This window comes from Chiloscyllium plagiosum, unplaced genomic scaffold (assembly GCF_037043375.1).
Source record: "Chiloscyllium plagiosum isolate Xiang-an unplaced genomic scaffold, Cpla_swu_hap1 HiC_scaffold_19, whole genome shotgun sequence".
NCBI classification, from domain to species: domain Eukaryota; kingdom Metazoa; phylum Chordata; class Chondrichthyes; order Orectolobiformes; family Hemiscylliidae; genus Chiloscyllium; species Chiloscyllium plagiosum.
In genome coordinates, this window is record NW_028270157.1 from 56,620,790 (window position 1) to 56,764,968 (window position 144,179).

At 41.2% G+C, this 144,179-nt stretch overlaps 4 protein-coding genes across 7 annotated transcripts in view; 1 reads left to right on the plus strand and 3 right to left on the minus strand.

Annotated features, from left to right (window-relative positions):
• Positions 1 to 4,856: 4,856 nt before the first annotated feature.
• ndufa5 (NADH:ubiquinone oxidoreductase subunit A5) lies at positions 4,857 to 20,025 on the minus strand. Its single transcript, XM_043709147.2, has 5 exons — positions 19,977 to 20,025; positions 19,222 to 19,266; positions 17,804 to 17,920; positions 16,867 to 16,932; positions 4,857 to 5,057 (listed from the first exon to the last, which is right to left on the minus strand). The coding sequence occupies exons 1-5, from the start codon at positions 19,995 to 19,997 to the stop codon at positions 4,956 to 4,958; spliced, it is 351 nt and encodes a 116-aa protein (XP_043565082.1). The 5' UTR covers positions 19,998 to 20,025; the 3' UTR covers positions 4,857 to 4,955.
• A 109-nt stretch (positions 20,026 to 20,134) lies between these two features.
• On the plus strand, positions 20,135 to 65,946 carry LOC122559535 (ankyrin repeat and SOCS box protein 15-like). Of its 3 annotated transcripts, XM_043709145.2 has the most exons (10): positions 20,135 to 20,173; positions 31,127 to 31,270; positions 32,624 to 32,676; positions 33,217 to 33,348; positions 34,329 to 34,487; positions 43,426 to 43,671; positions 44,208 to 44,379; positions 51,666 to 52,209; positions 61,468 to 61,621; positions 64,220 to 65,946. In XM_043709145.2, exons 2-10 carry the CDS (start codon positions 31,158 to 31,160, stop codon positions 64,393 to 64,395), a joined length of 1,749 nt encoding a protein of 582 aa, XP_043565080.2. In that variant the 5' UTR covers positions 20,135 to 20,173; positions 31,127 to 31,157; the 3' UTR covers positions 64,396 to 65,946. The 3 variants fall into 3 exon arrangements, with proteins under 3 accessions (XP_043565080.2, XP_043565081.1, XP_087853551.1); XM_043709146.2 differs by lacking the exon at positions 61,468 to 61,621 and having other exon boundaries at positions 64,220 to 64,374; XM_087997425.1 differs by lacking the exons at positions 20,135 to 20,173; positions 32,624 to 32,676 and having other exon boundaries at positions 31,202 to 31,270.
• Positions 65,947 to 99,594: 33,648 nt separating this feature from the next.
• LOC122559533 (leiomodin-2-like) lies at positions 99,595 to 112,033 on the minus strand. The gene is made up of 3 exons (XM_043709142.2): positions 111,644 to 112,033; positions 104,215 to 105,603; positions 99,595 to 102,157 (listed from the first exon to the last, which is right to left on the minus strand). The coding sequence occupies exons 1-3, from the start codon at positions 111,917 to 111,919 to the stop codon at positions 102,131 to 102,133; spliced, it is 1,692 nt and encodes a 563-aa protein (XP_043565077.2). The 5' UTR covers positions 111,920 to 112,033; the 3' UTR covers positions 99,595 to 102,130.
• A 6,944-nt stretch (positions 112,034 to 118,977) lies between these two features.
• The window catches only part of wasla (WASP like actin nucleation promoting factor a), a 79,713-nt gene continuing 54,511 nt past the window's right edge, over positions 118,978 to 144,179 (minus strand). The window contains exons 5-12 of one of the 2 annotated variants that reach the window (XM_043709143.2): positions 143,459 to 143,485; positions 135,456 to 135,621; positions 134,036 to 134,078; positions 132,568 to 132,721; positions 126,928 to 126,945; positions 123,710 to 124,263; positions 123,032 to 123,140; positions 118,978 to 120,658 (exon numbers count right to left, since the gene is read on the minus strand). In XM_043709143.2, coding sequence (XP_043565078.2) covers positions 120,597 to 120,658; positions 123,032 to 123,140; positions 123,710 to 124,263; positions 126,928 to 126,945; positions 132,568 to 132,721; positions 134,036 to 134,078; positions 135,456 to 135,621; positions 143,459 to 143,485 — 1,133 coding nt within the window. In that variant the 3' untranslated portion in view covers positions 118,978 to 120,596. The remainder of the gene's footprint in view (positions 120,659 to 123,031; positions 123,141 to 123,709; positions 124,264 to 126,927; positions 126,946 to 132,567; positions 132,722 to 134,035; positions 134,079 to 135,455; positions 135,622 to 143,458; positions 143,486 to 144,179) is intronic. The other variant, XM_043709144.2, reaches the window with a different exon arrangement.

A 144,179-nucleotide genomic window follows, 5' to 3' on the forward strand; every position in this document is an offset into this window, starting at 1 on the left:
TTATTTGTGTGTTTAGGTTTCCTTGGGACACTGATGTCATTTCCTCATCTTTTTCTCAGGGGGTGGTAAATGGGATCCAAGTCAATGTGTTTGTTAAGAGAGTTCCAGTTGGATTGCCATGCTCCTAGGAATTCTCATGCGTCTCTGTTTGGCTTGTCCTAGGAAGGGTCACAGGCTAGCCAAACAGAGATATGCATGAGAATTCCTAGAAGCATGGCATTCCAATCAGAATTCTATAAACATACACATTGACTTGTTCCCCGTTTACCACTCCCTGAGAAAAGGAACCGGAAATGGTATCGCCACAGGAAATGATGTCACTGACCCAAGGAAACCTACACACATAAATAAAAAGTGGGCCATACAACCAGTGCCTCATCAGAGGCTCACTGATTATGTTACCTAGTGTGGTGACAACTGAAAACTAATCTCAGATAATTTTGAACACTACATTTCAAAATGAATACTACATTTCAAAAGGATCACTACTCTCTGGAACAGTTATAAAGGAGCATGTTTTCCAAGGTGATGCTGGGGATGAGGGAGCTATGTGACAAGCCTCTAGAAGCTATAATTGTGCTCCTGACAGCAAAGACAAGAGACCATAAAACGATCAGGAATTTTGTTAGAGTAAATAGGAAGAATCCATTCTTCTGTCAAATGTTTTAGTAACTTGGTTGCTTGAGGTAAAACAAATCGATAAATAAGCCAGGTTACTAATATTGGGAATATGCTACCTGAAAGGGTGGTGGAATCTCATTGCAAGTTTATGCTTTTATTACAGCTCAGTCTCCATGGGGCATTACCAAAGTGTTGTATAGTCAATTAATTAGTTTTGAAGTACACTCATTTATAGAAGCAAAGACAGTTGCGACGTGGACACAGTAAAATCCACAAGAATTCAACATAGTAATTTCACAGCAAATGGACTTAATGCAACAGAAGTAAAACTGATTCACGAACACTGCTTTCATCATCAATAAAAACAACCTTTTGCAGAAGATGGTGAATAGTATGGATTAACCCTAAATCAAGGGTGATCTGAGTATAGTCAGGGGACTGGTCCAATCCAACATTTCCCAACATCATGCCCTTATAGTTCTTTCTTTACTGTATGCTGTAATGTTCTGGAGCCTATTTAAAGTTCTTAAGAAGTCAGAAAACTAAGCTTGGTTTGCATTCAACTTCAAGTATTCTTTCACTCATGAATGAGTGAATCATGGAACTTTGCAATGTTGATAGCTAAGAAATGTCTGCAGCTTTTTAGGAACTTATTCAAATACAACAGTCCAGGCTTCCTGAAAATTCAACCAACCAAAGCAGTGAACAACTGAATCACACAGAACAGGAAATTTTCAGGTTTGGCACCCTTATCTGTGCAAACAGTAACTGAATGGCCTCCTATTTGGTGGTTTAGTAAGTAGTATGGCTGCTGTCACTGGATTTTAGCCAGAGAAAATAAGGAAATAGTGTGACAATGCATTTGTTCCTACAGATCAAAATTACCATACATACTTGAGTAATAGTCAAATTTTTTAAACTACTTTTCGGGTTAAACTTGTGTGGTCAACTAGTAAACGGGTACTACTTTTGAGTGGCTGAAATTCATACCATATCATTAGTAGAAGCCCAACTGATCTCTAAACAAATAAAGTAAAAAAACCAAATTACACTAATTCTGAAAATCCAGAGTGGAGCGGAGCAGCTGGCACACTGACTCAGAACATAGAATACTACAGTGTAGTACAGGCCCTTTGACCCTCAATGTTGCGCCTACCTGTGGAACCAATCTGAAGCCCATCTAACCTACATTATTCCATTTTCATCCATTTGTTTATCCAATAACCACTTAAATGCCCTTAAAGTCTACTACTGTTGCAGTCAGGGTGTTCCACACCACTACTACTGAGTAAAGAAACTACCTCTAACATCTGTCCTGTATCTATCACCCCCCCCCCCCCCCCCCCCCATTTTAAAGCGATATCACCTTGTCCTTGCCATCAACATCCGAGGAAAAAGGCTCTCACTGTCCACCCTCTCTAACCCTCTGATTATCGTATATATCTCAATTAAGTCACCTCTCAACCTTCTTCTCTCTAATGAAAACAGCCTCAAGTCCATCAGCCTCTCCTAAGACCTTCCCTCCATACCAGGCAACATCCTGGTAAGTATCCTCCAAAGCCTTTCCAACACTTCCACATCCTTCTTACAATGCGGTGACCAGAATTGTACGCAATACTCCAAGTGTGGCTGCACCAGAGTTTTGTACAGCTGCAATTTGACCTCATGGCTCTGAAACTCAATCCCTCTACCAATGAAAGCTAACACACCATATATATCTTCTTAACAACCCTATCAACCTGGGGGACAACTTTCAGGGGATCTACGTACATGGACACATATCTTTCTGCTCATCTACACTACCAAGAATCTTACCATTAGCCCAGTATTCTGCATTCCGGTTGCTCCTTCCAAAATGAATCACCTCACACTTTTTCCGCATTAAACCCCATTTGTCACCCCTCAGCCCAGCTCTGCAGCTTATCTATGTTCCGCTGTAACTTGCAATATTCTTCAGCACTATCCGCAACTCCACTGACCTTAGTGTCACTCACAAATTTACTAACCATCCTTCTATGCCCACATCCAGGTCACATAGACAAATGATAAACTGCAGTGGCCCCAAAACAGATCCTTGTGGTACACCACTTGTAAATGAACTCCAGAATGAACATTTCCCATCAACCACCATCCTCTGCCTTCTTTCAGCTAGCCAATTTCTGATCCAAACCTCTAAATCACCCTCAAATCTCACGCCTCCATATATTGTGCAATAGCCTATCGTGGGGAACCTTATCAAGCGCCTTATTGAAATCCATTTACACATCAACCGCTTTACCTTCATCCACCTGTTTGGTCACCTTCTCAAAGAACTCAATCAAGTTTGTGCCTCACAACCTACCCTTCACAAAACCATGTTGACTATTCCTAATCAACTTATTCCTTTCTAGATTATTATATATCCTCTCTCTTATAGCTTTTTCCAAGATTTTACCCACTGGTAAGGCTCACTGGTCTATAATTACCAGGGTTGTCTCTACTTCCTCTTCTTGAACAAGGGGACAAGCTTTGCTATCCTCCAGTCTTCTGGCACTATTCCTGTAGACTCTTCAAATGTTGATCTGTTATGTGAAGAACTGGGGTCAACTTTTACACAAGATATGAAAAATTCCAAATTTTTTGGCTGAAAAGAGGGTTGACTTTTGTGAGAGATTGGCTATTATTCGAGTATATATAGTAATTGAGACATTTTCAGAATTATCCCAGTACACTAATGTCCTTTAGGGAAGAAAACTACCATCCTTACCTAGTCTGGCCTACATGCAACTCCAGACCCACATGGTTGACCCTTAACCACCCTCCTGGCAATTAGAGTTTGGCAATAAATGCTGGCCTGTGAATAAGAAAAAGGTACCCAATTTTCCCTGAGATGTGATGGCTGACAGTTAACTTCTAAGAACATGGGATAACTGCCTAAAACAGGCTGACTCCTTAAAACAGAGACGAAAAAAAACTGCAGATGCTGGAATCCAAGATAGACAAGGAGGAGACTGGAAGAACACACCAAGCCAAGCGGCATCAGGAGGCGGAGAAGTCAATGTTTCAGGTGTAATTCTTCTTCCAGACTGAGGGTAGGTGTCAGGTGGGTTGTAGATAAAGGGGTGGTGGAAGGGCAGGGTGGGGAGATGGGGATAGGTGAACACAGGCAGAAGGTACGACCTGCTTGGTTGATGGGAGGAATGAATCCAGTTTGTGGCCAGAAGGAAGCGTCGCTGAGAGACATGGAAGGAAGGGGGAGGGGCTGGGAAGGGAATCAAGTAATGGGAAGAAGGGTTATTTAAAATTAGAGAATTCAAATGTTGTTAGATTAGATTAGATTACTTAGATTAGATTACTTACAGTGTGGAAACAGGCCCTTCGGCCCAACAAGTCCACACCGACCCGCCGAAGCGCAACCCACCCATACCCCTACATCCACCCCTTTAACCTAACACTACGGGCAATTTAGCATGGCCAATTCACCTGACCCGCACATCTTTTGGACTGTGGGAGGAAACCGGAGCACCCGGAGGAAACCCACGCAGACACGGGGAGAATGTGCAAACTCCACACAGTCAGTCACCTGAGTCGGGAATTGAACCCGGGTCTACAGGCGCTGTGAGGCAGCAGTGCTAACCACTGGGCCACCGTGCCGCCCGTTGTTGTTCCTCCAGTTTGTGGTCTGATTCATTGCAGCAATGGAGGAGGCCAACGATGGTCATGTCGGAAAGGGAATGGGAAGGAGAATTAAAATGGGCGGTGACTGGGCGAGATGCTCAGCGAAACGTGCCCTTTGTTTACGTTTGGTCTCCCCAATGTAGAGAAGTCAAAATCAGGAGCATCAGATAATAGTAAATTAGGTTAGTGGAGAAGCAGGTGAACCTCTATCTCATCTGGATGAACTGTTTGGGGCCCTGGATAGAGGTGAGGGGATAGGTGTGCCAACATTTTTTTCCTCCTTAAACATGCTCATCGGAGCCGAACACTCAACGGAAGGACATGTTTTTCTTTGGTTTACACTTCAATTTGCAGTCAGAGAGGGGCTGCCCCTCTTTCATCCACAGCCAATTCTTCTTGTTGCTGCTCCCACTTTTCCAGGATGTACATCCACACTGACAATATTCAATCTTGCAGATAGACTACCACAGTAGACAGTGCAAAAGGTGATTATTCTGCTACATTCACAGGATTAAAGGCATACATTTATAGCTCATTTCAGATATTGTGCCATGACAAAAGTTAAAAATGAAGCAAAGAATGTTTCACCAATAAATTTTAATAACATTGATACCAGTTGAAACTGACAGAACAGACGGTATGATTTTCTGAATAAAGCAACGTAATTTACATAAAATTTAAACTGGCCATTTCCATTGGTTGTGAGGGGCTTCTTCTATTAATGGTTCCCAAGGTTTCCACTTGACCATTTTGTATGCCAGAGAAAGTTCACTCTCAGCCTGTAATTGAAATACAAATTATTAGCCAAGGGTAGTCTAATAACATTTAAAACATTTAGTCTTCCAACTGATAGTTGATTTTAGAGTTGAAAAGAAATATGATTAATTCTGTCCAATCTCTACTTTTAGCTTAATTGAGTCTTAAAAACCACAAACTTTGAAAGACATTAGAGACTACGTCACTCTCCAAAAATATTTAACAACATCTTAACCATTGCACTACATCAGAGCTAATAAAGCAGCCACTTGTGATTCGGATCTTCACAAAAAAACGTACGTTATCTGCCAAAGCCTGGCTGTTTTCAAACGTTAACCTCTTTATCTTAGTGAAATCAACAACTTCAAGAAAAAAACGTGTTGATCCCATAATATCTTGTCACGAGTAAAGAACCAGTGAAGTCAGTAAAAAGTTAGACAAATATCAGAAAATAACTATTCTCATTCTCCAACATGAGAGTGCAGCAATCTTTTGAGCAGAGACAGAGTCATAGAGATGTACAGAATGGAAACAGACCCTTCGGTCCAACTCATCCATGCTGAGCAGATATCCCAACCCAATCTAGTTCCACCTGGCAGCACCCAGCCCATATCCCTCCAAACCCTTCCAATTCATATACTCATCCAAATGCCTCTTAAATGTTGCAATTGTACTGGCCTCCACCACTTCCTCTGGCAGCCCATTCCACACACGCACCACCCTCTGTGTGAAAAAGTTGCCCTTTAGGTCTCATATCTTTCCCCTCTCACCCTAAACCTATGTCCTCTCACTCCCAACTCCCCCCATCCCAGGAAAGAGACCTTGTCTATTTACCTTATCCATGCCCCTCATGATTTTATAAACCTCTATAAGGTCACCCCTCAGCCTCCAACGCTCCAGGAAAAACAGCCCTAGCCTGTTAAAACTCTCCCTATAGCTCAAATCCTCTAACCATGCAACATCCTTATACATCCTTTCTAAACCCTTTCAAGTTTCACAACATATTTCCAATAGGAAGGAGACCAGAATTTCACACAATATTTCAAAAGTGGCCTAACCAATGTCCTGTACAGCTGTAGCAAGACCTCCCAACTCCTGTACTCAATACTCTGACCAAATGCCTTCTTCACTATCCTATCTATCTGCAACTCTACTTTCAAGGAACTATGAACCTGCACTCCAAGGTCTCTTTGTTCAGCAACACTCCCTAGGACCTTACCATTAAGTGTATAAGTCCTGCTAAGATTTGCTTTCCTAAAATGCAGCACCTCACATTTATCTAAATTAAACTCCATCTGCCACTCCTCAGCCCATTAGCCCATCTGATCCAGATCCTGTTGTAATCTGAGGTAACCTCCTTCGCTGTCCACTACACTTCCAATTTTGGTGTCATCTGCAAACTTACTAACTATATCTCTTAAGCTCACATCCAAATCATTTATATAATGACGAAAAGCAGTGGACCTAGCACCGATCCTTGTGGCACTCCACTGATCATAGGCCTCCAGTCTGAAAAACAACCCTCCACCACCACCCTGTCTTCTACCTTTGAGCCAGTTCTGTATCCAAATGGCTAGTTCTCCCTGTATTCCATGAGATCTAACCGTGCTAATCAATCTCCTATGGGAACCTTGTCGAACGCCTTACTGAAGTCCATAGAGATCACATCCACCGCTCAACCCTCAATCCACTTTGTTACTTTTTCAAAAAACTCTACCAAGTTCATGAGACATGATTTCCCACGCACAAAGCCATGTTGACTATCCCTAATCAGTCCTTGCCTTTCCAAATACATGCACATCCTGTCCCTCAGGATTCCCTCCAACAATTTGCCCATCACCAACATCAGGCTCACTGGTCCATAGTTCCCTGGTTTGTCCTTACCATCGTTCTTAAACAGTGGCAACACGTTAGCCAACCTCCAGTTTTCTGGCACCTCACCTGTGACTATTGATGATACAAATATCTCAGCAAAGGCCTCGCAATCACTTCCCTAGTTTCCCACAGAGTTCCAAGGTACACCTGATCAGGTCCTGGGGATTTATCCCCTTTTATGCATTTCAAGACATCCAGCACTTCCTCTGATCTGGACATTTTTCAAGATGTCACCATCTATTTCCCTGCAGTCTATATCTTCCATATCCTTTTCCACAGTAAACACTGATGCAAAATACTCATTTAATATTTCCCCCATTTTCTGTGGCTCCACATAAAAGGCCCCCTTGCTGATCTTTGAGGGGCCCTATGCTTTCACTAGTTACCTTTTTGTCCTTAATATATTTGTAAAAACCCTTTGGATTCTCCTTAATTCTATTTGCCAAAGATATCTCATGTCCCCTTTTTGCCTTCCTGATTTCCCTCTTAAATAAACTCCTACTGGCTTTATACTCTAAGGATTCACTCGATCTATCCTGTCTATACCCAACATATGCGTCCTTCTTTTTCTTAACCAAATCCCCAATTTGTTTAGTCATCCAGCATTCCCTAAAAGTACCAGCCTTTCCTTTCACCCTGACAGGAATATACTGGTCTCTGGACTCTCGTTATCTCATTTCCGAAGGCATCCCATTTTCCAGCTGTCCCTTTACCTGCGAACATCTGCCTCCAATCAGCTTTCAAAAGTTCTTTCCTAATACCGTCAAAATTGGCCTTTCTCCAATTTAGGACTTCAATTTTTAGATCTGGTCTATCCTTTTCCATCACTATTTTAAAATTAATAGAATTATGGTCGCTGGGCCCAAAGTGCTCCCCCACTGACACCTCAGTCACCTGCCCTGCCTTATGTCCCAAGAGTAGGCCAAACTTTGCACTTTCTCTAGTAGGTACATCCACATACTGAAACAGAACGTTTTCTTGGACACACTTGAGTTCCTCTCCATTTAAACCCTTAACACTACGGCAATCCCAGACTATGTTTGGAAAGTTAAAATCCCCTACCGTAACCACCCTATTATTCTTGCAGATAACCGAGATCTCCTTACAAATTTGTTACTCAATTTCACGCAGACTATTAGCTGGTGTATAATGCAATTCCTATAATCACTTTCTTATTTCTCACTTCCACCCAAATAATCAACATGGCACAAGCCTTACTGAGTTCTTTGAGAAGGTGACCAAGCTGGTGGATGAAGGTAAAGCAGTTGGTGTGTAAATAGATTTCAGTAAGGAGTTTGAGAAGGTTCCCCACGGTAGGCTATTGCACAAAATATGGAGGCATGAGATGGAGGGTGATTTAGCGGTTTGGATCAGAAATTGGCTAGCTGAAAGAAGGCAGAGGGTGGTGGTTGAATGGAAAAGTTCATTCTGAAGTTCAGTTACAAGTCGTGTACCACAAGGATCTGTTTTGGGGCCACTGCAGTTTATCATTTTGCTAAGTGACCTGGATGAGGGTGTAGAAGGATGGTTAGTAAATTTGTGAATGACACGAAGGTCAGTGGAGTTGAGGATCGTGCTGAAGAATGTTGCAAGTTACAGCGGGACATAGATAAGCTGCACACCTGGGCTGAGGGGTGGCAAATGGAGTTTAATGCAGAAAAATGTGAGGTGATTCACTTTGGAAGGAACAAGGGGTGGCACGGCGGCTCATGGTTAGTACTGCAGCCACATAGCTCCAGGGTCCCAGGTTCGATTCCAGACTCGGGGGACTGTGTGTTGAGTTTGCACATTCTCCCTGTGTCTCGTGGGTTTCCTCCAGGTGCTCCGGTTTCCTCCCATAGTCCAAAGATGTGCAGGTCAGGTGAACTGGCCATGCTAAATTGCCCATACTGTTAGGAGCATTATTCAGAGAGGAAATGGGTCTGGGTGGGTTACTCTTTGGAGGGTCGGTGTGGACTTGTTAGGCCGAAGGGCCTGTTTCCACACTGTAGGGAATCTAATCTAATCTAAAAATTCCTTGGATGTATTTCCAGGAATATCCTCCCTCAGTACAGCTGTCATGCTATCCCTTATCAAAAACACCACTCCACCTCCACTCTTGACTCCCTTTCTGTAGCATTTGTATCCTGGAACATTAAGTGGCCAGTCCGGTCTATCCCTGAGCCATGTTTCTGCAATTGCTATGATATCCCAGTCCCATGTTCCTAACCATGCCCTGAGTTCATCTGCCTTCCCTGTTAGGCCCCTTGCATTGAAATAAATGCAGTCCTACCTTGTTTTCTGCTTTGCCCAGCCTGCTTGGACTGTTTGACTCACTTCTTTTCTCAAATGTACCAGCCTCAGATCTCCCTTGGTTTCTCCCCACCCCCAACCTTACTAGTTTAAGTCCTCCAGAGCAGCTCTAGCAAATCTCCCTGCCAGTATATTAGTCCCCTTCCAATTTAGGTGCAATCTGTCCTTCTTTTACAGGTCACTTCTACCCAGAAGAGATTCCAATGATCCAAAAATGTGAATCCTTCTCCCATACACCAGCTCCTCAGCCATGCATTCATCTGCTCTATCTTCCTATTCCTGTCCTCACTAGCTCGTAGCACCAGGTGTAATCCAGGTATTACTACTCTCGAAGACCTTTTTAAATTCCTGCCTAGTTCTCTATATTCTCCCTATGGCATTGTACATACTGGAACCAGCGAGCCAACACCATTCTGATTTTTCACTGCTGGCCACAGAAACGTCTGCCTGTGCCTCAGACTAGAGAGTCCCCGAACACAATTGATTTCTTGGACTCCGACGTAACCCTCACTGCATTAGAACCAGTCTCGATACCAGAAACGTGGCTGTTCATGCTACATTCCCCTGAGAATCCATGACCCCCTACATTTTCCAAAACAGCACATTTGTTTGAAATGGGGATAGCCACAGAAGACTCCTGCGGTACCTGCCTACCCCTCTTACCTTTCCTAGAGTTAACCCATCTATCTGACTGTATCTGAGACTTTTCTCCCTTCCTGTAACTGCCATCCATCACACCCCCTTGCTCTTGTAAATTCCTCAATGCCTCTAACTGTCACTCCAACCGATCTATTAGATCTGATGGGATTCGCAACCAATGGCATTTATTGCAGATGTAATCCTCAGTAACACAAATTGTCCCTAAACTCCCTAGTGTGAAGGGGAGGGAATTTGCACCGTTAACTCCATGGACTAGTAGCACCTGTCAACAATTTCATCACCTTACACACTATATCATACAGCTTAACATTTGGCCATCTATGTCATTCAAATATACTCATAATTGATTTTTAAAAGTTTATTTCACAAATAAAGCATTTAAAGTCTGCATTGTCCTCAGATACCAGTTAAAAACTACTTGAATTTGACCAGTGTCCCAAAGAGAGGACAGCCACATCACTTCTCACTATCCCAATTATTTGAAAATCAAGTAAGTTGCAAGTAGGATAAAGGAGAGCCTGGAGACATCATATTTTTGTATTTCCAGATGGCCTTTGACAAAGTGCCGCATAGGAGGCTGTTAAATAATAGCCTGTGGTGTTAGAGGTAAGATTTTGGCATGGTTAGAGGACTGGTTGACTGGCAGAAGGCAGAGAGGTAGTAGGGATAAAGGGATTTTTTTTCAAGATGGTAGTTGGTGACTGGTTTTGTTGCAGGAATCCACATTGGGACCACAACTACTCAGAGCATACATTTACAATTGTTGCTAAGTTTGCAGATGACATACACAGAGGTAGAGGGACAGGTAGTGTTGAGGAAGCTGGGAGGCTGCAGAAGGACTTGGACAGGCTGGATGAGTGGGCAAACAAGTGACAGATGGAATACAATGCGGAAAACTGTTAGGTTATAAACATTGCTATGAGAAATAAAGACAAACTATTTTCTAAATGGGGAACTGCTTCAGAAATCTGAAGCACAAAGGGAATTGGGAGTCTAGTTCAGAACTCTCAAGGTTAACATGCAGGTTCAGTTGGCAGTTAGGAAGGCAAATTCAATGTCAATATTTACTTCAAGAGGGCTAGATCACAATAGGGCTAGTACCACACTCTCGACTAGAACACAATAGCAGAGATGTATGGCTGAAGCAGTTTAACGCTTTGGTCAGATTACATTTGGAGAAAGTCACAACTGCAGATGTTGGAGATCAGAGTCGAAAAGTGTGGTGCTGGGAAAGCACAGGAGGTCAGGCAGCATCCAAGGAGCAGGAAAATCAACGTTTTGGGCATAAGCCATTCATCAGGAATATGGGATGGGTGGGGGTGAAATGGTACTGAGAGAGAAATAGAAGGTTGGGGTGGGGAAGGTACCTTGGAAGGCGATAGGTAAATGCAGGTGAGGGGGGGATGGGTGGAAAAGGAAGATGAACAGGTGGGAGTGTTCAAGAGGGTGGTGCAGAGATGGAGGGCTGGATCTGGGATGAGGCGGGAGGAGCAGAGACAAAGAAACTGGTGAAATGGACTTTGATGCCATGTGGTTGGAGGGTCCGAGGGCAGAAGATGAGGTGTTCTTCCTCCATGCGTCAGGTGGCTAGGATTTGGCTGTGGAGGAGGCCCAGATTTGTATGTCCTTGGCAGAGTGGAAGGGGGAGTTCAAGTGGTTGGCCACAGGGCAGTGGGGCTGTTTGGTGCGTGTCCCCCAGGGATGCTCTCTGAAACGTTCCACAAGTTGGCATCCTGTGTCAGTGTAGAGACCACCACATTGAGAGCAATGGATACAGTAGATGAGGTGTTTGGATGTGCAGGAAAATCTCTGCTGGATGTGGAAGGATCCTTTGGGGCCTAGTATGGAGGTGTAGGTGGATGTGTGGGTGCAGGTTTTACACCTCTTGTTGGCAAGGGAAGGTGCTGGTAGTGGAAAGTGAGTTGGTAGGGGGTATGGACCTAACAAGGGCATCGTAGAGGGAATGATCTCTGAGGAAAGCTGACAAGATGAAGAGGGTAATATATCTATGATGGTGGGGTCTGACTGTAGGTGGCAGAAATGGCAGAGGATGATGCGTTGTATCCGGAGATTGGTGGCATGGGAGATGAGGACCGGGCTGTTCTATCTTTGTTGCAGTTGGAGTTCAAGGGCGGAGGTGCAGGAAGTGGAGGAGATGCACTGGAGTACTAGTACTAGGGAAGATATTCTGACCATGTGGGAGGGCAAGGTCTGCAGCTTCCCCTCCATAGAAGAGACCTTCATTGAATGAATGTAGGGAAGATGTTTCCACATGGACGGCATGGTGCCTCAGTAGTTAGCACTGCTGTCTCACAGTGTCAGGAACCTGGGTTCAATTCAAGACTCAGTCTGTGTGGAGTTTACACATTCTCCTTGTGTCTGCGTGGGTTTCCTCGATGTGCAGGTTGGGTGAATTGGCCATGCTAAATTGTTTATAGTGTTCAGGGATGTGTAGGTTAGGTGCATTAATCAAGGGTAAATGTCGGGTAGGGGAATGGGTCTGAGAGGGTTACCCTTCGGAGGGTTGGTGTGGACTTGTTGGGCCAAATGGCCTGTTTTCACACTGTAGGGATTCTGTGACTCTATGACGTCTCATAGTAGGAGAGACTTTGACACAAGGGCACAGCATTAGAGTCAAGGGGCACCATTTACAACTGCGATGAGGAATTCCTTTAGCCAGGGGGTGATTAACCTGTGGAACTCACTGGGCGGTGAAAGCCAAGTCATTGAGCGCATTTAAGCTGGAGATGGATAGGTTCTTAAGGGAATCAAGGGTTACAGCAAGATAGCAGGAAATAGAGTTGAGAAACAGATCAGCAAATGGCGGAACAGGCTCAATGGACTGAATAATTTAAATCCAATCTTATGGTTAGACAGAGACAAATGATAAAAAGTGAGAACAGCACATTTTGCTGCACAACAAATATTCAAAGTGTTTTTGTAATATTTATACACTTCTTCAAAATTTGTTTAGTTATACTCTAGCGAAGTGTTTAGGATATTTCACAATGTTACAAAGAGTTAGGTATATACAAGTTGATGTTGTTGCCTCTACTTAGAGTATAATAAGTTATTACAGATTCCAGAAGTCCAAATCAAAGTCATCCAGAGGGATAGCTGATATTATATGCTTCTGACTCCTACTCAAGTCAATTAGCTGAGCACAAATGAAAGATCAAGAAGGTCAACATGATTAAAGAGGGAAACATATGGTTCAAAGACTGGTGTGGAAGAAAGGGTGCAAATTCATGGGACATTAGTACTAGTACTAGGGAAGATGTTCTGATGGGATGGGCTCCATCTGAATCACGCGAGGATCAGAGTCCTGATCAATCACAAGAACTAGGGATGTAGGTAGGCCTTTACACTAAATAGTTGAGGGGCAGGTTCAGTCACATGCAAAATTAGAAAATCAAATGTAAAGGCAAAGGTAGGATTGCAGGTTAGTGAGAAGGCTGATTGTTACTAGAAAATAAAAGGAAGAGACAGAATGTGAGAATGTTATATTGTACCAAAGGACTATAAAAGTGTCTGAAAATTCAACAATAGAACAAATATAAAGGCTTTTATTTTAATGCGGAAAGCATTCGGAATAAGGTACATGAATTGACGATGCAAATTGAATGAATATATGAATATCCCATAACAACAGGAGTTGGGAGGTCATGTTGCGGCTGTAAAGGGCATTGGTTAGGCCACTGTTGGAATATTGCGTGCAGTTCTGGTCTCCTTCCTATCGGAAAGTTGTTGTGAAACTTGAAAGGGTTCAGAAAAGATTTACAAGGATGTTGCCAGGGTTGGAGGATTTGAGCTACAGGGAGAGGCTGAATAGGCTGGGGCTGTTTTCCCTGGAGTGTCGGAGGCTGAGGGGTGACCTTATAGAGGTTTACAAAATTATGAGGGGCATGAATAGGATAAATGGACAAAGTCTTTTCCTTGGGGTCGGGGAGTCCTGAACTAGAGGGCATAGGTTTAGGGTGAGAGGGGAAAGATATAAAAGAGACCTAAGGGACAACTTTTTCACGCAGAGGGTGGTACGTGTATGGAATGAGCTGCCAGAGGAAGTGGTGGAGGCTGGTACAATTGCAACATTTAAAAGGCATTTGGATGGGTATATGAATAGGAAGGGTTTGGAGGGATATGGGCCGGGTGCTGGCAGGTGGGACTAGATTGGGTTGGGAAAACTGGTCGGCATGGACAGGTTGGACCGAAGGGTCTGTTTCCATGCTGTCCATCTCTATGACTCTAATTGTGAAAAAGTAGTTACAAGGAGATCAAAACTGAGAGCTAAGCATTCAGGAATATTTGACTTTTGGAGAGGCAAGAGGGATGGAAAAAGTGGTGGTGTAATACTATTAATGTGAAATGAAATGAGGACAGTTGTGATAGACGACGTAGGATAGGATGATTTAGCGTGCATTTGGACAGAGGTACAAAGCAGCAAAGAAAAGATGACATTGGTCAGAGTAATGTACAGAGCCCAATAAGTAGTCACGCTAGGAAGGAAAGACGATAAATCAACATATAAAAGAGCATATAAAAAGATTAGAGCAATAGTCATGGATGACTTGCATCTTCATGTTGGTTAATCTAATCAATTTGGAAAGGGTAGCTATGACAATGAGTTCATAGACTGCATTAAGGCTAGTTTCCTTGAGTAATGTGTCATAGAGCTAACTATCTTGGATCTGGTAATGGCTAATGAGGCAGGTTTAATAAATGACCTCAGGGTAAAAGATCCCCCCAGGAAGCAGTGATCATAACATGATAGAGCTTAATATCCAGTTCGAGAATAAGAAACTTTAGTCATAAACAACTGTGCTTAACTGAAATAAAGGGAACTACAATGAAACAAGCTGAAGTGAACTGGGTGGATAATATAGCAGGCATGACAGTAAGTTAGCAGCGGCAGACATTCAAGGACATAATTAATGATTCACAGCAAAAATCTATCCTAGGAATGAGGAAACATTCTAAGAGGGAGATAAACCAACCATGGCAAACCAAGGAAGTTAAAAACAATATTAAGTTGAAGGAAAAAGCATACAAGAATGGCAATATCAGTGATAACCACAACAACTTGGATAAATTCAGCATTCAGCAAAAGAGAACTAAGAAGATTATAAAGACAGAAAAAAAAAGTATGAGTGGCAATTTGAGAGGATGAAAAAAAACAGACAATAAGGAGCATCTTTAATTTTATAAAAAGAAAGAGAGAGGGGTCAAAATGACTATAGGCTCCTTAAAAATGAGTCTGGGGAGACACTTAAGGGAAGTAAGGAAATGGCACAGGAGTTAAACTGATATTTTGCATCAGTCTTTACAGTGGAAGATACTTTGTACATCTCATTAAAATTAAAGAATATGGAGCAGAAATTAAGTACCAACATCATTACTAAAGTAATAGTATTAGATAAACTAATAGGCCTAAAGGGAGATATGTCCATTGGCCCTGATAGCTTGTTTGCTAGGATCCTAAAAGAAGTAGCTACAGAGATAATGGGATGCATTGGTTGTAATTTTCCCAAAAATCATTGGATTCCGGAGAAGCAGAGTATTGTAAAACTGCTAATGTGACACCTCTATTCAAAAAAAAAGGTGGGGGGGGGGGGGGGAGGCAAAATGTGTGTTACTGTAGGCTGGTTAGCCTAACATCTATTGTTAGAAAAGTATTGGAATCAATCATGAAGGAAGAGAAAGCAGAACATTTATAATTTACTAACCTAATCAAGCAGAGTCAGCATGGCTTCATGAAAGAGAAATCACGTCTGACTAACTTATTAGAGTGTTTTTGAGGAAGTCTCAACCAGAGTGGATACAGGGGGGCCAATAAATGTTTTGTATTTGGACCTCTGGAAGGCATTTGACAATGTACCTCACAAAAGTTTAAGTCATAAGAGCCCATTGTGTTGCAGGATATACATTAACACCAAGAGAGAATTGACATACTTGTACATGAAACACAAAGCTAGCGCACAGGTACAGCAGGTAATCAGAATAGCTAATGGAATATGGACCCTTATTTCAAGGGGTTTGATTGATTGTCTCATGTACTGAAGTACAGTGAAAAGCTTTGTTTATGATCAATACAAGTTGTAATATAAAAGTAGGGAAGGTTTATGGCAATTGTACTAGATGCTAATGAGGCCACATTTGGAGTACTACGAGCAGTTTTGGTCCTCCTATTTAAGATAAGATTATTTCATTGGAGGCAGTTCAGACAAGGTTCACTAGGATGATCCCTAGTATGGAGCAATTGTCTTACGAGCAAAGACTAAACAGGTTGAGACTCTACTCATTGGAGAAGTTTAGAAGAATGAGAGGTGGTGACCTCATCGAAACCTATGAAATTCTTAAAGGGCTTGACAGGTTAAATGTTGAGAGGATATTTCCCCTCATGAGAGAATCTAGGACCAGAGGGTACTGTCTCAGAATAAAGGGACACCAATTTAAGACTGAGATGAGGAGAAGAATTTGTGATCCTTTGGAACTCCTTGCTACAGAGAGCTATGGAGGTAAGTCCTTGTTTATATTTAAGGCTGAGATACATAGATTATTGATCAGTAGGGGAATCAAACTTTAAAAAGGGAAAAGGCAGGAAAGTGGAAATGAGGACGTCAGGCCATTCACAATCTTACTGAATTGCAGAGCAGGCTCGAAGGACCAAATGGTGTAATTTTGCTCCTATTTCTTATGGTTTTATTATGGTCTTATTGCACTCAAGATCTTGGGTGTATCTTCATTTTGAATTGTAAGATGAATAGGTTGTTATCAATGTTACAAAATGTCCAATTACACAAACAGAAGAAAATTCGCCACAGACTCATAGCCGAATGTATACAAAAAAACAAACACAACAGGACCACCGAGATATTGAAGGTTTGTGATTTCTGACATTGAGGGGAAATTCCTAATGTGATGGTTCCTCCTTGTTCTTGAAAGTCTGAATTGAATATGTTTTACTGAATTGCATATGAAGTCTGAAGAAGTGAGACAGTGGCATACCTGTGAAATGACTTCTTCAATCTGTCCACAGTTGATTTTGTCTTCTAGTTTTTGAACATTGCGCTCCTGCAATACATAATCCACAACAGGTGGCTTGAAATTAATACTTGTTTACAGGGTCTCAGTTCTCTTCAGTTCGCAGCACTGTTGGGAAGTTCTAAGACTTTGAACCATTAACTGCTTCCTTCAAGGTAGCAAACACCATGCATTTGCAAAAGGGCTCTCATAGGCAGCGTGACATCTTTGATCTAATACACATTGCTGTCTTTCTACTTCAGTGACGGCAGATGACGTATAGGCGTTTCGGGTGCCAACCTACCGATTACTTTGTCCTTGGTGGTACTGAATTTCCTGAATGTTGATGAAGCTGCACACACCCAGGCATGTGTGTAATATTCCATTGTACTCCTGACTTGTGCTCAGTAGTTAGTGGACAACCTCAGTAGTCAAATCATGAATAATTCTCTGCAGAAGTCTTCGTGTCTGAATAACTTGCTTAGTTACATTACTTATACAGCTAGTCTAGTTAAGTTTCTGCTCAATGGTAACACCCAGGATATTGGTGCGGAGCGATTTAGCAATTGTAATGCCGCTCATTAACACAAAGAAAAAAGTTACATAAAATATCTTTATCTGAAGTTTTAGTTCCTTTATTAGTATTGATTTCTGCAATCGTCTGAAAGGCATGTATGATTCAAGTGTACTGCCCCTATAGGCATTTTCCAATGCTTTTCATTTGTTGCACAACTTTCATTACCCTTCATTATTTTAATGTCATAAATTGCCACACTTACAATCAGTTTCACAAAGTTCAAGACTTAGGAAGACAGTTACAGGCCTTGAAATGAGAAAATACTCATGAAACATCATTGATCAATCTGGCAAATAATACACCATCCACTGAAAACAAGTAACCAATTAAATCAGGCTAGCTTACCGATTTTACCAAGTTAAGCCTTTCATTGATGATCTGCTCCGTGTATTTTCGATAGGCTACATCCTGAGGCACAGATTGTAAAACAGTAAGAATTCTGGTGTAAAGAATCCTTAAATTCTGAAAGAAAACAATATTAAAAAATTGAAGCATTAACTTTCTTGTGGCTTATTTATCTTCTTTTTACCTCCTCAAATAGGACAGGTTGTAAACTTGTAGATATGCTCCTGCCAGATAGCTGTTCACTCATCTTCAGTTTTTCCTTTTCTTAAGGAACACTGATGTTCTACCAATTTGAAACTAGCAATATTTCAGTTTACCTAAGTTTCAACTGGTAACAGCAATATATTCTATTTAGATGGACAGATTAGATAGGGAGGATAAAACTAATATCACAATTAAAAATTAAAACAGAGTCAGTTTAGATGGCAGAAAGTGCTCTTCTCATATTATCCATTAGCAAAATAGGTAGTGTGAACTCACCACAGTCATTCAAAAAGGGAACCGGACAAGTTTATGACAACTGAGAAGATCCTAGTTGAGCAATATAAGTGGAGAGATAGCTGTAATTATTTCTTACAGCTTGCTTTCTAGAGTGGAATGCAGTTTGACAGTTTCCTTTACTAAATTGGCCACCAATATCTTCGCTTCTCCTTGATGAATGTGAAAACTTGTGCAGACAAGTGTACATTTTACTGCACTGACAGAGCAAAATGTTATTTGTGCTTTATCATGTACACCTCCAATCAACTTAACCTTAAGGCCTTGGAATCTACTTTGAATTTCAAACATTGGCAGGTGAAACAAACATGAAAGCACTGAGACAGTTAATATATTACACAAAAACATCACATATTCCAAGAAGTCAACAGAAAATCAACTTCTCCACAGGGATGCATGTTTGTCTACTTGCATTGTATACATTAATGCTGTATATAAAAAAGCATTAGATTTTACAATAATTCAGAAGCTTTCCACAAATTATTGAATAAACGTTAGAATAAAAATTTCCAAATTTTGCACCAAATACTGTGTCCCTATGTTTCTCCCATAAATTGTCTGCAAATAAGTGAACATTAGAGAATGAGATTTTTTTTTAAATGTCTCAATGTTAATTTGTTATAAGTCTCTCGGGTTTAGCTCGTTCAACCAATACTATTCTGACCAGCAAGTCGTCATTTTCAATAGAACAGAAAGTCTGGTTTCTTTCTCTCACTAAATGTAATTTATTTTGGAATAGTATATTCCATAATGTTTAAATCATAATCATGTTTGTCATACTAGCACAGGTTTTATTGCAGGCAATTTAGCAAAGACAAGTACTATACCAGAGCACATGCACAATGGCCATATTTTACAACTGGTGGAATTGCATTTTACTGATTTACAAATAACCAAAATAATTGGAAAAGGTAAAATACCTCATGAGGATTCTGGGCCACAGCAAGACCCACCAACCCAGTAGTCTGCAAGAAAAAGAAACAAACATTTATCTTTCAGGATATGTTGACTGCTGCGTACATCCTATTTCTTCTCTCGGACAACCTTCATCTTTCAACCTTTTTCTTTCCTCACATCCACTGCATCCTTTATTATTTTCTCTATCTTTCAAATGTTCCCCATGTCACCTCCCCCTTTCCCCTTATACCTATCACTGTGTTTTTTCCTCCACTTCCCTCAGCCTTTGCTTCATATTCTCCTTCCCCTTTCCTGTGCCCTTATTCTTTCTCTGTATTTACTGTCCTTTATTTCTCTATTTACTGTCCCCTCTCTCTCTATAGAGGAAAGTAAATAGGAAGAAAGAACAGTAAATATATATAATATTTATAATAAGAAATATACTGTATACTATAGAGAGAGGACAATAAGCAGAAAAAAGTAAATATAGTATTTACAACATAAATATATTGAACACCAGAGAGGGCAGTAAACGAAGAGAAACAATATACATACTATATACTATAGAGAGAACAGTAAGCAGAAAAAACGGTAAATATATATTTAACATATATATATAAAACAAATATACTGTGTACTATAGAAAGAGGCCAGTAAGCAGAAAGAACTATATATATGATATTTATAACATAAATCTCTGCCTACACATGAAAGATTATTGATAACCAATAATTATGTTTTGACTGTCCTTTCTCCTTCTGAGCTGACCTCCACTCACTTTCTTCAGGACACCAGCCATTGTCGCCGCGGTGCACTGTGGGATCCCCCCCCCCCCCCCCCCCCCCCAGGGGCGTTAAGTCGAGTTCCGGGTTATCGCGACGTCTAGACGCGATCAGAAGAGCTGGGAGCAGATCGATGGTCGCCAGGATCGAGACCGCGGCCTCACGCACGGACGGACAGACAGCGCCCTTGGAGGTGAGGAGGGAGAGGGCATGGGCCCCCGGACTGTCCCCTCTGACTGTCCCCTCTCCACCGCCACCCCGCCTTCTCAGTGCCTCTCTCTCTCTCTGTGTGGTGTAAGTGAGCAGTGGTCCCAGTGATGAGCTCAGGTGGACAGGCCTCACTCACCCTGAGCTGAACTGCAGCATCCAACATCCAACAGCCTCAGATTTTGAGAAGGATGCTCTCCTGTGGTTTGCGCAGGAAAACTCTCTCTCTCTCTCATCAGGGTATATTGTTGTTTGCTGCTGCCGCCATGGTCCCACACAACATCCCCATTCCCCATTTTCCCCAGTACTTGGTGACATGAGGCGTTAACTCATCCCTGGTGTCAACTGTCAGCATTTGACAGGAGGCCCTCTTCTTTTTCAGAGGCAGCCCCTCGAGATTGAGGATGACTTGTTTCCACGCTGAAAATGAGTTGTCAAGCAAAAGAATATTCCAGTGTGGTCTCAGTGGCAGAGAGTGGTAACACGCCCTCCTTTTTAACTGATAGTGGTGAGCCTTGGTGTACTGGTCTATCCCGCACATGCTTTTACTATCAGTGGTGAGCTTTGGTGTAAAGGCCTTTCCTACAGATTCTTTCCCTCCAATTCAGGCAGTCTTGAGCCAAGATTTCCCAGGTTTTGATGGGAATGCTGCATTTCTTCGAGCAGGTTTTGAAGGAATGTCCTTGAAGCATTTGCATTGTCCACCTGAGCCTCATTTGCCATCTCCAAGTTCCGAATAGAACATTTGTTTTGGGGAGTTTTGTGTCTGGCATGTGGGTAATGCAAACCACCCAGAGGAGCTGATTGAGCGTGGTCAATGCTTTGATGTTGGCCTGAGCCTGAACACTGGTGATGGTGTGTCTATATTGCTAATCGATTTGCAGGATCATCTGGAGGTAACACTGGTACATTTCCAAGGTTTTAAGGTGTCTGCTGTAGATGGTCATTTCTCTGAGCCATGTGGGAAGGCAGTTATTACTACCGTGTGGTCTTCAAGCACAGTCTTCCTCAGGCAACCAAAAGCCATGCTGACACAGTGGGGCAGTTTTGAACCTTGTCTTTAGGCCTTACTGCAGCATCAACACTGCCTGGCAACATTTCCCTGATGCAATTCAGCATGTTTCTTTCTCAATAGAATAATGCATTTTATTTTGTCAGATTCTCTGTACTTGTGTTTGTGGAGTTATGTTGCAAAATGTGTGCTGCTGCAGAGCTTTCTCCTGTGAATATAACAATAAAGCTGCATGAATCACAAAGCACTGAGTGAATATTTATAATTTGTGAACCTGCATGGAGTGCAGTAATCTACTGTTGTATTAAAGCATACATGCATTAATGTGTCTTTTTGATATTTGCATTCTGATGCTACCAAACTTGAAAATCAATTGCAACTTGATCAAACTTCTTCATGTTACTAATGAAATGTGCATAACCTTCCATATTTTTGGCTACAAAATAGTATGAGAACAAGTAAAAAACAATTGCAATTGTACTCCAACTTCTACAACCTCAATATGTTGTTTTGTAGTTAATTAAGCAATTTTGAGTTTGCTGTTTGTGAGAGTTTTGTTATTTTCAATGAAATAAATCTATTTTACTGACAATTATTGAGGATAAGTATTGACTACCTCAGTATACTCTCCAAACAGGGTCATGGGATCTCTTTTTGTTTTGATTAATTTTAAAAATTACATTAAAGGATTTGGATGTTTACCTAATTATCTTGAATTAAAGATTCATTTTTTGAAAATATGGAAAAGGGTAACAAATCCTACTTTTTCCTTTTGACATGTCACATTCTGAAGATTCACTTGCAAGTAGAAACACTATACGATAAAAGAAGTGAACATCACCACAATCTGTCTACACAAACTATGTACAGTCTAAAAAGACCACCAGTTTAAACATTTGCTCCAGTTGGTACATTGCCCATACTTCATTGGTAATTTGATGGTCATCACACACTTTTGGCTGGGTTCTTAATTAAAACTCTGTCTATGTAATAAGCATGAATTCCAGCTGTAGCCTCACCAAAATTTCTTTAATTTCTGCTTTTCTGTCAATCTTGAAAAACATTGTATTTTAACTAACTTTTCAACCTAATTTTATCACTTCAGAGTTTGCCATTTGAAGTGTAATATTGTGTCATCAGCCTTTTGTTTTAACATAACAAGACTAGGGATGCAATGCAGCATCACCTCTGAACTTTTGCATAAATCACCAATACATTGGCAACTAACTGTTATTGTTTAAAATATCATGTTAATCACATTTTATAATTATTTTTCCTCAAATCTTGTTTTGGCTTTGCACAGCGGATGAAATAAGGATGAAGGCACTGAGATTGAAAAGCTAATTAGTAAAGAAAATGCACTACTAAAACATACATCATGAAGAAAAGAAGTAAATCCTCTGCACTGTTAATGCTAGGAAGGATTAGCCTTATGGATTAAACAGAAGAAAATATAAATCACTTGTCAGAACAGCAATAGTCACCATTCACTACCATGACTCTGCAAAGCTGACAGCAACTGCTAACATCAGCAAACACTCAACTAAATGCAGGAATCTCTGTTGTTTTCAGTGTTTACATGCGACACTGTTGGGTGTACTTTTGCAGTCTCTGCAGATGAAAATCTTGAGAAATCACTGATTTGATGAGAACATAATATGTTATTATACTGGTATTTTAAAAAATTATGCTTTAGTAGTGAGGCAATACCACATCATGACTATAATTGAATGACCTTTCTGCCCTTGGAAACCCAATGGAAAATTTTTCCATTACCACAATTCCATAGTTAAAAATCACACAACACCAGGTTATAGTCCAACGTTCGACCTCAGACCTTCATGTGACCATCCTCCAAGGCAGACTTCGAGATAGGCAGCAACGAAAAGTGGCCGAGCAGAGGTTGATAGCCAAATTCGGTACCTATAGGATGGCCTCAACCGGGATCTTGGGTTCATGTCACACTACAGGTGAACCCATTGCACTATATTCACACACAGACACTCCTATAGATACACACATGGCTGCAGACCTTCTCTCATATGCTCACACATACACTTGCACACTCAAACATGCACCCTCTCACAGACCTATACCCCTTTATACGCACACACACACATGCACTCTCTCACACACAGACACAACTCCTCCCCCCCCCCACTGCCCACACACATGCATACACATATAGGTTTTTGGGGTGAATTTGTACTTGCAGAGTTACATTTTACTTCGCTCAAACACTGCATGAATCCATGTAAGATTCTGAACTGAGACCAACATGGCCATTCTAACAGATGAGAGACTTAACAAACAATCCAGGTCTTTTTCAATATATTATTTCAGTTACACCACACTGTAAACTTTTGCTATAAATTCTGTTTCTTACAATCTTATACTCCACAATCACCTGATGAAGGAACAGTGCTCTGAAAGCTAGTGCTTCCAAATTAACCTGTTGGACTATAACCTGGTGTTGAGTGATCTTTAAGTCTGTAACACCCAGTCCAACACCGGCTTCTCCAAATCACAATTCCATAGTATTTAATGCCATATGTTTCAAAGTTTGTTTTGCTATTTCAGTTACAAATAACTGTAGCTCAAACTTTGTTTTGATCTCTGATTGTCTTTCACCTCTTTAAATGCATTTTTCATAGCATTTTACTTCCTGGTTTACTGCCTCTGAGAATATACCTAAGTGATTGGCTGCTTACTGTCTGATGAGATCATTATTGCGGGATGTCTGGAGATCCCCTTGTCAGATTCAAATTAAGGTCAAGAAAGGTCAAATCCATGCCACAGAGATCTTTAAGGGCAGCTTTCATCAAGGCAAGTGGCACTGACTGATTAATCTGGGCCAATGATTATTAAGACGTGTGAAGAATAACGTTAAAGATCAGCAAAAAAAAGGAATCCAGTAAGCAACAGTATTGAAAGTAAAGGAGAGACACTGACAGATATGTTGACTATAAAACTGCTAATAGTACATTGAATAAGATTTTTATTTCAGATAGCTGCAAGTTATGTAAGTTCTGGCCCACTCGAAAATGTCTGGGTCTAATGAAATGGCAACCTTGTCAAATAATTACTTTGCAATTCTTTCTACAAAGAGGAGGAGAGAAAGTCAGACATCAAATTTCCAAACAAAAAAAAGAGGCAGAATGAAAAGTAATAAAATGCAAGATACAGCTAATCACTTTTTGATGGGTCACCTGCCTATATGTTGCTGCATTCTGACCACAGTTTTATCCATCACATTCCACTTTTAAAAATCCTTTCAGTCACAACTTGCACTTTGGTAACATCTATAATATTTGGGCACAATGAGAAACCTGGAGGCTGAGTCTAAGCTGGAGTTATCAGAGCACATGACCAAAGTCCTGGTGAAAGAAATGGGTTTTAAGTATACCATCTTAAAAAAAAAGGAAGTAAGGGTAATATAATCCTACCGGGCTATAGATCTACTGTCTCATTAGAGAGAAGCAACCAGTGGAAGTTTAATCGACATTTCAGGCCGGAGCCCTTCATCAGGAATGAGGCTGGGAGCCTTTAGGGGTGTAGAGGTAAATGGGAGAGTGGTAGGGCTGGGGAGAAGGTAGCTGAAAGTTCAATAGGTGGATGGAGGTGGGGGTAAAGGTGATAGGTCAGAGAGGAGGGTGGAGCTGATAGGTAAAAAGGAAGATTGACAGGTGGGACAGGTCATGAGGGCTAAGCTGGAAAGTTGGAAATGGGGTAAGGTGGGGGGAGGGGAAATGAGGAAATTGGCGAAGTCCACATTGATGCCCTCACCCGATGCCTGGAGGAAGAATGCCTTGTCTTCTGCTTCGGGATCCTTCAACCCAGGGAATCAATGGAGAGGGCTATATAAGATGCACAATGAATGAGTGGAGAAGTTCTTGAAGTTAGCATTAAGAGTTCAGATGGAGAGGAATTTGTTAAGTGTGTACAAGAAATTTTTCTGATTCAGTATGTGGATGTACCTACTAGAGAAGGTGCAAAACTTGACCGACTCTTGGGAAATAAGGCAAGGCAGGTGACTGAGGTGTCAGTGGGGGAGCACTTTGGGGCCAGCGACCATAATGCTATTAGATTTAAAATAGTGATGGAAAAGGATAGACCAGATCTAAAAGTTGAAGTCCTAAATTGGAGAAAGGCCAATTTTGATGGTATTAGGCAAGAACTTTTGAAAGTTGACTGGTGGCAGATGATTGCAGATCAAGGGACGGCTGGAAAATGGGAAGCCTTCAGAAATGAGATAATGAGAATCCAGAGAAACTATATTCCTGTTAGGGTGAAAGGCAAGGCTGGTAGGTATAGGGAATGCTGGATGACTAAAGAAATTGAGCGTTTGGTTAAGAAAAGAAGGAAGCATATGAAAGGTATAGACAGGATAGATCGAGTGAATCCTTAGAAGAGTGTAAAGGCAGTAGGAATATATTTAAGAGGGAAATCAGAAGGGCAAAAAGGGGACATGAGATAGTTTTGGCAAATAAAATAAAGGACAATCCAAAGGGTTTTTACAAATACATTAAGGACAAAAAGGTAACTAAAGAGAGAATAGAGCCCTTCAAAGATCAGCAAAGTGGCCTTTGTATGGAGCTGCAGAAAATGGGCGAGATAGTACATGAGTATTTTGCATCAGTATTTACTGTGGAAAAGGGTATGGAAGATATAGAATGTAGGGAAATAGATGGTGACACCTTGCAAAATGTCCATATTATAGAGGAGGAAGTGCTGGATGTCTTGAAACGCATAAAGGTGGATAACCCCTCCAGGACCTGGATCAGTGGTGCTGGAAGAGCACAGCAATTCAGGCAGCATCCGAAGACAGGCAAAATCGACGTTTCGGGCAAAAGCCCTTCATCAGGAATAAAGGCAGAGAGCCTGAAGCGTGGAGAGATAAGCTAGAGGAGGGTGGGGGTGGGGAGAGAGTGGCATAGAGTACAATAGGTCAGTGGGGAAGGAGATGAAGGTGACTACCTGGTCAGGTCCACGCCCCCCTACGACCCACCCTCCCATCCTGGCACTTTCCACTGCCACTGCAGGAACTGTAAAACCTGCACCCACACCTCCTCCCTCACCTCTATCCAAGGCCCCAAAGGAGCTTTCCACATCCATCAAAGTTTTACCTGCACATCCACTAATATCATCTATTGTATCCGTTGCTCCCGATGCGGTCTCCTCTACATTGGGGAGACTGGGCGCCTCCTAGCAGAGCGCTTTAGGGAACATCTCCGAGACACCCGCACCAATCAACCAAATCGCCCAGTGGCTCAACATTTCAACTCCCCCTCCCACTCTGCCGAGGATATGGAGGTGCTGGGCCTCCTCCGCCGCCGCTCCCTCACCACCAGACGCCTGGAGGAAGAACGCCTCATCTTCCGCCTTGGAACACTTCAACCCCAGGGCATCAATGTGGATTTCAACAGTTTCCTCATTTCCCCTTCCCCCACCTCATCCTAGCTTCTAACCTCCAGCAACTCGATCCCCTGACCTGTCCGGACTTGTCCGACCTGCCCAGCTCCTTTTCCACCTATCCACTCCACCCTCTCCTCCCTGACCTATCACCTTCATCTCCTTCCCCACTGACCTATTGTACTCGATGCCACTCTCTCCCCACCCCCACCCTCCTCTAGCTTATCTCTCCATGCTTCAGGCTCTCTGCCTTTATTCCTGATGAAGGGCTTTTGCCCGAAACGTCGATTTTGCCTGTCTTCGGATGCTGCCTGAATTGCTGTGCTCTTCCAGCACCACTGATCCAGAATCTGGTTTCCAGCATCTGCAGTCATTGTTTTTACCTCCAGGACCTGATCAGGTGTACTCTAGAACTATGTGGGAAGCTAGATAAGTGATTGCTGGGCTTCTTGCTGAGATATTTGAATCATCAATAGTCACAGGTGAGGTGCCAGAAGACTGGAGGTTGGCAAACGTGGTGCCACTGTTTAAGAAGGGTGGTAAGGACAAGCCAGGGAACTATAGACCAGTGAGCCTGATGTCAGTGGTGGGCAAGTTGAGGGACAGGATGTATTTGGAAAGGCAAGGACTAATTAGGGTTAGTCAACATGGCTTTGTGTGTGGGAAATCATGTCTCACAAACCTGATTGTGTTTTTTGAAGAAATAACAAAGAGGATTGATGAGGGCAGAGCGGCAGATCTGATCTATATAGACTTCAGTAAGGCGTTCGACAAGGTTCCCCATGGGAGACTGATTAGCAAGGTTAGATCTCACGGAGTATAGGGAGAACTAGCCATTTGGATACAGAAGTGGCTCAAAGGTAGAAGACAGAGGGTGGCAGTAGAGAGTTGTTTTTCAGACTGGAGGCCTGTGACCAGTGGAGTGCCACAAGGATCGGTGCTGAGTCCTCTACTTTTTGTCATTTACATAAATGATTTGGATGTGAGCATAAGAGGTAAAGTTAGTAAGTTTGCAGATGACACCAAAATTGGAGGTATAGTGGATAGCGAAGAGGATTACCTCAGATTACAACAGGATCTTGACCAGGTGGGCCAATGGGCAGAGAAGTGGCAGATGGAGTTTAATTCAGATAAATGCGAGGTGCTGCATTTTGGGAAAGCAAATCTTAGCAGGACTTATACACTTAATGGTAAGGTCCTAGTGACTGTTGCTGAAAAAAGAGACCTTGGAGTGCAGGTTCATAGCTCCTTGAAAGTGGTGTCGTAGGTAGATAGGATAATGAAGAAGGTGTTTGGTATGCTTTCCTTTATTGGTCAGAGTATTGAGTACAGGAGTTGGGAGGTCATGTTGCAGCTATACAGGGCTTTGGTTAGGCCACTGTTGAAATATTGAGTGCAATTCTGGTCTCCTTCCTATCGGAAAGATGTTGTGAAACTTGAAAGAGTTCAGAAAAGATTTACAAGAATGTTGCCAGGTTTGTAGGATTTGAGCTACAGGAAGAGTTTAAATAGGCTGGGGCTGTTTTCCCTGGAGCGTTGAAGGCTGAGGGGTGACCTTATAGAGGTTTACAAAATTATGAGGGGCATGGATAGGGTAAATAGACCTGGTGTCGGGGAGTCCAGAACTAGGGGGCATAGGTTTAGGATGAGAGGGGAAAGATATAAAAGAGACCTAAGGGGCAATTTTTTTCACAGAGAAGGTGGTATGAGTATGGAATGAGCTGCCAGAGGATGTGGTGGAGGCTGTTTTAATTGCACCATTTAAGAGGCATTTGGATGGGTATATGACTCGGAAGGGTTTGGAAGGATATGGGCCGGACGCTGGCAAGTGGGACTAGATTGGGTTGGGATATCTGGTCGACATGGATGGGTTGGACCAAAGGGTCTGTTTCCATGCTGTACATCCCTATGACTGTATTGGAGAATCAGAACCTTTCAGAAGAATGGTATCATTGGAAAAATTAGTGGCTCGTGGCAGCTGTTTGAGATGATTTTGGTTTTCCTGATGCTTATCTAGAATAAGTATGGCTCGTTAAAAGCTGGGTATCAAACAGACAGTCTGATTACATTGGTGCAGCACAGATAATTTGGTAGAACTGGGTATTCAAAAAGACAACAATGTGAATAAAAAGGTGTTAGTTTCCAAAAGACATTTGGTAAAGTGCCACAACAAAGGTTACTGTACAAAATAAGAATATATGAGACAATGGATACCACATTATGGATCAAGAATTGGTTACCTTACAGAAAGCAGAGATTAGGAATAAAAGAGTCATTTTCTGATTGGAAACTAACAATAGTGTGTCACAGGGACCAGTGCGAAGGCCTCAACTATTTACAATCCAAATCAATTACTAGTAAGAAAGGAGTAAATGCAGTTGCTAAATTTGCTAATGAATCAAAGAAAGCTCAGAAAGTAACTTATGAGCACATCAAATGTGTACAAAGAGATTCAGATTAATTAAGTAAATGGGCAAAGATTTGGCAGATAGAATGTTTGATGGGAAAATATGAACTTTTCCACTTTAGCAAGAGGAATAAATACGGCATATTATTTAAATGGAGAAAGATTGCAAAACTCTGGCACAGAGATATCTTGGAGTACTTGTATATGAATGCTAAACAGTTAATATGCAGATACAGGAAGGTGAATGGAATGTTTTTAATTCTTGCAAAGGTGAAGTAGAATACTTGGGGTGTTTTGCTGCAAAGTATAGGGTGCTGATACGACTACTTCTGGAGTGCTGTGTTTGAAGTGATTCTGGGATGAAGGTGTTATCTTATGTGCCAAGCGTCATCAGTTTGCGCGTGTATCTAAGGCCTTTAGAAGGTTGAGAATGCTATTATTGAAATACATAAGATTCTGAAGGACTTTGGCTGTGGATGCAGGAAGAATGTTTCCCCTTATGAGAGAGATTGGGATTTGTGGGGGGCAGAGTTTAAAAATAAGGGTATGTCCCAAGCAAAATAGGGGAGAAACCTTTTCTCTCTGAAAATCATTAGTCCATGGAGTTCTCTTCCCCAAAGAGCTGTGAAGGCAGGGTCATTGACTTTTTTTTTAAAAGCTGAGTTAATTATAATTTTAGTTGACAGGAGAGTCAAAGGGTATCGAGGGAAGATAAGAAAATTGAGTTGAGGCCATAATCAGATCAGCCATGGTCTAATAAAATGCTGAGCAGGTTTAGATGACTGAATAGTCTACTTAAACTGTTAATTTTTCTGTATTTATGTTCATGTTGTCAGAATGTATGTTGCCACTGATCATTGTCTTTGATGTCAGCAAAAGACACTATTTGCATTAAGAGAAGGGATTAAAAATTAATTTTTGTTGACCTCCAAAAATAAGCATTATGAATAAATGGAGCTGTTCTGGAGACAATCTGACAGATGAATCAAATGAGGGGTAGCCCCAATAAGTTAAATAATACAGGAGAGGCATTGTAGGAAGCTGGTCTAGTTGTCCATGTCTTAGAGAAGACAGATAAAGCACCATAATCACAACCACACAGGAATCAATTTTTGATATGAATAATGCCTTGACAGTTCTGTGACAGAGGCAGAACCCGGTTTGGGGCAATTTATTGGGGAGAGAATTGTGGTAAAGGTCTGGATAAATTTGGAAGATGCAAACACTGTCAAGAAATTTTGAGAAAAGGGGAAACAGGAAATAGGATAGTTTACAAGAAAAGAAGCATCTAGGATGGATTTTCTGAGGAACATTTTTAACATGTGGAAGGAGGAGCAATGCCTAAATTTAGAAAACCAATTACTACATCAGCATAAGCAGCAGGAGGTAAAGTAGGTGGTCAGTGATGTAGCGTAAATGGGGTCATTGGAAATGAGGACATGCATAAGGGACTGAACATAAAGAGAAATGGGAACAAGTTTAGAAATAGATTCAGTGCTAGGGCAACTGAGAGTGTTGCAAAATATTTTTGCAGAGAAGGGGTAAATCAGAAGATGGATCTAACATCAGTGACAAAGGAATTCATTAACTAGCTGCACTTTTGGAGGGGGCTGAGTCAAGTAATTAACTCCAATGCTTTTTTTACTTAATCTCACTTCTTCAAAAAAGCATCGTCAAATGGTTTTGATCATTAGTCACCTTGCCTAATTCTTCTCAAATCAGTAGTTGTTATTCAGTTATTTTCTTTTCAAAAACATGCTGTGAACCATGTTATGCTAAATATAAAATGGGCATTATCCCTGTAAAAAAGGGCATCATATGGAACTTTTAAAAGCTATTATAGATTTAAAGCAGACAGAGGCATAATGAGCCATTGAAGATATTACTAAGAAGAAAATATAATAAAAAAGTATGGTACATTTATTTTTATTAAGAAGTTCAGGTTTTTTCAGGCTAAGTAGTTTGTTCTTGTTGAAGCTCTTGTTTTAAGTGGCCACTGGTTTATAGAACTTCTCAATTGAGTTCTAACCTCATAACGGACTGCTGGGTGTCTATTATCCAATACATAAATTAACTATTACATTTTTACTTAATGCCTTCTCTGCTAGGTTTTGGCACAGATCATCTATTCCTAAGATAATGGATGCAAGTACTGATTCGGTCAACGACCAATTGACACAGTATGCTATCCAGCTGAGTATTCAAGAGACCATTGAAGCCAATAATAATTCACCATCTCAGTATAATGAAAGGTAATTGACAGCAGACTATGATAAAATGTTGCATCATTCTGACTCCATTTACTTCACCTTAAAAATAACAGAAAGCAGAGAGTTAGGATAAAGTTTAGTTACTCTGTGTGGGAAACTAGAAAGTAGTGTTCCATTGAGTAAATACAGGATCCACTGTTATTCAAAAATTACATTAATAATTTTGATTTAGCAATCAGAACTTCAAAATTTACAGTTAATATCAAACTTAGGGCAATGGCAAACACTGAGAAAGTGCAACATAATGCAAGAAAAAATTCAAATTTGACAGCTAATTGACAAACGAACTTTAACGTAAGTGGGAAGTGTTGCACTTTGGTAGGATGAACTTATACTTGGAAAATAACAAACTCAGAAACTGATTTGGGTAGAAGAGAAAATGGATTTAGGGATACATGTGAACAAAGCAATTAAAAATGCTAATTTAAATTCTAAAGAACTGTAATTTATTTATATGAGTGGAGATTTCAAGTCAAGTGAACTATGTTAAACTTGTATCGGAGTCAAGAGTGTAGTGCTGGAAAAGCACAGCAGGTCAGGTAGCATTCGAGGAGTGAGAAAATCAACGTTTTGGGCAAAAGCCATTCATCAGGAAGCCCTTCCTGATGAAGGGCTTTTGCCCAAAATGTCAATTTTCCTGCTCTTCAGATGCTGCCTGACCTGCTGTGCTTTTCCAGCACTACACTCTTGACTCTAATCTCCAACATCTGCAGTACTCACTTTTGCCTAAACTTGCATAGGATCGTAGTCAGGTAGCACTTCTCTGGATTCCACATTATGAACAAGATTATAGAAGCAATAGAAACTATCCAAACATTTTCTAAGACCATTACCAGAATAAAGAGAATACAGCTCTCAGGAAGAATTGAAAGATTGGGCCAATTTTCTTAATAGAAGACTTAGAAGAGACATGACATCGATCCTCAAAAGTTATGCACGTGTTGGACAGGATAGATACGGAGAGAATGTTTTTCACTTGTGAGAGAGGACCAATCCAGAGACTATAAATACAATCTAGTTTTTAATAATTCAGTATGGAAATAAGAAATTATTCCTTTAATTCAGAGAAATTAGATTGTAGAATGCACCATCACATTAAATGGACGAAGCTTAAAGGTTATTTCAGGAAGAAACTAAACAAATGCACAAGGGAGAAAAGAAGGAAATGTTGGCAGATTAGGGTGATGTAGATGGAAAGGGAGAAAACTGTATGCAATATTATCATCAGTAGAAACTAGCTGGGTCAAATGATCCATTTGTCTACTGCATATTCTATTTAAGCATATTCATCAATCCAAAATAGGGACCTAACTTATCTGATGCTATTTTTTATAGGTTTCTATTACCCAGCCAAGAAAACAGACTAATAGTGGAAGCAATCAGGCAAGGTACAGTGTCTGCCCTGTGCACTGTTATGTATGTTTTCAATATTACTAACAGTTACTAGGATGCTGCCAGGTCAGCACGGTTTGAGTTATAAAGAAAGGCTGGATAGGCTGGGAAGTTTTTTTGCTAGAGCACAGGAGGTTGAGAGGTGACCTTATAGAGGTTTATAAAACCATGAAACATATAGATGTGGTTAATGGTAGGTATCTTTCCATCGGATTGGGGATTTCAAGACCAAGAGGTTCATTCCTAAGGTGAGGGGAGGAAGATTTAAAAAAGATATGGAGGCAGTTTTTTTACACAGAGTGCATGTGGAATTAACTTCCTGAGGAAGTGGTGGATATGGCCACAGTTACAATGTTTAAAAGACATTTAGATAAGTCTACGAATAAGAAGGTTTGGAGGGATATGTTCCAGGAGCAGGCATGTGGGACCAGTTTAGTTTGGGACGATGTTCAGCATGGATGGGTTGGACTGAAGGGTCTATTGCTGTATTGTATGACTCTATGACTGTATAAAAGTGTTCTTTTCATTATTTCCAGGAGAAGTCTTCGCTCTACAGCAATTAATTAAACATAAATTTGCTTTTGATGAAGCAGATGAAAGGGGTTGGTTTCCACTGCATGAAGCTGCTGTTCAACCTATTCAACAAGTGCTTGAAATTGTTCTGGACTGTGAGTTTCATTCTAGGTCCTCATGTGTTGGAACATTATCAATGTCTTTCTATTGAAACAAAATACTTTGCTTATCATACTAACCCCTCTTTTCTTTAAGCCCTTGAATATAATTCTTTTGATAGTCTTGAATCTTGAATGCTTTATCTAATTGTCTATTACCAATGTATCTCAGCAACCGACAACAGGGTACCATGCAATGTCACATTGAGTCAATGGCACAAAACAGGTGATTCAGCCAACTTGTTCTGTGCCAGTGTCCATGAGAGCTTTATTCCATCCAACCAGCATTACCTTCCCTTTTTCCCCTGATATACTTCCATAGATTTCCTTTAACCTCATGCAAGGTATTTGCCTCCTTGTAGAGTAACAGATACCCTGGTTGTAATACAGTCACTCAGGTCACAAAGAAATTGGACTTGAGATGTCCCTGGTTGTATGACTTAAGGATTATTTTCTTCCTTGGGGAAAACAAAGGAATTTGATTGAAGTGTGACATTTTCCAAGCAACTAAGATAATATCTTTAATTGCATGTTTCTGCAACAGTGACCTCATCGAAATGCTATGGTTTTACTAAATGCATTTGTCTCTTTTCTTTCTGCTAGAGACGAATCACTGCCAAACCATGATAGGTGACCTTGTTCTGAGAATTGTATTTTATAGCCACTCAAGCTGATTCCCTAAACATTCAAGTTAAGCAGGTTTACAAAGTATCCAGGACTCCACTTAAGTTTGTACATTGTGAGCACTTAAAGCAGGTTTTACATTGCACTGGGATTATACTCTATCTGGGCAAAATCATTTGAGAATGCTCCTTTCTGGGATTGGGCTCTTACTTGAATTATGTTGCCATTATCAACCCATTCTCTCAAGCTGACCTCTGTCTACATTTAGTATTATTAGTGGGAGGAATGGTTGAAGAAAAAAACGGTCCAGCATATGAACGTATCCATTCATTTTCCTAAATTGTTAATTGTAGCATCCTATAATACAATTTGGCAACAGAGGACAGAGGATGGGGAAACTCCACTTACTTTGGCTGCTACAGCTGGGATATTGGGAAATGTGCAGGCTCTTTTGGAGAAGCGGATCTGCCCCAATGTCACTAACAACAGGGGAGAAACACCATTGTTGATTGGTAAGCATAACTTTTATTCTTTTGAATATGAATGAATATTATTGAATATTAGTTTGCTTTTCCCATTGCCTTTGTTCCTGACTTCCTGCTGTGATATGGATTAGATGCCTGGAGATGGACACTTCAATCTCAACCATCTATATATACACATTTGGCAGGGCTGTCAGTTGATTTGCCTATTGATTAAGGTGGTCTAAACACCCACAATAAAAGGGTGAACCTTATTAATATATGCAAATCAAGAGATGCAGTCATTTTAGTCTTTGATGAAAGATCGTTGGAAGCAAGGTTCTCTGCCAGTCTTTCATTAAAATTCGATCAGGCGAAGCACATGAAATTCCCAGTGGAAGTAAGAACTGAAATTCCCTAAACATTCAGGCAAAGTAGGTTCACAAAGTATCCAGGAATCCACTTAAGTTTGTACATTGTGAGCACTTAAAGCAGGTTTTACATTGCACTGGGATTATACTCTATTTGGGCAAAATCAACTGGGAATGCTCCTTTTTTGGGATTGGGCTCTTACTTGAATTATGCTGCCATTATGGGCATGCAAAATATTTCATACCAGTGCTAAACTGGCATGACAAATACCAGTCTGATGCCAAAAAAATCATAATGTTAAGGCCAACCTTCTAAATGAAAGCAAAAATATATTTAATGACATGCCAGGACAGATGATGATAGTTATCAAAACATTCATATCTTATGAGATGATAATGGTCACCCTGGAAAATTAACAAACCAGTCATTATTATGCATTTATCCAGAACGATTTTGCAGTTTATTACAATTCAAATTCTTTGTCCCAAACATAGACATATTAAAATAACACCACTCTCAATAGTTCTGCCTGAAATCTGTTCCAATTGCTTTGCTGTTTGAAAATCCATGTTAGTCTTCATATTCTAAATATCATATTCTAAATATCTATTCTAGATATCATATTCTAAAGTTGCAGGTGTTGCATTATCACACCTATCCAAATCAGATCATGGTGTTAATCAACTTTGGTTGCACAATTGTGCCATGATTTACATATTATGAGTTTAGCTTAGAATATAACAACTACAAAAAAAACTGAACAAACTGTGAGACAATAGCAGCAGGGTAAATGTGATTTATTCTCCAGCCTTATTCTGAACTCTTTGACAATTATGACACAGTGCAGTTAAAATGGTCAGTTCAATGGAGAGTTTTCAGTCCAATTTGGATTATTGGAAAGCTTGTTCTGAACACTCAAGTTTTGAACTTTTGGGAGGGAAATAATTTGCAGTACAAATTTAGAGAAAACTGCATAAAATATTGCTTACATTTTACATGAGATTTTGGTTTTATTATTGTATTGCTTTAAAAAAAAGTTAATGGAAATGGTAAGTATAACATAAACCACACAGCACTATTACTTGGTTCTCTGTGTCTAAATAGTTTCTTTGAATATCTCAGCTTGCAATTTTCTGGCATTAAATGGTGGTTGTGCTGCTATTGTGCTTTTTTATTTCTTTAAATGGAAGTGATTCTGCTAACTTGGAGAATAATTAAAAAGCCATAAGGCAATAAAGTAATCGAGGGATTGTGGTGACATTATGCAATGTAAATATGAAGCTTAAATAAGATTGAAGATGGGCTTGCTCCAGAAGTTGGATATCTAACCATCCAGTAAACATTAGGTGGCATCCACTGTCTCAACAATGCCTTGAGAACTAATTTTCTTTCCCAATGCAATAGATTTTATTTTAGTTGATGCAGGAAGTGATCAAGCGCCTTGCTACAAAGACAGACGAGTGACTTCAGTCTTTGATCCATAGCCTTCCTTGTATCTGAAAGGATGTGTACTGCAATGTTACCATCCCTCCATCCCCAACAAATTACAGCAGTGTGGATTGGTAATCAGAGATGTATTTTGGGAACTTGCATAATCTATAGGTAAATATAGATCATAATTTACAGATGTATCCTTTATCTAATTATTGATTCGAATAGAAGGTTCTGCTGATAGTTCTGGGGATTGCAATAGCATTTCTCTCATGTCCACATGTCCAAGTAGAGTCTCGAGCAAAAAAAAAGTTATTTCTTTTGCTCAGCTGTTCTAACCCATAACTCTTCATCTGATGTTCTCTCACAATCATTCCTAAAACCTTGTATTATTCTCACTGACTTCATCAGGATAAATATCACTAACAATAAATTTGTGAATTGCCCAATAGAGGGCAGCTCATTACTGTGTTTTTTTTTGTGTGGTTCACTTTCAGATCTCTGTTTACAAATTTCAGAGATGTTGAAGGAGACTCAGCCCTTGAGCTTGTCTGACAGGTTTGAGATTCTTGCCCTCTGTGTGGATCATAGCAGGCGTTTTAGGGAGGAAGAGCAAACTGACCATAGCACTGTGGTACAGGGAGCTATTCAACAGGAAATAGAAAATAGAAATGTAGTTATAATCAGGGATAGTACAGTCAGGAGAATAGATACTGTTCTCTGTGACAAGGTGCTCAGTGCTCAGGTTCAGGATATCTTTTCTGGGCTGCAGAGGAACTTGGAGTGGGAGGGGAAAAATCCAGTTGTCATTCTCCACATAGGTGCAAACAATATTGGTAGAAAGAGATACTGCTGGGGGCTAAATTAAAAAGCAAAACTACAAATTTAACAATTTCTGAATTAGTACCTGATCCACAATCAAATTGGCACAGGATCAGCCAGATTAAAGAGGTAAACGGATGGCTGAAATGTTGGTGTAGGAGAAATGGGCTTGAATTCATGGGATATTGGCACCAGTACTGGGGAAGGAGGGAACTGTTCCAATGGGACTGGGCTGCACTTGAATCATGCTCGAGTCCTGATGAATTGCGTAACTAGGGCTGTGAAAAAGGCTTTAAACTAAGTAGTCAGGGAGTGTGATAAGTTGCATAGAAAATTATGGAAATAGTTAAAAGGCTGGGAGGGCAGAGCTCAGCAGAGGTTATTAAAGTTTCCAGAACAAGTCATAAGACAGAGTACAGAAAGGGTCAGGAATCTAACTTCATGAACAGAGATAAGGGGACAACTGTGAGAAGGGATGCAGTCACCAAAGGGACTGAGGGTACTTAAATGCATGCAGTCTATGAAACAATGAGCATGTAGCACAGCTTGAAATTGGCAGTTGTGATATTGTGGTTACCACAGAGATGTGGCTGCAAGAGGCTCAGGACTGGGAACTACATATTCTGTTGAAAATAAGACAGATGGGCAGAGGAAGTAGGGCTGCCTTGTTAGTAAGAAAAGAAATAGTGATATAGAGTTGGAAGATGTAAAATCTGTGTGGGTGGAGTTGAGGAACCACAAAGGGAAAAAGTTCCTGATGGAACCCTTAGTCCTTCTAGCTGCAGTCAGGATGTGGGAATGAAAATAAACCAGGAGATAGAAAGGCCTAGAAAAAAGGCACAATGATAATAATAATGGGGAACTTCATTATACAGATGGGCTGGGAAAAATGGGTTGGTAGTGGATTCCGAGAAAACGGTTTTGACTGAGGAGTACCTGAAAAGTACTGGAAGGTTTTGATTTGATTGGCTAATCAAAGGGGTCTGATAAATTTGAATCTGTGTCAAATTGAATCTTGTTAATTTATTGGTTACAACTTATTTATTGGTTACAACTTGCATAACAAAACAGTTAATTAAAAATACCAAATTCAAAATCAATTAAATAAAATAAGGACGGAGGGTCAGGTGATGTGTTGTTTCTGCATGATGTGGGAGCCGGTGGACCCCATCCCAATGACCATGTCTGTAGTAAATGTTGGTTGCTGGAAGAACTCCGGCTCAGAGTCGATGAACTAGAGTCTGAGCTTCAAACATGGCGACACAAGTGGGAGAGGGCAGGTACCTAGATGCTGTGTTTCAGGAGACAGTCACACCCATTAGACTAACTAACTCAAATGTCGCCAGTGGTCAAGGACAGGAGGGTGTGGCTGTGTATGAGGTAGGTAGGAGGGGTCCAGGAGATAGAGTTGCAGGAGCCTCAGCCCTTATCCTTGTCCAACAGGTTCAAGAGTTTTTGTGCTTGTGCAGACAGAAAAAGGGACTGCAAGGAGGAAGAGCCGACTGCCCGCAGCACTGTGGTGCAGGGAGCCATTCAAGTAAGGGGAGAGAAGAGAAATGTTGTTGTAATTGGGGATAGTACAGTTAGAGGCATGGACACTGTTCTCTGAGAGCAGGATCGAGAGTCCCAAAGGTTGTATTGCCTGCCTGGTGCTCGGGTTCAGGATATCTCATCTGGGCTGCAGAGGTACTTGGAGTGGGAGAGTTAAGATCCTATGGTCATGGTCCATTTAGGTACCAAGGCCATAGATAAAACCAGGGGCAGAGGTTCTGTTAAGAAGGTATGAGCAGCTAGGAGCTAAATTAAAAAGCAGAACCAAAAAAGTAATAATCTCTGGTTTACTACTTGAGCACAAGCTAATTGGCACAGGGTCAATAACTTTAAGTGGGTCAACGCATGGCTCAAAGATGTGTGTGAGAGAAGTAGGTTTGAATTCATGGGACATTGGCACCAGTATTGGGGAAGAAGGGAACCTGTTCTAATGGGACAGTCTTCATTGAACCGTGCTGAAATCAGAGTCCTCGTAAATCACCTAACTAGGGCTGAAGACAGGGCTTTAAACTAAATGGGGTGAGGGAGGGTTCAATTGTAGGAGAAATTAGACAACCTGAATTAAAGGAGGAGGTAACAGTGTAGAACTCAGTAGAGGTTCTTAAGATCTCCAGCACAGACACAAACAGGACAGAGTGTATGGGAAGGATTATCAATCAAACTTCAAGCACACTGGACAAATGACTGACAATGAGAAAAGGGATGGTTAATACAAGACTGATAGTGTTAGGAGTATAAGGAATAAGGTAAATTAGCTTGTCAAAATTGGCAGGTATGACGTGGTGAGCATTGTGGAGATGTAGCTGCAAGGAGATCAGGATTGGGAGCTGAATATTCAAGGATGTGCATCCTGTCGAAAAGCCAGGCAGGTGGGTGGGGGAGGGGAGGGGGCGGGGGGTTGCCTTATTAGTAATAAATGAAATTAAATCAATAATAAGACATGAAGTAAGGTCAGATGGTGCAGAATCTGTGTTGGTAGAATTGAGGAACTACAAAGGTGAAAAAACTATAGTTGGAGTAATGTACAGGCCTCCAAACAGTAGTCAGGAGCAAGATACACCAGGGGATAGAAAAAATGTATAGGGAAGGCAAAGTTACAGTGATCCTGGGGGATTTCAATATGCAGGTGGACTGGGAAAATCAGGTTGGTAGTGGATCGCAAGAAAAGGAATTTGTGGAGTGTCTATGAGATTACTTTTTGGAGCAACTTGTGGTGGAACCCATGAGGGAACAGACAATACTGGATTTAGTGTTGTGCAATTGGCAGACTTGATAAGGAAGCTTAAGGTGAAATAACCTTTGAGAGGCAGTGATCATAATATGAGTGAATTTACTCTGCAATTTGAGAGGGATAAGATAGAAATCAGAGGTTTCGGTATTACAGCTGACTAAAAGCAACTACAGAGGCATGAGGGAGTAGCTGGATAGAATTGACTGGGAGAGGAGCTGAGCAGGAAAGACAGTGGAACAGCAATGGCAAAAGTTTTTGGGAATAATTCAGGAGGCACAGCAGAGATTCATCCCAAGGTAAAAGCATGGTATAGGGAGGATGAAACAACCATTGCTGACTAGGGAAGTCAGGAGTAGCATAAAAACAAAAGAAAAAGCATATAATATGGTGAAGGACAGTGGGAAACCAGAGGATTGGGAAGCTTACAAAGACCAACAGAGGGTAACAAATAAATTAAGCAGAGAGAAGATTAAATATGAGGCTAAGCTGACCAGTAATATAAAGGAAGACTGTAAGAGTTTCTTTAGATATATATAGGGCAAAAGGTAGACAAAAGTGGACAATGGGCCACTGGCAAATGACACTGGAGAGATAGTAGTGGGGAATAAGGAGGTGCTGAGGAACTGAATAATTACTTTGCATCAGTCTTCACAGTGGAAGACACGAGTAATATCCCAAAACTTCAAGAGAATGCGGGGGCAGAGCTGAGTATGGTGGCAATCGCCAAGGTGAAGGTGCTAGAAAAACTGAATGGCATGAAGGTGGATAAATCACCTGGACCAGATGGACTACACCCCAAAGTTTTAAAGGAGGTAACTAAAAAGATAGTGGAGGCGTTAGTGGTGATCTTTCAGGAATCACGAGAATGAGTGAGTGCCACAGAGGACTGGAAAGTCACTAATGTGACACCCCTGTTTTAAAAAGGGAGTGAGACAAAAGACGGAAAATTATAGACCAATTAGCCTAATCTCAGTCGTAGGTAAGATCCTGGAATCCATTGTGAAGGGTGGGCTTTGTGAATACTTGGAAGTATATGATAAAATAGGACGAAGTCAGCATGGTTTCATCAAGAGGAGGTCATGCCTGACAAATCTGCTAGAATTCTTTGAGGAAGTAACAAGTAGGTTAGACCAAGGAGAGCCAACAGATGTTATCTACCTGGACTTCAAGAAGGTGCACAGGAGGCTATTGAGTAACATAAAGGCCCATGGTATTCATCCCAAGGAAAAAGCATGGTACAGGAAGGATGAAGCAACCATGACTCACTAGGGAAGTCAGAGGCAATGTGCTAGCATGGATAGAAGTCTGGCTGTCTGGCAGAAAGCAGAGAGTGGGGATAAAAGGCTCCTTCTCTGGATGGCAGCTGGTTGCAGTGGTGTTCTACAAGACTCCGTGTTGGGGCCACAATGTTTCACTTTATACATTAACGATCTAGGTGAAGGAACTGAGGGCATTTTGACTAAGTTTGCAGATGATACAAAGACTGTTAGAGGGAAAGGTAGCATTGAGGAGATGGGGAGGTTGTAGAAGGATCTGGACAGGTTAGGAGAGTGGGCAAAGAAGTGGCAGATGGAGTACAATGTGGGAAAGTGTGAGGTCATGCACTTTGGTAGGAGGAATTAAGGCATGGACTATTTTCAAAATGGGGAGAAAATTTAGAAGTCTGAAGTGCAAAGAAACTTGGGATTTCTAGTCCAGGATTCTCTCAGGTAAACTTACAGGTTGAGTCAGTAGTTAGGAGGTCAAATGAAATGAAGGCATCTATTTTGAGAGGACTTGAATATAAAAAAACAGGGATATCCCTCTGGTCAGACCACATTTGGAGTATTGTGCACAGTTTTAGGCCCCCTCTCCCCCCCCACAGCTCAGGAAAGATGTACTGGCCTTGGAGCGTGTTCATAGGAGGTTCACAAAAATGGTCCCAAGAATGAAAAGCTTTTGAGGACTTTGGGTCTATACTTGATGGAGTTTAAAATAATGAAGGGGGGGGGGGGGGGGGGAATCTAATTAAAACTTACAAATACTGATAGCCTGGACAGAGTAGATGTTGGGAAGATGTTTCCATTGGTAGGAGAGACTAGGACCTGAGGGCACAGCCTTAGATTAAAGGGAAGACCTTTTAGAATGGAGATAAGGAGAAACTTCTTCAGCCAGAGAATGGTGAATCAATGGAATTCATTGCCACAGAAGGCTGTGGAGGCCAGGTCATTGAGTATATTTAAGACTGAGTATCAAGGGGATCAAGGGCTACAGGGAGAAAATGGGAGAATGGGGTTGAGAAGCCTGTCAGTCATGATTGAGTCTGCTCCACCATTCAATGAGCTGAATGGCCTAATTTCTCTTCCTATGTCTCATGGTCTTATGAAATTTGTGGAAGGAACCTCTAGGTGGCACTGACCATAATATAATAGAATATAACCCACACTTTTAAAGGGAGAGATAGAATCACATGTAATGATATTGTAATTGAGTAAAGGTGGCTACAAAAACATGAGGAAGGAGCTGGCGGGAGTTGATTGGAGGAAACATACTAAGGGCAATAATGGCTGACAAAGGAAGTCAGGGATAGCAAAAAAGCAAAGGAAAAGCATACAGTGTGGTGAAGATCAGTGGGAAGTCAGAGCATTGGGAAATTTTTAAAAACTAACTGAGTTTAAAAAGAAAAATAGTGGAGAAGTTGAAACATGAGGGTAAGCTAGCTCATAATATCAAAGAAGATATTACAGGACAGGACTTATACAATTAATGGTAGGCCTGGAGAGTATTGCTGAACAAAGAAACCTAGGGATGCAGATGCATAGTTACTTGAAAATGGAGTCGCAGGTAGACAGGGTAGTGAAGAAGGCATTTAACATGCTTGCCTTCATTGGTCAGAACTTTGAATGTAGGAATTGAGATGTCATGTTGCGGCTCTACAGGACATTGGTGAAGCCACTTTTAAAATAGGCATACAATTCTGGTTGCACTTAGACCCCTCATGATTTAATAAACCTCTATAAGGTCACACCTGAGCCTCTGATGAACTAGAGAAAAAAAGACCCCCTTTTCAGCCTCTCCCCACACCTCAAACCCTCCAGTGCCAGCAACATCCTTGTAAATCTCTTCTGCAACCTCTCATGTTTAACAAAATCCTTCCCACGGAAGGACAACCAGAATTGTATTCAGAGACCTCCAGCAAGTTAGTCAAGCACAACTGGCCCTTCATGAAACTGTGCTGACACTGGTGAATTGAGCTTTCTTCATCCAAGTGTATAGTTATCTCCTCCTTTATGATTAATTCCAGCAACTTCCCCACCAGGCCTGTATAATTACCTTTGCCCAACACTATAATTCTCGAATCCAATTCTGTCTTCACTCTTTCAATCTGAATTTGAAACTCTGGCCATTTTAGGATTCCAATTACTGCTATTAATCTCAGGCTTTACTGTCATTTTCTGATATCATCAAGTTTTGTGAAGTCTTACACAACCTGTTCATCCATTATGAAACCTTTATTCAGTATCAACTTATATTTCAATTGTTAATGTTTGAACAAAATGGTTAATCTTCTTCTTGTGTTCCTGTCTGCTGTATATTTCTAAGCTGTGAGGAAGAATTTGCTTGAGATGGTATCAGTGCTGCTACAACATGGAGCACTTATAAACCGGCCCTGTGTTAGAAGATGGACAGCAATGCATGAAGCAGCCAGACAGGGGCATGATGACATGGTGGCTCTACTGCTGAGGAACAATGGAAGTGTTAATCAAAAGGATGGATACGGAGTAACTCCTGTTGCCACTGCTGCTGCATTTGGACACTGCAGTGTACTGGAGCATCTAATTCATAAAGGTACTATATGAAAGTGGCATTTACACTATTGTGGCCAACAGAAGAACATATGGAGCAGGAGCAGGCCTCTTTGAGTCCACACAGTCATTCAGTAAGATCATATGTAATTTTCTACCTGAATTCTACTTACCCACCCTCTCCCCATTGCCCATAATTGCTTTACTTTCTACAAATATAGTAATCACAGTCTTCAATATCTCTCAATAAAATTCACAGTCTTGTGAGGTAGAAAATGCCAAAATCCATAATCCTTAGAATAAAGGAATTTCCACTGACCATGATCCTAAATGGCTGACCCCATATTCTGAAGCAATGACCATTCAATCAAGCTTTGCCAGCCAGAAAGAAAAACCTGGCATCTACCGTGTCGAGACCTTGTAGGATTTCAATAATATCACCTTCTGTGCTTCCAGGCTTGAGAAAGCAGAGCCTCAGTGGCTTCTTATATTCCTGGAATCAACCGAGTGAGCCTCTAGGAAGTGTGACTATTATTCCGTTTATGTATTTCAATGTGGAATGTGTTATTTTGTTTATAGGAGGTGATGTCCATGTTCAAGCAGATAATGGAGCCTCGGTGTTATTTGAAGCAGCTGAAGGTGGAAATCCAGATTGTATCACTGTTCTGCTCGAGTATGGGGCCAATCCGAATGAAGCAGATAACTCAGGCCATCTTCCAATCCACAGCGCAGCACAGAAGGGGCATTACCTGTGAGTAAAGAAGAACTCTTTAAAACACCAGACATTGAAACCAATACCTTGCTTTGATTTGGCTAATAATTGATTAGTTATTATGCATATTGGTGGATCTTTGCTACCTTAATTCTAAGAGAGGCTAAGCCATACAAATCAATTAGATTCCAGACGTGGTCTGTGCTGAGTTAACTGACAGAATTCCTATATTTGCCCTCTGCTCCCCTGGGCTATGGATCTGTAATGTAGCATGACTCCTATTTTTGTTAATAACCTTTGGGACCTGCTGTAAATGCGTTTGTTGTGTGAAGTCAGTACTCAGCTTAACTTGATGCCTTATAATTAAGTAGCTTGCTGCAACTTATCATCAAGTCTCACCGGTCAACACTGGTCCATCACTTCTCCAGTGATCAAATGTAGACTGATAGCGCAGTAATTCAACAGGTTGAATTTGTTTTACTTTGCCTGGATAGGACATACCTGGGAAATATTCCATATTGCCAGGAAGATACCATGTTGTAGCTATACTGAAACTTCTTGCCAAGGGACAGGACAAATTCTGGAGCATACTTCTTCACTACTATTAGGCAAATATTGTCAGGATTCATAGCCTTTGCCAGTGTCTTTGACTTATTTCTTGACATCATATGGACTGAATAAAATTGGATTAAGACTCACATTTATGATGTTGAAGACCTCTAGAGGATGTCAACATTGAATATCTGCTTGGCACTTATAGAGATGTACAGAATGGATACAGACCCTTCAGTCCAACCTGTCCATGAGGACCAGATATCGCAACCCAATGTAATCCTACCTGCCATCACCCGGCCCATATCCCTCCAAACCCTTCCTATTCAGAGACCCATCAAAATGCCTCTTAAATGCTGCAACTGTACCAGCCTCCACCACTTCCTCTGGCAGCTCATTCCATACTCGTACCACCCTCCATGTGAAAAAGTGGCCCCTTTTTTATATCTTGCCCCTCTCACTCTAAACCTATGCCCTCTAGTTCTGAATCCCCGACCCCAGGGAAAAGACTTTGTCTATTTACCCTATCCATGCCCCTCATAATTTTATAAACCTCTATAAGGTCACTCCTCAGCCTCTGACGTTCCAGGAAAAACAGCCCCAGCCTGTTCAGCCTCTAGAGACAGGTTGTTTTCCTTGGAGCAGAAGTCTTCCAGAGTCTGGATAGTTGATGACTGATGTATACTGGATAGATGATGCAGATCAGGAGGCAAGGAAGTCCTCATGTTCTGACAATGCAGGAATTGCCCATTAGAAGTTTCATTTTCTGACAATTAGCCAGTATCTGAAATCCTTCATAAAAATCAGCAGAATTGAGTTTGAGGGGGCCTGAAACTTGTCTGTTCAGATAGAAGGAAATATGGGAGGAATTAAAAAATGCTTTAAGCCTTGAACCCCTGACTGAAGATGTTTGCAAATGCTTCAGGCTCGGTGTATTACACTGTCTGGGATCCTCCATTGTTTGGGATGGGAATATTTGGGAAGTTGTTCGATTGTCCACCACTGTTCAAGACTGGATATGGCAGGATTGTGGAGCTTAGGTCTGAACTATTTGTTGTGGGAATGCTTAGCCTTGTCTATTGTGTGCTGCTTTGCCTGCTTGGCATGCAAGAAGTCCTGTGTTCTGGCTTCACCAGATTGCCACTTCAGTTTTGGTTATGTCTGCTGCTGCTCCTGGCATACTTACCTGCAGTCTTTATTGGACCACCAGCGTCAAGCACTTGGGATGCTCATAATGGTAGAATTGGGATTATGCCAGGTGATGAGATGGTTGGATACAGTTCTGCTGCTGCTGGTGCCCCACGGTGTCTCATAGATACCCAGTAAATCTATCCCATTCAGCATGATAATAGCACCACACAACATGATGAAGGATATGCTCATTGTAAAGTGGGCGTCCTCATTTCCACAAGCACTGTGCTCTGGTCAGCCGTAGCATTGAAAGATTCTTCTGCTACAATTAGATTGGTGAGGGTGAGGTCAAGAATACTTGTTCCCTTTGCTGGTTCCCTTAATGTGCGCTGCAGGCCCACTCTCACCCACTTGAGCAGTAGTCACACTGTTAGTTCTCAGCATTGAATTGCTCTATCCAAACTACATTCTGTGCCCTTGCTGTCCTCAGTGCTTTCTCCAAGTGATGTTCAACATGCAGGAGAACTGATTCATCAACTGAGGGGTGTTGTAGATAATCAGCAGAAGGTTTTCATGCCCATGTTTGACATGATGCCATGAGACTACATGGGGTCCAGAATCAAAGTTAGGGACTCTGAGAGCGATATTAACCGCTACCTGAACTCCCACACCCCTCCCACCCACTCCAACCTCTCACCCTCGGAACGCGCAGCCCTCCACTCCCTCCGTTCCAACCCCAACCTCACCATCAAACCAGCTGACAAGGGAGGCGCAGTAGTAGTTTGGCGCACTGACCTTTACACCGCTGAGGCCAAACGCCAGCTCGCAGATACCTCCTCCTACCGTCCCCTTGACCATGACCCCACCCCCCACCACCAAACCATCATCTCCCAGACCATCCATAACCTCATCACCTCAGGGGACCTCCCATCCACCGCCTCCAACCTCATAGTCCCACAACCCCGCACCGCCCGTTTCTACCTCCTGCCCAAAATCCACAAACCTGACTGCCCCGGACGACCCATCGTCTCAGCCTGCTCCTGCCCAACCGAACTCATCTCGGCATACCTCGACACGGTCCTGTCCCCATTAGTCCAAGAACTCCCCACCTACGTTCGTGACACCACCCACGCCCTCCACCTCCTCCAGGATTTCCGCTTCCCCGGTCCCCAACGCCTCATCTTCACCATGGACATCCAGTCCCTGTACACCTCCATCCCCCATCACGAAGGACTCAAAGCACTCCGCTTCTTCCTTTCCCGCCGTACCACCCAGTACCCTTCCACGGACACCCTCCTTCGACTGACCGAACTGGTCCTCACCCTGAACAACTTTTCTTTCCAATCCTCCCACTTTCTCCAAACAAAAGGAGTAGCCATGGGCACCCGCATGGGCCCCAGCTATGCCTGCCTCTTCGTAGGGTATGTGGAACAATCCATCTTCCGCAACTACACTGGCCCCACCCCCCACCTTTTCCTTCGCTACATTGATGACTGTATCGGCGCTACCTCGTGCTCCCACGAGGAGGTTGAACAGTTCATCCACTACACTAACACCTTCCACCCCGACCTCAAATTCACCTGGACAGTCTCGGACTCCTCCCTCCCCTTCCTAGACCTTTCTGTTTCTATCTCAGGCGACCGAATCAACACGGACATCTACTACAAACCAACCGACTCCCACAGCTACCTGGACTACACCTCCTCCCATCCTGCCCCCTGTAAAAACGCCATCCCATTCTCCCAATTCCTTCGTCTCCGCCGCATCTGCTCCCAGGAGGACCAGTTCAAAATACGTACAACACAGATGGCCTCCTTCTTCAAGGACCGCAATTTCCCCCCCGACGTGGTCGACGGTGCCCTCCACCGCATCTCCTCCACTTCCCGCTCCTCCGCCCTTGAGCCCCGCCCCTCCAACCGCCACCAGGACAGAACCCCACTGGTCCTCACCTACCACCCCACCAATCTCCATGTACAGCGCATCATCCGCCGTCACTTCCACCACCTCCAAACAGACCCCAGCACCAAGGATATATTTCCCTCCCCTCCCCTATCAGCTTTCCGTAGAGACCACTCCCTTCGCGACTCCCTTGTCAGATCCACACCCCCCACCGACCCAACCTCCACTCCCGGCACCTTCCCTTGCAACCGCAGGAGGTGCAACACTTGCGCCCACACCTCCCCCCTCACTTCTCTCCAAGGCCCCAAAGGAAACTTCCATATCCGCCACAGATTCACCTGCACCTCCACCCACATCATCTACTGCATCCGCTGCAGCCGGTGTGGCCTCCTCTATATTGGGGAGACAGGCCACCTACTTGCGGAGCGATTCAGAGAGCACCTCTGGGCCACCCGGACAAACCAACCCAACCACCCTGTAGCACAGCATTTCAACTCCCCCTCCCACTCCACCGAGGATATGCAGGTCATTGGACTCATCCACCGCCAAACCACAACAATGCGACGGTCGGAGGAGGAGCGTCTTATCTTCCGACTGGGAACCCTCCAACCACAGGGGATGAACTTGGACTTCACCAGTTTCTTCATCCGCCCTCCCCCCACCTTGTCTCAGCCGAATCCCTCCAGCCCGGCACCGCCTTCCTGACCTGCAGTCTTCTTCTTGACCTCTCCGCCTCCATCCTACTCCGACCCATCACCCTCACCTTGACCTCTTTCCACCTATCACATTTCCAACGCCCCTCCTCCAAGTCCCTCCTCCCTACCTTTTATCTTCTCCTGCTGAACACTCTCTGCTCATTCCTGAAGAAGGGCCTGTGCCCGAAACGTCGAATCTCCTGTTCCCTGGATGCTGCCTGACCTGCTGTGCTGTTCCAGCAATAAAGTTTCAACTCTGAGAGCAAGTCCGTCCTTTGCTGCACTGTCTGATGAGTCTGTCCTAATGATAGGAAAAGACATACCCAGGAATGGGACCATTTGGGCATTGTTTGCAAGGTATGATGCCTTGAGAATGATTACATCCAGTTTTCCCTTGACTTGTCCATGTGACACCTCTCCCAATTTTGACAATTTTACATCCCATACATTCATAAGGAATAATTTGCAAGGTCAGATTTACTTTGGTCGTTTCCAGTGCTTTGGTCAAAGAGTGACCTATCTAATTTAATTTCTTTTATCAGACTTTATAATGATGTTGAGACAACTGAGTTGGTTGCTAGGCCATTTCAGAGAGCATTTAATACTGTACTGAATCAGACCATTTTTCTTCTGTTTATAAATATTTACTAAAACTGCTTCAGATTTTGTCATCTTGCACCATTTTTGTTGCAATAATATCATGTAACTTTCTAAATCATTTCAGTGCAGATTTGGTAAACCAGGATAAAACAATTTGCTTTTTTTTATTAAAACAGTGCCAGTTGAATGTGCTTTGATGCCGCTTTGCATATTCTTAACATGTGCTTTCTAAGAAGTGCTTTAAATCAAAGTCTTGCCCAAGCTAATATGATCAGCCTGTATCTGCAGCCATGGCAGAAGGCTGCTCAGCAGGCCAGGAACTCATAACTGTGGATGCTGTGAGCAGAACAGCCAAGGACATTGGAATAGAGGTCAGCTTGTACATCTATCACTAATCCATTGAGTATGTTGAGTACATACACTTATTTATATCTAAATTATACAGTAAATTACATCCCTCACATAACATACCAAATTGAACAACAAAATATTTACAATTCTTCTCTCTCAAGCCTTTTGAATAAAACTTTAAACAATCCTAGTGGATGCAATATTTTATTTCTTCTATCATGGGATTGAGGCATCATTGACAAGGCTAGCATTTGTTGCCCATTCCTAATTGCCCTTGAACTGAGTGGCTTGCTAGGCAATTAGAGGGTAGTTAAGACTTCACCACTTTACTGTGGTTCTGGAGTCACAGTGAAGCCAGACCAGCTAAGGATGACAGATTTTCTTCCCTGAACATTTTTATGACAATTGATGATAGTTTCATGGTCACCATCACTGAGACCAGCTTTATATTCCATATTATATTAATTTAAATTAAATTTTTATCAGCTACCTGGGTGTGATCTGAGCCCATGTCCCCAGAGCGTTTACTCAGGACGTCTGGATCACTATTCCATGGACATTATCACAATGTCACCATCTCGCCTCCCCATACAGTCCTTGCTCAGGCAAAGTCCACAGGATTGGATTGGACACTGGTTTTATATTTTACTCAGTATTGCTTTATTGACTTCAAAAGAGAGTAAAACCAGGCAGCATTCCACTCAATCCGATATGTTAATTTAAAATTGCTCCCAAATATTTTACCAGAAAAGAATGCGGTTTTGAATCAGGACTTGGTGGTTGTGGATTCCTTGACTTCCTGATACATTGATCTCATATGTTTGGAGACCTGTCATTAACCCTTTGTTCATTCTACTGTATGGAAGGGCACACAGGGGGAAAAAAATCTTTGAAGAGGAATTAAGAGCTGTAAGTACCATCATCTTTAATCAGTGCACAACACCATTGATTTTGCAGACACCAACAATACCAGCATACCTTTTTCATGTGATGTACATATTGGAATGGGAAAAAATTTAGGCAACATAAACATCAACCCTTTGAAAGAAATAAAAATTGGTTCCTGGAAAGTCAGAGGCAGTATTTATATCAAGCAGCATCATATGATATAGCTTATGTGCTCTCTATCACTTGATCTCTAAATTAAGATTATTACTATAATTCTACACCAAAGTCCCAATTTTTTTTAAAAGTGTCCCTTTTGACAGATATTTCGTTTATGCTGGGATTAATTCCTTCCCGAACCATGAGTATTAGAGGGTCATGGAGAGTTTGTGATGCATGATGTCAATAAGCAACAATGTTTACACTGAACAATTAATGAAAAATTATATGTCAGCAAACAATTGAAAATACTGATTTAATTCGAGAGGTATAGCATCTAAAAGTAGTGAAATTATATTAAACTTGGTTAAGAAACACTTGCATTTCTGGCCTACATACTATGAAGAAATGGACATAGAAGGTATTCAAAAGCAGCAAAGAGATTTACAAGGATGTAGCCAGGACTGAGAGATTACCACTATCATGAAAGGTTGAAGATGATGAGCATTCTTTTCTTCAGAGGAAACTTGATGGAGATCTTAAAAAGTTATGAATGATTTGGATGGGCTAGAGTACATATGAAATGTTTCTGCTTCTAGAAGAATCCAGAAGTAAGGGTCATGATTACAAAAAAGTTACTCATAAAAACAATAGAGAATTAAGGGGCAATTTCTTACTCAGGGCAGGGGTACAATGTGGAAATCAACCAGAGGAAGAGGTTGAGGTGAATAGCTTTAGACTTGTCTGGTTTCCTTTTGAAGGTATCTGTGAGAGAAAGGGAAACAGGAAGATTTATTAGAAGATTGAAATGAGATCGATGAAACAAGAGGAAACTTTTATGTGAACTATAAATACCAACATGGACTAACTGGGCTGAGTGGCCTGACCCTGTGCTATATATTTATGTAATTCATGTACTGTTAAGATGTCATTTGCAGTCAGTCATCAAGGAACTCAATAATATAGGCAATGTTGAACCCTGAATTCCCTCTGCAAGATTGAACTCCAATTCATCTGTAAACATGGGCTTAATGCTACATATTTTCTTTGTAGGGCCTTGAAGCTTCTTATTCTAGTTACTCGGAAATCTGCAATAAGGAGAAGTGGGATAAGTCCAATTCATTCAGCTGCTGAAGGAGGCAGTGCCCAGTGCCTTGAATTACTAATTGAAAGTGGATTTGATGTTAATGCACTTTTAGATGAAGAAATATCTGAAAACTATGACGACAAGCGGAGAACCGCCCTATTTATTGCCATATCTAATAATGATGTTGCATGTACTGAACTCCTGCTTAAAGGAGGTGCATTACCAAACAGAGATCCATTGTCCTGTCTCCTTGTCGCAGTAAGAGCAGGGAATCATGAGCTGGTGAATTTGCTTCTACACCATGGTGCCAATGTGAACAGCTACTTCCTACTGATTAATGACACTCATTTTCCCACTGCTATCCAGTATGCTGTAAATGATGAAATGATGCTGAGACTCTTGCTCAATAATGGCTACAATGTGCAGATTTGTTTTGACTGCGTGCACTCTGAAAATGTTGGAAGATTTCTTCCCTGGCCTATGGTTGAACCAAAGTCCTACATCACCTCAGTAAGTGACCCACTCCGGTTTGTACTGCATATGGAAATTAATTGTAGAAGATCCTTTTACAATGAATTGGTTTAGCTATGTGATTGCATACGACAATACCAGTCAATAGTATCTAATTTCAAAATAATTTGATACACATGAAGTGTTTGAGAAGTTTCTGAGATGTGATAAGGCCAAAGAAAGAAATATTAGCTTACATTTGGATTACACTTTTCACAACCACGCATGTCCCAAAGTGTTTCACAGCCAATGAAGTGCTTTTGAAGGGTACTTAATGCTGTAGTTTAGGAAACAAAGCAGCTCATTTGCACAATCTGTAATGAGATAAAAATTTGAGTAGTCTTAATTGAGGGTTAAAATTTGGCCTGGTCACCAGGAAGGTTTGCCAGCACCTATATTTGCCTGAGATAGAAAACAAGTATCTTTTCCATTATTACAGCTCAGCTTCGTACTCAACTGAAGTCAATACTAAACTGTCAGTCTAGAATGCATGCTTTTAGATTAGATTACTTACAGTGTGGAAACAGGCCCTTCGGGCCAACAAGTCCACACCGACCCGCTGAAGCGTAACCCACCCAGACCCATTCCCCTATATTTACCCCTTCATCTAACACTACGGGCAATTTAGCATGGCCAATTTGCCTAACCTGCACATTTTTTGGATTGTGGGAGGAAACCGGAGCACCCGGAGGAAACCCACGCAGACACGGGGAGAACGTGCAAACTCCACACAGTCAGTCGCCTGAGGCGGGAATTGAACCCGGGTCTCTGGCGCTGTGAGGCAACAGTGCTAACCACTGTGCCACCGTGCCGCCCACGGTGCTCATTGATTTTCAATTGTTGCTTGAAGTCAGAAACGTCTGAGTCAGGTGAGTATGTGAATACCAAGTCAAGGCAACAGACAACTAATGAATTTGATCAAGCAATTGGCTCAGTAGTTAGTACTGCTGCCTTACAGCACCAGGAACCCAGGTTCGATTCCAACCTCGGGCGACTGTGCAAATTCCACACAGACATTCTCCCTGTGCCTGTGTGGGTTTCCTCCGGGTGCTCCAGTTTCGGCTCACATCCAAAGATGTGCAGGTCAGGAGAATTGACCATGCTAAATTGCCCATAGCATTAGGTGCATTAGTCAGAAGGAAATGGTTCTGGGTGGGTTACTCTTCGGAGCACTGGTCTGGACTTGGTGGGCTGAAGGGTCTGTTTCCATACTGTAGGGAGTCTAATCTAATCACAAAATATTATATTACTGATTAACTGGTGTTGCTCATGTCTCCAGGGTAGTTTGGAAAGAGCCAGAAACAGAAATGATCAGGATTGTGCATATCTGGACTGCTGCTGGCTGTGACTGACTGCACCTTAGCCTCGCTGGGGAAGCTATTTTTGTGAAAGATTTCCTCAGACGTTGTCACTGAGATATGCTTCAATTTGCATTTGTCACTAAATAGGTGAGGGTGAGCGTTGTCAGTGTGCATTGGTGAATTTAACTTGGCTATTTTTTCCTTAATATGTTGATCTTCTTTGTTGTGTATTGAGGTAGGATTAATTAATAATCTTATATGAAAAGGTTCCCTGGGGAAGAGTGATCATATTATGAAATGCTTCCATATTAACTTTGGCAGTGATCTATTAATGTGCAAAACCAAGACCTTAAATTCAAATTAAGCTAACCTCAGAGTTATCTAGAATGAGTTTGCTAAGACAAATTGAGAAATTAAATTGAAAGATATGTTAGCAGTGACAAGTAATTACATAAATTAACCATAATTTTCACTGAATGCAAAAGTGCTACAGCCATGGTTAATAGAGAAGTTAAATGACATAATAAATTTCAAGATGTTTTGTAATGTTGCCAGAAAAAGGACAGAAAAACATCTAGTTATCTAAAGTCAACAAAAGATGAACAAGAAAATGATAGGGAGATGAAGAATATGAGAATAAACTGGCAAGAAAAGTAAAAACTGGTAAGTTTTATAAGCATGTAAAATGAAGGAGATAAGTGAAAATAAGTATTGATCTCTCAAAGACAGGGATAGGATAAACTATGATGGTGAACAATGAAATGTAGAGATATTAAACAAATATTTGAGTCAGTCCTCATTGAATTTTGGCACCTTTGTGCCTTTTACAATGAGGTCTGAAAACAGTGCAATTCCATGAACCAGTGCCCATTGTTTCCAATGCAGGCAGCAAACAAACTCTGTGCTAGCTGCTCATTTCCAAGATTGCACTGTTCAGCTCACTCAAGCACATTGTTGAATAGCTGCACCATAAGCAGAAGTGCAAAATTGTGAGAGGCTAACACAATTCACTTTAATCTTTACAACTTGAAGCCAGTTTGTACCTCTGAAAGGAGATGTACATTTCAACTGGAAGTGGTTGGAAAAGAGTTTGTAAGCTGCAGGAAGAGTGATAGTGCAATAGCGGATTCAGTAGACTCCAAGGTTCTCTGACACAGCAGTGAAGGCCTTAGTGCAAAAGGAGGATAGGGGAAGAGGAGACCTTTATCCACAGAGGGAAAATAGGCCCTCTACGCCGACACTATGAAGGGCAGTGGAACAGGTAGATGTCACAGTCAATGCCAGCAGTGTAGTCCTGAAAAACTGGGTACAGTGCTGCAACAGGTAAATGAATTCTCAAAGTCAATGTATGCATCTTCCAATACCAAATCTCATCAACAATGTCAGTAACTTCACACTCTGCTCAGACTCCCCCCATCATTCAGCTCCTAAAAGTCTCCATCAATCCGGACTCAGATCTGACATTCATAGCTTCACCTCAACCTTATGCACCTCACATTACTGCAAACCTCATATCAAATATCCTATAACTTGCACACCGTGCCAATTATTCAACCATACCAAGCACCACATTCACTTACACTTTCCTCTCTATTGCAGGGCAAGGTGGTTTGTAACTGAACCAGTAAGTATTGGACATGCTTATATTTTGTCTCCCTGGTGGAAGAGATGATGCTGACCACCATTGCAGCAGTCATGACGGAAGGCATAAGCAGCAGTGGGGCATAAACTGTGGGAAATTATGGTATGCTCATATGTAATTTTCTTCCTCATATTCCCAAAACTGCGCACCCCCCTGCACCCCCCCCCCCCCCCCCAACTCCCATTCCTCCTCTGGTAATCACTTCAGATTTTTATTCTCCAAGTGGTGCAAGTATCAAGCATTCTCCAATCTACACTCCCACCCCACATTCCACCCTTTGAGTCCTTCTGCTTTCAACTCTCCAAGCCAAGCCAGGCCGTGGAAGGAGACAAAATGTGGAAGAGCAGGAAGGCAGTGATGAAGATAAAACTCCAGCATTTTCACTGTGACTTGCTGCTTGCTATCAGCACATATACCGACACTTTAGCTCAGAAGCAGGATCTGTACAGATGAGGTACTGGGCTGGAGTGGCCTACAACCAGGGAATGGGAGTAAGCACAACACAAGCACTAGCTTGTCAGGGGGTGAGGTCACACATGAGTTTTGCTGCACTCAGGTGAAGACTTTCTTTGGGGTGGCAGAATGTCAAAGGTTGATGGGTATGCAACCAGAAAGACTTGGTACATTGGCAGGCCTGCTAGAAATCCTGTGGTTGGTGTCAAGGATCTCACCACTAACCACACACCACATCTCAGTACCACATTCTGGAAATCATCATGCTGAAGCACCTGATGATGACTGACCCCATTTGCATTGCAGCGCAAGCAGAAAACATCCAAGTATGAGTTCTACATGAAAGCTCAGTGTTCTATCATTGAAGATTATTGTCTTGTGATGCTAACAATGCTCTCATCATGGGAGCAGGTCCCAGTCTTCAAAGAGTCTTGCAGTGTCTCAGAGCAGCCCTTTATCTCTCCACCCTGGAGGCTTCCTGTCTCATTCCTGATGAAGTGCTTTTGCCTGAAATGTCGATTTTCCTGCTCCTTGGATGCTTCCTGACCTGCTGTGCTTTTCCAGCACCACTCTAATCTTGACTCTGATCTCCAGCATCTGCAGTCCTCACTTTCGCATAGCAGCCCAACAGTCTGTCCTCCAGAACATTGCAGGACATGTTAAAGTGTGCCCTGAAGAGTCTCCTGGACCCTGACTGTCCTGTCCACTCAGGATGACAATATTCATTCTCTCACCATGGCTACTTGCTGTGTCCTTGCTGTTGGCCTGCCTGCCAGTCCAGATTGTGACCACACATGACGATAGTGCACTCTGAAGCCAAGCCTTCTAGGCTAGAGCTGCGTGAAGTTGCCCTACGAGACCACCTGCAGTCTCTCCTACTGAAAATCAGCAGCCTTCAACCAGCCACAATACAGATACCATCATTGGGATAGGCAAAAACATTTAAACAACAGACACTGAGAGAATGAACAAAGGTGATTAATTTACAATTATATGACATATTGGATGGTTTGTTTGGCAAAGTTGGTTTGCAATGTTGGCTTTGTTGTGACTTTTACCACAGCATTCTAATTGTAAACATGTGTAACAGGTAATGGGAAGTTGGTATTGCTTTCACATGTATCTGTGCACTTAAATGAGATGATCCCAGTCCAGCTGGGAAGGGGACTATGGTCATTGCCGCCTCCAGCTCTTCCTTTTCCTCTCCTTTAGCTGTTTGCCATATAACCGATGGCGAGGGTTATTCTCCTCGTGATGGTTTACAGAATGCAATAGACAACAATAAGTGATAACTCGAGTACTGTAGGGTTCCTCCTCAGTGAGCCAAGCAGTGGATGTCTTATTTACACATTCCAGTAGCCTATTTAATGAGATTTTGTGTGGGGGTATGATCCTGGTTTAGTACATATTGTGTGTGTGTATATATATATATATATATATATATATAGATAGATAGATAGATAGATTAATAATGGAGTCATGCATGAGCCAACTGGTCAGTGGACAGCCTTTGTCACCCAGGAACAGAAGTCTGGTGATAGCATGAAAGACTGGCCCAGTATAAAATCTTCATGATCATTGCCAGGCTAGCAGGCATTGACTTGCACAGTGTTCTGTATTTACTCACATCATCTGGATATAGAGGGAATGGATCCTGTTGAGTTTACAGTGCATTGCTGAATGTATGTTCAGCATAAAGCAAGATGCATAGTCAGTGGGAATTGGCTTCTCGCACAATGGGGAAGTCCACTAAAATTGTGTATTTGTTGCATCTTATCTCTCTGGAAAGAGTGGATGCAATGTGATCTTTTCTTTGTGCACATGGCACGTCAATAACCTCTCTAATACAACTCTTGAAGTCAGAATGAAAGCTTCCACCACGTGCCAAATCTCTCACTGTACATTTTCAGTAACAGTACAAATCATGAAATCCTGCTTCTAACTCAGCAATAGCCAGTGGGAATCAATCAGCAATAACCTGAAAATAGGTCTTCCTTTACAGAACATTTTTGGACAATAGATGCTGCTGAGGAATGGCTATTCAGCTGTGCTGAATTAAGACAGAGCATAATCTGGACCATTCAGGTTCAAATAACTGTTACTCAGTTCGCTGGATGACTGGGTTGTGATACAGAGTGATGCCAACATCATGCTTTCAATTTCTGCACTGGTTGAGGTTACTATGAAGGACTCTCCTTCTCTCCCTCTCCCATAACCTGAGGTGTGGTGAGCCTCACTTAATGAACAACCAGTTATCTCTCCCCAATGAGAGAACAATCATAGAGTCATAGAGCTGTACAGCATGGAAACAGACTCTTTGGTCCAAGTCATCCATGCCAACCAAGTACTCTAAATTAACCTAGTCCCATTTGCCAGTACGTGGCCCATGTCCCTCTAAACCCTTCCTATACATATACTTATCTAGATGCCTCTTAAATGTCGTAATTGTACCAGCTTCCACCACATCCTCTGGTGGCTCACTTCCATACGCCCACCACCCTCTGTGTGAAAACATTGCCCCTTAGGTCCCTTTTAAATCTTACACCTGTCACCCATAATCTTATGCCCTCTAGTTCTGGACTTCCACACCTCAGGGAAAAGACCTTGTCTTCCGGGACTATGGAGATTTTACCTTTACCTTTACACACTGAGTCACATGAACCCGGGACCTACTCATAATACTGCTGAGTTGCTCCCAGGCACCCACACTCACAACTTCATCAAGATGATATCAGCACAACTGCCATCAAAAATATGCTTGTGCAGACAATATATTTCAAACCTAAAACTACTCCATAACGCTAGATTTATGGTTCCTGTCCAAATTAATTTAGTAGTCATGTTTAAAATGCTGGGGAAGAGTCTGATGATTGTGAAAAACCTGAAGTAATATTAGTAAAAACAAAGTACTGAAGAAATTAATGGGAATAAAACTGAACAAATCCCTGGACTCTATTGTATTCACTATAGGGTTTTAAGAGTTGTTTACAGAGATAGTGAATGAATTGGTTTTGATCTTCCAGAATTGACAAAAAAGGAGGGCAAGAGAAAATAGGGAACAATAGGGCAATTAATCTGACATCAACTGAGAAAGTCTATCATCTGTAAAGACCCAGTAACAAAGCACTAGGAATATCATTACATGATAAAACAAAGTCATCAAGTTTTGTGAAAGGGAAATAAACAATTCTGTAATTTTTTTTGATGATGTATTGAGTAATGTAGATAAGGAGAAACCAGTAGATATAATATATTTAAATTTTGAGAAGGCATTTGATAAGATTCCATGGAAAGGGTTGTTAGGAATTACTGGTAATGTGTTAGAATGGATTAAGGATTGATTACCAGGTAGAAAACAGTAAATAGAATGAATGGTTCATTTTCAGGATGGTGGAATGTATCTTATTGAGCACTATATGGATCAGTGCTTGGTCTTAACTGTTTATAGATGAGGAGACTGGTTGTAGTATCTCTAGGCTTGGTGATGATACTATGTAGGAAACTAGGTGGGAAATAAGGTAAGCTGTGAGGAGGAGATAAAAGGCTAAAAAGGGATACAGACTGATTAGGGAATTGGGGAAGAAGGTGGCAGATGGAGACTAATGTAGGAAAGTGCAAATTATCCACTTCTGCAGGAAGAATGGAAATATAGATTTTTTTTCAAAGATGGGGTAGTGCATATTGAATTCAGAGGCACTTGAGTCCCTTATACAAGAACCACAGAAAGTTAACGTGCTGGTCTAGGAAGTGATGAGAAAAGCAAATGGTATGCTCGCACTTCTTATAAAGGGGTTTCAATAAAAGGATGACCAAGTCTTGCTGCAACATTTGATCAGAATTACAGTGTACTTTCCTTTGACGTACAACAAAAGGACGAGTAGACTGATTTCTGGGATGAGTGAGCTGTCCCATAAGGTGAGTTGACAGAATGGGCCTATTTTCTTCAGAGTTTAGAAGGAAAGATTATTTTATTGAAACATCTAAAATTCTTTGAGCTCTCAGTAAAGCAGATACATCTCAAGGTCATAACTCAGAATGAGATAAAGAATTTAATCACTCAGAGAAATATAAATTTTTGAAGTTCTCTAGTAGAGGATGCTCAACTAATAAGTGTCTATGATTGCTAGGATCTGAGGCATGGGGGTAAAATGGCAAAATGGATTGTTGTATAACCTTAGCCGTGATGTTATTAAAACTGGCTACGTGGCTGATTCATGTTCTTACTTTGTATGCTGTTCTTCCTCCTCCAAACAGTAGAGTGACTTCCAACTGAGATTTGGAAGACCACTATTTAGATTGAAATGATGACAAACCTCACTGACAACAGTGTGAGTTAGAAAACACCAAAATCCACAAGGTTGTAAAAAAAAAACATTAAATAGCTATGACAACTGAATTTTCAACTTGTGATCCAGATACGTTCACTTAACCAAACACTTCATCTGTTCAGGATATGCCTAACCCTGATATGTGCTCATTTCCACATGATTTGTATTATTTTTACATGTTGTTTTAATGTTGTTACTCATTTTTGAAGAGTCATCAGCTCTGGAGGTGAGTTTGGAATTGGTGGTGGTATCCTTGGCAGAAGGTTACAGGGAGGAGATCCTGCCATTTTTCCACCTCTCTCAGATTAAGTCTGGGGCAGAAGGCTTCTGGGCAGCAGTGTATTCTACCAGGGGCAGGTGGGAATCTCGCTATCCTGACAGACTGCCCAGTAAACCCTGCTGAGTTTGACTGCAGCCTTCTTGAAGGAGGAGGGTTCCTCATTCATAGTCACCCTGTGCCCAACACAGTATCCTGGCATCAGAAAAGGGGGAGGGAATGGGGACCACAAGAAGCCAATCGCCCCACAATTGCTGTCAATCTCCTTCCCCATCTATCAATCCCTCCCTTGGAACTCCATGCCGCCACCTACCAGACTCTGGAGGATTTAGCACAAATCCTGTGTTTAGGTCCTAATGCAATATTGGCAGTGCCCACTGCTTCTCATTATGTGCCCATATTCACTAGCCTCTGAATGACCAGTAGCTGTCAGGACTGGGATGGCCACCCTACTGGGTTGTTAATTCAGTGGGAGATGCGAGACTGTCCTGGTAAATGCTTAATTACATTGTACTAGCACCAGAAAAACAACATAGGACTCCCATCCAAGCTTCATCTGCATTGCTGATATTGCAACTAAATTCCATCCATTGTCTTTGTCCTCTACAACAAACTGTGTTCCCACAACTCCTATTCAATTCCCCCTTCACTTTCTTAGACTAAACCAAACTGTTTGAAACATCAGATACTTCATATCTTCTCCATCACAACCATTACCTACTTATATAACAATGTCTGCCTGTACTCTGCCTCAGTTTATTTGCTGTTAAAACTCCCAACTATGTTCTTGTTACCTGTAGATTTGATGCTTCCAGTGTTCCCTTACAATAGGGATATGGCTAGCCTAACACCTGTGCCCTTCATAAACTTGAGCTCATCAGCAACTCTGTCCACATCCTAAGTTACCTCAAGTTCCACTCATTGCTCTTGATCTACTAATGCCCCAATTTTATGAATACTATCCCACTGTTCAAGTGCCTGTTATTTAGGCACTTGAATCTTTCCAATTTTTAATTTCTCTCCAATTCTGACCAATTACACACTTCCCAATCCCTTTAGCTGTGCCTTTGGCTGCCCTGGACATTGAGATTCCCTCCTTAAACACTTCTGCCTCTCTACCTCACTCTCCTCCTTTCAGACTCTTCTTGGCCAGATTTTTAGTCAACCTTCCTAATTTCTCCATCGTTAGCACAGTGCTTAATTTTGTATGTGTGTCCATGTTTTTGACATTCTCCTGTTTTTTACTGTTGGTTGTAGTTTTGTGAGTTCATCACCGTCTCCTGGTTAAGTCATTTGGTCGGCAGGGTGGTGCGTGTACTAATAGATTACGTGGATTACGTTCCCTTCTGCATGAAATTAAAGCCTGTTCTTGAGAAGCAAAAGGAGTGGCCTGAGATCCGTGATATCATGGGTAAATCAGCTTTCATTCTGTTCCCTTGCCAGAAAATTATGGTGCATGGAATGAAAAGGACATAAAATGGTGGAGAAACTCAACATGCAAAACATCACAAAACAGTTGGTTTTTCTGAGTGCAGCATGCTTCAGATCTGATTTGGCTGGAATCGTTGTTTCTGACTCAGATCGTATGAACAGCAGCAATCATGAGATTTCTCAATGTGTCTAGCTCCAACAACACTCAAAAAGCTTTACATCATTCAGAATAAAGCAGCCAGCATGATTGGCACCCCATCCACCACCTTCAACATTCACTTCCTTCATCAAGTAATGCAGTGTGGCAGAAATGTTTACCATCTGCAAGATACACTGCATTAGTCATTGGGATGTACAGCGCGGATCAGACCCTTTAGTCCAACTTGTCCATGCCGACCAGATATCCCAAAGCAATCTAATCTCATTTGCCAGCATTTGGCCTATGTCCTTCTGAACCCTTCCTATTCCTGTACCCACACAGATGCATTTTACATGTTGTAATTGTACCAGCCTCCACCACTTCACCTGGCAGTTTATTCCACACTCTCACCACCCTTTGTGTGAAAAAAGCTGTCCCTTAGGTCCCTTTTAAATCAGTAAATTACTAAGGTTTCTTCTGTAACACCTTTCAATACTCCTTTACCATCCAGAAGGACAAAGGTAGCAGATGCATGGGAATGCCACCATTTCCAAGTTTCATTTTCTTTCATGCACCATCCTGAATTGGAATTACATTCCTTTACTGTTGCAGAATCAAGATATTTGCTGAACAGCACAGTACGTGTCCCAATAGTCCAGGGATTGCAGCAGTCCAAGAAGGAAACATCTTCTCCATGGCAAGAGGGATGGGCCACAGATTTTGGCCTTGCCCACATCCCAGTTTGGAATAATAACAATTTAATTATTTTTTAAGAAGTTATCTTTGAGATACTGAGTTTTGACAGCCAAAGTGTGCACTGTGAGATGCACAAGGCAGTATCCATTATAAGGGGGATCCACCACAAGGGGGTATCCATTACAAGGGGGTAGCCCTGGAAGGGGAGGACAATAAAGAGGCAGAGAAGGCAAACAGTGTCTTCCTCTTGCCTAATCATGGAGCAGAAAAACTGAGGCAACATTGTGGAATAGTTCATTGCTCTGAGTTTGCAAACCGCTTTGCCTAAATGGCAGCCTAGCTCCATAGTCATCAATATGGTCGAGCCCCCTTAGAGGCCCTAGCTGTGATCTGTATCACTGCCTGTAACTGTCAGAGAAGCTTTACTGGATGATTTCAGAAGCAAATGCAGCAGACAGCTTGTATTTTGCTGCCTAATCTTGACAATCTCCAATTTGGTTAAAGCAGATCCCAACATATGTACATTTAAATGTCTGTGCACAGCTCTGTTCACTGGCAGCAAAATATTTGCATTGTTTCTCATGTAGGTGAATTTTAAATCAAACCCCACAGTATCTCTCACAGTGCTTCAGTTTGTATGCAGCTCTATTGGTCAAGACTTGGAAGAATATGTTTAGACTGTCACCTGCAGGACCCAGTTGTCACCTTCTCAGAAGCTGGCTTCATGTTCATTAGGTTTTGCATCAGCACAGAGCCAGGTTGATGGCTTTAGACTTGAGGCATGTCTGTGCCATCAAACAATGTAATTAGAGTTTCAGTATTGAAGGGAAATTTGAGGAAAGCATCTTACAAAGATTACCTGCAATTCTCTGCCACCTGTACAAGTATGGGGAAGTTAGAATAAAAGCTTCTATGTTTCCACAATTTGTGCTAATATTGTAAAGTTTATGTTCCCTTTCTTCTTTTGAAATGATGCATTATTGCAGGATCATAAAAAAAATATTCTATTCAACTAATATAGCATATTTAACGCAGAAAAATTACTGCTTTTTGAGAGCCCTGAAATTTTCCAAACACAGACATTAGCAGTATCGCTGTAACATGGAGATGTTTAAAACTTACACTAAACCTTTTTTTTTTAAATTACCAGTTCACAGTTATCATGAATATTGCTTTCCATAGGTTCATTTTGAACTTTTTCTAAAGATTGAAATGAAATGATATCATTACAAAATCCTGCTCAGCTGAAGACGTTTAACAGACAGTGAAAGCTGACAACAATCTCTGCTGGTATTAATCCATCTTATTCATCTGTTGGGCTCATTCACTCTTCCAGGTCACATTTTTCTCCAAGTCTTTTTTTAACTTGTATTGTGGTGCAGTGGTAGCATCCTTACCTCAGGTCCAGAAGCTCTAGGTTAAATGCTATGCCCCCATTTTGCTTTACTTTGCCCAATAGATGTAAACCAATTCAATGGAAGTCAATTGGCCCAACCTTTAGAAATTAGGGCAGCAGAAAAGGCAGAGAGAATGATACACTTTACAAAACAAAAAATCCATTAGCGTCTCCCAAATTTGATTGCAAAATTATGCAATATATGAATATATTGCTACCTTGCTGACTGCAACGCTGTGAGCTCGGATTTTCTTTTACACTTTTGAACCCTCTTTGGCACTAATGGAAGTCTGGTTAAAATTCACTGACTGGAAAATAATATTGGAACAACTTTGATTTTCTTGCAGAAAACCCTCGTTGTTTGAAGCATTTGTGTCGACTAAAAATACGCAAACATGTGGGACAAAGACGACTGCAAAACCGAGCATGTTTAGCAATGCTTCCTCTGCCTCCAGTGCTGGTGGAATATATCTTATATAAGGAATATGACCTGTATGGAAGAGGTCTTGACTTGCAGTATTAGAAATGGAAATTACAATCACTTGTGTCTTGGTGTCAGTGCCAAAGTTGGTACCCATTTTTGACTTTAAGAAAGCATTTGGCATATCACAGATGGTTTACCAACTGCAATAACAAATATATTTCATCTCTCTTAATAAGCCAGCACTGCAACAAATGATATCCCCATAGCTTTAAGTGTTGGAAGACTGCTGATTGAACTGCTTTGCAATTAAAATATTTGCAATTCTCACAAGGCTGAAAATACAGGGCTTTCCAAATTTGCCACACCTAAAGTTTTTTTTTAAATAGTCACTCATGCATGCCCAATAGAGAAACCTCCACCAGTATTTTTGCAATATTAAATGTTAATGAGATATCATTGCTAAACTTAAACCTTCGTAATAAAATTAACTCTGTCAGATACAATCCTTTCATTTGGTGAAAGCTTTTGTTGCATGTTTTTTAATCCGATACCATTTTCAAAGTTAGCTTTAAGTGCAACCACTCCAATACCAAAGTTGTATCATCTGGAGTAAATGTCCTTTCCAGTCTTCCAGTTTTCTCCCTATTTTTGCAGACTCTAGTACCACTGGTGCTGTACTACACTGCTATCAGTGATCATTGCCCTTTGATATGTTGTCTAGTGTGTGAACTCTGACATTAATTAGTGGCAGGATGTTTAACAAGGATATAGAGCACATCTTCACCAGATGTCCATGCTAAGCATGTATACTCCAAGATAATTAGCAAAAATTAAAGCAAAGGGAATTAGCTTGCATTCGTATGGGCTGGCTAAAGAGTAATATGGAATGTGAAATATAATTTGGGTTTCTCTACAAGCTCCAAGATGAATCTATTCTGGTTTTAAGTGTGCAATTGGTACCAAAAGTAGTAACTGTATTTCAGGAATACCTCATTGCCATAAAGCATTTTGGGAACATCCTGTGAAAGGCACTACTGTCTATAAATAACGCATTTTTTGGCAGTATATACAGCAAAGCCTTAATAATATTCTGTTACTGACATTGGCAATCCAGTTTATATTAAATGACCAATACTTAAATGACAGTTCCCTCTGCTTGATAGAGAAAACAAGATGCATCTATCCGTGCTGGTAGAGGGTTGATATTTGACAGTTACCCCTATAGCCAAGAATAGATAAGCCTCACCCAAGGATGGATAAAAATTCAAGTTGGTACAGAAGCCAAGTGCTCAGCCTATGCAGTCACTGGGATGAAACTATATCTTATATCTTCATTCATCAGGTCCCCTAATAGCAATATACTCCCAACAAATCACTCCTCACTTTGCCATTTGCGTCATGCTGAGATACTAATAGTCTACAGGAACTGTTAATCTTCTCAAACCACACATCCACAAATATTGATGAATGTTTAGAAAAATAAGATTTCTCTTTCTAAGAACTGTTTCTCAATTAAACAGTGTTTCTTTTCTTAAATGTTATGTTATGCAAAGAGTTCTCTTACAATCTTGCTTCATTGTTTTGAATAAGTATGTTTTACTGATTGTGTTCAAGAAGTAAATGTAGAAAAAATAAATTATTTATTTTGTGCTAAAAGATTTGCATTTGTTTATTTCTAAAATATTCTACTATTATTTTCAATTATTTTATTTTTCTGGATTGTTAGTTCTAACATCGAGTGAGCGAATGCATTGATTTGCCTGTGCTGTTCTACATGTTTCCATTTGAAAACAGGATGTTGAGAAGAATAACTAGCTTGCCAGCTCCTTTTATGCCTGGATCAGAATTTCAATAGATTGTTATTTAAAGCAGATTGTAAACAAGTCTGTTTACAAAATATCTGAAGACACTTAACAAAAATAACTGTTTTCCATCAAATTGACTAATCTTTTAATCTGTGATGTGCCCCTCAGGTGGAATTCATGGGTGTATTACTGACATCAAGCCCCAGAGTACAATTGCTCTGTATTGGATGAGGACTGAATTACAGCACATAATTTCCTACATTAAGTGAATATTATGACTCAATATGTAAAAAGTGGACTGGCCTGTTCAAGGTCAGATCTGCGTTAGATTTAATTGTTGTGTTAAGAAATATATCTTATTGTTCAGATATTTTCATGACATAGTTAGGTTCACCATTTTGTAAAAGGGTTTTGTGTAAATTATCGTGCATCCTGATACATTTGGCACAATACAATGCAAAATGGATGAATTTCATCTGGATTTCCCTGATGGGAATTTAGCAGAAAAGCTTCTCGGCCATTTGGTTGAGATCAAGTGTCTGTTCTTATCAGGACGGGGTCGAGTTGCGAGTCATCAGAGCTAGTGGAGATCATCGCTGGATCGTGATTGGATGTTGGAGGATCGTTTGGTTGTGCTGAACTGCTATTGGTGGATCTTCATGCTGGCTTCGGCCTAACGCCAATTCAATAGCTGTCCGCACCCCGGGCCAGGGCATTCGCAACAGTCAGGGTGACTGTCAAGAAGGTGGAGGAGCATACACCGGTCGATCGGACAGTGTTCGTTAAGAAGATTTTGCTCGAGTGATGTGGGTTCGCCGCAGCGGAGGTGTACTGCCTGCAGGATTTCCCTGGGACAGGCTACTTTGACATCACCTTCAAGAGTGTGAAGCAATGTGAGCAGTTCCTGAGGCTCTTCAAGGAAAAGGAAGGGGAGCCGCTGTTCTCCATCTTGTCGGCGGTCCCGTTGTGTGTACTTCCTGCGCAGAGGAGTCGGGTTGTTACGATCCACATGTACAACCCCTATGTTCCAGCAACCAATGTCCTGACGTTCCTGAGAAGATATGTGCAGGTTGAGGGACAAAGCATCGGCGTGGTTGACCCTTTGAGGATCTGGACCAGCAAATGACAGGTCAAGGTAACCCTGAGGGTTGATGCCAGCGGGAACATCCTCCACCCACCCTCCAGCTTTGCTATCGAAGGGAGCAGAGGGTACCTGACTTATGCAGGGCAGCTGAAAGTGTGCCGAACCTGCGGGAGGTCAGGCCACATGGCGGCGGACTGCAAGATCGCGATCTGTCGGAACTGCAAGAAGGAGAGCCACCCAACCAAAGAATGCAAGGAGGCAAAAAATTGCAAAACTGTGTGGGGAGGCGGGCCACGTGTACAAGGCCTGCCCAAGACGAGGGGCCGCTACCTACGTGCAGATGGCCGGGGTTGGGCCACAAAAGGACAGCAAGGCACCACAAACCAGCAAGGGAACGGTGTCTGGGGGCACACAAAACGAAGGACAGGCCGGAGCAGAGCAGATGACAGCTACTGGAGAGGGCCAGCGGTCGAGTGAAGCTCCGACAGGGCAGGAGGAGGAGGAGAAGGGAAAGGAGGAGGCAGAGGAATGGATCCCGGTACAAAACAAGAGGAAGAAAACCCACCCGGCCGCCAAAACCTCCCAGAAAAAGGAGAAAAGGCAACTGCACGAGGAAGACACGGACAGCTCTTCGGAGGGTGAGGACGGGCGCAAGGAGGGTCGTCACCAAAAGAAGAGGCAGAGCGCTGCGGCGAGAAAGGAGGGCAGCACCTGCCAACATAGGGATGAACCTCCTGAGGCAATGGGAAATGACCACCCCCCCACCAGGTGAAAGCCAGGAGGGCCCCACCCCACACAGCCTCAGGTCACTGGGAGCAGCGACCCTCTGACAGCCCCGCTGTCAGATATAGAAGCAGACAGCGTGGACCCTGGTCCCGGCCCGATGACACCGGAGCTGGCAAATGGAACAAGTGAGGAGCTGGACAGCTACCTCAGCCCTGCGAGGGTCCAGCAGTTTGTGTTCTGCATGGGGATGCAGACAGCTACCCCAGAGGGGCAGGACCAGTGGCAATTAGACACGGGTAACCTCACAACTTGTAAAAGAAATGGGGATAAAAATTGCAAGTATTAATGTGTGCAGCATAAAATCTGCTGCGCGATGTGTTTCAACGCTGGCCTTCCTGGTCAACGTCAAAACCGATGTTCTGTTTCTGCAGGAGTGTGGGATACCGCACCTCAGCAGTTACAGGAGATGGTCGAGCTTGTGGGCCCATGGGCCGTCAGTGAGGTCGGGGGGTAACGATAACAGCTCCTCAGACCTGGGTATCCTGTTGCGGGGAGGCAACTTCACCATCTCCGAGGTTAAGGAGGTGGTGAGCGGGCGCCTCCTTGTCGCAGATGTTACATACAGAAACGCTCCCATGAGACTAATCAACGTGTATGCCCCAGTGGGTAAGAGTGAGCGGTTGGCTGTCCTGCAGCAGCTTCCACTGTTGCTGGCTACATCCAGGCTGGTCATTTTGGCCGGAGACTTCAACTGTATCATTGATGCAGACGGATGATCCACCGGGGGGGACAGTAAACTGGACGTTACGTCCAGAGCCCTGATGGAAACGGTCAAAGATGCCAAGCTACATGACGTCTTCAGCACCCCTGCAGATGGAGCGCAGCGTAGATACACCTGGTCACGGGCAGACGGGTCTATCCGCTCAAGGATAGATTACCTGTTTGTGTCCCGAACGCTCTCGGTCAGAACCACCAACGTCAAGCTGGTGTTCTTCTCTGACCACTGCCTCCTGCTGGCCGACTGTCACCTACAGGACAAGCAGTGGGCTGGTAAGGGAACATGGAAACTGAACACAAAGCTGTTGACCCCGGGAAACATTGAGGAGCTCAAGAGGGATTACGCAGGTTGGAGAACCGCGAAGCCCCTCTTTGAGTCTCCAGCGGACTGGTGGGAAACAGTAAAAGGGAACATCAAGAGGTTCTTCACCCTCAAAGGTGTTCAGAAGGCGAGAGAGAGGCGGGGAAAACTGTTCCAGCTCCAAGAAAGTATGCAGAACCTGCTCCTGCTGCAGACGATGGGGGTGGATGTCACGGAGGAGCTCCCGGAGGTGAAAGGCCAACAAGCCTCGCTCTTTGCCTCGGAGGCCTCCAAGATAATCTTCCGGTCCAGGGTCCGCTCGGTGGAGCAGGACGAGACGTGCTCATGTTTCTTCTTCCAGAAGGTGCACAAAGAGAGCTCTGTGCTCAGCAGCCTGAAGGAAGAAGACGGCTCGGTAACGTCATCTCAGGCTGACATCATGAGGATCAGCAAATCCTTCTATGCCAGTCTATATGACTCGAAGCCAACTGACAGCACGGCCTCCCAGTCATTCCTGTCCTCTATCACGGAGGTCCTAGACGACGGAACACGAGAGAGGCTGGACCAGCCGCTATGTCTGGATGAGCTGACCAAGGCCCTCGAGTCCTTCGAAAAGAATAAAACTCCCGGAAGCGACGGCTTATCGATCGAGATCTATTCTGCTCTTTGGGACTTGATTGGCCAGGACCTGCTGGAGGTGTATGTCGGTATGTTTCTGGCAGGTACCATGAGTGAATCCATGAGGAAAGGCATCATCACCCTCATCTACAAGCAGAAGGGGGAGAGGGAAGAAATTAGAAATTGGTGACCAATCTCACTGTTAAACACAGACTACAAAATCTTGTCAAAGGTCATCGCCAACCGGGTCAGGTCTGCTCTGGGATCGGTGATTCACCCTGACCAAACCTGTGCTGTACCGGGCAGGAAAATCGCTGAGAGTCTCGCACTCCTCAGAGATACGATTGCCTCCGTGCAGGACAGGGGATGGACACCTGCCTCATCAGCCTGGACCAGGAGAAAGCCTTTGACAGGATATCGCATACATATATGAGGGCTGTCCTCTCCAAAATGGGCTTTGGGGAGGGAATCGCTAATTGGATCAGACTGCTCTACACCAACATTGTCAGTGCAGTCTCAATCAATGGGTGGGAATCAGATAGCTTCCCAGTCAGATCTGGAGTCAGGCAGGGCTGCCCTCTCTCTCCTGCCTTGTTTGTGTGTTGCATAGAGCCATTTGCCGAATCCATCAGGAAGGATGCGAGCCTGAGAGGGGTGACTATTCCTGGCAGCGGGGGCCTGCAGGTTAAGGCCTCCCTGTACATGGATGACATCGCCGCTTTCTGCTTGGATCCGCTGTCCATACACAGACTCATGTGCATCTGTGACCAGTTTGAACGGGCCTCGGGGGCCAAGGTAAACCGAGGCAAGAGCGAGGCCATGCTCTTCGGGAACTGGGCCGACCAATCCTCTATCCTCTTCACCGTCAGGACTGACCACCTGAAGGTGCTGGGTATTTGGTTCGGGGGGGCTGGGGCGTGCGCCAAGACCTGGGAGGAGCGGATCAGGAAGATGAGACAGAAACTAGGCAGATGGGAGCAACAGTCGTTTTCCATCGCGGGTAAAAACCTGGTCATCAGGTGTGAGGTACTCTCAGTATTGTTACATGTGGCACAGGTCTGGCCTATCCCCAGAACCTGTGCTGCCGCAGTCACCCGGGCCATCTTCCACTTCATGTGGAGATCAAAGATGGACCGGGTCCGAAGAGACACAATGTACAAAGAACGGTGCAATTGGGGAAAAAACACGCCCAGTGCCACCCTCACCCTGATGGCCACCTTTGTGTGTGGCTCCATCAAGCTGTGCGTGGATCCCCAGTACGCAAACACCAAGTGTCACTATGTACTGAGGTTCTACCTGTCCCCGGTGTTGCGAAGGATGGGCCTGGCCTTGTTGCCACGGAACACTCCGAGTAGTTGGACCATTTCATACCACCTGTCCTTTGTGGAGAAATTTATGAAGAAAAACACCTTTGACCACAAGTCCATCAGGATGTGGTCAGCACGTAGTGTCCTTGAGACCCTTTGAGAAAAGGAGAGGGCGGATCCTATCGAGCGGTTCCCTGAGCAGACTGTCAAAGTCATTTGGCAGAATGCCTCATTGCCAGAACTTTCCAACAAGCACCAAGACATGGCTTGGCTGGTGGTGAGAAGGGCTCTGCCTGTGAGATCCTTAATGCATGCCCGGACTCTCTGCCGCACCGCACGCTGCCCTCGAAGCGGCTGCGGGGGGGACGAGACTGTCACTCACCTCCTTCTGGACTGTGCCTACGCAGAAGAAGTCTGGAGAGGATGCAGTGGTGATTGTCGAGGTTCGTCCTGAGCAGCTCCATGACGCGGGTCTCCGTGCTCTACGGCCTGTTCCCCGGGACGCACACCAAGACGAACATTAACTGCGCCTGGAGGATCATCAACTCGGTGAAGGACGCTCTCTGGGTGGTCCGAAACCTGTTGATCTTCCAGCTGAAGGAGTTGACCCCGACTGAGTGTTGCAGACTGGCACATTCCAAGGTCCAGGACTACGTGCTGAGGGATGCGCTGAAGCTTGGGGCAGCTGCCGCCAAGGCACGGTGGGGAAAGACCACCATGTAACATCTGCCTGCCTAAGAACAGGGGGCCCACGCAGTCATTTGGGCTCTGTTGACGCCTCAGCTAAAAATTTAATCGCACGACCTGTAAATAGGAATGATTACTCTGTTTCGGTATGCAAAGAAATGGAATGTTTACATATGTATAGCATGTCCAGTTGTATAGATCATCAAAGTATTTATGAATAAAGTACATTTTTGAAATAAAAAAAAATTAACAGAAAAGCCATTCAATCACATATGCAGGAGTTTTTTTTCCATTAGGATTGAATTGAAGGCATATCATTCTTCTTCTATGTTAGTTATGTCCCTCCAGTTGAAGGTCCAGTATGATATCGGTATCGTGTTAAATTTAGAATATGATTAGCCTTTGTTTCTGAACAAAAAGGTTGAGTAAGGAAACAATCATTTATAACATCTTCAAATTTTCCAGCTGTCCCATCACGGATTATACATGTTGTATGGCACAGAAAAGGAACATTTGACTCAACCAGATATTAGTTCAAGCTGTATTTGAGTGTTAAGCATCTTTCCTCACTTAAATCTATCATTGTAGCCCTCTCTTTCATTCAACCCTTGTGCACATCTGACTTCTCCTTACATATATCTATGCTGTTCACTTCAACCACTCCCTGTGGAAGTAAGTTGCCTATTTTCACCAATCCTGCTGTAAAGAAGTTGCTTCTGAATTCCCTTTTAGATATCTCACATTGCTGGCCTTTCTACAAGAGGAAACTTTGACCCCGTGTCCAATTCTAAAAAGTCTTCCATAACCGTAAAACCTATGCATGTTTTAAATTCCCTGAAGCTTTTATCACTTAACTTGCTTGGTTGATTATATAAAACACATTATTTTGTGGCTTTAGAAAGAACTTAGGCTATTCTAAAGCTGATTCCTTATTTTCACAGTCTCCCTGTGAACTCAATAGATGGCAATGAAACATTTCAAAACCATGACAGTACTCTCTGGCAGAAAGGTAGGTAAGGGAACTTAATTGGGACAAAATTCTAGAATCCCAATCATGGGATGAACTTTTGCAATTGATGTTTCTAAACTTTAAACTTCCTGACAGCATACAAGAATGGGCCGTTTTCCCTGCAGCCTGAATACTCATTAAAAGGCCAGTTTGCCAATTTTTTGTTCCCTTGCCCAATTCGGTTCTGTGTGAGTCAGCAATACAGGTTTCCAAATATCTGAATGTACATAAGGCCACTTCTGGCATGTTAGGCTCCTCTCTGGGCTTTGGAGTGACCAGCTACTGCTTGTACTCCTTGGTGGTGGGGTGGGCATTCATCTATGCTCCAACATGATTGGCATTGGGTGGCTGACACGTGGTTTGCAGGATCACCAAAGGAGGGAGGCTGGAGTGTAATAGGCTTGAGTAGGCTGGCCAATGGGGAAAGTTTGCCTCTGACTAAGGGTGGAAATCTTCCTGTCCAAGGTTGTTTGGCTGACCGGTGCAGCTCTTTTATTCTATTTTTGCATCAAGATTGTAATGAGGTCAGGACATGAGTGGCTGTGGTAGGACCTAACCTGAACATCAATGAGCATGTTATTATTGAATAAATGCCCCTTGATAGGACTATTGATGACCCCTCCATCACTTTGTCAAGTGTAGATTAAGTAGTGGTAATTAGCTGATTTGGATTTGTCCTTCTCCTTGTGTACAGGACAGATACTGACAATTTTTCACATTGTTAGACAGATGCCAGTATTGTAGTTATACCGGAACAGCATGGCTAGGATATGGCAAGTTCTGGAGCACTTGCTAGAATGTTATTAAGGCTCATTGCCTTTGCAATATCCAGTGCCTTCTTGATATCATGTGGAAGGAATTGAATTAGTTGAAGGTTGGCATCCATGATGCTGAAGACATCATGGGGAATGTTCCCTCAGCTGCTCGGAGATTTTGTGTGCACCATGTGCACATGAAACACATTGACCTCCAATTCTGGTAGATGCTGCTGGACAATGGTCTCAGAAGTCTGCACAGGAAACCTGCCATCCTTACCTGGTCTGGCCTACAAGTGGCTCCAGACCCACAGCAATATGGTTGACTCATAACTGCCCTCTGGTAATTAAGGATGTGCAATTATGCTGGTTTAGACAATGATAACCATATTCCATGACCAATTTTTTTTTAATAAGTACTTCAGACTTATCTTTTGTACTGATGTGTTGGGGTTGCCCCATCATTGGAATGGGATATTTGCGTAGCTGCTTAATCCAACAATTTGCTCAATTGTACACTGCTATTCACGTTAAATATGGAATGAGTACAGAAAGAATAGATCTGGTCCATTGATGCAGGATCACTTAACTCTGTCTATCACAGGGTTGCAACATGTTTAGGATGGAATTAGTCCGAGCTTGTAGTTTCACTAGATTGACTCCTCATTTTTAGGTATGCCTAGTGCTTCTACTGGCATGCAGTTCTGCACTGTCTGTGGGTTGGTGGAGGACAATACTGGAACCAATCTTTACTGAGTCTTACGTTTACTTACAAATATACACCTTCGAACTGAACGACTCTAGATTCAGTAACTGTCTCTTTATAAAATATCTGCCAAAGTGTCCTTTGCCTACATAAATTAAACACATTTGGCATGCATCTATTATATTTCAAATAGGTCAACCACTGTTTTAAAAATAAATTGATATTTACAAAAAGAATTATAAATCTGCATTAAGCTTTCTACACAAACAGTATTATTTTAGGTACTTGTATTTTCGTCTGATTTGTCGATTAGGCTCACAGCTAATGCTTAGCTTTCAAGAGTGAGGTACAATTGAAGTGATAAAGTAAACTGCGTGATCCTTCAACATTTGCACTTCCTTCAGACAGATTTGCTGGAGCTTCTAGGATATGTTTTTGAAGCTAACTGAGCATTTGTTACAAAACATTCCTTTCAAAAGATTTTTAAGTTCACAAATACAAAACAGCTTGTACTCTTATTGTATGTGACTGCTGTTTGCCCAGTGAGTTCAAGATTAAGTCCACAATGTATTATCATGTTGTCAAGGATACAACATTCAACAAAGTAATCTAAGCATTTCCCTGAGCTGTATATTGATCTGCCCAGTGAAATCAAAGTATTTGCCCTTCATTTTTGAAGTTCCAAACACATAGTCTGTGAATATTTATGTACTGTCGTATGTTCTATATCTCTTGAATAATTTTTGATGACTTTTTTCTGCATTTCAATGAGCGCAAACTCACTTGGAATAGAACATTATCAGGTTTGTGTATTTGTTCTGAGACTTGTCAAGTATGTAATAGTTCCAGCTGATACACACCCTTGTTGTCAAGCAAGTAGCACTTTCCACAAAGATCTGAAATTGACAGAGAATTTACGTGTTGAGGGCACACCAGGACAATCTGTCTGTCTATCTTTATCTCCACATACATTGCCAATTTCCTTTATTTTTCTGTTCCATGTCTGTATGTAGGAATTCCCAGCAATGTGTGATAGTAACAAATTCCCTTGTACTAGGGCTTACAGATCTGACGTTTGAGTCATGAGCTACAGTTTAAAGCCAAAACCCCTGTCACCTGACAAAAAGAGCACAGCCAGAAATGTTTGTGCAGAACAGGTGGTCAGTCCCATAAAAAGACACAACTTTAGAATTTTGGTTTGGAAAGGTCTTGCAAAACTTGGAGAGTTCCTCTTATCTTATCCTCTGATTTTGGCATGTTAGTGATTGGAAGGTGATCACATAGCACTGTTCTTGCTATGGTTGAATAACTTAAGTGAAGAGGAGGCTTCCTTATAGACGGCACTGAGTTGTGTGTATCTCTGGTGCACTCTACTTAGCTATCTTCTCCTGATAGGTACTGAAGTTTGAGGGAAGGAGCAGAAGTGAACCCCACTGTGGCTTGACTCAATGAGACTGAGAGGGCAACACCACAGCAATTGGCAAAAACTGAAGTCAATATAATGGCGAGATTCTCTTTCCCAGCACCAAATAAATCTGAAGGCCTCAGATATGCACATGTGATTCTTGCTGAGGTGTGGTGATAATGGGTTGCAAAATATTTCTGCCATTTTCGGATGGTCACGCCTTTTGTCTGCCAGAAAGGACCGTGGGAAATAAGCAGACATTAAATTCAGTAAAGATTCATAGCAAGGTGTCTCTGAAACCGAGCTATCCCTGCCTTCTACCCAAATAACACCTGACTCTAAGCCAATAGAAAGAGGAAAGTCTTGTTTCCGCTCCGAGTAGTTAACAGCCTATATTTCTTCTTGAGAAGAACCAGACAAGCCTTGAATCATTTTTATCATATGGTAAATACTAGTAATGTAAATAGTGTTCTTATGTATGATTTACAGTAGCTCATAAACAAAATAACAGGTGGGTAAAACACTGATTCATAAAGATGGCCGCTGACTTGTTATCATGCGTCTTCTACTGCCAAGGACAGGTTTCATCCCCTGAGTTCCCGAAATAGAAACACTGATTCCCCTCAGTCTTTAACTTGGACAGAATAAAATTCATCAATATATACTGCAGAAAAAATTGCTTTCTGCACCACTTAAGTCTTAATGCCACTCAATTATATAAAATTACAGACCCAAAACTTAACATCTTTTTTCTCAAAAATTAATGCGCATTTGTTTCACTGGAAAGTTGGCTTGCGCCGCTGTGTAAACATGTAAAGCAAAGGAATGTAACACTATGTTCTGTCAACAGAAATGACAGCTGCTGACTGGCTCCAGCAAGCTGTTGCCACACACAGAACAAAGGCAAAGTCAAGGTCAAAAATGGAACAAAGTGCTCGGGATGTATGTGCTGGAGAAATAAATGAGAATTATTAAAGATGTGGGTTCTTATTCCAGTAGGTGGTGTAAATAATAGAAGAGAATCAAAGTATAAATAATTCATTTATTTTACAAGTTAGTTTCACTACAGTTCACGTAATGGCTACAAACCTCAACTCCGAAGCCTTGCTGGTTTTGTTGCTCTGAAAAACAGGTGAGGTAAAAATAGCACAGGGTCTATTCCCAACAATGTCAGATGTAACCCCCAAAAATCATAAGTCGGGACAGTGTGTGGGTCTGGAAGTGTCAATAGTAGGTCAGTTGTGACCATAATCAACCTTCCAGTGCCTGACAGCTGACTTTCAATTTTGTACGCTGTTGTTCCCATTAACATCCTCTTAAGAATCACAGCTAAAGCTGGGGACTCAGGTTCAAATCCTGCCATGGCTGATGGTAGAATTTGAATTCAATAAAAAGTACCTGGAATTAAGAATCTGTTGATGACCATGAAACAATTGCGGATTGTCAGAAGAATCTATTTGATTTACTAATGGTCTTTCAGGGAAGGAAATCTGCCATCCTCACCCGTGATTCCAGATCCACAGCAATGTGGTTGACTCTCAACTGCCCTCTGAAATGGGTCAAAAAGTGTGGCACTGGAAAGGCACAGCAGGGCAGGCAGCATCCGAGGAGCAGGAGAGTTGGAGGGGAGGGTGGAGTGGATAGGTGGGACAGTTTAAAAGGCAGTGCTGAGTTGGAGGGTTGGATCTGGATGAGGTGGGGGGAGGCGGGGATATGAGGAAACTGGTGGTTGACATTGATGCTGTGTGGTTGGAGGGTCCCAAGGCGGAAGATGAGTCATTCTTCCTCCAGGCTTGGATTTGGCGGCGGAGGAGGCCCAGGACTTGTATGTCTTTGGAGAGTGGGAGGGGGAGTTGAATTATTTGGCCACAGGACAGTGGGGTTGTTTGGTACATGTATCCTAGAGATGTTCCCTGACACATTCCATGAGTTGGCATCCTGCTTCCTCAATGCAGAGGAGCCCATACCGAGAGCAACGGACACAGTAGATGTTTGGATGTGCAGAGAAATCTCTGCCAGATGTGAAAGGATCCTTTGGGGCCTTGGAAGGAGGTGAGGGGGGAGTTGTGGGCATAGGTTTTACACATCTGTGGCAACAAGGGAAGGTTCCAGGAGTGGAGTCTGGGCTGGTGGGATGCGTGGGCCTAATGAGGGAGGCGCAGAAGGAATGGTCTCTGTGGAATGCAGATAGGGGTGGGGAAGGGAAATACATCTCTGGTGGTAGGGTCTGATTGTAGATGGTGGAAATGGCAAAGGATAATGTGATGTGAAAGACCTCTAAAATGGCCTAACAAGCCACTCAGTTGTATTAATCGCTATGAAATCTCAAGAAAGAAATAAAACCGGACAGCCTGACTAGCATCAACCCAGGCACCGAAAAAGACTGGCAGAAACGGCAGCCGTGTTGATCCTGCTTCAGGCAGCACGACCTTGGCAGCAAGTCTGGGTGGACCGGCCGGGAGGAAACAGTAAGAGGATTGGTCACCTTGCAGTGGAGAGAGAGCACCAATATTGTTGACTTGAGACAGGACAGCACAAGACCAAGGGTGATAGCATCTGTGCTCCCACCCCTGCCTGCCAACCAGTCTCCTGTATTTTTCCTGTCAGAAAGTGCCCCCAGACAGCCATTTCCTGGAATTGTAACTTGGCATCTGTTGGAGGACCCCCTTTGAGAACTAGTATCTGCAGCCACGGTATTAGCAGTCTGAGCCAGCACAAAGCAAGATGGACTTGCAATGCAATAAGCAAGGATCTAATGATCTCAGTCAGACCTTCCATTGCAGCAATCAGATGTTGGGGTTGTCCATTTATGCTGCAAAGGAAACTGAGACATCAGGGAGGTACATCATGGCAGATTGAAAAGTGTTGTCAAGGAGTTGGCCACCACATCAGGCTGGAAGTGATGGGATAACTGTTCTGCTTAAAGCCTGTGTCAAGTTGGAACCATTTTCCTCCATTCTCTAGTGACTCTCTGCTAGGCCTGTGAGTGCATCAAGTATCTCAGTGTACATTCCTATAAGTACTCTTCTCCACGCCGCATAATCAGTCCTCATTAGAGTCCTGAATAGCAAATCCCACCTGCAGCCTAACTACAAGAAACTGACACTTGTGCTATCCTTTCTCCCTGTCCTGGTTACAACCCACTCATGCTCAGTGACTCACCACCACCTCAATAATACCGAGCTGGGTAAGTATGTGCGATTCCAGGTTCTAAGCTGCTGGTTGTGTCAGATCAAGCATTATTGCTATTTATTCCAGCTTTTGTCTTCAGGTATGTCAGCTGGCAGCTGATAATTCCTGACCATCATCTCTTGCATGGAGGTGAAGATGTGTAACCCTGCCTGTCGCCTATAAGTTCATTGCTACTGTTTCTGGATTTGTGCCATCTTGTCTTTGCAAGAGAGAGAGAGGAGCTGCAGTGAGCGTACTACAATCTATTCATGTGATAGAATAGAATCCCTACCATGTTGAAACAAGCCTTTTGGCCCCTCTGAAGAGTATCCTACTCAGACCCATTCCCCTATTACTCTACACTTACCCCTGAGTAATGCACCTAACCTACACATCCCTGAAAACTTTGGGAAATTTGCCATGGCTAATCCACCTAACCTGCACATCTTTGGACTGTGGGAGGAAACCCAAGCATCCGGAGGAAACCCACACAGACACGAAGAGAATGTGCAAACTCCACACAGATAGTTGCCCAAGACTGGAATAAAACCTGGGTCCCTGGAACTGTGAGGTAGCAGTGCTAACCGCTGAGCCACCGTGCCACCCAATGATCTACTTGTCATTGCTGAATAGAAGGCAGCGTGCAGAAGCTGCATGATATGGAGGTGAGATTGCAACATTGGTAAGTGGGTGAAGTGGAAGTTTTATATGTTAGTCATGAATCCTGATCGCTAGAGATCCTATGTGTGAGTGAAGAGGTGTTGATGCATTAAGTGGCATCTGAGACTGGAGAAGTTAATGGGGTATGGTATTTGAAGATGCGGTCACTGACTTTTATACCACTTATGTGAGGCTATTGAACTTCTTACATCACTGCATTTTGCATTTTAGGCCCAGGCTGGTTTTAGTGACCTCTGTGGCTCTCTGCTTCCACTGGCTTTGCAGTGTATTGTCTGGATAACCTCTTGGCTCCCTGTCAAACTATGATTCTCCTCCTCTTTTCAGCTTCCTGCACTAAGGCCTCCAACATTGAGTTTGAGATTCGAGGAGCTGTCTCTCTAGCCTGCTGCTCCATTGTTCCATGTTTCTTCCTATTATTAATAGTTTTAAGAGCCACTTGAGCAGATGTAACCATAATGCAGCTCCTTCTAAGACACATAGACTAGCATTAATTTGTGTTAGACTGTCATTACTCCAGGTTCCATATCCAACATGCAACCAGTCAGCAGTACATTTAACATTAGGTTACAAACAAAAGCAAAGTTTAGATGTTGCCCATATCATTTGATTGAGCAGAGGCTAACAGCACATCAAGAAACCTGTGAAAGTTACTAGGCTTTGTATCTTTCAAAAAATTAGTCCCAGACCTCATAACTTGTCATGTAGTTAAGGGACCTAAGGGGCAACCTTTTCACACAGAGGGTGGTACGTGTATGGAATGAGCTGCCAGAGGAAGTGATGGAGGTTGGTACAATTGCAACATTTAAAAGACATTTGGATGGGTATATGAATAGGAAGGGTTTGGAGGGATATGGGCCGGGTGCTGGCAGGTGGGACTAGATTAGGTTGGGATATCTGGTTGGCATGGATGGGTCGGACCGAAGGGTCTGTTTCTGTGCTGTACATCTCTATGACTCTATGACTCTCTGCAGAGTCCCCACGGCCACTTATTTTTCAGGATTATGCCTGAATTATCCCGGTGCATTACAGCCCAAATTAATGTATAATAGCAATATAATGACCCAGATATTTCAAATATCATTAAACAGATTTAACCATAGAATCATAGAGATGTACAGCACAGAAACAGACCCTTCAATCCAACCAGTCCATGCCAACCAGATATCCCAACTCAATCTAGTCCCACCTGCCAGCACCCGGCCCATATCCCTCCAAACCCTTTTTATTCATATACCCATCCAGATGCCTTTTAAATGTTGCAATTGTACCAGCCTCCACCATTTCCTCTGGCAGCTCATTCCATACACGTACCACCCTCTGTGTGAAAACGTTGCCCCTTAGGTCTCTTTTATATCTTTCCCCTCTCACCCTAAACCTATGCCCTCTAGTTCTGGACTCTCCCACACCAGGGAAAAGACTTTGTCTATTTATCCTATCCATGCCCCTCATGATTTTATAAACCTCTATAAGGTCACCCCTCAGCCTCCGACACTCCAGAGAAAACAGCCCCAGCCTATTCAACCTCTCCCTATAGCTCAAATCCTCCAACTCAGGCAACAACCTTGTAAATCTTTTCTGAACCTTTCACGTTTCACAACATCTTTCCAATAGGAAGGAGACCAGAATTGCACGCAATATTCCAACAGTGGCCTAACCAATGTCCTGTACAGCCGCAACATGACCTCCCAACTCCTATACTCAATGCTCTGACCAATAAAGGAAAGCATACCAAACGCCTTCTTCACTATCCTATCTACCTGTGACTCCACTTTCAAGGAGCTATGAACCTGCACTCCAAGATCTCTTTGTTCAGCAACACTCCCTAGGACCTTACCATTAAGTGTACAAGTCTTGCTATGATGTGCTTTCCCAAGATGCACCACCTCACATTTATGTAAATTAATCTCCATCTGCCACTTCTCAGCCCATTAGCCCGTCTGAACAAGATCCCATTATAATTTGAGATACCTTCTTCACTGTCCACTACACCTCCAATTTTGGTGTCATCAGTAAACTTACTGTCTATACGTCTTATGCTCCCATCCACTTCATTTATATAAATGATGAAAATTAGTGGACCCAGTGCCGATCCTTGTGGCACTCCACTGGTAATAGGCCTCCAGTCTGAAAAACAACCCTCCACCATCACCCTCTGTCTTCTACCTTTCAGCCAGTTCTGTATCCAAATGGCTAGTCCTCCCTGTGAGATCTAACCTTGCTCACCAGTCTCCCATGGGGAACCTTGTCAACCTTGCCTCACTGAAGTCCATATAGATCACATCCACCGCTTTACCCTCATCAATCCTCTTTGTAACCAACAGGAACCCTGATATTTCTGGCCAAGGTTTGAGTCTGGCTATCCCAAGCACATCCTCAAAAGAAACCAGATAGAAATCCAATCAGTGCATGATGGTGTTGCAGACCTAGACATTGAATTTGTTCTGCCATATTTCAGACGCTAACTATCTCCAAGGCAGTTTGACCACAAAAGAGTAAATGCGTGTGAGGGGGAAGGTGGGTGGATAAGATGTTAGGATACCGAGTGTGTTAGGGTGCGAAGTGGGTGAGATGGTTAGGGTGCCATGAAGGTGAAGTGGGTAAAGTGCTGGGTGGGTGAGGTGGTTACAATGCCAGATGGGTGGACAAGTATTTATTTGGGTAGTGTTGACCCTGAAATTGTTGGATCTATCCAGGCTAAGGTTAGGGTGATGACGCTGGCACCAGAAAGATTACATTGGATCGGATTCCCACAGCAGTCTGCTGCATCGAGGTTCTGCATGGTGCCTGCGTGCAACTCCAGGCTATGCTGCTCCAATTACTCTCCCTCTGTTGCTTAATATCTGGGTCTTTATCTCTAAATAAGTCTCATGGCCTAATTATTTTTGTAGGTCAGTATTTCTACATTTGTTCGTGAGTGATTTCTATTTTGAGCATTGTGAAGGTTTGCCAAAACAGATACAATGTGCATAGAAAATGTTTCCTAAGTATTAACAATGTGCTTTATTGAGCTTGGAGGTGGCCCAGCTCAGATTTATCAAAATGATGGGCTCAAAATATTCAGTTATTAGGACAGCTGGGATAAACTAATTATATTCCCTTGAGTATGGAAGATTAGGGATGATCTGATTAAAATGTTTAAGATTTGTAGAGAATTTGATTATGTTTATTAAAAAAAAACAATTATCTCTATTGGGAAGGCCCAGACTAAGTGGTGACAACCTCAACATTAGAGACTGGTCTGGGGTGATATTGAAAGGACATTTAATTGCATAGGACAGAGGAGTAACCAGCTGTCTTACAACTGATATGACAGAGTTCAGCCTCAAGGGTCATGTGTCCCCACATCTATGGGCTGCTGAAAGCATGCAAAAATTATGCCCCCTCCACCATTTTTTAAGGAATGACTGGTCTGACAGAGTGAATTGGCTTTTATGAGGTGAATTGCTGATGTCAATTCTTTGTAAATTTTCCAAATCCCACAGCAAAAAATTCATTCACCTTCCCTGACACGATACCTGACCAACATACTGATATCAATACTTTGACTTTGTGAGATAATTTACGTACCACCAAAGGAAGCCATTGACATTTGTGCTGTGTCACAATAGCATGACAGTACAGTTGTACTGCCATTTTCTGAAGTTGGATTCTTTGCATTTCTGAAATTAGCAATTTGTGCAGTTTAGTTCAATTTTAATGTATGCCCAAAAAGTTGGTTTAGCCATAGGATCTCCTCATGCCCCAGCACTCACTCACTTTAGTCAGTTTCCATAAGCAACACATTTTCAATAGAGTGAGTACTAACCACCTGATGCTTGCATACTTCCAATCAATAATGTTTTTGCAATCTTTGTATCCTTGGCCCCAGTAAGAATTTTCTCGCACATGCTAAATACTCTATCCCAAATTAAAGCTCTCTCTGCAGCTTGAATTCATGGACTCACCACTACCATCACTGATTGATATACATGTTAGCATGCAAAAAGCTTCACACATGGTAAACTTGCCCTTATCAGCAAAATTGCAAACAGGACCTAGTCACCTGCTTCTTGACCTTGATGTTGGAATAGGGCCTATCAAAGAGATCATGTGGAAAAATGGCTATCCTGACGAGATCATTGCTCCTCGTGTCTCATGCAAATGCAAAACTTGGCCAATGACTGCTACTTATGGACCTGAAAGATATCTAGTCTCCTTCAAGTTACACTTTAAATGCAAAATACTTCAAAAACGTGAACATTAGGTTAAATAGGTTGTTGCTATAATGCAATAGCTATGTGAATGTAAAGGACATGACCTCCACCAAAGTATAAAATCACAAGGTTTCAAAATCTAAACCATGGACACAATCTCAAATTGTAAAATATGAATAGCCAAACTTCAACGCAACAGAAGTGAACTGTAAAGGTGTGAAAGAGTTCACTGTAACCTGTAAGGGTGAGCAAGCCCAACTTCTGGCCCACTAAAAAGCTGGAAATAACATTATCTCGTGACAATGGTTTATAAGATGATTGATTTACTCTCATCTGAAGAAACATATATTCATAAGTAGTGACCCATTCTTAGCAAAAAAAATGATTATGTTTAAGCCTCATGGCTTTTAAGAATTACCTAGATGCTTGAGAAGCCTATAACTTTGTTTTCTCAGTAGCAATGCCTCTGTCATTCGGAGTTGACTTGCAGCTTCTCTCCTACAGTATCAATGTTGCACTTATCAGAAATTTGGCATTCTTATGTTTGTTTTGTTAAGTGCAGAATGAAATGGTTTGGAATATGTCTCTTTTCAGCAATACACCCTCTTGTATTAGCACGATTCTCTGTTTTAATTTTGTGGCCTGTCAAAGAAAACATTGGGTTGAGTAATATTGTTCAATCATACGGACTAACTATAGACTCTGACAAATACAATAAAAAGCTTCACAATGTCAATTTGTAAGAGCCTTTCAACCTATTTGATTTTATCCTTCCAAAGCACAAATCCTAGGCTTCTTTCATTATATCATTGAACTGTTTCTTTAATAAGTCTTGTTTCCTGAGCTTAACTATTCATTCCAATGATCCAATTCAGCTATTAAAACCCATTAACAGAAGTGAATATCTTCTGGTGTCTGTCTCAAATCTGTGCTTCATGAATGCGAAAGGGCAATGTTACTTGCACTACTTTGCCAATTCTATCCTGCAATTTTAAAATAACATTTTTTTCTAAAATATTTCTTATAAGAGTGCTGATTGGTTGGCAAGTCTAGCTGATAGAGGCATTACATTGGAGAATATACCCAATGTTGCTCATTGACAGTTAACTGCTTGGATTTGTCTAAATTTTAAACCAGGCAGGTTGATTTTGTTTAATCAGGGCTTCAGCCTAAGAAATGAACCAGCGAATGGCTGACACCTATTTTGTTGAGTTAAAACAGGTGCAGTGTGTGGCCACCTTATTTCTGTCTGCAAAGAAAGGGGCCCTATGTCTTAATTTATGTATATTTTTTTCCCTTGGAATGCAATACTTTATTAGCAATACATTTCTATTTGTAGTCTATTCAATACAGAGTGAATTAAGTTATGGAATCTGCAATATGTAATGCAACAAGTGGAGAGAAACTTTAATTCTATTAAAACACTTCAGTTCAATATAATAAAATAGTTCTGATCTGATTATACTTCAGCATTTGATTTGTTTTATAAAGGCTGGTTAAACGAGAGCTCAATCTAAAGGCATGCAGTGACAAAAGGAGAGAGCTATGAAAGATTTGTCTTCATCTAATCCAAAGCAAATAGAAAAGCACGACATACCATTTCACTTACTAACCCTACCTATAATTGAGTTCAGTGCAGATAACAAAGGTATTTTTGTTTCGTGATGACATGACACTTCAGTCACAGATATTACTGACCAGTCAAATGCCATATACTACTCAGAGGATGCTTTGATTTGACTAAACTAGGAAGTTGGTGGACAATAGGTGCACTAATTTCAGTTTATATCATCCTTTAAAATCAATTTTGGAACAGTTACAGACTGAATTTGTGTGGACTTAATGTTTCTGAGTAATCTAGGCTATGATGTGGCTTAGTGGTTAGCACTGCTACCCTACAGTATCAGAGACCTGGGTTCATTTCCAGTTTTGGGTGATCATCTGTGTGTAGTGCGCACGCTCTCCCCATGTCTGTGTGGGATTGCTCTCGTTTCCTCGTGTGGTCCCAAAATGTGTAGGTTAGGTGAGTTAGCCATGGTAAGCATTTGGGGTCACAGGGATAGAATGGGGTTCTGGGTTGAATGATCTTTGCAGCATTGATGGAGATTAAATGGGCTGAATGGCCTCTTTCTGCATTTTATGAAACTTTAATGAAAATGCATTAGGCATTTTATGAAACTTTTATGATGCATCTATACTAAGAGTAGATTATGGTAGCTTTTCTTCCAGTGATTTTGAGAGCTTCTCAAGTAGGTTTTGAGAAAAGCTGTACTGGGGCTAGCCCCTGCAATATACTATAATTGAATCTGTAAACCAGTAGTAACATGAGGTAAAGATCCTGCTTATATCCAGCCTTTTATTTCACTAATTATACTGATTTTCCATATTAAATTAGCAGGAGAGGAATGGGATATAAGACACAGTCCATTTCACTAGACTCATGTAGTCATAGAGATGTACAGCATGGAAACAGACCCTTCAGTCCAACTTGTCCATGCCGACCAGATATTCCAACCCAATCTAGTCCCATCTGCTAGCACCCAGCCCATATCCCTCCAAACCCTTCCTATTCCTATACCCATCCAGATGCCTTTTAAATGTTGCAATTGTACTAGCGTCCACCACTTCCTATGGCAGCTCATTCCATATATGTACCACCCTTTGCGTGAAAAAGTTGCCCCTTAGGTCACTTTTATATCTTTCTCCTCTCACCCTAAACCTATGCCCTCCAGTTCTGGACTTCCCCACCCCAGTGGGGGTGGGTGGGGGGGAGGTGGGGGGGACTCTTTTTATCCTATCCGTGCCCCTCATAATTTTGTAAACCTCTATAAGGTCACCCCTCAGCCTCCGATGCTCCAGGGAAAACAGCCCCAGCCTGTTCAATCTCTTCCTACAGCTCAAATCCTCCAACACTGGCTACATCCTTGTAAATCTTTTCTGAACTCTTTCAAGTTTCACAACATATTTCCAATAGGAAGGAGACCAGAACTGCATGCAATATTCCAAAAGTGGCCTAACCAATATCCTGTACAGCTGCAACATGACCCCAACCCCTATACTCAATACTCTGACCAATAAAGGAAAGTATACCAAAAGCCTTCTTCACCTATCTAGCTGCGACTCCACTTTCAAGGAGCTATGAACCTGCACTCCAGGGTCTCTTTGTTCAGCAACATCAATTTTTGCTGCACATGATCTTCTGCCAGGCTTTTTAGGATGGACAAAATACGCAGAGTGTCTACTCAAAGCCACCACGCTGATATACATTTTAATTTAGACTATGTTTAAATGGCATGAATCCATGATCCTGTTCTTCAGAGTGCCTTGTACAGTCTGCTACATTCTTGTTCTTACCCACACAGCCAAGAGTAGATCCATGACATACCTGCCTGGCATAGAGTAACTGCCTTCACCCAAACTGTGCTTCCAATGAGGTAATAGGTTAATTGTGTCATCTGCAGTAATGTGACTGGCAGCTGTCAACAAGAGGAGTGCCCGCAGTTGCGATGGTTACCACAATACGAAACATTTCTGCCTCCAACTCCTTTGAAGGTCCCTCAGATGAAAATAACATGAGTCAATCTGAAGCAAACAGGTTTCAGATAAATAACTAATGCCCACCAGGCAAAAACTATCATCGCTTGGGCCTTCAATAATCAATAGAAAACTGAGGATCAAAAGTCCATTGGCCCTGAATACAATCTAACAAGGCTGTGAGATATTGGAGCAGACTTAGGCCATTTAGCCCATTATGTCTGCTCCACCATTTGATCATGGCTTATTTTGTTTCTCAACCTTATTCTGCTGCCTTCTGCTGCAACCTTTCAATCTCTTACTAATCAAGTACCTATAAATCTGTTCTAAAGATATTCAATGACTTGGCCTCCACAACCTTCCGTGGCAATGTGTTTCACAGGTTCATCACCCTCTGGCTGAATATCCTCTCACCTTGGTTATAAAGGGTCAACCTTTCAGGCTGCGCCCTCAGGTCCTGGGCGGCATGGTGGCTCAGTGGTTAGCACTGCTGCCTCACAACACCAGGGTCCCAGATTCGAGTTCAGCCTCGGACAGACTGTCTGTGTGGAGTTTGCAGATTCTCCCCATGTCTGTGTGGGTTTCCTCCCACAGTCCAAAGATGTGCAGGTCGGTGAATTGGCCAAGATAAATTGCCCATAGTGGTAGGTGCATTAATCAGAGGGAAATGGGACTGGGTGGGGGTTACTCTTTAGAGGGTTGGTGTGGACTTCGTGGGCCGAAGGGCCTGTTTCCATACTGTGGGGAATCTAATCTAATCTCGTCTCTGCTACTAGTGGAAATATCTTCTCCACTTCCACACTATTCAGGCCTCACAGTATTCTTAAAATTCCAAATGGATCATTCCCTCATTTCTCTAACCTCATTTAATGCAGACCAAGAGTCCTCAATTGCTCCTCATATGACAAGCTCTTCATCCCCGCGATCATTCTTGAGAATTTTTTCTGGACCACATCCAGCACAAGCACATTTTCCTTCGATATGTGAAGCAAAACTGGTCGTAATATTCCCAATGCAGTCTGACCAGAGTCTTATACAGCCTCAGTAGTGCATCCCTGCTGTTGGAATCTAGCCCTCTTGAAATTGAACGCTAACGTTGCATTTGACTTCCCAACTGCCAATTGAACCTGCATATTAACCATAAGAGAGTCCTGAACTTGAACTCCAAGTCCTCTTGTGCTTCCGATTTCTGAAACCTTTCCCCATTTAGAACATATTTTATGTCTCTATTCCTCCAAACAAAGTATATACGTTCACACTTTCCCACATTGTATTCTTTGCCCACTCTCCTAACCCATCCAAGTCCTGCTGCAGCCTCCTCGCTTCCTCAAACTACTTGTCTTTCCACCTGTATTTATACTTTCTGCAAACTTAGCAACAATGCTCTCAGTTCTGTCATCCAGATTATTAATGAGTAATGCGAGTAATTGTGATCCCAACACGGACCCCTGCAGAACTCTCACCTGTCACTGGGCGACCACCCTGAGGAAGGTCCCTTTAGCCTATCAGCCTTCTGCCTGCCAGCCAATCCTTGCTCCTCACAAAAGAACCCTCACACCATGAGAACTGCTGGCAATTCGGTGGTGGAGTGGGGCTTCTGAGTGTGGGGCTCATCTGCTTTTCTTTCCTTTTTTACTTTTTCCTCTCTTTTCTCACTTTGTTTTCCTTTCTTTCTCTTTTATTTTACTGACCTCTTGTTGAAGAGTTCAGTCGTAGCAGTGGCATTGGTGAATGAGCCCAACATGGACAGCGCTGACTTGTAGCCACAGCACCAGAGGTGAGTTTGGGTTCTCAGTGATGCCTGTGCCTGTGTCCAACGCAAATACCTGGAGGCAAGGTTGAGTCCAGAAGGAGACCCAGCAGCTTTGGCAACAGCTGCATCGGTGAGGTGGGTCCAAAGCAGACTTGTTGCAGTAGTTGAGTTGGGTTTGGGCTGATGGGGTACTTGGTGGCATCTGCACTGGCCAGGTCCAGCAAGGGCATTGGTGGAGGTGAGATGCCACTGAAGAGTGGTCCAGCGGCAGTGATGTGGCAAAGAGAACACATGCCAGGCCACCAGACCCATGGTGGAGCATTTGACACAATGGAATGTAAAGTTGAAAACTTTATCTTTATTTCTTTATTTTTATGCCTTTAAATTCAGGTCTATACTAGGTTTATTTCTCTGTGTTTTAAGATGCCACTAGAGAGTGACAACACTCTACAACAAGACCTTACAGTGGTTTATAAAATCATGAGGGACATGGATGGGATGAATAGCCAAGGTCTTTTCCCTGGGGTGGGGGAGTCCAGAACTAAAGGGCATAGGTTTTGGCTGAGAGGGGAAAGATATAAAAGAGACCTAAGGGGCAACTTATTCACGCAGAGGGTGGTGAGTGTATTTTGTAACAAAACACATGTGACAATAAATCAATCAAATCAAATCAAATAAATCAAATCATGTCATAGCCTCTTATCTTAATTAGCGACCTCCTGGTGCGGCACACTATCAGAGGCCTTCTGGAAATTCAAAGAGATCACGCCAATTAGCTCTCCTTTGTGTACCTTGTTCATTTGTTTCCGAAAGACTTCTAACAGATTTGTCAAGCATTACCTCCTCTTGACTAAGATGTGCTGAGAGAAAGTGAGGGCTGCAGATGCTGGAGATCAGAGCTGAAAATGTGTTGCTGGAAAAGCGCAGCAGGTCAGGCAGCATCCAAGGAACAGGAGAATCGACGTTTCGGGCATAAGCCCTTCTTCAGGAATGAGGGAAGTGTGTCCAGCAGGCTAAGATAAAAGGTAGGGAGGAGGGACTTGGGGGAGGGGCTTTGGAAATGCGATAGGTGGAGGGAGGTCAAGGTGAGGGTGATAGGCTGGAGTGGGGTGGGGGCGGAGAGGTCAGGAAGATGATTGCAGGTTAGGAAGGCGGTGCTGAGTTCGAGGGATTTGACTGAGACAAGGTGGGGGGAGGGGAAATGAGGTAACTGGAGAAGTCTGAGTTCATCCCTTGTGGTTGGAGGGTTCCCAGACAGAAGATGAGGCGCTCTTCCTCCAACCGTCGCAACTCAGCACCGCCTTCCTAACCTGCAATCATCTTCCTGACCTCTCCGCCCCCATCCCACTCCGGCCTATCACCCTCACCTTGATCTCCCTCCACTTATCGCATCTCCAAAGCCCCTCCCCCAAGTCCCTCCTCCCTACCTTTTATCTTAGCCTGCTGGACACACTTTCCTCATTCCTGAAGAAGGGCTTATGCCCGAAATGTCGATTAAGCTGTGCTGACCCAGCCCTATTTTACCATGCATTTCCAAGTACTCTGCAAGACTCTAAAATCTTACAAATGACCAAAGTCAGGCTAGCTGGCCTATAATTTCCTGTCTTCTCCCTCCCTCCCTTGTTAAACAGGGTGTTACATTCACCATTCTCCAATCCTCTGGGACCCTCTCTAACTTTCAGTGATTCCTGAAAGATCACCACCAATGCCTCCTCCACAAACTCCTCAGCTACCTTCTTCAGAACTGTGGGGTGTAAATCACTTGTCCGGGTGATTTATCCAACTTTAGACCTTTCAGCATCCCCAGCACCTGCTGCTTAGTTATAACATCCATGAAGTGCAAAACATTCAACTCCATCAGTTCAGGACTCCATCATCCAGGTATTCAGGAGGCTGGGAGTCAATATTTACTTTTCAGATAGGAAACAGGCTATTTTTTAAAGATCACCTTTTCTGTTTAGATTATTTGATTCAGAAGGTAGATTAGAAAGATGACTTCTGGGTTTCCAGGATTCTCAAAGCCTTGACCAAACAGTTGACAGTTTTAACAAAAGTGGAACACTGGAGACCTGAAATGACAAGACCAACTTCAATTATTACTAAACAAACAAGAAATATTTTGAGAGATTTTCTGTTGCATGGAGAGATTGAAGATTACATTGCACCATAAGCTTCTACAAAATTATTGCTATCTCCTGCAATTTTTTTTTTGTCAAGTGGGGAAACGTACCTAAGAAGGGTGTTTATCCATAAACATAGGTACTGATAAGGAATTAAGAATGTATCTCTCTTACAACAGATCTCTGGGGTAACAAGTTCCAAAGATTCATAACCTTTGGAGAGAAGTGTCTTCATCTCAATCCAAAATGACCATCGCTCGAGTGTCATTGGGAGTTAGCTTAATGCATTCACTTTTGTTGCTGCTAAAGTGACAATATTTACAGTTGAAAAATTAGTTTGGTCAGGAATGTGAAACTATGGGAGCACTGAAAGGCTGGGCGCAGTCAAAGGATATCAAATTGAAACTCTCTAGGATATGCAACCAGCATAAATGTTTTATACAGGTGAGTGCTAGCTAACTAGCTTGTAGAGTTTTCAAAGTTGGCAAGATTTTTCCTAACCTTTCTGGTAGTTTGATGCTGTAATGATGCTTGCTACCATTGCTTTGCAGTTAAAGCATCCAGTCACACGATCAGCTTCCATTATCTACATATTCCAGTGATGGCCAGTGAGGCTCTCATCTTCTCCAGAACTAGTTTTGTTATAGGAGATGTGAATGCTTTGTTCTTCTTCATACTTTCAGGCAGCCATTCCATTAACATAGCAACTGTTTGCAGTGTACTTTACAATGGGGTCAGGAGAAATGAATAATTAAGAGGATAAAATGGTTACACAATAAGATGTCAACTTTTAGAACTTTTACTTAAACAAAATAAAAGGAATATTGGTGAAACACTATTTCAGTAAGCAATTTATAATCTAAACTCCAGGAAAAAATCCTCAGTTAACTTTCACAGTAATTGAAACCCCTTCCCTGTCATAATTATACTTCAGTTTGGCCCGAAAACAGACACTTTCTTCTGCAGGAATCAGATCAAACCTATTCTTATTTCTCAAAGACTTGCTTTGTTTTCCCTATCCCAGCTTGAATTCTACTCCGTCATTGATGCTTCACAGTGAAGGATTAATTGGTAAATCTTCCTTCTAGTCAAAGCTAGGAGAATCTTCCATCTTCACTGACACCCTCTCAAACTCAATCACTTCATCCAGGCACCAACTCGCACTTGCATCCTGCATCCTTACCCAGTTTGCTTTTAGTCTCTCTCACGCAGATTTTCTGTAGATTGACTTTACGTGAGGTTCTGTCATATTTTAGGAACACCTGTAACCTGATCTCACATTGCCTTGTATGGATGTTTCCCCCCTCAAGCCCAATATGAATCATAGAGAGGTCATTTATCAAGGTGAAAGTACTCATAGCTATCTCTAGACCTCCAGTTCATGGAATGAAAGAAACAGTTTAGCATCTAACCATTTACAAAAGCTGATATTCCTAACACCTCCTTGTAAGATTTGGATATGAATAATCAATCTTACTAGTATCAATTCTTTAGTCATTATGTGGAGATGCTGGTGGACTGGGATGGACAAAGTTAAAAATCACACAACGGGGGGATCCAAGATGGCGGCGACCCAGTAAGACTGAGTCTATAGTGCTCCTCCCAAGACTTGGGCACAGTGGGTCACCTACCCCCTACCAAGCTCACCAAATCATTTATAAATCATTTTTAATAGTTTAGTAACTCAATTAGTTGTGTAACGTTACATTTAAGCAACTTTATCCTAAGTTAAAATGACTAAAGGAAAGGGAGCCCGCAGCTCTCAGCAAGCAGCAACCCCTCCCCCACACTCTCCAGCTGCAGCAGAGGCGTCCACAGCCGCCCCGGGGGACTTACCTACAGTAGCAAGTCTTGCAGAAATGCTTTCCAAGCTTGACTCGAAGATCGATGCCTTTATCGTCGAATCCAGGAATCGTTGGGAATCGCTCTCGGCCGCGCTGCAGAAGCACGACCGTGAAATTGAAGAAATTCAACGCCGAGTCGGAGGGGCGGAGCTAAAGGCCGCGACCTCGGAGACAACCGTTCAATCGGCCGTGGATCAGGTCCGGACTCTCGAGCAGCGAGTCCGGACCTTGGAAAATCATATTGACGACCTCGATAATCGAGGCCGTCGAAAAAATATTCGTTTGCTGGGCCTTCCCGAACAGGAAGAGGAAGGCCAGCTTACAGCATTCCTGGAGCAGTGGCTGCCACAACTTTTAAATCTGCAAGCTGGATCAGGCCAGGTAAGGGTGGAATGGGCCTACCGGGTAGCAATACGCGGGCCCGGCTCGAACCAGCGCCCACGCCCGGTCCTGTTCCGGCTGCAGAGCTACAGGGAGAGGCAGATACTCCTAGAAGCCTCTAGAAATCTCGGAAAAGACCCCCAAGCTATGATCTACAAAGGATCCAAGATCATGCTATTTCAGGACTTTTCCCTGGCTCTGGTGCGAAAGAGGAAGGCATTCGCCGAGGCGAAGAAGCGTTTAAGGGACTTAAATGTACAGTACTCCTTACGCTACCCAGCGATGTTACGCTTTAACCATGAAGGATCTGTATATAACTTTGGATCACCAGAAAAGGCTAAGGAATTCTTGGACTCTCTTAGATAAACTGTAGGACATAATGGATGTTGGTCTGCCTTCCCCCCCCCCGTTTTGGTTTATATCCCCTCCCTTTTTTTTCTTACCTTATTGCTTAATATTATTATGGGGGGTGGGGAGAGGGATTTGATTTTCTCCCCCCCCCCCCCCCCTTGGAGTTGTTTTCTGTTATTATTTTATGTATATATGAGGGGTGTATGTATATGTGTGTGTGTATGTATGTGTATATATATATATATATATATGTATGTGTATGTATATATATGTATATATAAGCTGGGGGATTTGGTTAATGTTGGTGGGGGGAGGTGGTTACCTTATTCGATTTTACCTCTGTCTTTAGGAGCGGGGTTGTTTTTCCCTTCGTTATTTTGTATTATCATATTTAATTATTATTTGTTGAACTGGTAATTTTATAGTTATATGTTTATATATGGTATTAACATTACCAAATATACCCAGGTGTTGGTAGGGGTGGGGGTGGGGTGCTCACTGTTAACTCTAGCTTTGTATTATATTTGAATTTTCCTCATTTTATTGAGGAGTGCCTGGGTCAAGGGTGGGGCATTGGTTGGGAGAGGATATGAGGGATTTTTGGAGAGGAAGTGATGCCCCCTGGGAACAAGGGGGAAAGTCTCCACTTAGATACGTTTTATATCTTTTTTATTTAGAAATAGTTTTTTACTGTATTGTTGTGGGTGTATTAAAGAGGGTTTATTTTTGTAAATTTTACATGTTCCATGCTCGGGATGTTCTGGATAGGGTTCCCCCTCCCGAGAGGTCTCGGATTGGCCCAGAGGATTATGGTTGATCAATCGGTTAAGTGGTGCACCTGGAATGTCAAGGGGAGTAATTCGCCACTTAAAAGGAAGAAAATATTATCAAATCTTAAGAAGGAAAGAGTTGATGTAGCTCTCCTACAGGAGACACACCTGTCAGATAAAGAACACTTGAAATTACGACAGGGCGGATTTGATCAGGCCTTTTTTTCTTCTTTTAGCTCAAAAAGCAGGGGAGTTGTTATTCTTGTTCGGAAGAATTTCCCTTTCAAAATCCTAAAGCAGATAAAAGACGAATCTGGACGATATATCTTGATTAAAGCTCTCATAAATGGAGAGGAATATGGGATTTTAAATTTGTACTGCCCCCCGGCACACCCCTTTAAATTTATAACGGAAGCCTTTTCAAAATTGATGGCTTTTGATGCCCGTCATATAATTATAGGGGGAGACTTTAATTGTATTATGGATCCGGAAATAGACAGGATTCCCAAGAGTACTGCAGGAGTATCTCCCAGATCTAGACAATTGATGGATCTGAACAAAGAATTAGGATTAGTAGATGTATGGAGATGTCTTCATCCACAGGGTAGAGATTTTTCTTTCTACTCTAATCCACATAAATGTCACACCAGAATTGATATGTTTTTTGCCCCCTCAATTTTTTTAAATTCCATATCATCCTGTAAAATAGGTAATATAGCAATTTCTGACCACGCTGCTGTATATATGGAAACCAAGGCGAGGAACAGTGGGACATCCCCTCGGCATTGGCGTATGGACCCCTTCTTAATGAAAGATAGTAAATTTGTAAAGTACTTCTCTCAAGAATTTAAAACTTTTTTAGAAATTAATTCAGGTACAGCTAGCAACCCGTCAATGATGTGGGAGACCATCAAAGCTTACACGCGAGGCTTGATCATCTCCTACTCAGCGACCCAGAAGAAATTAAAGGGAGAACAACAGCGTCTGCTTGAAGCCCGCTTAAAAGCGGCTGAAACAGCATACACTGATAGACCCTCTATTATTAAATTGCAAAGGATTACAGCTCTTAGGACAGCTCTAAATACTACACTTACTCAAACGGCTAAGAGGGAAATATTATTTGCAAAGCAAAGGTTATATGAATATGGCGACAAACCGGGTAGATACTTAGCATTTCTTGCAAAGAAAAAAAAGGCCCCTCAGACTATTATGTCTATCAAGGAAAGTACGGGTATTTTGACTCATGATCATAAAAAGATTAATGCGACCTTTAGAAAATTCTATTCTGAGTTATATAAATCACAGGATTGTGAAGATAGGACGAAGAGGATGCAGTCATTTTTTAAAAATTTGACTTTTCCAGACCTAACTCCGGAACAAGTATCGGTCCTAAATGCTCCTCTTACACGCCAAGAAATAGTTGATGCAATTAGGCACCTTCAAAATGGTAAGACGCCGGGCCCAGATGGCTTTCAAGCTGAATTCTATAAAGAATTTACAGAAATACTGGTTGGTCCACTTATGGATATGTATAACTATGCATATAGTCAGGGCTGTCTCCCGCCTTCGCTGAAAGAGGCAAATATCTCTCTTATCCTTAAAAATGGAAAGGACCCAGAAGATTGTACATCATACAGACCAACATCCTTGCTAAATGTAGATTTTAAAATCCTCTCTAAAACGTTAGCACTGAGATTAGAAAGGATACTGCCACATATTATAAAGGAGGATCAGACGGGGTTTATTAAGGGCCGTAGATCATCCAATAATGTTAGAAGGGCTCTGAATATGATTCAAGCTTGTCATCAGGGAAAGATACCAGGAGTAGTGGTTTCATTAGACGCGGAAAAGGCATTTGATAGGGTCGAATGGTCATATTTGTTTTACACATTGGAGAGGTTTGGTGTTGGACAGGTGTTTACCAAATGGATCTCAACATTGTATAGTGATCCCAAAGCAGTTGTGGTTACCAATGGATTAGGCTCGGATAGCTTCAGTGTGGGTAGGGGCTGCCGTCAGGGATGTCCCCTCTCGCCATTGTTATTCACGCTAATAATTGAACCACTAGCAGAAGCTATACGAGCTGATCCTAATATAGTGGCCCCAAGGATTGGTACAGGTAAACATAAAATTACCCTTTATGCAGATGATGTTCTTCTATTCCTCAGTAACCCTTTGATGTCCATACCTCGCTTAATCCAAGTTATTAATACATTTAGTGCATTCTCAGGCTATAAAATTAACTTTTCAAAATCGGAGGCTATGCCAATGGGTGGCCTTGCTGTGATACCCCGCTTAGCGGACGGTTCCCTTTTTCCCTTTCGCTGGTCCCTGGAGGGTTTCTTATATTTAGGCATTTTTATTACCCCAGTATTTGGTCAGTTGTATAAGGCTAATTTTGTGTATTTATTGGAAAGGATAAGGCAGGACCTCCAGCGATGGGGAGACCTGCCAATTTCCTGGTTGGGTAGAATAGCATTAATCAAAATGAATATCCTGCCCCGTCTCCTATATCCTATGAGAATGCTTCCGGTGATGCTGCCGAGGACAGCTTTATGTAAATTATACGGCTGGCTGAGTTCCTTTATCTGGAACCATAGGCGGCCCCTCATTAAGCTGAAGAAGCTACAGCTTCCACAGGCAAGGGGTGGATTGGACTTCCCAGATTTTAGGAAATATCAATTAATTTCCCTATTAAGTTATATAGCTGATTGGGTCTTGTCTGATCCACAATCAATCTGGTTGGACATCGAGGCTTCTCAAGTAAAATACCCACTTAATAACCTTTTATTCTCAGACAAGAGGAAAATCATTACAGATCACTGTAAAAACCCTATAATACTGAATACAATCAAGGCTTGGAATATAATGCAGCAAAATGAGGGTAATTCACATAAAACATCCCCCTATGCACCGATAGTGGGAGCATGGGGATTCCAACCGGGGTTAACAGATGCCACTTTTAAACTCTGGAGATCCAGGGGTATCTCATGTCTCGGGGATTTATTTAAAGATGGGGTCCTGATGTCTTTCGGACAGCTGCGTCAGAAATTCGGATTACCCAATGGAGACCTCTTTCGATACTTCCAAATTCGAGATTTTATACAGAAGAAGACTACGTTATTAGATAGTCTTTATAAATCCGATAGAGAATGTAGTGTCCTACGACCAGTGGGGGTATCTTCCGTCAGTAATATTTATCATTTGCTACATGATGAAGTATCGGGAGATATGGATAATCTGCTTAAAACATGGGATCAGGATCTGGGACTAGAAATCTCCACAGAAACGTGGAATGATATCTGGGAAAATGCTAGAAGAATTACTATTTGTAACAGAACCCAGGCTATCCAGCTGAAGATACTTCATAGGGCCCATATAGCACCGGTTCGATTGGCAAAATTTAAGGCAGGAGCATCTCCAATGTGTCCTAAATGCAAAATAGAGGTGGGCACTCTTGTACATTGCTTATGGACCTGTCATAAGATCCGTAGATATTGGACTAAAGTAGCAAGCACCCTGACAGAAATTTTAGGAACGGAAATAAAAGTGGACCCCGTATCTCTCCTCTTGGGCTTTTCGAACTTTCCCTCCCTGGACACGTACGGGAAGAGACTATTTTCTATTCTTTCTTTCTGTGCAAGGAAAAATATTTTGATGAACTGGGTGGCGGAGGGCCCCCCTGGACTTTCAAATTGGCACAGACTAATTATGGAATGTATTCCCCTTGACTTCCTTACAAATATGGTGCACCGAAAGACCGAATTATTTTATAAAATATGGCAGCCCTTTTTGAATTACATAAATACAGATATTTCGGCTATCCTAACAAGGGCTTTTATTTAATTGAGATTACAAACCTGGCTGGTCCGCGGCCCCTCGGGGGAGGAATCCCGCATGAATACGGGTTTTATCATATCTGATGTTAACACATCCCGAGCATGTAAGAGACTTAAATATACACTCTGGTTAGTTGTAGGTTAGATTAGTAGATAGTTGAGTTTTGTTTGTTTGTGTTTTTTTTTCTTTTCGTTTTTTTTGTTGTTTTGTTTTTTTTTTGTCAAATTTTGGTTATTGTATATTTGAGCTAATTGTATATCAATGTTTATATCTGAGAGTTTTGTTTATTTTTGTAAACTTGTAAAAATGTTAAATTTCTAATAAAAATATCTATAAAAAAAAAATCACACAACACCAGGTTATAGTCCAACAGGTTTATTTGTAAGTACAAGCTTTTAGAGCACTGCTTCTTCTTGTACTTCCAAACAAACCTGTTGGACTATAACTCGGTGTTGTGTGATCTTCCATCATTGTTTACAGGTTTGAATGCCTTATACGTTCTTCACAGTAAAATAACCTGGGCCTCCCTTTAAAAACTTAGCCACCCAGTTTCTTGTCAGCATAATGCAAAACAGGCCACATGACAACCTCCATTCATCCATCTTACTAAAATTCGAGTTCCAACATGTAACTCTCATAATCGTAATTGCTGTAATAACATATTTAGCAGTGTGTTGCAGGATTGATCAGTCTTGCGGATGCTGTTCAAGCCGGTTTAAAAGACTAAGTCATGTGGAAGATCGAGGTGGAAGTACTCAGCCCTGTAGGTAGAACCACCCTCTTGAATGAAGATCTTGAATGAATTTGGTAGATTGAATGTCATTTTTGAAGCCAGAAATGAGGTCAGGAGTGTGGCTTATCTGTGAAATTAGCATAGCTTTGCCATAAAGCTGTCAGCTACCTGACAAAGGAGCAATGCTCCGAAAGCTTGTACTTCCAACTAAACGTGTTGGACTATAATCTGGTGCTGTGTGATTTTTAACTTTGTCCACCCCAGTCCAACACCGGCACCTCCACACCATTAGCTCTATACCATTAGCTCTATACCATTAGCTCTATACCTCCACACCATTAGCTCTATACCATTAGCTCTATACCATTAGCTCTATACCATTAGCTCTATACCTCCACACCATTAGCTCTATTTCAGTTGACTGTATGTGAAAGTGTCCTTCAAACTGTTCGTACTGCTTGAACAAAGAGAAAGATAATAGGCCTTCCCTTTGATAACTCAGATTTATGTTTACAATTTTAAAATAAAATGTTAAAATTCCAGTGAAGGTTTTTATGATGTATCACCCTCTGTAAGGAGTACTTGGTGGTGTTAAACAAAAGAGCTATGCAAATGGAGAGCTTGCCCCATACAGATCTGGTTTTTATGTCACTTGCACTATGCTGTTGTCTCAAAGCTCATGTCATTTAAGATGTTAAAGTCATTCTGGCCATCAAAGGTTTCAATTATGTAGTGACAATCACATGCTCTCACTTTCACAAGCTTTATATCAGAAATAAAGTGAGAATAGACCAGGAATACCATACAGTGAATAAAGTACAATTTATGGAAAATTCACACAAGTTTACATGAATGACAAGATCAAACTACCCCATAAAATCACTGAGAAATAGAAACTTTGAATGATCTGTTAGACATTAACCAATGACAAGTGTGACAAATGGGTTGGAAAAACCAGAGATACTGAGGTGGAAAATGTGGATCAAGAGATCAGGCAGTGATGACATTTATCAGAACTCAACAAATTATACATCAGCCCGCAAGAATGGCCTACATTGCTTTTTCTCCATTTTATTTGAATTTTGAGTTTGTTTTAGGTTAATTATTTAGTCATGTTTGGTATTTTGTTTATTTTTGGAAGGGCTTGTCTTTAAGACTTATGATTATAACGAATTAAATTCTGCACCTGAGAATTCCAACTGAGAATTCCCTCTTTTGTATTATTTGGAGGAGGGAGGTGAAAAGAAGAATGTAAACTAAGACTGACTATACTAGATACAGATTACTTTTATCATAAAGACCTCTTACTATTCAAGGTGTCTCTTTACCACAAACGTAGTGATGGAGTTGTGTCTTCAGCAAAAGTTTTATGTAAAGTTAAGTCAAGTGGGCTTTTTCCTCCATACTCCAAAGGACAATTCCTGCTTCTCAACATAAACAATGATGCACTTAACTGAAGGTGATCTTCTGTGCCTCAGCAGTTTGAAGAGAAAGACAAGCAGGAGAAATGGCTGCAGCATTTCTTTGTACCATTGACAGTTCATAACAGAATGAAGCTACAATGAGTTCCATGATGTTAATGCAATTATTATTAAGACAGTGTATGTTTTAAATCTTCAATTCCCTGAATAGGTGGAGACTATTTGCTCAGTTTGTTCCAGCAGTTTGTGCTGCACAAGATTTAGAGAAACCTAACAAAACAGCAGGTAGAGAAAGAGATCCATCATCGGCCAGGAGCAGACTGGAGTACTGACTTGCAACCGAAAGAAATACTGCTGTAATCAGCAAGAGCTATCTATTCTGGTTTTAAGTTCCATTAATTTTGTTAGTAGCAAATATATGTCAAAAACCCAAATTGACTGTAGTCAAAGGGGTGATTGATAGCACAATTATATGCACAATACATATTTTCTTTTGAAATTTGAATTGTATGCAATACAATTAAAGTGAGCTATTGTTCCAACTTAAAATTATACTCATTCCTTTTTTGCCTGATTTGCCCCTACCTCTGTCCAAGTAACTGGCTAAAAGGACAATGAGAGAAAGCATCGACTTGCAATAGTCCAGTTAAGAACATAAGAAGTAGGAGCAGGAGAAGGCCACCTGGCTCCTTGAGCCTGCTCCGCCATTCAATAAGATCACGGCTGATCTTTCCATGGACTCAGCTCCACTTACCTGCCCACTTACTGTAACCCTTAATTTCTTTACTGTTCAAAAATCTATCTTTGCCTTAAAAACATTCAATGGGGCAACCTCAACTGTGTCCCCGGGCAGGGAATTCCACAGATTCACAACCATTTCTCTTCAACTCAGTCCTAAACTTGCTCCCCCTTATTTTGAGGCTAAGCCCCCTAGTTCTAGTTCTAGTTTCACCCACCAGTACAAACAACACCTCTGCTTCTATTTTATCTATTCCTTACATAATTTTAACCCCAGATCTGTCACAAGCTAGTTACCAACTGTTGAAATTACACTACTTGCGTAACAAGCAAATGAAGTTGCCCTGCAGCAGTTCTTCCTGGTTTAACAAAATAAGTTTTTGTCACATGATTCTTAGGTCTTTCGTCCCCCATATCCCAGCACAGTCAGTTAAACTACCAGCACTCACTGTGCGCACGAAGAAAAGCTATTTACATTAGAAACCCAAAGATTAGCAAAGTTTACAGATAAAACCACCATATATTAGGAATGACAAACCTTGCAAAATGTCAATGGCACATCACAAATAGGCATTATTATTGGCCAGAGATACCTTTATTACTGTTTAATAATATCAAAGGCATGAAAATGGATTTTAAATTATGCATTTCATGTTCATCAGGAAGTTATTCTACAGAAAACAGAAGCTTGAACTAGCTATACAACAGGATTAAAAGTTATAAAAATCTAAAAGTCATTGATATACTTTACATAATTTAATTCTTTAAATCAATTTCCAAAACATTTTTCCTTATTTAACACTTAACAGTATAAGAAAATTATCTACTTAAATAGAAAATCCATCTGTTTACATATTTACATATAAATACATTTATCCTATGATAGGCATTCTTTAATTTAAGACGCTTTGCATCCATTGACTAATGCTAAAGAAAGAACTCAATGTCTAATTCACACACTAGAATACTCAGCACTTGCACATTTGAAAGTGCTCAAAATGTTTTAGTGAGCTTCTGAGTAGACCTGGTTTTCATTTTATAACAGTAGTTATTCAGATGCTTGCAAGACCCATTGTTGAACTGATTTGGATTATTCTTTCTTGACAAAGAAATCAATGATGAATTCATCGAAGATATTCTGGAAGTTCAACCTGAAAAAAGGGTTAATGTTTTAATATTTATATACCATTAATATTTTCAGTAAAATACACATGATTCATTCTATATTATTTACTTTGGATCATATACATTCAGTAAGTTCGTTATAACCACAGTATAATATTTCTAATTAGATTAGATTAGATTCCCTACAGTGTGGAAACAGGATCTTCAACTCAATCAGTCCACACCGACTCTCCAAAGAGTAATCCACCCAGACCCATTTCCCTTTGACTAACACACCTAGCACAATGAGCAATTTAGCATGGCCAATTCACCTGACCTGCACATCTTTGAACTGTGGGAGGAAACCGGAGCACCTGGAGGAAACCCACGCAGACACGGGGAGAATGTGCAAACTCCACACAGACATTCCCCAAAGGGTGGAATCAAACCTGGAACCCTGGCGCTATGAGGCAGCAGTGCTAACCACTGAGCCACTGTGCTGCCCCCAAAGATATTTTGTGAATAATCTGGATGCATTGACCAAAGCAGACATAGGAATTGTGGATATGGGAAACAAACAGATGCGGAATATGATGCTTTTGGCAGCCTAAGGCTGAGGCATGGTCTTGTGATAACAGTGTACCAAGCAATTCATGCAAATGCAATTATACTATCATTACTAACATGCAAAGTGGAATTTCAATCCTTAACTGTGTTTTTAATCTATCACTATATCTGGTTAGGTAGCATGTGTATTTCTTAAGGTATTTTGATTGTCTTTATTTGTAATTAAAGTTTTATTTGCTTGGCATGGACTGAGTTCATTCACCTATCAGTTAAGTCATAACAAGATTGTCCTTGCAATGTAAATTTGGTGACTTTACTTAAAGCCACAGCATCAGATAAGCTTATCCTGATCAGTTGACATGAATACTTAAGTGCTTTTTCCCCTGTGTCTACAATAAAGTGTTAACTGGCTGTAGAATTTGGTGACAATTATTTGGTTAAATAAACACATTCAGGCCTATGGCACAAATAATAATATTAAGGAAGCAAATAACTCTCTGTTGTCATCACAAGTTCAACTTGGCACTAGTTAGACCATATCTGGAATACTGTGAATAGTTCTGGTCCCCTTATTTAAGGAAAGACATACTGGCAGCCTAGGGAAGGTGCACGAGATTGATTCTTGGTATGGACAGATTTTCTTATGAGGAGAGATTGAATAGATTGGGCTTCTGCGTATTGAAGGTTAGAAGAATTAGAGAAGACCTTAATGAAACATATAAGAATATTAGAGAAGTAGATTGGGTGGATTTGGGAGGGGTCACTGCCCCTTGTGGAACAGTCTTGGACCAAAGGGCATAATCTCAGAATTTGTGGTCATCCATTTAAGACAGAGATGAGAAGTTTTATTTCTCTGAGGCTAGTTAGCCTGTAGAATTGTTTACCATAGAGAGTTGTCGAGGCTGGGTCCTAAGTATATTCACGATTGAGATACACAGATTTTTAAATCAGTAAGGGAACCAGGAGTTGTGGGGAGAAGGTCGGAAAGGTGGGGAGAAGGTCGGAAAGCTGGGGAGAAGGTCGGAAAGCTGGGGAGAAGGTCGGAAAGCTGGGGAGAAGGTCGGAAAGATGGGGAGAAGGTCAGAAAGCTGGGGAGAAGGTCGGAAAGGTGGGGAGAAGGTCGGAAAGGTGGGGAGAAGGTCGGAAAGGTGGGGAGAAGGTCGGAAAGCTGAGTTGAGGATTATCAGTTCAGCCTTGATCTCACTGAATAACCAAACTGGGTCGATAAGCTAAAGGACCTACTTTTTCTCCTACATCTTATGGTCTAATCTAGTTTATTATACATTACAGTAAATGATTACTTGATATTATCTCTACATTGTAATGTATTACCTCATCTTAAATAATTTAAAGGTCCATCTACAATGATGTTGGAAGCATAAGATTCTATTCTGTATAATTATACCATAAATACGATTAACACCTCATCCCTGCAGGGAACATGTGCTGAACTTTCAACTATGGAAGCACAAAGATCCGTGATAAAAATTTGCAAAATAATTGTCTAAGATTTTTCATTAATTTCCTTGTAACTTACAGGTCTTAGCTGCTTTATACTGCTTGAGCGGATAGCTGCCATTAGTTCATCATGGAATGTCCTCTGAGGAGTTACTGGCCTTGACCCATTCTCTGACCTTTGCTCTGAAATTGGTCTTAAAGATTTTTTGAGATCCTTTAAAATGTGGTCTTCTTTATTCGTCTTCTTATTTTTACCTTTGCTTTTCCTGACTTTGCCATTTTCCTGGACACTCTGTGGTTTCATCTTGGACAACTCTTGAAGCTTAATGGCTTCAGCTATATTTCTACTTGGGGTCGATTGTATTGGTAATGGAGGCGGTGGTGGTGGCTGAGGAATTACAAGCTTCTCTGGAAGAGGAGGAGGAGGAGGGGGTGGTGGTGGAGGTGGAACAGGAGATTTCTGAGAATTTATTTTTTTGACTACTTTAGGAGATGACCAGGGTGAGCTCTTTGGAGAAGCACGTGGAGAGGATCTTGGTGAGTCTCTCTGCAAAGCAAATGTTCTTCGGTTTGTTGGTTCCACAATGCCAAGCATTTTGTCCATTTCCTGCTGTTGCTTTTGCTCCTGGAGGCGTTTTTGCCTCAGTTTGTCCAGGTTTCTGGTTAGGATACTAGTCATTGCCATCCGTGGTCCTGCCAGTTCAAAATGATAACCTAATTTCATAAGGTTTTCATTATTTTTAAGAAGATTGGCTATTTCCATTTCAACCTGTCCTCCACATATATGCCTTTGATTATGGAATCTTAGTTCTGTTAATACATTATTATACTGTATCGCTCTAATGATAGCCAAGATTCCTTTGCCTGAGATATAGTTTGAGTCAATATTAAGATTGGTGATGCTTCTGTTAACTTGTAACATATCAGCTAGTGCACATGCCACATGGTCATCAGCATGAGTGTTGGCCAAACTCAAAATTTTGACAACTGTATTATATTTCAGAGCTTCTGCAATGAGTGTAAATGTTGCAACACTTATGTTCTCAATATTATTCAGATTGATTTCTGTTTTCTCCGGGTCATTGTTCTTAATGCTCTCAAGAATGTCATCAATAAATGCTGCATTTCCACTTGGTGAGCTAGCAGTTGCTTTGAGATTTGGATCATCTTCTGTCAATTTCCCTTTGTTATGCTGCAAAATATGGTTTTGCATTGACTGATTATTAATATGCCCATTACATGAGTGTGGTCCAGCCTCTCCATTTTTGCTTACTGATCTGATGTCTAAAGATTTGTCATCATCATCTTCCTCCTCTTTCTCTTCCTCTGTTATATCATCTTCAGCCTCCTCTTCTGTTTCTTCTGATGTGCATTCATCTATGTCTACTTCGACCTCTGATTGACCCCCTTCACTTTCAGTTTCACAGTCTTCTTCAGTATCTCCTTTCTGAGCTTCATTGCTTTGTGTCTGAAATTAACATTGATCAATAAATACCAGAAATAGCAAAGTATGCACATTGCTTCAGCCAAGCTATGTGTTGCAATTGAGAATTAAAGTGACATGCTACCCTGTCCCTCTCCCCCTTTAGTATACATTTCTAAATGTTCCAAACATTTCTAATGGCTGTTTCATAAGATGGAACGTGAGTATTGCTGAAAAAAAGGACATATTTTGGCTAGATGTTTCATCTTGCACTAATCAGGACAATTCACAAGAATACCAATTTAAAAAGAAAACAATATTTTGTATTATGTGAGAAGAAAGTTGATTGGTTAGCATGTACACTGTTTCAAAGAGGTGTTGCTCTGCGAAGAATGTAGCAGTTAGATGAAGACTGATAGGACATACATTTGTGCCAGTTTTGACTCAAATAGGGGGTAGTATCTTTTTCTCAGTAATATACAAATTATTTAAAACTCTTCTTTGTTTTTGGTATAAATAGTTGTTTGTGAAGTCAGAAGAACATATTGTTTACATGTAGTCATAGAGTCAGAGAGATGTACAGTATGGAAACAGACCCTTTGGTATAACTCGTCAATGCCGACCAGTTATCCTTACCTACTCTAGTCCCACTTGCCAGTACTTGATCCATATCCCTTTAAACCTTTCCTAGTTATTTACCAATCCAGATGTCCTTTAAATGTTGCAATTGTACCAACCTATACCACTTCCTCTGATAGCTCATTCCATGCATGCACTATCCTCTGTGTGAAAAAGTTGATCCTTAGATCTCTTTTATACCTTTCCACTCCCACCCTAAACCTATGCCCTCTAGTTCTGGACTCCCTCACCACAGGGAAAAGATCTTGTCTATTCACACTATCCATGCCCCTCATGATTTTATATACCTCTATAAGGTCACCCCTCAGCCTTCAACACCCCGGAAAAACAGCCCCAGTCTATGCAGCCTCTACTTATAACTCAAATGCTCCAACCCAGGCAACATCCTTGTAAATCTTTTCCAAACCCTTTCAAGTTTCACACCATCCTTCCAATAGGAGGGAGACCAGAATTGCACACAATATTCGAAACATGGATTAACCAATGTCCTCTACATGACCTCCCAACTCCTATACTCAATGTACTGACAAATAAAGGAAATCATAACAAATGCCTTCTTCATTATCCTATCTACCTGTGCCTCCACTTTCAAGGAACTATGAACCTGCACTCCAAGGTCTCTTTGTTCAGCGATACTCTCCAGGACCTTACCATTAAGTGTATAAGTGTTGCTCTGATTTGCCTTTCCAAAATGCAGCAGCTCATATTTATCTAAATTAAACTCCATCTGCCTGTCCCCATTGGCCCATCTGATCAAGATCCCATTGTAATGAGTTAACCTTCTTTGCTGTCCACTACACCTCTAATGTTGATGTCATCTGCAAACTTACTAACTATACCTCTTATGCTCATATCCAAATCATTTACATAAATGATGAAAAGTAGTGTACCCAGCACCGATCCTTGTGGCACTCCACTGGTCACAGGCCTCCAGTCTGAAAGGCAGCCCTTCACCATCACCCTCATTCTGCTACCTTCGAGCCACTTCTGCATCCAAATGGCTAGTTCTCCCTGTATTTTATGAGATCCAACCTTGCTAACCAGTGTCCCATGGGGAACTTTGTTGAATGCCTTACTGAAGTCCATACAGATCACATCCATTGCTCTGCCCTCATCAATTCTCTCCGTCACTTCTTCAAAAAACTCAATCAAGTTTGTGAGACATGTTTTCCCAAGCACAAAGCCACATTGACTATCTCTACTGAGTCCTTGCCTTTCCAAATACATGAAAATGGTGTCCCTCAGGATTCCCTGCAACAACTTGCCCACCACTGATGTCAGGCTCACCAGTCTACAGTTCCCTGGCTTGTCCTTACCACCCTTCTTAAACAGTGGCACCACGTTAGCCAACCTCCAGTCTTCCAGCACCTCACCTGTGACTATCGATGATACAAGTATCTCAGCAAGGGTCCCAGAAATCACTTCCCTAACTTCCCACAGAGTTTTAGGGTACACCTGATCATGTCCTGGGGATTTATCCACCTTTATGCATTTTAAGACATCCAACACCTCATCCTTTGTTATATGGATATTTTTCAAGATGTCACCATCATCCTATATCTTCCATGTCCTTTTCCACTGTAAACACTGATGCAAAATACTCGTTTAGTATCTGCCCCATCTCTTGCAGTTCCACACAAAGGTTGCCTTGCTGATTTTTGAGGGGCCCTATTCTCTACCTAGTTACCCTTTTGTCTTTAATGTGTTTATAGAATCCCTTTGGATTCTCCTTAACCCTAATAGCTAAAGCTGTCTCATGTCCCCTTTTTGCCCTCCTGATTTTCCTCTTAAGTATACTCCTATTGTTTTTATACTCTTCTAAGTATTCACTCGATCCCTGCTGTCTATACATGACATATGCTTCCTCCTTTTTCTTTACCAAAACCTCAATTACAGAAAGAACTGTTCTCAGCTACACTTACAGTCAGAATGATATAATGGACTGGACAGGGTTAATGAAGGATTCCTTCGAACAGTTTTGGATGAATGCCCAGGATAAGATAGAGGATTAAATAATTCTCAAGTTACCAATAATGTACTGTAGGATTGCTAGAGTCTTGAATAGACTGAGGAATCTTAAAACAGGTTGACTTACTAACCCTAACATCTATGGGTGCACAAACAAATGGGTGCAGAATTCTTCAAACTCCTTGGCAGTATCTTGAATGATTTATTGGAATTGAGAATTAGGGGATACCAATATAGTGACAAAGGAAAAAAACAAATCAATGTTTCAGACCCATTAATTTGACTTCAGTTTTAGGCAAAATATTAGAAGCGATGGAAACCATGAGTACCTTGACAGTGTAAGTATTGCTAAGGAGTGCCAATATGATTCTGAGTTGGACTGTACAACAAGTAGCCAATTTGTGCAGTGACTGGAAATTTACTGTAAACATCCAAAAGAGGTTGGGATGAGATTCTGAGTGAGGGCACTGTAGTGTTTAGAAGGTAACTGGACATTGCTAGGTATGTCTTGCAGCCACTGCAAGCTCCTGAAACTTTTGTGTTTGAGTCTGGCGTGTAAGAAGTCTTCCATTTTTTTTTCTCCTGAAATTAGCATGAGTTTTAAATTCTTTTTCAGCCACTCAGGAGGTTTGGAAGTCAGTTGAGGATCATGGCATGCAAAAGATACAGAATGATCTTTTGTAGTCCTTTGGAACATTGGACTTAGAAGGAAGACAAGGCCATTCAGTCCTGTGAACCTGCTCTGCCATTCAATGAGATTCTGGCTGATCTTTTCTGCTGCCCACTGTAACCCCTGGCTCTCTTGTTTATCAAAATTCTATTGATTTCTGCCTTGAGTAAATTAAATGAACAGCCTCCATGCTCATTTCCATTTTATTCCTAAATTATGCCCCCTTATTCCAGTTTCCCATATTAGAGGAAACATTGTCCTGCTTATGCACACCATCAAGTCCCATAGACATTGTCTATGGTTTGCCTCATTATTCTAAACCCCAACAGGTATAGGCCCAACCTGTTCAAACTTCCTTCATTCCAGGACTAAAATCTATCAGAGATTTTCAGAACTACTTCTAAAGTAATCCTTTTTTCAAACACGGAGACCAAATCTTACCAAGAATATCAAGGTACTGTAAAAGATCCCTACTTTTAGATTTCTTTTATTCTTTCATAGGATACGGATATCACTGGCTGGCCACCATTTTATTGCCTGTCCCTAATTGCTCTTGAGAACGTGGTGCTGAATTGCTACCTTGAATCTCTGGAATTTTGACCCAGCGACAGTGAAGAAATGGTGATATATTTCCATATTAGGATGTTGAGTGGCTTGAGGAGGAACTTGCAGGTGATTGTGTTCCCATGTATCTGCTGCCATTGTCTTTCTAGATGGAAGTGCTCATAGGCTTGGAAGGTGCATTTCAAAGATCTTTGTGAATTTCCAATTCCCTTGCAATTGGCACCAACATTCCATTTGCCTTCCTAATCAGTTGCTGTAACTTCTCATGATTCTACATATTTGCTTCCATTTAAATAGCATACTGATTTTCTACTTTTCCTGACAAAATGGACAAATTCACGTTTTCCCACATTATATGCAATCTGCCAAATTTTTGTCCACTTAACCGATTTACATCCCTTTTCAGACTCTGTATCTCATCTTGACAACTTACCTTCCTATCTATTTTGGTTTCATTGGCAAACATCAATCTTTTCAGTCAGTGATGTAGATTGTTAATGGTTGAGACCCCAAATTCTGATTCCTACTGCACTCCAATAGTTACAGTTTGGGAACCAAACAAATACCTATTTGTTCCTATTCTCTTCTTCCAGTCAGGCAACCAATCCTTTAACTACGCTATCCCCACATCAAGTGGCCTTTTTAGGATGGCCTTTTGGAAATCCAAGTACAGCACACATTGCCCTTTATCCACCTTGCTTGTTACTTCCTCAAAAAATTGAAAGTAAATATAATTTCCCTTTCACAAAAACCATGGTTTACTGTGCCCGATCACATTATGATTTTCTATGTATCTTGCTGTAACACCCTTAGTAATGGATTTTTAGCATTTCTGTATGACAGGTGTTAGGCTATCTTGTCTATAGTTTCCTGATTTCAATCTCCCTCCTTTGTTTTGTGTTGGATATTACATTTCTGGCTTCATTTTACATTATTAGAACAGTTAGGTTTGGTGCCATCTATATCAAGACTTTACATAGGAGTAAGATTTTTTTTCCTCCACAAACTCATTCCTATTCAAGGCATTTTAGAAAAATGGGGTAAGTGGATATGGTGCAATGATCAGTTACAAAAAGCAAACACCAAATTGAAACTTGTAACATAGCACTCAGCTAATGTTTCTTGCCTTCATGTGAGCAAACTCATCATTACACAATAAAGTCTAACAATTGTGATTATTGCAAGGTTTCTATGTTCACATGAATCAGCAATATATATTCAGATGTACAAATGAGGTCAAAGATCTTATCATCTGTTATGAAACACAGCTGACCAATTCATGGCTCCACACTCTAGAATTGCAAGTGAGGATTTCCAAGTTCATTTTCCTTTTGTCTGTTCATCATTCCTCAATGTTTCTGCATAAATTATAAAAACGTTATTATGCTGCTGTTTGTTAATAGAACATGTTTCCTCCAATGACCTAGTGGATTCTTTAGGCAGTTAACACTGTCATTGGAAATGAAGGCAGGGATTAGTTGATGGAACATTACCTTATAAAGAAATAACAAAACATATACAAAAACACAACATGCATTTCTACTACCAAAAACATTCTCAGTGCTTTACCAGGAAGGGGAAGGAAAGGTGAAGCCCTAGAGCCAACTGGTTCAAAAGTTGAGTTTTTACAAGCTTTAAAAGGAAGATCAATTTGAATTTTATGCACATTTAACATTTTCATGGTCAGAAGTTCACGAAATGTTATCAGTTCCAAAAGCTTAATGAGACAAATTACAGAAGGATGCTGTCCTCCAACTATTACATGTTTTGGTTTCTTTCTACTTTTTGACTTGAGGCTGTACAATTTTCAAAAAGTCTAAAGTTGTTGAGTTGTTTAATTGGAGTTTACATCAACTGATAACAAGGAACTGAGATGAAGGATCTTTACAGGATAAACAAAACTGGCAGAGCGTCAGCAACTAGAGAAGACGGATTTAAGATAATTGACAAAATAAGTTTGGGTGAAATGTGGATTTTTTTCCAATATTGTAGCGTTAATGATCTGGAATCTATTGTCTGAAAGGCCGGTGGAAACTGATTCAAAATCACTTGCAGTAGGAAATGAGATATAATAAAAACGAAAAGAGACTGTTTACAAGAGACGGAACAGAGAACTACGACTAATTTGAAAAATCTCTACAGAGGCACGATGCGCCAAATACCTTCTGTTTGTTTTATGGAAATCTAGATTTGGGGAAAAGACTTTGTTCTGTCATGATGTCAAGTTCTGGATTGAGCACTCACTTGGTTTAGTTCGGCCGAAAGTCTCTCATTTTCTAACAGTTTCTGTGTTTCGTGTTCCCAGTACGCCATCAAAGCCTCTCTGCTGAACGTTCCTTGAGGGGTTTTATCTGTTTGGTCTTTCTGCCGGAGCCCAATGGGTACAAATCTATCCGGTTCCATATCCTCCAACTCCATCTCCAGCTCCTTTAGCTCATCCGAGGTCAGAGAAGCAAGGATTTCATCCTCGTCTATGTCCTCGTACTTTTGCAGTTCTTTCCTGTAACCGAACTGCGACATGTCAATATATCGCCGAGCTGTCTGAAGACGAAAACTGAAAGGAAAAGTTTTATTTTCTCTCTTTTCTGACTAACCAGCGTGGGCTGCGCTCGGTGAGATGGGTCTCCGGGCTGTTGTAGGTAACTTTTAAAGAGGCGGCTGAGGTCATCATGTGCTCGCTGTTCTAACAATGTATGAACGCATGTTCCATTTTCAGCAACAGACGTCACCAGAGACAGTTCAAATTAAAGTACCATCCTGTCCAGACACCTCATTCCATTACAGCAGGGGCTCCCAGTCCAGCATTCTTATCCCCCTGCCCACCAAATCCAAAGGCTACAGCTCCCAGACACCTGAGACACAGCAACAAGTCCCTAAAGCATTCTCCCTCCCTCTGTCACCCACTCACTCCAAGCTCCCATTAAAAAACAGCCCGGGCTCAGAAAATTCCCTACAGATTGCTCCCATTAATAGTCCTACTTTTAGTTTTTCTACAAGGCGGTGTGGAGGGGAAAAAAGGCTTTTGTACGGTTCTAGAGAAATTACTAAACTGGATTCCCACCAAAACGAACAAAATGTGAGGTCCCACATTAGAAACTCGGAGTGCAAAACGATAAAGGTTAGGTTTTAAAATTAGTTTAAAGACGTTTGGGGGAGGAACAATGGCTAGGGTTACATGGAGCGAAGTGGAGATTTTGAAAAGCCGTGACAAAAATCAACTATGTCAATCCACATACAATAGGAAATTGACCGAGACAGATCATTACAAGCGCAGCTATGTGGACATACTGTACATTGCAATCACACTATTTATAGGCACGGTACGTTACACTCCACCCGTTTAGAGATTCCGTTATATTCACACGAGTGCTACTTTATAAAATCGACAGTCTTTCTGTTGCATTACTGCCCCAATCACATTTTGCAGGCTTTTAAATGAATGAAGAATATAATGGGAAGAGTTGGTCATGGAACACCTTGACTCTGTTCTGACCACGGATAACCGTTCACCTTTACTCGAACTCCATATCACCCTAACGTGTACCTTGCAGTGCTGAAAATACTAGAGATTAGCATTGTGTATGTTCATCGAAAATCAAGCGAGCATTTTATTGGTGCTCCGTAGAGCACTGACAGAACTTAGGTCAGATCAGGCCGTACAGTTGGAAGAGCACATCTGGCACTTAAAGAATGTCTACCCTACAGTGGAAAGATGATGGGCGCAATTTAAACTCCGGCCGAAATGCGCCAATTTCGGAAAGATGGAGCATGTTATGACATTGGCTGCATTTGGAGCTGGATGGAACTGTATAACTGTCGGGTGTGTGTGGTTGTTGTCACTTTTCTCATCTGATACCAAGCACCAAAAATAAAACTGTCTCAGCCTGCGGCGTATGAAACAATGAAGCAGTTATGAAGCAACGTGGCAACTGCAGGGATTGGAAACGGTTCAGCTTCGTCTGGAAATTGGAAACGGCCTTGGAGTTGCTACAAGCATTTTATTAGTCGACGCCTAGGAGCGCGGCACAAATACTCTCTTTTCTAAACCGCATAAATTCATTAACACTAGCTTTTTCGTGTGCTAATGAAGACATTGTTTGGCTAAATTTAATTTAAAGCTTGATCTTTTTAAAATAAATACCCCCTAAAACTCCATGGAGGAGCATCGAGGTCCTCATGTGTAGGGTTACAGTTTGTCACTTAAATCGTTTAAATTATTAGTTTTGAAACAAAAAGGTGCATCGAGATTTCTTTTTCCAAAAGCACAGGCAATTTTCCTAACGGTTGAAACATAGAATAGGAGAGCGGTCAATCGGTACCGTTTTCATATTTCAATTTCAAAAGAGGACTAGAGAGAACCGAAACCATGTTATTGACCGAACATTTGAAAATGAGGAAAAAAAAGTTTCTGGAAAAGGTCAGCAGGACTGGCAGCATCTGTGGTGAGAAATCAGAGTTAACGTTTCAGGTTTGGTGACCCTTCTTCAGAACAACTTAAAATGAAACACTGAATATCACTTTCCGAAGCTCCACTGGCTACAGACCCTAAGTCATAAATAACGATATTGAGCCCAAAGTGGCAAAAATAAACTACACAATCGTGAACCAACCAATTGCCCATTAAATCCAAAGTGCAAAGCAAAGATGATCACAATCCTATCTGTAGACAGTGGTTGGTGTTGAATATTGGACTGCACCCAAGAGGGCTAAAATACAGGTTGTCCTCCTATAAGGCTGGGTTGTTCCAGCAAAACCTCCCTTAATGGCACACGGGGAAAGTGGAGTTAGGGGCAGACCAGCAAAACAAAACCACTCCTAATCGCTCAAAAATCACCCAAAAAGCCTAACACAAAATGTAGCACAGCCAGAATAAAGGTTTAAATCATCTATTAACAAAAGTAGATTACATTGAAAAAATATTGCTAATGCAGGGACAGAGGGTCATCATCGCAGAAATGGATGGCTGATTCATTGTCTTCTATTTCCTGAGGGCTGGTTTAGATTGTGCGATATGCAGGTAGAAAAACAAATTAGAAAGGCAAATGGTATGTATAAGATCATTTAAGTCCTGCAGGAATTATATAGGGAAATATTCTTCTCTCAGAGGGAGAGCAATGAACATTCATTAGTTTAATTTTTGAGATGAGACTGCTCAACTTATAGCATTGTACCTCTCACGGCAGCTGACGTAGGAGGACACTCAGAATGAAGTTGGCGAAACGATCGTCACTGGGATTGTGCTATTGCAAACAGAGGTCAGAGTTCTTGAAAATACCGTTCCCTAATTCTTCAGCAACGTTATGGTCAAATTGCGCTGCCGAAACACGCTTTATACAAGAACTGCCTGTACCTAGAGCAAGTTTTAAAATGGCAATATTAGTGTTTGTTGTGATGTGTGAAATTATAGCAAATTCATAATTCTCTTTACTTTCTAAAACATTAATAGACACACCTACTTCAAATCTTGATCTTGTACTTTCAATTGTGTAGGAACCATGTGGTTCAGGGATTGTATTAATCTCATCTATCACAGCAATAGACCAAAAACTGGTTAATATCAGATGAGAGTCAATTTTCATGATACCAAACTATCAAAGTGGACTTGTATACAAAAGCAGTGGCTGAAGGAAGGAGAGTGAAGCACTAAATTAAACATGAATACAGTCAGAATATCTCGAGGCAGTGTAATTAAGACTATTTTTCTTGCTAGCCAGAATTTACAACAATAACTTTTGCAGAAAGAACACTGAATATCTTTAGTTCCAAAACATCTATTCAGGTGCGGTTAGGACTGCAGAGTTCGTCCAGCTTTATTTTTATGTGCAGTTTCTATCTTCTTTCAGAAAACAATCTGTTGGAGTGTACTACATTAATCCTTAATACACAGAACTGGGTCAAAACAATCATTTTCTAATCAATAAATTACTTTTTGCAAAATATTTGGCTGAGAAATCCCAAAATATATCTTTAAGAGTGGCCACATGGAGTAGAGGTCTGTGAATATAGATGATGCTGACCTCAATTTAACTTCGTGCATATTTAATTTACACCTAGATTTAGAAGTGCCTTTGACTTTATTGGTTTGATACTTGCAGCAGAGGCACTGTTTGCTATTTTGAAGCTGGAGAAAATTTTCAATCTGAATAACTTTCAAATTGCTCAGCATCAGAACGTATTTATTTAAAAATTATTGTGCTACAATATACCCAGAGCACTACATGAAGATAAAATGTAGTAAAGGTACAACATATAATACAAAATGCTTGCAAACACTATAAACCTCACTACAAAATGCATGTCCAATTTTCATCACCCGATCAATGGCATGCTTTTGTCCCAAGCTCTAAAACTCTCTTCTTAAACCCATCAGTCTCTACAAGACTATATTATAAAGGAGCAAAATTAGGCTACTTGGCCCAGCGAGTCTGCTCTACCATTCAATCATGGCTGATGTTTTTCAACCTCATTGTTCTGCCTTCTCCCCATAACCATTGATTCCCTTATCAAAAACTTGTCCATCTTAAATACACTCATTGACTTGGTCTCCACAGATCCTCTGGCTGTAGAAATTCCTCCATATCTCAATTCTTAAGGTGTCCTTTCACTGAGGTTGTGCCGTTGGGACCTAGGTTTTCCACTTTTACTAGTGGAAACATCTCCACATCCATTCTATCTAGACCCCTCAGTATTCTGTAATTTTAATCAGATCCCCCCTTATCCTTTGAAACTCAGAGTATAGACCGAGTCCTCAAATTCTCCTCATTATGACAAGCTCTTTATTCCTGGGACTATTGTTGTAAATTTCTTCTGGACCTCCTCCAATGCCAGTACATCCTTTCTTAGATACAGGACCCAAACTGCTCACAGCATTCCAACTGCACCCTGACCAAAACCTTATACAGCCTCAGCAGTACACCTCTGCTTTTATATTCTAGCCCTTGAAATGAATGGCAACATTGCATTTGCCTTCCTAACTGCTAACTGAATCCTGAACTAGGATTCCTAGATTCTTTTGTGCTTCAGATTTCGTAAGCTTTTCCTTGTTTAGAAAATTGTCCACACCAAAGGGCAAACCTCACACTTTCCAATATCATATATCATCTACCACTTCTTTTCCCACTCTCCCAGCTGCAGCTTATCTGCTTTCGTACACTGTCCTTCCACCTTTGTGCTACCTAGTGTCTCCCTTCCATTTACAATCTGCTTCTTCAACCAAGCTTTTCATCATGTCACAAAATCTTGTGCTTAATGTCATATTTTGTTTGTTAAAGCTCCTTGAAAAGCTTTATGTCAAGACACTATTTAAAGAAAATAATTTACTGAAGGTTCTTAACATAAAAGGTGATGAGAGGGGCAACAATGTAGAGAATAGATTGTGGGATCAAGATAGCTAAAAGCACGTCACTGAAGGAGGGTGTTGCAAATGAGGCCAGAGACTAATGAGCAAGGACACACTGGAACATACATCTGGAGGATGTAAATGTATATGACCACTGAAAGGCGTCTGTTAAGATGACAAACCTGATTAAATACACGAGGTGACAGCAAATTAAAGATGATTGGTGAGAACAGGACAGGAAGTGCAATGCTGGTGAGCTAATATTTCAGCAAGGAAAGGGATTAGTGAAATCAACACTAGCAATGAAGACATTGCCAGTTGGAGATTTTAGCAATGCTGGAAGAGAAGCAAGAGCAAAGATTGGTAACCAATGCAGAGATGGAAAACTCTGCCTTGGTAATTAAATACAATTTAGTCACTGAACCTCAGCTTGGGTTCTAATAAAACACCATTTACTTATTGAGTTCTGCTGGATTTACAGCTGGTCAAACATAATGAAGTCTGACATTACTTTATTATTCAAAAGCAAAACACCTCCAGAGAAACCACCAAACACTAAATTTAGAAATCCACTTTTATTTTGTAATTACAATTATACTATGGAACAAAGGGTCCTACAACAATAATTTTAAAAAGTTGAATGTATGATTTCTAGGTCAGCCTTTGTGCTAGATAGCTGTGACATTTCCTTTGTAATAAACAAGAAATTTGTGAGCTTGTGAGCACAAAGTGAATGTTTGGGCTTTATCTCAGAGTTGGGCACTTATTTGTAAATAAAAGCATTTTAGATTCTGGGCCCAGTCAGGAATAAAAGATATAGCATCACTTGAAGATGATTTGCCTTTTATCTACCTGCTAACGCCAGTTAAAACCAGTAAATGTCTTCTGTTCTTTTTTTGTCATTGTTACTGGTCATTGATGTTGGTTATAGTTTTCTTAGATTTGGACAGTAAAATGCAGTTTGGAGAGTTTGTGTTGTGCATTGTCACTGAGCATTATTACTTCTCAGCAATAAATAATATTTGGCCACAATAGAAAGGTTCCATCCTCCAAATATATTTTATATGTTGTGAAACATGGCATACACTTAAAGCCTCAAAGCTTTCTTTGCATTAAGTGAACTTAGCTACAGGATCACAAGAGATGATACATTAAAGTGTTCTGCTTATTGCATAACAGTTGCCCAATTACCTAACAGAATCAGAGCTCAACATAACTAAGAATATGCAGCCCCTTTTTAATTGTGAAATCTCATACAAAAGATATCACTAGTGTTTTCTGTCATATTTGTTCACAAACAAGTTATCCAGAAATGAAAATGCAGAAAATTACTTCAAACAGCCCTAACAGGACAAGGCAAGTTTAGAACCAATATCAGAAAGTTCTTCTTCACACTAAAGAATAAGCAAAAACTAACTTGACTGCTAGGTTGTGTTTAATACAAAAGTCTGCAATCATCAAGGTCTAGTTGATGTTGCAACGAGGGGAATGAGTGAATGAATGAATGAGTAAACTGAGATAGATCAAATGATCTCCCTCATCTTCAATTATTATGGGAAAACATTAAACCACATCAAATACCTTCTACAAATTATTGCATCAGATCCTCATTTCGCAGACAAAAGAGCCCCATCACATGTTGGCCTGAGCTGCACAAACTTTATTGAAATTCTGTCTTACCATTAGCAGAGAGAGAAGCAACACTATTCATGAGTCAACAAATTTACATCAAGTCTCATTGTTTAATAACTTAAAATTTGCTGGGAACTGCTCGTGTGCGTGTTTGATCAATGATCATATTCAACATCATTAAACCATACTTCTAAAATCAGGAGGAATAAGCCACTTGACCCTTCAAGCCTGCTGTGCCATTCAGTAAAATCATGCCAGATGTGTGGCTTCAACTCCACTCTCTTATATCCCGAGCTGCATGTGATGCCCACCCCCTCCCACCCCACCCTGTCCACCTTTTAAAACATTTCTAAATTGTACATGTCAGCAGTACCAGTGCTCTTACAACATGCACTTATCTAGAATATGAACCAAATGTGTGAATATGCCTATTATGCCATATAATACTTGAAATAAAGCAATGATCAAATCTGGTCACATGAAAACTGATTGAAATATCGTAATGCGTTATAACTGCAAATAGATTCTGTAACACTCAAAACGATTAGTAAAAAGTCATCAACTACAATGGGTAAGTTGTTTTCACCTTTGGTGGATAATAGAATGCTTTTCAGACTTTACAGAACTTTAATTTTGTTGCAACAGTTAACACTTCTGAAAATGAAAAGTGATATAGACATTGAAATGCGAGGCTTTGTGAGCATGCCTTAATCTCAGTTACACGAAGGCAATTAGGCAAACAAAAATTGTAAAATCGAAGTTTTTTTCTTAACGTTGCAGAAAACAGTGACAATCATAAAAATGGAGATTGAGTACTACAAAACAGTGTGGAAATTATTCTGATTTCTGGAATTGAGCCAAGACAGCCACAATGCTTTACACTAGTATGGTGAATGGTCACAGATCCTAAACAAACCAGCAGTTCTAAAAATCAGGAGAGAATAAATTTGTGCACTATCCACACAAGCCTTGGACTGGATATTACAGCTTGAAAGGGCAGGAGTGATTCATGGGGTAGTTAATAAGGCTCAATTATTGCAGCTGGATGAAAGACAATAAGATGAGCGATCAATAATACATCTGCACCCTCAATAAATCTTGAATGCGAAGAAGGATATTTTTCAGTGATTTTAAACATTTATTTATATATTTTTCCGTTAAAAGTTCCATTTCATAATTGCAATCTGTATTGAGAGTTTGCTCTTTAATTCTGATCCAAAGACATCAAGGACTGTAATGTAATGATACTGATGTTGATATTCATTATTACAAGTTCATTTCCAATATTTCCCAAATTGCCGTTTAACAAGCATTAAGCACAGCCCTTTGTGAATATATTAAATGCAAATTCCTAATCACAGCCTTCACCTCCAAAAACTGAATATTAGGTTATTTTCCGTTAACCCTTAACACTGCCAAATATACACTTTGATGAGAAGAAATGCTGTCACTTAGCACTTTAAGAGTTAAAAATGTGTCCCCTGATTGTGTTTAGAGTATTCACAAGAGGACCAGAATTCCTATTTGAAAAGCTTGACTTTAAGTTCCAATAGGCATGGAATAAGCCAGGAGCATAAATATTCAATAAAGTAACAGACATAAGTAAGGGGATTTCAACTGAAAATAGTCGTGATTGACAGTATTGCTGCATACAGTATAAAACACTCTTAAGTTGCTGTGCATCTTTGAATCACCCAGACAGTATTGCTAAACAGTAAGACACAAATGAGCTGCCTTGTAAGCTGTGCATTCATGTGACAAATTACTTTAGAAGGGTGCAAAAATCTGAGCTTCAGAACAATGAAGTACTGAAGGAATCGAATAGAAGCGCTGTATTTAAAAAAGTTATAGTGCTATGCGAAGCTTTAATAAGAGATGCTTCTTCTTAGGTACAGAAATCGCATGGTTTTGAAAAAATAGTGTTGCTATTCTGGCTTTTAACAAGCATAATTAAAGTTCTGTCAACTTTGCTGCTACTCAATCACAATTTCTTTCGTTGCTGGAAAGAACACATTCATATGTAGTTGTTTATATCTCCCAACACATACTTTGCATTGGGAATAACTATCCACAATGCTTTGTCTAAGGAATTATTAAATGAGGTATTGCACAGGTTATGAAAAGAGCAAAGGCAACAAAAATATACAGCAAAATATGCAGAACATTTACAGGACAATTTTACAAGATTAAGAAAGATAGAAAGGTTTACAATCTTGCCAAGAAAATCTAATCTTCCCATTCATCATCATCGTCAAAGTCTTCTTCCTCATCTTCATCCTCATCTTCATCTGAAAGCAACATTGGACTTAGTTTACAGCCAAAACATTTGATGACAATTCTTAGGCACTAATATGTTAGGATGTTTCATCTTATCACCTCAACTAACTTGCAAGTATTACAACATCTTTAGATAGAGTGGTGCTGGAAAAGCACAGCATTTCAGGCAGCAGCTGAGGAGCAGGAAAATCGACGTTTAGGGCAAAAGCCCTTCATCAGGAATAGAGCATCTTTAGCACAAGCAAAGGGCTCTACAAAGGCAGAGAAAAGGGCAATCATTAGACCAAAAGAGGATGATGGCTTTGCAGAGAGGAATGGAACACACTTTGATTTTAATGGAGGGACGGTCAATGAAAAGCACCTAAACAAGCTGGTTGCATGCTGTCAAAGGTGAGAATGGAAGAAATTGAAGTGGTTAGAATCTGGGAAAATAAATGCTAAAATGAAGGAGTGATCAGATGGGAGGAGGGGGTAAGGGAGTGAGTGTGCAAGGAAGAGGGAGGGAGAAAAGTATTGTGCCATATTAGGAACTCAACAGATGGTCTTCACATTGATAGCAAGGAAATCTACAACCTCAAGACCTGATAAAGGCGAGAGTGGAGCTGCACTGGAGAGTAGTTCAAGCAGGTTCTTGGTAATAGGTGAAAGGAAATGGAACTGCCCTCTGTCAATTCTAGTATCGCAAGAGATTTTGGCGAAGACCAGGAGACTTACTGAAGCTTAATGAGATTAAGGGGGAATAAGCAATGTGTTTCTGTGGTATACATGCTTAAATCTGTGCCCCTCAGTCTGAGGAATAAAATATTTGCTGTATGTGAGGAATGATGGAATAGGTTTTGTTTGGGAGTGAAGAGCAAGATTGGGAGTGAGAGTTGTTGAATAAATTAATAATTTCAGTTGGTTCCTTCTTTGGGTGAAAGCCAAATAAAAATAGAGTTGAACAAGACAACAGAAATATCAGTGAAGAATGTTTGGCTATGGTTGGAAATTCAGACCACCACAGTAGAAAGGCTACCCAAAATGGTGGAACCAACCCGAGAATGGGTAGAACAGTTTATACGATTGGAGATGTTTAGGGAGGACAGAGAACAGTTAATTCAGTGGAAAAAGTTAAACAATAAAGTCCTGCTGATAGGGACTGACAATACCAAGATAAGGGGTACGCCTTTATGTAGATCAAGTGGGGTGAAGAAGGGAGGATATCACAGATTGGAGCAATGGTCAACCAAGATTTTTAAAAAGGTGCTTAAAAAGAAATTCTAGCATTAGGTAAGATGATATGAATTGGCAACAAAGGTCACACCTCTGTAGAGGAGAAAGTTAGGTCTGCAGATGCTGGAGATCAGAGCTGAAAATGTGTTGCTGGAACAGCGCAGCAGGTCAGGCAGCATCCAGGGAACAGGAGAATCGACGTTTCAGGCATAAGTCCTTCTTCAGGAAAGCCCTCCCTGAAGAAGGGCTTATGCCCGAAACGTCGATTCTCCTGTTCCCTGGATGCTGCCTGACCTGCTGCGCTGTTCCAGCAACACATTTTCAGGTCACACCTCTGTAGTTGTTTGAGTGGAGGTGGTGATGGTCTGTCTTGGCTTCTGTTGGAAGGAAAGTATCACCACCACAGTGTCAAGGTTCAGTCAAAATCAGGTTATCTACAAAATGTGCTGCCTGATAGAGATCAGTAGGGCAAAATAAAAGTGCATTGTTTGAACTTTGCTGAATTTAGCAGGTCATTTTAATCTAAGTTCGAAATCACACAACACCAGGTTATAGTCCAACAGGTTTATTTGGAAGCACTAGCTTTCAGAGTGCTGCTCTCTCACCAGGTGATGAAGGAGCAGTGCTCTGAAAGCTAGTGCTTCCAAATAAACCTGTTGGAGTATAACCTGGTGTTGTGTGATATCTAACTTTGTACAGACCAGAAAACACTGGCATCTCCAAATCATTTTATTCTAAGATCTTTAATTGGCCATAGTTCTGTGACCCAGGTGTTCCAAAACACAACCAGGCCAAGTCGCACCACATCTGGATTTCAGCATATAAAACACCTTCACTTCTGCACAAATATCTCAGACTGGACATATAAAATTTCTGAATGTTTTTGTGTGCTCACAACCTAATATTTGTAGTAACATCATGTACTAATATATTGGTTGAATGCAACTTTTGCAGTCTGCAGCAGTAAAATATTTTTCTTGGATGCTTAATGAAATGTTAGTCCCAAACCCAGGAAACAAAGTTACTCTCAAAGGCCTTTTGCTTGTTTGTAGCAATAATAGCAGGTACTGCCAGAGATAGTCCTTCAAATCACATGCATTTTTGAAAAATTGGTATATAAAAGTTGGGTGTCTGGGATTCATTGAATAATAATGACCAATTAAAAATCTTACCTGAAGAGTGAATGGCTTTACTCCTTTTCTGCATCACTTCCATCAGTGCTCCTACAATTCCTGCTGTTGGTGTAGGCGTTGAAGGAGAAGAAGAATCTTGGTCATTTACCTATAGGAATTGACATATCATTACTCAAAATGCAAATATACAACACAGTAGGAACTTGGTTAATATGATAGCTACAGTTTTATTTCATAACTGGCATGACCTGCAATGCAAATCCCAATAGCAAACAAAAACGTATTCACTGAAATCAATGAATCTTTGACCTGGAGGTTATAAACTCAATGGGCTGAATGGCTGCCTCCTCCTCCTATGCCGAAATGACGGTTGACATTCTTAAGTCAGCAAGAGAACCAAAAAATATGCTGGAATGTTATAAGAGCATTCAGTCTCTTTCAAGTGAGTTCACTGCTTCAAATTACAGAATTATCAAAATAGATTGTATTAGTTAAATGTTAGATGACAAGATTTAATTCAAAGTATTTATACCAGTCACTAATACCTTAAAGTTGAATATGACCAGCATATATTTGCAGCAAAAAAAAAGTTCTATTTTATTCCAGTATGTTAGTTTTCTGCACCATTTACACTATTCTGCACAGTATAAGCACAAAATATTACTTCAAGTAATAGTCACAACTTAAATGAACTGATCATAAAGAAAAATTACTTACAGTCTTAAGCTGTATACCCTGTCTTATCTGGTCTAATAGTGCATCCCTTCCTGAGGAAGACACCGGCCGATTGCTTTGTTCAACTTTCTTCAACTGAGTGCCTTCACGGATTTGATCCAGCAGAGCTGATTTGTTGCCAGTAGGTGAAGGAAAATGATCATTTTCAGTGACTGTAGCAGGGAGTGGAGGAGGACCAGGTGGTGGAGGGCCAGGTGGTGGAGGTGGAGGTGGTGGTGGGGGCCCAGCAGCTCCTGGACCTCCAGAAACAGGATGAGCTGGAGGCGGTAGTGGTGGAGGACCGGATGGGACTGGTGGAGGGGGAGGGGGAGGGTATAACCTACTTGGCGGTGGGGGTGGTGCTCCTACTCCTGGCCTGGAAGGTGGAGGTGGTGGGGGAGCTGCTGAAGGAGCTGCTGATGGGGCTCTTGATGGGGGTGGAGGTGGTGGTGCACCACGCCCACGAACTGGAGGAGGAGGAGGGGGTCCAGAACTATGTGGAGGTGGGGGTGGTGGTGGTCCTCCTCTAGAAGGTGGAGGTGGTGGTGGTGGTGGAGCTGAGGAAGGAAGGAAAGAAACAGTTTGAATACACGAATAATAAAGGAATTTAAATAGAATTACAAAAAAGTAAGCAAAGAATATTGTAGTCAAAGGCCTTTGATCATCACAAAAGAAAATCACCCTTAGCAAACTACATTTAAAATGAATTTCATGAAGTTTAATTTTCATTTAATCCAATACAAGCTACGATTATTATAATTCAAATCATAAAATTTCAGCTATTTTTGACAGTTATATTTGTATCTACGGATGGCCATCTTAAACTGATAAGTTCCTGACATCCCATGGCCTAATAAGAGTTATACAATATGATTACATTTACTGACCATACATCCAATCACAGATTCATTCAGAATGCAAGCTCGTCCCAACTCTTTATCAGTTGTCATATAAAGTGAATTCATAGACCTGTCTAAAAGTTTCATGTTGCACATAACACTTGCTACTTCTTCATAAAATGATTCAAAAATTAATATTTGCATTGTATAATTATAGAACTCTGACTTAACTGGTAATATGTTTACCAGGTGTGATCAGATATACAATTGTACTGGAAGTGTGGTAGAGCAGACTGAACTATTACAAGTGTTTTAAGAAAGGAAGAGAAGGCCAAGAATAAAGAATCAGATATAGAAGTTTATATTCAAATAAGAACATGATATTCTCAAGGATATAATAGCAGGATAGATGGATTTTAGACTATTTTAATTTACATCTAAACAGCTTTTAATACATAAAAAGTCTTAATCAAGTGAAAAATCTAATGAAGTCCAATAAGTAGTTTGTGGTTTGATTGAGATATGAAGGTCTCAACATTGTGAATTAAAAATATGATAAGAGACTTAGACAAAATGACTCATCTAACTAAATATGTTATGGAAATCTAAACTTATGGCACACCTTTTATGCCACAGAAACTTATCTGATCTTGTATCAGGAACTCCTTGTATAATCTTTCTACTTCTGCCTAGTACTTAAGCTCTTGACCTTCATAATACCTCAGCTCTTTCTATCCTACACTTTATACATTTTAATGGGAGAGATTGCAAAGAACAAACAGTTTAGAAGTAAATCCTTTTTTTCAAGTCATTAAAATATTCTGCAGAAACTGTAGGAACTATTCCAAGTAGTAGCAATTTAGGAAGAGTCCAAGACATTAGTCATGACATTTATGCTTGCTATCAAACCAGATCTGTCAAAAATGTCAAAGGTTGGGCAAATTTCAACAGCAAACATGTAAGAGGCACTCCACATCAAATGCTGTTAACAAAATAAACCTGACATCAGCAGTAATATCTGTGGAACAAGTAAAATGGCCTTTTTCAGCCTAAATGGTGAAATAGAGATTATATTCTATTAGCAGTGGTGTGGAAACAGGGATTTCAATAATCCTGACCTAAATTATGAAGTCTTGAATAGAAAATCTGACTGAGTTTAATATGTGTTCTATACTACTTACAATTAAAACAGGGATGATCTACAATTAAAACCCATTAATTATTTTATCTGTACAGATTTGATTTTTGAGAGTTTCAATAAAATGGTCTTTCAGGCAAGGATCTTTACATTGCACAGGGATCTGAACAGCGTTACACCAATTTAGATACAATGTTCACACAGCCAGAAGAAAACATACAGAAGTGCATGAAATGGCTATAATACTGATCACATGTAATCAAATAAAATTGAGCATTAAATTGGATCCTGCTTGCTAGATATTCCAGACTATGAACAAAAGGAGGCCTACCAACATACCATTCTGAACTTGCGCAACATATACAATAAATCTACACAACAAAAGCTTTTTTTTCCCCCAAAAGAACTGAGAGTCAACAACCACCAAGATCTACAGACTGATCAAAATTTTCAGTTCTGAATGCAGATTCTGCCTCCTAAGGATCAAACTGCTGTTACAAAACAACAGCTTTTCTCTTTTCTAACATCAGTAAAGTTATAGATGGAATAGGAATATGACAAAAGAACTAACTTGTTCAAAATTATACTAATTCACAGATAGATAATGATTCTCTAGGAGTACAAACAGATCAAACCCTGGTTTCATTTGCAGATTACTCTAAAATTACCCAAGGGTGAATCTGACACTAAAATGATGGAAGAGACACCCACATTTTTAAAAATACTAAGCCAGACATCACTTATGTCTGGCAGTTTTGCATGCAACATTTGAATACAGGATGGGAGATCAAAAGGTAATTCATTAACCCCTCCACAAGCTCAAGCCACTGTATCACGAACATCAAATTCACTAACATTGATCTTGGGTGGAGAACATACAGTAAAAATGGTTAGTTTGGAATTAAACTGTAGCGTACTAAACAGGCAGAATTTGTTTATGCTCAAATTTCCATAGGCTTCAAATACATTCTGTAAAGGGAACCTTTGTTTGTTAAAAAAGGACGTGCAATACCCAATATATTGGATAAAAGGTTGCACTCAACCAAACTAATTAATAAAGCAAATCATTGTGCAATTTGAAAAATAAATTGCAGGATTTATTATCAAAATGTTAAAGGCCAAAAAGTCGCAGTGTTCAAAAATGAAATCCAACTGTTGGTGCATTCCTTTCACACAGATTTCATGCTAAGTTTTGATCAGTAAAAGGAAACTTCAAGCAAACATGCTTTTGACCAAAAACCTACCAAACCATTGTGGTGAACCTGGAAATCAAAACAAGGAAAGGTAAAATCAAAATTTTTATTCTATACTTGAGCCACTAGAAGTATTTAAAAATGACATTAAAAAGCAGGTGGTGCTAAATATCAAAATGGTCCAGATGGTATGGATTCCAGAATACTGAAGTAAATTAAAAAGAGTTAGCTGAAATAATCTTGAATTTTCAATAGATTGGGTTGGGATATCTGGTCGGCATGGACGGGTTGGACCAAAGGGTCGGTTTCCATGCTGTACATCTCTATGACTATGACTTGAGGACAGTAAATGTCATTTCCAGGAAAAAAGCTTTTTGCCTCACTTGTGCATAACCCTACAAAATGTGTTTAGTTTATAGCCCAGGAACTTATGCTGACATTATGCTTGCTTTCTGTTGGGGAATGGACTTTGAAGTAGGCACAAAAATGGTTCATGTCATTAAATTAAGGGACATGGTAATTTGTAAAAAAAAGACAAACGGGGGAGGAAGTGGCCAGAGGGGGAGAGATGCACTCAATATGGAGAAATGTGAAGTTCTTTTTTAGCAAACTGAAACATATGCCAACCCTGCAAGAGAGACCTACAGTTGTAGATAAATTGATCTTTAAAAAGGTTGGCTTACCATACAGAGGGGATTTACATAATAAAACACTGGATATAAGAGCAAGGAAATTAAATGCACATGACATGAGCCAACTAATTTAGTTTAATTCCATGCTCCAAGTTTAAAAAAAATCCTTGAAGGGTGCACAAATCAGAAATGAACAACATTGTCATCTCAAATCTCTAACTCATGTTAGCATGATGATGAACATAATTCCTCGATATGCAGTGTGGGCACTCCATAGAGAAAGATATTATAACAATGGAAAAGCTATAAAGATCCACTAAAAAGAAGAAAGGCATGAAAGGTCTTTTTAATGTAATAGAAAAGTAATGAAGGATATTTAACATAAAATTCAAAATTTTCGATGGTTGTGAAAATCAGACAGTGGTAGATTATTTCTACTGATGAAATTGAGTACATACTGGAATCAACAGGAATGAAGGTGGCAACAAAGAGGATTTAGTAAGGGTTTGGACAATGGCGGCTTTGAAGGAGCTTTAGAATATGCTGGGAGTGAAGTGTTTTGATGCCGAGGAAAGCATTGGAATGTTAAATTGCTGAGAAAAAAAATGCAAACAGAATGGATTATTGGGTAAACCACGTCTAACCCTTTTAAAATTTAAGGCACAACACCCACCCACATTTTTATTTCATGTCTGTCAACTGCCTTTCAAACTCTATAGCTACTTTTCTCACTGCCTCCCATTTATTTTGTAAATAAAAAGTAGGTATTTCAGAATTCCAAAGGTATTGAACCTGGAGGTAAAAAGAAAATGTTTAACCTCCTCAAAAAGACTTTTCACCTCATTCTAGATGGAATCCTTCCCTATTTAAGCTTTATTTGTAAAGTTGTTACAAAAAAAGCAATATGATTTCCTTTAATACTACTTGCTAGACATTTTTTTCCTTAAATGTTTTAAGTCTATCTAATATAATTTCTATATTAAGCTTATTTAGTGTTAGCCCATCTTGTAGCTTTGAACTCCGAAGTTGAGACAAAATATAGCTATTTAAAATATTTGGATTAAATGCTCTCCATTTTAAGTTATAAATGTTATTGTGAAACTTATACTTAGAATATACAATTTCTTGAATTTACACTTGTAATGGAAATTACTTAGAAGGTAATCACACAGTAATGGTAATATAGGGTCATCACAAAAGCAAATGTGCAGATATGCCAAGATCAGTTTACGTAAGAACAGTTTCCATTATAAGTTCACGTAAGAACAGTTTCCATTATAAGTTCAGATATATAAAATGTTGTGGAAAATATTGACAGATATAGATGAGGAAGGTTATAGTTTTGGCATAACTTTCTGTTCCAGATAGGTTTCGTTTTCCATTTACTTGCTATTTATTTGTACTCTCCTTGTTCTTTTTAATTATGTACCTCTTTTATTTTCAAGATTTCTCCTCGAAAAACCTGTTTAAATTTTTCCAAACAATTAACTTTGAGCAGATCCTCTACTTTGCAGAGATTCCTCTTTTTGAGATCACCACACTTGCATTTATTCTTCTTCGGCTCTTTGCTTTTGCACTGAATTTAAATGTTATAATTGCTGCTTTAATTGTTCCTTTATTGAAAACAAATTCTTCCACAGGATCCAAGCATTGCTGGCAAGTTTTGGCTACCAGTCCTCTTTTTACAGTACAATATCTACAATTACATAGTACTAAAATGTTAAACAATACTTGCAAAAATTTATAATGGAAATACAAACACATTTCTCACTTTAAGAAGTGCTTTATGCAGGAAACATAATTTTGAAATTTGATGACCCACATGAAAGAGATTTGGCAAACAGTGAAAATGGCTTTAAGAACTTCGAAGTGGAAGGTTTACTGATGTGGACAGACAGATGCTCAAAAGTATTGAATATCTTTTGGGTTGAAAATAAGAAATTTAAATTTAAAATTTAAAGCAAAGACAGAATGCAGATGTGCAAAGATCTAAAGGTTCCAAATAATAGTCCTTAGAATATTAATGTTTATACAGAGATAGCATTTTCATTTTGAGTTTATGATACACAGAAACAGATAGAGAACAAAGACATAATGACAAATGTAAACAAGGTAACTAACTGCCAAGAATTAGAGCACCTGTGCATGTATAATTAAAAAAAAACTGAAAGTGATAAAATCTAAAGCATAGTTCCTTCAGAAATAGGAGTTTAATTATTAGGAGTGCCTTGAGATAATAGGATTAATTATTAGTGAAGTAGCGAAAACGAAGTAATGTTCAGAATTCAGATTGGGTTTACAGACAAAATTGACTTCCTCAGTTTGGGTGAATGAAATGTTGATCTATTGTTACTAAGTTGTCAGAGACTAAGGAGAGAAATTACAAGAAAAATAAGTAACTTGAAGGAAAAAATATTATCTTTTTAAATGGAAAGTAGATGAATATAGCAGAGGGACTTTGATGGGAGCGGGCCACAAGGAAGGGGAAATTTCTGAGCAGTGATGTTTACTTGGAATTGTTCTTCTAAATAGACAACATATTTCATGCAGTCTTCCTTTATAGAAATATCTACAGATCTAATATGTAATCATTCACCAAGTGGACATTTAGGCAGAAGACGTAACAATCTGAAGGAAACTAGAAAATAAATTAAGGTAGAATATGAAAATGTAAAAATGAGATAAGAACATGATGAATCTTGAGATTAGAGATAGAAGTTTGATTAGTCTGGATCATGTTGACATAAGTAAGGTAGATGCGTTGGGTAGGCTAAAGGTTATTAAGGTGGACAAATCCCCAGGACCGGATGGGATCTATCCCAGTTGCTGAGGAAGGGGACAGAGGAAATAGCTGGGGCCTTGACAGATATCTTTGTGGCATCCTTAAATACAGGTGGGTTGCCGGAGGACTGGAAGGTTGCTCATGTTGTCCCTCTGGACAAGGGTAGTAGGGATATTCCGGGTAACTACAGACCTGTGAGCCTGATGTCGGTGCTGGGAAAGTTGCTGGAAAGGGTACTGAGGGATAGGATCTATTTATATTCTGAAAAGAATGGGCTTATCATTGATAGGCAACATGGTTTTCTGCAGGGGAGATCGTGCCTTACCAACTTAAGAGAGTTCTTCGAGGAAGTGACCAAGTTATTAGATGAAGGAAGGGCTGTTGATGTCATATACATGGACTTTAGTAAGGCTTTTGATAAGGTTCCCCATGGTAGACTAATGGAGAAAGTGCAGTCACATGGTGTGCAGGGTGTCCTAGCTAGGTGGATAACGAACTGGTTGAGCAACAGGAGACAGTAGTAATTGAAGGGAGTTTCTCGAAATGGAGAAAGGTAACCAGTGAGTTACACAGGGGTCAGTGTTGGGGCCACTGTTGTTTGTAATATACATAAATGATCTGGAAGAGTGCACTGTTGGTATGATCAGCAAATTTGCAGATGACACGAAGACTGGTGGAGTAGCAGAAAGCATAAGAGACTGTCAAGGAATACAGGAGGATATAAACAGACTGGAGAGTTGGGCAGAAAAGCGGCAGATGGATTTCAATCCAGACAAATGTGAGGTGATTTTGGCAAGACTAATTCTAGAGCGAATTATACAATGAACGGAAGAGCCTTGCAAAAAGTTGATGGGCAGAGAGATCTGGGAGTGCAGGTCCATTGTAACCTGAAGGTTGCTGCACAGGTGGATAGCATGGTCAAGAAGGCATATAGAATGCTTGCCTTCATTGTACGGGGTACTGAGTATAAGAGCAAGTCATGTTAACATTGTTCAAGACATTGGTTCGGCCACATTTAGAATACTGTGTACAGTTCTGGTCGCCACATTACCAAAAGGATGCTTTGGAGAGGGTGCAGAGAAGGTTTACGAGGATGTTGCCTGGTATGGAAGGTGCTAGCTATGAAGAGAGGTTGAGTAGATTAGGTTTATTTTCATTCGAAAAAAGGGAGATTGGGGGGGACCTGATTGAGGTTTACAAAATCATGAAGGGTATCGACAGCGTGGATAGAGACAAACTTTTTGCGGCAAATATTTCACACAGAGGGTGGTGGGCATCTGGAACTCGTTATCAGTAGAGGTGGTAGATTCATTTATGATGCTTCTGGACAGATGCATGTGTAGGTGGGAAGCAGAGGGATACAGATGCGTAGGAATTGCCTGACAGGTTTAGACAGTACATTTGGATCGGCTCAGGCTTGGAGGGCCGAAGGGCCTTTTCCTGGGCTGTAAACTTTCTTTGCTGTTAAAAATAATTCAACGAAGCAGATCAAAAGTAAAACTGGCATAGGCATTATGGGCTGTAAATTACAATGGCAAACTCATAAATGAAACGTAACAGTTGGCCCTCAGAAGCTCGCAAGTTAGAACTGTCAGAACATTTGTATCAAGTTTGAAATGCTAAATTTGAGAAAAGTATATGATGCAATAGAGTCAACACTAGCATTTCATGTTAAGGAGCTGTGATCTAATTGGTTCTTCGGTGTGATAGCATCATCTCTCTGATGCCTGTAGGTGTCCTACGCACGGATAGCTTCAATCCAGCTCCTTGAGGGTGGTAAAAAACTATCCACATTTAGAAATCTCACACAAATGCTGCTACAGGAAAGGAAATGTTACACTTGTTCAGTATTTACAAATATATTTATTTGCTGGTCCACAGTTAAATTAAACAAATTACATTTGTTAATTTGTATAAAATGGAAATAAGATATGATGCAATGCTTTATCACTTTCAAAGCCAAGAGAAGAATTTTAGAGACACTTGGCAGGTAGATTAAAAACAAAAGAGAGGGTTCAAATATAACATGATTGAAATCAACGCATTGCACATAGGTCAGTTAAGAATCAAGTAGAAAGCTTAGGTAGGAAGAGAAGCCAAGTACTATCTCCCCTGAAAAATATAACTATTATATCTGATGTGAGGACTGTGCTAACTATATAAAGTGAAATTCCAGTCCAACGATTAGTGATATACCACTGTTGGTCAGTCTCAAACACTGAAGGTGGTCAACGAGCTACGGTCTTGAAAATATGTTGAAAATGGTATTTAACTTACCCTGTCTACGCAACTCATTCTTCACAGCTTCAACTCCTCCTTTTTTCTCTATAAAATCATAAATGATCTTTGATGTTTCTTTGTCCTTTAGCTGTGACTCAGAAATCCCACACATGTCAAATAGATGCTTCAACTCAGGATCCAGATTATTCAGCTGTGAGTAGGAGGAGTGCGGGTATTTAGGCAATTAGACTCAACAGAAATACAGAAGTCAAAATCATAGAATCCCTACAGCGTGGAAGCAGGCCTTTTGGCTCATCAGGTTCACACCAATAGAACAACATCCCACCTAGATACAGCTACCCCCCCCACCCAATCCCTGTAACCTTGCATTGCCCATGGCTAATTTACCTACCGTGCACATCCCTGGACACGACAGGTAAATTTAGCATGATCAATCCATCTACCCTGCACATCTTTGGGCTGTGGGAGGAAACCAGGGCACCTGATTACTGTGCTACCCTTAAATGAATTTACTCCACTTCATTTGCAGCCCATCATCATATTACAATAAAATCATGTCAGGCAACAATTAGTGTTCAAATCTAGCCTTTAGAAGCGACATGAGGTATTGCTCAGTGGCAAGACACTTCAATATAATTAGATAGGCATTATCACATTCCAGTTAGTAATCACAAACTATAATCTGTATTATGAAAAGACCCTTAAGAACAGAACATTAAGGAACTGAAAGGCTATAAAGATGCGTGGGTTGGTTGGTTGGGGGAGGGGGGGGGGGGGGGGGGGAAGCACAGTGTTGGTGGTGGTGGAAAGCAAGGCTGAGTCTAAAACTAGCAGAGTTGTTTTACTCTGCCTCTGGCACATGATCTAGGAATACTGGTTACTGGCAAGAAAATGTTCACTTCTGATGGATATTCATTTGCAAGTATATTCATTGCTGCAGTTGCCTCAGTTTCTGTTCTGTAAATTTATGGGTAAGTTGAGTTCTCTCATACTTTTAGATTTGAGCACAAGAGCAGAGGTGTTGCGAATACTTGCTGCCAAAGGCAATAACACACTTAAGTAACTTATTTCAAAGTACAAACAGGTGTATCTCATTTTCTATAAAATAAAAATAATTCAGGGTGCTGTCCCTCCATTTAAGATAATTAATTATAACCAGAAGCTTGAGCATTTGGAAAGAATCCCTGTTTTAATGATTAGTGAGTTGGCAACCTACATCCAAACATCACCAAATTCCTGGCATGACATATTATTTTGAGGTACAGTAACTTACAATCCCAGAAGGAAGCAGGTCAGAGAGGACTGACTTTTACATCTGCTTGCTCCATGAACAGAGAATCGCGCAAACCTATGACCACACTTGCAAACAAGGATATAAAACAAATGCTCCTATTTATAGCATAATAGTTTATAGTTGAGACCGTGACAATAATATTTCATATTTAGATGAGTGAAGGCTCCACAGTATTTAAAATTTGATTTACAACTTGACGATTTTACTTACATCAAAACCTGTATTCGGGTCCCAGCCAACATGTCCTATATGCCTGTAAATGGAAAGTATATGAATGATATCGAAATCTACAATGCACATACAAGTATCTTTTGATAGAGACCTTTTTTTTTAAAAAAAGAGAGGTTGGAAAGTACCGATCCAAATTGAATTGAACTTTTAAATATAATTTCTTTACTTTTAATTTTCCCCTGCTCCTATTTTCCTTTATTACTGAAGGGTTGTTAAAATTTCACAGATAGTGGTTGTCAAGTTCCTTTCCCAAAGGCTATTCCTCACATGTTATTCTGACACATCTGTTGTTGATGGCCAAATGGACCATAGACAATCACAGTTGAAACCAACCTTGCCTTAGGTAGCATCCTCAGATGCATCCCTGCAGGAAGGTTAGAATGGATAGAAATCATAAGAGGGAAACTTTGTCGATTTCTTTTCCCCATTCTTTAGCTCAAGACTTAAAGACAGTTGTGGAAGTCAAAACTAAGTCAGCTAGTTTGATAAGTATTGAATAGGACATTTTAATATGAAAGGTTATTATTTTGTGTTTTAACTACAGTAGTCAGACTTTCAGTATATAAGTATAACCTTTCTCACATAGCTAAAGAAAATAGCAATATGTCATTAATCATTATACTTCTGAGTCTTTCATTATGGAGACTGTGATATAGTGATACCCTGTTGGCGTTTAACTACTATATGGAGAAACGTCACAGGCTGAATTAGATATACAACAATCATAAATGCATTAGAATAATGTGTCTTCTATACACCATTTACTACATGACAGAACATTTAAAATAAATAATAAAATGACATCTGAATGTGTTTACAACAGATGATTTACAGTGATGATGCAATAGTGAAGCATGTAAAGACACGCACAAACGTTGTAGTGGTACAACCTCAACTTGTTGTTCAAAAAGGTCTTATGAATGTTGCATTTGCAAGCAGAGCTCAATGAATTACTGAAATTATTTATATTTTTATAATGTTGTACATCTACTTACATTTGGAGCAAAAACCTAGGCACAGTATTACGTCCACCCTAAAAATGCACTTACCATCTGCAAGCCTTTTCAGTTATTGACCACACTGGCTCTTTAAGACTTACTTTTTGAACTGCAACTCTATCTATTGTTCTTTATTACATGAGATGTCATATATTATCTTACAAAAGTGGAGCTAAAAATATTTTACAAATAGAAAATCTGAGGCATAATAGAGAAGGCTTACAAAACAAATGCTAAGAACATGAATTAGCTAAGCAATTTCTTCCCTTGTTTCTGTTTTACCATCTGAAATTTTCAGCGAGCAAAACAATTATAGTTTACACTGGTCAGACGTTGTTTCACGTGCAGGAAAGACTTTTCAAGAAAGTGACCTAAACTACCAAACAATCAAGAATGCTTACTGGAAGTTACTTGGTGTGCCAATGTCCGCCTTAGTCAATTTCTTCTTTTTACCTTTGACTTTCTTCTTATCTTTGGCATATGCAAAATTGTTAACTTGTGCATTGTATCGAACATTGGTAATTTCTGGATTCTTAATGTCAACTGTAGCCATAGGAAGAGACGGTCCTAAAAGGAAAACAAAATATTGGCTTTGCACCTTACTGGTTTTCTACATTCTATAACTCCTTTAGTTATAGCGCATGCATGGCAGAAGCAGCGTATGCTGGAACACAGATATTTTTGTTCTTTTCTCATCCATTGCTGGACAGGTGTATATAAACCTAATTATGATTATCTCTCTTCCCTCCACATTGTCAGAATGATTTTTACTTACTTGGCACGTACAAACATTTTAAGCAAGCATGGTAATTGGATCCTTGAATTCAAAGCAGAATAATGTGGCCTATATTTCGGTCTACAGCAGATAAAACAAATCTGATTTCTAGATTAAATTACTGTGAAGAACAATTTAAAGCTAAAAGGCTTCAACATTTGGGATACAACTCTTCCAGCTCTTTCAGACTAACTCACCTAAACATTGAAATAACATCTGAATATCAAATGTAAAACCCGCACAACAAATTTCATGGCACAACAGTAATAAAAATAAAATGCAACTTGCTCTTCAATCTTAAATTAGGATATTTTGAATTAAGTGAAAAGGGATGATGTGGAATTATGAAGTGACCAGATTATTCAAAATGGACGACAGCTCTGAAAAGTACACTTCAACTCAACAAACTCCTAGAACTAGATTTTAAAGCCACATGGAACAATGAAAGATCACACGAAAGGGAGTTTGTAGAATTACAAGTTTTCTTTTGACATATGTCCTGTAGAAACCAAATTAAGTTATTGACGCATTAGAAATTAAGAATGATTCAATTGTTACCAAATTTTAGGAACTATCCTAACAATTAGAATGGCCCAAGTTCTGACAGTGATTAACCCAAATGAAACTGTCAAATGCTCTGGCAAAGTACTGGGGTCTGATCCTCATTCATTGCCATGTAGACCTTCTGAAAAACTGAAAAGATTACTAAATCATCTATCACACCTAAACAGAGTACAATCTGATAAGCAAAAAAACCTAGCACTGCACTACAATAGAAACAATTAACTAACCTTCTGTTTCTTGAAGCTACAAAAAAAACCACACACACACAAACCGGCTTCTTTTAATTTATGAGGTGCAAGCTCTAAACATATGCTCCACTGAGGGAAGGATTGAAGAAAGAAGCCTTGATCAGCCAGGAGTCTAAGGAACGTAATTTGTGTTTCTAGCCTTACAACAAGTTGAACTGTAAACTCCACAGTTCTTACCTCTGTGACTGTCCATTTACATTAATTACAGCTTTATGAACTTTGACTCTCATCTGATCTCCACTGGTGTGTATATCTTTATCCACTTTTGTCATATGCATGTTCAATACTCCACACATTCCCTACTAGCTTTCCAAATTCAACCCAGAATGGGTTATGACATTCTAAAAACTCAATCTTATCCAATATAAGTTCTTTTCACTATAATTGTTTTCTCCCATCTTTAATACTTGTCAATTTATTCACTGTATCAAATTGAATACCTTCATTACACACACACACAATATGAACATAGTTGGACCCTCAAACCTACTCTATCATTCAGTAAGACCATGGTTGATCTGATGACATTGCAATCTGCCTACTCTGTGACTTTTCATCCCCCGCTTATGAATTAACTACCAACCTTTGCCTTAAAAATATTCAAAAGCTTTGATTTCACAACCTTTTGAGAAAGAAAATTCCAGAGACAGAGTCTCTTCGTGTCTGTCTGCATGGGTGACCCTTATTCTTAAGCAGTATCCTATCCTCACGCACTTTGTCAAGACTCCTCAGGATCTTGAACATTTCAATTCCCATTGTGTACAATACCTTTTAGCACCTTTGCACAGGAGCTTTCCAAAAGGCTTGGCATCTCTGCACAATTCTAAATGAACTGGTGATAAAAGCTGATTGAAACAAGGAACAATGCCAATTCTTTCACGTAAACTGGGATTGAGAGCACATGAATGGCTTAGTTGTATTCTTGTACATGACCCTCTGTGTCTTGAAAACTCCTGTCTTTGCTTTGTTCTTCATCACTATATGATATTAAATACTTTCCATTCAGATTCGGACTTCCTTTGCAGTATCCACCTAAAATGATAGGGCTTTCATTACGGCCATATACTCAAACATCCTGCAAAAATGATACACTACGTTGCTACCTCACCTTCAAAAATATCTTAAAATTTAATAGCTAATATCAGTTTCCTAGTCCATTCTCCTCCTATTTTTGTTCATTATCCAGTTTCACCTTTGAAATTCATTTTAGATCTTTTACACAAATACTTTTAATTCTGTTAGCAATTTGTAAGTTAATAATGTGTTCTGTACAGAAGTAACTTGTATTACAGAAAACAAATCAGGAAGTCTCTCTCAGAAAAACTACGGTGGTTTCAGCCATCCAAATTAAAATAGGCTGAAGAATGTTTTTGAATTGAATATACTTATACCTATAAGAGTTAGAGGGGTTAATTCTGATAAACTGCTTCATTGACATCACATTTACTGCAGTTTGTCCTTTAAGAATGCATCAGTGCAGACTAAAACCCCAACCATGTAGCTAATATTGTATGACAGGTGTATATAACTGGAGAAGTAACAGCAGATAACAATGCTGACACAAGTTCTCCTGCTTCATTATTAATTGTTCCATCAAGAAACACTGGTTCAAGTCAGATTGACTGAAGAGACGAAAATTAATTGATCTTTGGCTCAGTTTTATTCCTCCAATTATCTACAAATCTAAAGACTGCACAGATACTGCAAGTCTGAAGACAACCCGAAGGAGGAGATGGTTAAATGGCTGCTTTGCATGCTTGCAGTCTCAAGGAAGGAATGAAATAGGACAGGCCATCTGGCATCAACCTAGGCACTGGAAAATTACAATGGACTAAAGTCCTATTGATTGCAAAGTCCTCCCACCAACACCTGGGAAGCATTTGCAAAAATTGGGACAGCTGTCCTAAAGACTAGTCAACTGCCGCCGCGATATTAACCGCCACCTGAACTCCCCCACCCGTCTCACCCACTCCAACCTCTCACCCTCGGAACGCGCAGCCCTCCACTCCCTCCGTTGCAACCCCAACCTCACTATCAAACCAGCAGACAAGGGAGGCGCGGTAGTAGTTTGGCGCACCGACCTCGACACCGCTGAGGCCAAACGCCAGCTCGCAGATACCTCCTCCTACTGCCCCCTTGACCATGACCCCACCCCCCACCGCCAAACCATCATCTCCCAGACCATCCATAACCTCATCACCTCAGGGGATCTCCCATCCACCGCCTCCAACCTCATAGTCCCAAAACCCCGCACCGCCCGCTTCTACCTCCTGCCCAAAATCCACAAACCTGACTGCCCCGGCCGACCCATTGTCTCAGCCTGCTCCTGCCCCACCGAACTCATCTCCGCATACCTTGACACCGTCCTGTCCCCCCTTGTCCAAGAACTCCCCACCTACGCTCGGGACACCACCCATGCCCTCCACCTGCTCCATGATTTTCGCTTCCCCGGTCCCCAACGCCTTATTTTCACCATGGACATCCAGTCCCTGTACACCTCCATCCCCCATCATGAAGGACTCAAATCCTTCCGCTTCTTCCTTTCCCGCCGTACCGACCAGTACCCTTCCACTGACACCCTCCTTCGACTGACTGAACTGGTCCTCAACCTGAACAACTTCTCTTTCCAATCCTCCCACTTCCTCCAAACGAAAGGAGTAGCCATGGGCACCCGCATGGGCCCCAGCTATGCCTGCCTCTTCGTAGGATATGTGGAACAGTCCATCTTCCGCAACTACACTGGCCCCACCCCCCACCTTTTCCTCTGCTACATCGATGACTGTATCGGCGCTGCCTCGTGCTCCCACGAGGAGGTTGAACAGTTCATCCACTTCACCAACACCTTCCACCCCGACCTCAAATTCACCTGGACAGTCTCAGATTCCTCCCTCCCCTTCCTCGACCTTTCTATTTCTATCTCAGGCGACCGAATCAACACGGACATCTACTACAAACCGACCGACTCCCACAGCTACCTGGACTACACCTCCTCCCACCCTGCCCCCTGTAAAAACGCCATCCCATTCTCCCAATTCCTTCGTCTCCACCGCAACTGCTCCCAGGAGGACCAGTTCCAAAAATGTACAACCCAGATGGCCTCCTTCTTCAAGGACCGCAATTTCCCCCCCGACGTGGTCGACAATGCCCTCTACCGCATCTCTTCCACTTCCCGTTCCTCCGTTCTTGAGCCCCGCCCCTCCAACCGCCACCAGGACAGAACCCCACTGGTCCTCACCTACCACCCCACCAATCTCCATGTACAGCGCATCATCCGCCGTCATTTCCGCCACCTCCAAACGGACCCCACCACCAAGGATATATTTCCCTCCCCTCCCCTATCAGCATTCCGTAAAGACCACTCCCTCCGTGACTCCCTCGTCAGATCCACAGCCCCCACCAACCCAACCTCCACTCCCGGCACCTTCCCCTGCAACCGCAGGAGGTGCAAGACTTGCGCCCACACCTCCCCCCTCACCTCCCTCCAAGGCCCCAAAGGAAACTTCCATACCCGCCACAGATTCACCTGCACCTCCACACACATCATCTATTGCATCCTCTGCACCCGATGTGGCCTCCTCTATATTGGGGAGACAGGCCGCCTACTTGCGGAGCGTTTCAGAGGACACCTCTGGGACACCCGGACCAACCAACCCAACCACCCTGTGGCTCAACACTTCAACTCCCCCTCCCACTCCACCAAGGATATGCAGGTCTTTGGACTCCTCCATCGCCAGACCACAACAACACGATGATTGGAGGAAGAGCGCCTCATTTTTCGCCTAGGAACTCATTTTCCGCTCCCCCCACCTTGTCTCAGTCAAATCCATCGAATTCAGCACCGCCTTCCTAACCTGCAATCTGTTTCCTGACCTCTCCGCCCCCACCCCAGTCTGACCTATCACCCTCACCTTGACCTCTTTCCACCTATCACATTTCCGACACCCCTCCCCCAAGTCCCTCCTCCCTACCTTTTATCTAAGCCTGCTGGACAAACTTTCCTCATTCCTGAAGAAGGGCTTATGCCCGAAACGTCGATTCTCCTGTTCCCTGGATGCTGCCTGACCTGCTGCGCTTTTCCAGCAATACATTTTCAGCTCTGATCTCCAGCATCTGCAGACCTCACTTTCTCCCTAAAGACTAGTCACTCCCATCTGAAGTAGTCATACTCCATGGTATTATATTTTACCACCAACCTCTCTGGAGACATCCTGTCCCACTGGCAGGACAGATCCACAAGAAATGGCAGTACAGTGATTTACAGTCTGGCCTCAACAAAATTTAGTGGTACATCAGAAGATCAGACAGATACTAAGAACCAGCAAAGAATTAATGAAATAAGGAGAGAACAGAATACGAAAGAAAGGTAATTTATAATATCATCATAAGTTTAAAAAATACGTAAAGATTAAGAGTAATTAAAGTTAATGCTGATCCTCAAGAAAGTGAACCTCGGAACAAACAAAAAACAAGAAAATGGCAGTGGTGTTAAACAGGGTATTCTGTCTCTCTCTTGATTGCAGAAGACTTAGAAAATTTCCCTTGAAAATTACTTACTATATATACTCATGTACAGGTCAATCTCATGTATAAGTAGATCCCTTAGCCAAAAAATCTTGTATTTTCCATATATCTAGTGTATAAGTCAACCCTATTATATTGCATTAATTTGTTTATACCAGAACGATTCATCACTCTTTGTTTACTATATTGCATTTCTATTCATTCATAACTCTGCTTATTGCACTTTGTTTACTACAGCACGTTTTGATTCATTCAGACCAGTATGAAATCTATTGGTACTTATTGCACTTTGTTCACTATACATCCAAAAGTTAATATCGTTAAAAGTGTAGCATGAATTTCAGCCCCTCAAAACCCATGCCTGCGTATTAGTCGACCCCCTAATTTTTAAACAAAAAAACCATCTTCAAAATTCGACCTATACATGAGTATATGGTAATTTCATCCTCTTCATGTCTGCGATTCTCCACTAATGAGATAGTTAGCAACACCACCATCTTTCTAACCTGGAGATAGTTTCCAAAAACACATTCACTCCATTACAAAAGCACATTTCTTCCTCCAGTAACATTATCTCTTTGCAGTTGACATTGTCATCCATTATGGATGGAAATGTGTTGCTGGAAAAGCGCAGCAGGTCAGGCAGCATCTAGGGAACAGGAGAATCGACGTTTCGGGCATTAGCCCTTCTTCATCCATTCCTTTGTTACCCTGCATTCAACTGTTACAAATGCTCTTCTTTCTTCCTCTGTGCATCATAAACATCAGTATATTCAACTCTAATATCCTGTTGCCAAAGAAGTTCTGCTTGATCTACAACAACCAAATCTCATTGACCCTATGCAACAAATTGCCCATTTGTTACTCTGGCTACTGTGCTTTATCTTTCCTCCTTTCCAGGTCCACTGAGAGCTTTTTAGAAGTTACCCACTTCAATCAAGCTTTTAATCCCTTTGGCTCAGTATTCAATTTAAATTTTATGAAGCATAGGACTTTACCTGAAGCACATATACATCTGCAAACTTAGCTCCTGCTGGAACACCCAGCAAGTCTCTTTGAAACCAGACTGTATTATCCCGTGGACCAAAGAGAAAATTAGTGATAGAAATAACTTCTGAGTTTTAATTATCTTTAATATCGATTATTAAGCAGCACTTTTCTTTTATTTCTTCAAAGTCAGTATACTATATTCATTGCTTACATCAGTCACTTGTAAATTTAGGGAAATGAAACAGATTGGCCACATTCATTTTTAAATATTTTTCACTAACCAATCCCGATCCCAAACTTCCAGCTGCACACCATTTTAATTCTCCACTTCACTCCCATCTTGGGCTAAACTGGGTCAAATAATTTCAATACAAACTTGATGAACATCACTTCATCTTCCTAGTCGTCGTCTTACTCCCTTCTGGCCTTCAAATCTTAGTCACCAACCCCATTTTCTCTCAGTTAGCAGATCATGATAATGAAGGTCAGCTATTTTACTGAAAGTAGAGGCTAACTGCTTGTGTTGGGTCTCCCAGGAAGCTGATCTCCATCCCTGTGATCTACTGAGCCACTGCAGCCTTCCTATCTTTACCAAAGTTTCTGTGTTTTCTCCTGTGCTGCAGACAGTTACATCTGTTTTGGACCCAACCTTTGTTCTTATTTGCCTAATTTTCTAAAAATATTACAGATGTGACAAAATATTCAGGTCAGGCAGCATCTGAGGTGAATGTAAACAAAGTTAATGTTTCAGTTTGACCTCTTTCAGCAGATAGGAAAACAGATATAACTAGTTTTAGATAAGCTAGATGGCAAGAGGGGCAGGAAGGGAACAAAAAGTGAAATTCTGCGATGTGTGGACAGTGGAGAAATTATTGATCAAAATGCACCGGTAATCCTTAGTTGCTGCTGCCTCCCCAAAGAATGAGCCATCAATTATTTGATATGAAACTGTTGAACTCAATACCAAGTCCAGTAGATATGAAGCACCTCATTTAGGTTGGAATGCCTGCTTTGATTGCTAAATTACCTGATTTTCATGCTTTCATAGATCCCTTGCATTTATTCCTTTCCAGCTACCCCCTCCATTTCCTTGCTCTGAACATGTTAAAAAGCCATTCATCTCTATATTATTTAATTGCGATGAAATGTCATCAGCCTGAAATGTTACTTCTGTTCATCTTGAGACAGCTGATTTGCAATTACTGTGCTTTCAGCACTTTGTTTTTATCTGCTTCAAATTGCTAGTATGCACAACAGGTTGCTGTAAATTTCAATTGATGCTTTGGAAACTATTCTAGGTACATACCGTTTAGTGGTGGCTCTCGCCTTTTCTCTGTTGGAACAAAAATATGTTGGAATTTGATTAAAATGAACTTAACTTTCATAGATAGCTCTGTACACTATAAATAGATAACACTTTGCTTCCACCAAAATATAGTAAATTTTTTCATAGAATTCATAAAATCCCTACAGTGTGGAAACAGACCATTTGGTTCAACAAGCCCACACCAACTTTCTGAAGATTATCCCACCCAGACTCACTCCCCCACCCTATCCAGAAACCCTGTATTTCCCATGGCTAATCCAACTAACCTACACATCCTGGACATGATGGGGAATTCAGCATGACTAATCCACCTTACGTGGACAACTTGGACTGAGAGGAAACCAGAGCATCCTGAGGAAACCCATGCAGAAATGGGGAGAAGTGCAAACTCCACACAGACAGTCACCCAAGGCTGGAATTGAACCTGACCCTGGCGCTATGAGGCAGTAGTGCTAACTACTGAGCTCATTCTATATACTGTGTTACTCAAGTTAATCTTATTCTATTCTCAGACATTACTGTACCAAATTCAGTCATTAATTCAGTCTATAATTTGTAAACAGCTTGTAAAGAGAGAAAGTTATTTTGAAGGCAAGGAGCTGAATGAAACTGGCAGAGAAGGATAAATATTGGTTTGAAATGTTACTTTAATAATCATAGATATCTTTTCAATGGATCTGAAATTGTCAGAAATAGAAGT

What these genes read in the sequence shown, in the direction of transcription:
- ndufa5 (XM_043709147.2), bottom strand. Translation starts at nt 19,997, where the DNA reads ATGGCTGGTGTCCTGAAGAAA. An exon ending in TGGCTGGTGTCCTGAAGAAA is followed by an intron (nt 19,267 to 19,976) that starts GTGAGTGGAGGT and finishes TTTTTCTTGCAG; the next exon opens with ACTACTGGGTTGGTGGGTCT. An exon ending in GGCTTAACTTGGTAAAATCG is followed by an intron (nt 16,933 to 17,803) that starts GTAAGCTAGCCT and finishes TATGTATTGCAG; the next exon opens with GAGCGCAATGTTCAAAAACT.
- LOC122559535 (XM_043709145.2), top strand. Translation starts at nt 31,158, where the DNA reads ATGGATGCAAGTACTGATTCGGTCAACGACCAATTGACACAGTATGCT. An exon ending in AGAAACACCATTGTTGATTG is followed by an intron (nt 34,488 to 43,425) that starts GTAAGCATAACT and finishes TATATTTCTAAG; the next exon opens with CTGTGAGGAAGAATTTGCTT. An exon ending in TGAGATCCGTGATATCATGG is followed by an intron (nt 61,622 to 64,219) that starts GTAAATCAGCTT and finishes ATTTTCTTGCAG; the next exon opens with AAAACCCTCGTTGTTTGAAG.
- LOC122559533 (XM_043709142.2), bottom strand. Translation starts at nt 111,919, where the DNA reads ATGTCGCAGTTCGGTTACAGGAAAGAACTGCAAAAGTACGAGGACATA. An exon ending in TTTCGGCCGAACTAAACCAA is followed by an intron (nt 105,604 to 111,643) that starts GTGAGTGCTCAA and finishes TGTTAATTTCAG; the next exon opens with ACACAAAGCAATGAAGCTCA. An exon ending in GTATAAAGCAGCTAAGACCT is followed by an intron (nt 102,158 to 104,214) that starts GTAAGTTACAAG and finishes CCCTTTTTTCAG; the next exon opens with GTTGAACTTCCAGAATATCT.